The following is a 144,179-nucleotide window of genomic DNA, read 5'->3' on the forward strand; positions in this document are numbered from 1 at the left end:
GTTCTTTCATAAACAGTGCTATATATTTTTATAAAAAGTAAATGTAAATTTTGAAAGCAATCTTTAATTTTAAATTCAAAATATCTTTCATTTAAATTTTCATTAATTGACAATTATGTACTTTTCCACAAAATACATTGTTGAATAATGTAGAAACATTAACACATTTTATATGTTCAATATAAAATATAAAAATAATTACGAGATTCACTGAGATAATTTTATGACCCAATATAAATAATTCTTTTAAAATATATGTTTTAAATCAAAATATATATACTAACTCAACTCTCACAAACGTTGCATAAAACAAATAAGTAAAGAAGGTAATCCAGTATACCAACACCAGTCAAACAAATATTAGGAAAAGTGCATATATTGTTATGTATGGGTCACGTTGAGAGCCCCGAGGATGAATACGAGATAGGGTATTGAGTTATCCACTGCTGTGACATAGCAGAAGTGGGAAACATAAAGTATTTCCTACTATTGCTACATCATCAATAAGGCTCCCTGTTTTCCATTTTTACTGATTTTTACAGATAAGTACAGACATTTGGAAATGTGGATAAAAACGGAAATTGGGTTGCTTTTTGAGTCATTTTAAATAATTTCTGCCATGGCTGCCAAGCCAGTAGATATGTGGAATGATAGCTAAGGGGGTTAAAATAGAAAGGAATTTTAGTAAAGAGACTTTAACAGCAGTAGATATGCACAAGGTTGATACTGAAATTTGCATATTTTCATATAAGTGCAGTGATTTATCTTCTGCAGGTGTTCACAGCACTAAAACCTGGCAGACATTCAAGTATGAGTGCATATTTATCGGCTAAATAAATGTGAAAATATACTTAATTTCAGCTCAATGAAGAGCAAAGACCAAATTAGCCTTGCCTTGTTATGGAATGCTGAGGTTTTCCTCTTGTTCCTCCCGCTGCAAAGAGAATAGTAGTCAAAAGCACTGATCCTTTCTCGCCTGGGCTATGGCAACTCCTTGCATTTAGGATCCCCTAAAGGAAGAATCATAAAACTACAGGAGGGGTACTGAATTCCTCAGCCAATTATTGTATGATCTCTCAAGACATCAATCGGCTCCCCATGCCCTGCACCTTATTCATTCATTGTCAAGAGCGGAGAGGATTACATTTACATCCCTCAGCCTTGCACATAGTGTGCTGCTTGATAAAGGTCCAATGATCTCTAGACCATTGCTTACTTTGTTTAACCCGGGAGATCGCTCTTCTAATGCCTTTATGGTTGAGACCGCCCTGATTAAGAGAGCAAAACGAGGGGGGCAATCCTTTGCTTTCGATGCTCCTAAAATGTGGAACACCTTCCTTCTTTCTCTTCTAGTTCTTGAAAAAGAGCTGCCTTTTCATAAGGGGTTAAGGACGTGGTTTTTCCAGAATGCTCCTTAGAATACTCCTTCCCTTTATTATTATTATTATGCGTTCTTATATAGCGCTCGATTACCCGTAGGCATCTCGGCGCTTGCTTTGGGAACCCGTCCTGGCTTCCCCCAAGGTGAAAGCCAGGCATCCCGCCGCGGGGGGGGGGCCGTAGTGGAGATTAAGCAGGCTAATGCCCAGAGCTGCAGAGTGTGAACCAATGATTCGAGTAGGCACCGAAACGAGAATGATCGAGTCCGTGGATATTTGGGCTCAAGACCCTGCCGCGTCGGGAATTGAACCCTGGTCCCGGGTCTGACCTCTGCTTCAGGATCTGCCTCCTCTAACCAGTGAGCCACACTTCTCCACGGCAGTGACAGCGCTGGGAGGCCTATCGGTGACCATGCGCTATATAGGTGTAGCTAGAATAGAATAGACTAGAAGAGAATAGAATAGAATAGAAATAAAATGTTATAATAATATTTTTATAAATCCCACAAGCAATGAAAAAATTTGAAAACATATCAACATATCCCAATATGTAATGTTATTTTTCAAAGCATATCTCGTTCATAAAAAAAGTAAAATGAAAATGGTAAATCTAATTATACAGTGAATACATCAAAATAATTATATTTTTTGTAATTATTTTCAAATGAAACATAATCTACTTAATCCTCAAATGAACCACACAAATAAAAAACACAAATAATAAATATCAATATATATAAAAATTGCAATTTACAAATCTTATTAAAAATGAAAACAAAAATACACACAAAAAATAACCCTCAACCCCTAAAACTTAGTTCAACACAACAATGTGAAATAAAATAAATGATTAAAATAAAATATTTATGTTATGCTTGGGTACAAAAGGAGTGCCGCCCTACAATAAAGCACTAACACCCATCCTCAATGGCTCCATTTACTCAACCACATTCCCGGACACCTACAGACATGACACTGTAACGCTCGTTCTCAAAAATCCATTTCCTGACTTAGCCACGCTTTCTAACCACAGACCCATCTCCTTCCTACCATACCCGGGAAAGGTATTAGTGAAATTAATCAGGCAACGACTCACTGAGTTTTTACCACCTCAGCAACCTCCAGGTTCTCAACACTGTGCAGACCAGATTAAGGCCTAACCACAGTACAGAAACAGCACTTATTGCTGCCACAGGCGACATCTGCGTGATCCTTGATAGAGTAGACATGGCAGCCCACATTCTCCTGGACCTCTCTACAGCATTTGACATGATTTCACATCACATCCGATCAGGCCCCTGCATGATGTTGGCATCCAAGGACCTGCTCCCTGCTGGATCTGCCTGTTCTTAATGGATAGAATACAAGTTGTTCATGCTGGCATCGTACTACCGCAAGGTGCACAAACTCGTCTGTGTAGTGCCTCAAGGCTTCTCACTGAGCTCGACCATCTTCAATGCATAAATTACGTCTCTGGCCAATGTCATCTGAGCACATGACAGACAAGACTCCAACACAAGAAACAAGTTCATTGCCTGAATGGCTAAAGTCACTAACTATATGGAAGACACCTGTCTTAGGGTCAACACGGTCAAGCCAGAACTAATGATCATCGGCAACAACACCTGGCTATGGTACTCCAAATGGTGGTTTGTGAAACTTGAGCCCACACCCAACCCCAGCACCCACAGCAGGCACCTCAGAATCATCATCGAAAGTTGACTACACATTATATTTTTGCAGTTATAAAGTTGTAACCATGATGTTATAGAATAGTTGCACCAAGACACAGACTGTGACAAGGCAACCAATAGGTAATATAGTGCAAATGTGTTAACAAGTTTTATTGAGATAAAAGATGTTTTATGTATGCCAATTAGAATGTTATTTTCTGTGTGACAGGACAATACCATGGATCCACACTTTTGAAATATTTATTGAATAGTACTAGGGAGCTAAATTTGAGTCCCCTCTAAGTTGATGTTGCAGTGATAAATAAATATTAATGGTAAAACTATGCATAAGCAATTAGGAGACACACATCCTAGAGTAGGTGACATTTTCCTAAAGAGTTGAAGTACCATTGAACATTCCTGATTTACAAAGAGTCTATTACACACATTCACAGATTGATAGACAATTCTTCTATCCTGTACTATTGACCTCACAGGTCATGTGTATTTCGAAGAGGGTGGAAGCAGGGGGTGATCCTGACAGTATTCCATATGTTCTATGGAAGCATATGTCTTTGGAGAAGGTAAGGGAAAGGTATGTGGTCAACCATATCACAGGACAACAGAGAGTTGACAATTATTAGCAATCAGGAATACTTATTATCCAGGATATGCAGAGGCATGCCTTCACTGCTGCTATTGAACTGAAATTGACTAAAGGAACCACATATTGCCATATTCTCCCTTATAAGATGTGAATACATATCACTAAAGATTGCCAAAAGATTGACGTTAGCATAACATTTTCTGTTTTTACTGAAGGGTATTGGGCAGCAAAAAGTTTCTAAGGTACTTTAGAAATTCAGAATGAGCCTCTTTCACTTGAACAGTATTTGTCAAAGATCATTGAGCACCGCAAGTACTAGAGTATTTGGGGAGCCAAGCAGTTGTGTCAAACAACAGACAGAAACTTCAACATTGAGAAGCATACAGCCACAACCTGCAGTTCTCTGCAGATGAACGAAGTGGAAACCAGCTGTAAACACGTGTATTCCAAAATCATATACAGAAAGTACAAAACATCTAATTTTACACAATGTAGTAATGCTTCAGAAAGGAAATTATGCCCAGCAATCTGGTTCTAAATATGTTTTCCTATCTGGGGTATTACAACTGGGTCTGGTAAATACAGAGAGTTAATTCTCTCATAACACCAAGGGTTCCAGTAAAATCCTCTCTTGTTAGATTATGGAAACATCTTTAAAGTCTGTGCCAAATGTTTGGTAGCCCAAACCGTTTGCAACAACTGCAGTAGAAAAATGATTCTTATAGTTGTTCTCATAAATTCCAGGAGAAGCTCAAATATTCAGCAAAATAGCGTTTTTTTCAGCATACTTTCCAACTTTCCATACTTGCCAACAGGTTAAGCATTGTTGGTAAAACAACCCGCAGATTTGACAGCAGAAAGAATAAGACCAGCAGTTTTACTCACAATCCTCAAATGACAGATTTCATTCACCTTCCTTCTGAGCAATGCAAACCCATAATGAACATCAGGATTGAAATGACACCAGATGTTTGTTGATGTGTGCACTCCTTACCATCATAGTGATGTCCTTGATACACTGAGGACTGTGTTGTCATTGGAAAATGTGTTCCAACATCATTACTTCCAATAAGGCATAGTGAATAGGACAAAATACTTGACTGTCTGGGCTGTATTACATACAGTGAGCAGTGGCAGTGCTAAATAAAGACAGTTTCTGCCACCGTTTTGGACTGACTAGTGTTGTATGTAGTCGAAGAGCTGCAGAAGTGTTATTTCACCACTTTATTCAGAGGTGAATGGTTGCTTGTCACAGAAGTTTACAACACGTGCTGCATTTGGATACACATGTAGTGGCATATGTTGACATATCTAAAGAAAACAACAGAACATAACACACTAGCATCAACAAAGCAACCTAACAACACAACTAAAAAATACCAGAGCACATCACAATACAACAGTCAGAACAATGCAGCACAACACCATAGAACACAACATCCCATTTCAGAAATACAGAAAAAAATTAAACAGCACAAAAATAACAATAAAACACATCATCACCACAGCAAAATACGCATAACAAATGCCCACACGCATTCTTGTCACACTTTATGACCTACAGAATCCTTTTTATATTACAAGGTGGTATAAGGCTTTGGAGCAACACATTCTTAACCTACAACTGAAGACATAAAAGAGCTACTAAACAATGTTATGGGATCCTGCCAGTATATTTCTTCTTGGAATATTTGTAAAAGATCTGACCTCTCAATAAATGCAAATGTAAGGGACACCTTTTGCAAAGTAGTTTTTTGCTAATGTCTTTTTGTTTCTGAAATTGTAACGATTCGCTTCACAGTAGAAAGATCAGTTGGCTTTGTCTATACATTGCCAATGAAAATTAACTTTATTTTAGGCAACTGCACAAAAAAATTGTCTCTGAAAAAATTTGGCGCCCATTAATAAGTCTTATGTTGGACATTAAACAGAAAATGCAATGTACCCACAAAGAACACCATTTTTAAAAGTAATTGTTAGCGTGTATTTACAGCCACATCTTGTCGAGGCTATTGGATTATTAGCTGCCTTTTTCTGAAACAGCCTATTCAAATGATAGCATCAGCTCTCTCTTTGTTGCGCCTATAGCTCAGACCCGAAGCCAAAGATTTTTCTTCTGTCAGCAGATGGGAAATATTCAGCGGTTATTTTGCAGACTACAGAAAAGATAACCTGAAACACACAGCAGCAGTACACAGCGCAACAATAGGAGCATTAGCGTAAGTTTGACGACAAGTTGATAAACAACACCATCCATCCTTATTAAAAGAAATGTGTCTGTTTTGGTCTCGGCATTTCATCTACTGGTTGAATTTTGTTTTATCTTTATTAGACGCATTCATTTATGCAGTGAATGTAAATGTTTAATTAAGGGGCTAATTGACTGCCCACAGGGAAGTACTGGGTGAATATTACTGCTTTAGAGGTGCTGAATAATTGTCACTGTGCTCTACAGTATGATTTATGACACCAGTTCTCCTTGGGAGCAATGGTCAATTATAGCAATTCACATGGAAATCTATGACGATTCTAAGACAAGCTACAGTACACGTCACAGATGCCACCATTTCCATACAATACCATACCGTTTTTTTTTCTTAATTGCTTGAGGAGTTTATGGAAGTCTCTAAAATTTTAGCTATAGTTATGGAACTAACAGCAACAAACAGTAGCAACGCCTTAACTGGCTTCGACAGTTTTCAAGCATACTTTATTTGCTAACCATGCCTCATTTTGTGGGTAGAAAAATGTAAATGACAGTTAAATAAACCAATGGAAGCAGCGAAATGACCCTCTGTCTGTCTGTCTGTCTGTCTATCTATCTATCTATCTATCTATCTATCTATCTATCTATCTATCTATCTATCTATCTATCTATCTATCTATCTATCTATCTATCTATCTATCTATCTGTCTGTCTATCTATCTATCTACAATGTTATGTTTATATATATATATATATATATGTGTATATGTATATATATATATTACCTACTGGTGGTCGCCAGTAGGTAATTATAGTTAGGATTGTTTTCCATAGGGAAATCGCAACATTCTATTGGGAATAACTTTGGCGCCGGTTGAGGAATCTGCCTGAAATTTTCCTCAACTTTGCCTCGCGGCGCTCCGGTCCTTCCCCAAAAGTTTGGGGGGATCCGTCAAGCGGGGGCCGAGATAAAAGGGGGGTCCCAAAACGTGTTTTCCCCATGTTAATTTCCATAGGGCGGTCGGACTCACTTTTAGCTCGAACGGCTGAATGGATTTTCACCAAAGGCAAGGGTCCCAGTACCCGAGGGTAGATTAAACTTTAATGACTGGGCCGCTGCCAGCGGTTAAAATTAAGACTATAGGATGTTAAGGTGGTGAGTTACGACCTCCTACATCTGTTTGTTGGTCCAGTAGGTAAAGATTAAGACACTGGTCGCTAGTTAATTTACCAGATCTAAAGCCGTACTGGGTGTCTACTATAGTATGGTGCTCTTCTGTCCAATCCAGAAGTCCGTCTAATACTACCCGGCCCAAGATTTTGGCAGAGACATCGATCAACGATATCGGTCTGTAGCATTGAGGATTATCCCTATATCCCTTCTTAAATATAGGGACAATTGTGGCTGTAGACCAAGAGCGGGGCAACCCAGTTTTAACTGCTGCGTTTAGGACCCTTGTCAAAATTGGGGCCCATAGAGCCACATTGCTCAAATACAAGTCTGGTAGGGTGCCGTCCGGACCTGGGGCTTTATTGTGAGCGAGACCTTGAATTGCCTTAGTTAATTCTGAGAGGGAAAATTCTACTTCCGCGCTCCGTGTGCCATCCCACTCCCCTTCTGGGACTGTTTCATGAGTGTGATTGTAGAGTCCCTCAAAATGCGTAACCCATTGTTCAGGGAGTAGGTTGGTTCCAATCACCGGGGCACTACTGTCCTGGAAGCATGGCCTATTAATTATCCTCCAGAATTCCGTCAGGTCCCTTTTCTGCCCGGCCTCCCTCAAGTCTGCTCACACTTCCGCTTGCAGGGCAACCTTTCTCTGTTTTAAAACAGATTTATAAGTCTGTCTCAAGAGGGCCACTTTTAATTTATCCCTGCGAGTGGCTTTAAGACTCGATTTTAAATCTCTTAGTGCACGAGAGCAGCTAGTATCAAACCATCTTGGCTGGGTTATGATGTTCCTAGGGCCTTTTACCTTCATTAACTCGTCAACCAAGTTGGTTATACACCCAAACGCCATGACCAGGGGGCGCCCCTCTCTCAGTGGATCTAGGCACTCTTCAAAAAATGTTTTACCCTTTACTATTAATGATTTATAGAGTGCCTGAACATCAGTTTTCGACCACCTAAGCCGTCTCCCCTGATCATTTGCCCTCACGTCGGTATCTTCCTGCATACTCCTCTTCTGTCCCCCTCTATATCTCAGTTCTAGGATTAAAGGATTATGGTCACTGAAAATGCTCCAGTCAATCCTTAGCCCAGTAATCCAGTTTTTTGCAAAACTGGATACTACAATATAATCTATGATGGAGGAACATCCTCTACCTTTAAAAGTTGGGGTAAGGACCCCTCTTTTCCCGGGACAACCTAGAGCATAGGTGTCTAATATTTTTCTGAGTGCTAACCCCTCAGAGTTGTGTTCAAAGTGAGGGCCAGACACGACAGGGCAGGCAGACCAACCAGTGGTTATTGGCAGAAATGTTGGGCATAGATGACAATTTAAATCGCCCATCATTATTACAATTCGTTCTGCCCCTCCTTTCCTATAATCTAGCTCCTGTTTGAGTCTAAGGACTAGTTCCTGGAGTACAGTATTAGTTCCTTTTGCAGGCCCTGTGTTATAAATGTTAAATATCAACAGTCTCAAACCATTCCCTGAGAATCTTCCCGCTTGGAGAGTATGTGATGACCAGGGTGGGAGTGTCCAGACTCTGTCTAGGTTTAAGTCTACATATAGTGCTAGGCCTCCCATTGCCCTTCCAGATCTAGCTTCTTGGGCTGGTACGAAAAAACATTAATAACCCGGAATTTGGAAGGGGGTACCGTCCACCGCCCAGGTCTCCTGGAAACTTAATATTTGGAGCCCACTTAATTGATTGCGCCAATCTCTAATGTCAAATTTCCCCGCTAGGCCTGCTACATTCCAGGACATTATCTTTAACCCTCCCACAGACCCATGTGCGACCTGTGCTCCGACATTACCTAAGGTTAAGCCATCCCTCCTTGCTGACATACCCCATTTATCCCCTTGACATTGTATTGGTTGGGGTTCTTCGATCCTCCCCTGCTGATATTCCCCTGATATTCCCTGAGGGATAGGTTCAACAACCTCCCCTCCTCTATATGATCTTGGGCATCCCCTGACCTATTTAGTCAGTCGTTTTCATCCAGGGACAATAAGGGGCTAAATCTATTTCTACATTCTATCAAACCCCGATCTTTGCAAACCATACCTTCCAGCGTGTGGTTCCTTAGCCTGGTCAAGTCTGGGGCCCTTCCCATTCTGACAAAAGTGTACCTAGGATTGTGTGTGACGCGTTGTATTGGGTAAAAATATCCTAGTGGCAATGGTCGAATAAGGCTAGTCTGATTCATATTACCATTTTCCAATATATATTCCACTAGGCTAGTGTTCCTAAAGTTCACTATAATACAATTGCCCACCGTGTCTTTAGTTCTACTACCTATCCAGTTTACTATTCTGACATGGTAGGGGGTTAGTCGCTCTTCCATTTGTCTCTTTACGTGTATACTGTGTTTCTGCAAATCTCCAGGCTGAAGGGTTCCTGTCTTCTGTTTGCACCTTAGTTGTTTGAATTTGACCCTTATCTAAAACCTTGTTCCATACTTTCTGCTTGTTACACATCTCCACCTGCTTTTGAGGATTTGGAGGAGCTTGAATATATTCAATCGCACATTGTAAATTACTAACACGGTTATTTATAGTGGGAGACTGCCGGACTGGGGTGTTGTTTAATAATTTAGGGTCAGCAAGTGCATTATTGTTTATAGTGGAGCCCTTGATCCTTCCCTGCTTATTCAGTTCATTTGAAATTTTGTCTAGCTTACTGATTAATGGTTTTATCTGGCTTATGATAAAAAGTTCCAGGTGTTTTTGGAGATCTAATACTACTTGCGCCATCCATCCTGGGGGAGCTAGCTGGTAATTTGCTTCTACATCAGTATCTCCAACCTCTATGCCTTTTGTTCTGGGCATGAATGCACTTGGTTTTGCTTTCCTAGAGTAGCACTTTTTAGGCCCCACTCTTCTAGTTCTACTATTAGGAATTTCATTATGAACCAAAGCTGTTACCTCCTCCTTGTCGGCTACTGGCTGGGCGCAAGAAATGTCATCAGCCGAAATTTCCAATGTGGCAAGTAGGGGAGCTGCCGATGTTTCAGTGTCTGAGGCCTGTGGGGGGGGGGTGGTTAAAACAGTGATTGGCGTTAGGGATAAGCATCTCTCGGTATGCTCGATCTCCCCTGAGACTGCGCCAATGACTTTCCTCAGCATAAGGTCAATTGCAGTGGGTTGAGCTCTTTGGGGAACTAATTCATTCGGGTCAAGCACTGTTATAGAAGGTGTGAGGGGGATTTCTGCTTTGCCCTTTGTCGAGTGAGTTTGTAATTTACTGGCCATCGTTAAAGAGAGCAAACTGATGGTCCTCCCAATAAAGTTTCTGACTTTTGAGCTCACCCGCAAAAAATATTTAAGTACCTCCTCCCACAATAGTTGTGAGCTTACAAGATAGCCCCCTTTACCCACATTCACAAGTAATTTACAAATCAATGACCCACCGCCAATGTTCAGTGTCTATTGTCCTCCATGTATACTGTCTGTGTGTCGCAGGATCCCGGAAAAATGCTTAATGGAGGACCCAGGGGGGTTGGCCCAGCCCGGCCTCCTCTGGCCCCTGATGGCCACAGATAGTCCCGCCCTTGTCCCCGGCTCAACCCACACGCGATCCCGCAACGCGGGGGCTGTCCTCTCTCTTGTAGCGCCTCCTGGTGCGAAACGCGGCAGTAGCGCAGGGGATCCTGGGGGTTGTAGTCCCCCTCCACACGGCGGCCATGGTGGTGGAATGCTGCGGCGGTGGGAGGGAGACCGTTAGGACCCGCGGTGAGTGAGGAAGATCGTAGGTGCCTCCAAATGCTCCACAAGTGTTCACACAGCTGACAATCAAGTTCACGCCCAGCCCGGCTTAGGGTCCAACACAGCCCCAGCCTGGCCAGATTCCTACTCCAACTTTGAGGGAGAAGCTAGTGGCTCTGACAGCGGTGAATCTTTGTGCCCAAAATCAGGTAGAGGAGTGATTGGGTTTGAGCAAGTGTGGTGGCCTTAGATTGCCGCCACTGATTGTGTGCTCCTGGTATGCTCCATAGATGCATCGCAGATAGTCTGTGTGCGGCTTGTGGAGCCCGGGGGCCCTCTCTGCTCCCCCATGCATCTTAACCACATTTGCCACTGGCATTCTTAAAGGGGCAGCTGGATCAGTGGGAAACAAATGAAACAATGGAGGGAGCCTTTATCTCGTTGCCTGAATTGAAAGACCTTCCCTTCCACCTTGTCATGGTACAGGTGCCCACAATAGGTGCAAATTACCACTTAGCAGCCATCGCAGCCATCACCAAGGGTCTCTTCAGCTGCGCAGGCCCAGAGGGGCCAGTGGATGAAAGGAAGAAGGAAGGAGGTGGGTAAAGAGAATCAAAGACTCTCCTGCAGGAGCACCAAGGTGAGCCTTGTTGACTATAAAACCAGGAGCAATCCACACTAAACTCACAATTTAAAAAGTTAAGCACAGCTTCAGCACCTGGCCACCTCCCAAAATTACAAAACATATTTTTTCCTTCCCCTCTTATCATGGCCCTTAAAAAGACATCTTTTCGACAGCTAGGAATTGACACTGACAAGAACTAACTCATTGGACCAACACCAACAAGGGTTACAAGAAGTATGGCCCTGTCACTCAAGCAAGAACAGCCCCCAGTGAATGCACCCCAACAAAGGCTTATAATACAATACCTCCAAGCACCTGGTAGTCTACTAACACCCCTGGACGGTACCTCAGGAGGGGTAGAAGATGTAACAAAGTATAAAATCTTGATGCTAGGATCTAGCCAAAGTTTGGCACCTTTTCTTAGCAGTTCTGCCTCCAAGCCCAGATCACACTCATGCCCAGGCATTGGGAAATGGGAGCACATGATCAGGCATCACCGAGGGGGCACCAAGGGGCAAACAAGGGTAACAGCGGCATCATCCGCAAAGAAAGGGACCAATAAACAGCGCCCAGGCTTTAACTGCCTCATCAGCAAACAGCCAAAAAGTCGACTCCTCAGAGGCAGAAGATCGCACTGCCTCCTTTTTACAGAAATTAGAATTAGAAACAAAATGAGTTGGCATGGCCAGAGAAGGAAAGGAACCTTGCACTGAGACCCTGCAAACTATTAATCAGGAAGACCTTCATTTGAAAGCCATTAGAGAACCTCAAAACACACTAGCCAGGGCTCTGCTATGGCAGTCAACAAAAATGGAGGTTCAAATTGATCATCTGCAATCAATCACCCAGCCACACGCGAACCAAGGTAATAGGCTGGCAAATATAGAAACAAACATCCACAACAATCAGGCCATGAAAGCCTACTCATGTGCAGCCCTCATAGACAAGAGGGCTGGGCTGCCAAAGATACTTAAAGTCCACATTTGTAAAGCGCACAATCACCCGTAAGGGTCTCTAGGCGCTGGGGGCCGTCGGGAAGATTAAGCGAGCTATTGCCCAGAGTCACATGGTGCTGGGCTAACCTGCCGCCGGTGCCGGGGATCGAACCGTGGTCCCCAGATTCCAGCGTCAGTCGCCCTGGCCACGGCGCCACACCTCTCATATTCCCTACTTGGGAATATGAAAGCAATATCCAGGGGCAAGGGTGACCATTGATAGCAACTAGTGGATTTTCCAGATCAACATTAGGGAGCAAATTTCCACCAGATTTAAAAGGCAAAGGCAGCCTACCTCCAAGCCCTGAAATAAAGGCAATAAAGGAAGCCCGAAGTGATAACATCCAAGAAACCCAGAGAAGCAGGGAAGGGACAGTAGTACCTGCCAGCCAACGAGTTGCCAGCACACGTGAAGGGGACGAGTACAACAAGAACACCAATGGGGCAGCGGGATTGATGGAATTTGCTCTGGAAGAAGATCCCCTTTCCATGAGGGCCAAGAAGAAGCGGAAAAAACAACTAAAATGGACGAAAGCCAAAGCAAGACCAACCTTGCCATCTTCACTGCACATTACGTTTAATTTAAACAAGGGAACCCAATGGATACCTTCGGACCATGGGAAACAATTATTATCGAAAACAGAGGTCCTAAGGCTAGCTTGATTAAACAAGGAAATGAAGTTATAGACTTAGATCAGTACTATATCTTTAATTCCTGTACCCAGCCGGGTCAGGAGATTTTTATTCAATATATCCAAAAATAGATGACCTTGAGAAGGGCCAAATTTAAACATTTGATAGGGTACAAGCCTGTACCTATCTTAGAGTGAGACAACATACAGTGTAAAGAAAAGTAGTGATAAAAGAAACAAACAGTAACAGGCAAAAAACTTTGGAGCCAACTGTCCCTTGCAAATAGTTAAATAATAAAGCAAGATTAGACAAACAGTAAATGCAATAAACATAAACTCAATGGATGCATTGCAGAAATGTTATAACTGTCGACGAAGTTTCGATCCCCTGGCTCCTAATGAACCGGGATCATCATCAGGACTTTGTAATTAGTTGCCTGTATTAAGTTAACACGCCTGTGGAAGTAAAGACGAGAGAAAAGAAACAACAATATGAGTTAATAATTCTCAAAATTACCAGAGTCATTTAAAACATATTCCATGTGTCTACCCTGATTCCTAAGTGATCCACATGCTTACCTCACGTTCTGTGTACAGATTAACACCCTATCAATCAGCATATACAGTTTCAGGTACTGTACCCCTACCCCCAAGAAAAACCAAGACAGGATAGCCTGTGTGACTACATTTTCCCCAGTGTCAAACATACTTCGGAAAATGATATTGCACCATTGGCCAATCATTAATGCAGGAATTTTGGAAATTGAGCGACCAATGTTTGCTTTCAAAAAGAGTAAAAACTTGAAGGATCATCTGGTCCGCGCAGCTCTCCCTCGTCCAATTCACCCTTCTACTCTCGAAACTGTATGGGGTCTGTCCCCCATTGTTGGGCATGTTAAATGTGGGGGCTGCAGCGTATGTGACTTAACTATTGAAGGCAAATCTATGGTATTTAACAATGTTACCTTTACAAACAACACCCTGTCCAATTGTAATACAAGTAATGTTGTATATCTGATCCAGTGCCCGTGCAGTAAAGTTTATGTTGGACAAACATCTCAGAAAGTTAAGACACGCATTTGCCAACATAGGAGCCGCATCAGGTGCCAAACTCCTAATGCACCGCTAGTGGAACACTTTGCCAATGCCAACCACAGCGAAGACGACCTCCGTTGGACTGTACTGAAAGCCCTGAAATTGCCACCGAGGGGCGGTAGCATGTCGCACTTATTGAATAAGGAAGAACTGAAATGTATAATCATGTTGGACTCAATTCAAAATGGACTGAATCGCACAGAGGACTGGACTGCCCTACTCTAAATTCTTAAAAGGGGACATTATCTGACACCTCCATAACATCTAGCAGGACTGAAGTATCATGCTACGAGTAGGAATGTGCTATGCTTTTTGCACTTTCCCTTACAGTTACTGTCAATCATGTAAAGTGCTTAACTGTGTTTGTTGTGTTTTCAATTGTAGGAATGCTGTTTTTTTTAAATTGTATATATTACCAGCTCACTTATTTGCACAAAAAACGGGTGACATGACGCTTTTCATTAGTATGACACTTTCTCACTATTATAATTGTTATTATCACTTTAGGGCTAGGTCCCTGATACGACTCCACTCCAAAATGGCCGCTGCATGCATCCGTCTCAATTCTTGTCCCCTTTTCGCTTTCTATTAGCTACCATTTGCTAGTATACATAGGGACTTCTGGCACCACAGACTGCTCGAACAGAATCCCGTGATACCTGGGCGACGGACCATCGTGTCCAACAACGCCCAGCAATTAGTCCGATTGTGGAGTTTGCCTTTGGCCACGCTATTTAATCTTGTTAGGTAAGCAAACGCTACATTACGATACCGCTGAGCGAGACCGGCTTCTTACCGGCGGCTCTGTTTCAAAGTGAGTACAGCAATTTTATGGTTGCTCCTTTTTAAAAATCCCTCTATTACTATTTTTCCAGTTTATCGCTGCCTACCAGTGGCTTTCGTAATCAAGTGGCAACCAGACTTCCAAAAAGAAAAACTCCGCTTATCAAGAGGATTTCCTCCGGAGTCAGATCTTAACATTTTGACATAGAAACCCTAAATTAAGGTATTTCCTTTCTCTTGCCGTGCACTTTTTGCACTTTTTTTCAATCGTGGGACCAGCCTGTCACACAATTATTATTTTCTTTAGGGGCTAACTCGAGTCGCTTCTAACAAGCAGCTTCCTGAAATTCCCGAAAAGGCCTGTTAATCCCTTGGACCTTGCCAGGTCAGAATTTTAGCTTAAGCCTCAGCACTGCGCCTCTTTCAGTAATTCACCACCCTTATGTGCACTCACTTTCCAATGTTCCCATAGGGGTAACTTTATTGTCCATCCATATATTCTGATCCGAATCTATCACGCGCATGTTCACAACTCACGCTCGTATTTTGATTCAAACTCTTGCGTCGTGTTCAAGCACTACCCGTCATTGACATAGCTAATGTAATGTAGCGAACCTCGTCACCAGCCAGGGCACTCGGAATTCAATCACGGGCACTCAGCACAATGTTGTGTCATTTGGCACTGGTACCTGAAACTGTATATGCTGATTGATAGGGTGTTAATCTGTACACAGAACGTGAGGTAAGCATGTGAATCACTTAGGAATCGGGGTAGACACATGGAATACGTTTTAAATGACTCTGGTAATTTTGAGAATTCTTATCTCATATTGTTGTTTCTTTTCTCTCGTCTTTACTTCCACAGGCGTGTTAACTTAATACAGGCAACTAATTACAAAGTCCTGATGATGATCCCGGTTCATTAGGAGCCAGGGGTTTGAAACTTCGTCGACAGTTATAACAGTTCTGCAATGCATCCATTGAGTTTATTTTCATTGCATTTACTGTTTGTCTAATCTTGCTTTATTATTTAACTGTTTGCAAGGGACAGTTGGCTCCAAAGTCTTTTGCCTATTACTGTTTGTTTCTTTTATCTCTACTTTTCTTTACACTGTATGTTGTCTCACTCTAAGATAGGTACAGGCTTGTACCCTATCAAATGTTTAAATTTGGCCCTTCTCAAGGTCATCTATTTTTGGATATATTGAATAAAAATCTCCTGACCCGGCTGGGTACAGGAATTAAAGATATAGTACTGATCTAAGTCTATAACTTCATTTCCTTGTTTAATCAAGCTAGCCTTAGGACCTCTGTTTTCGATAATAATCTTCACTGCACAGTCACAGCCCAGAGGAGAGAGACAATCACAGGCCATTCTACCCCAGCTTTAATGTCAAACAGCAGAACAAGCCATGCGAACCCATGGAAGGAAATTCCCAAGAGAGAATGGCCACTCAGCATCAAAGCAAGCCTCAGGCTCACCAGCAACTAACTGGGCTAACATCAGCCTCTGGACTCAACAAAGTACAAGCCAGAAAAGGCGGAAGCCTGTACACAGATCTAGGCATCTTACCAATAAAGACCAGAGACACAGATTAGACTGGAAGGGCACAACACACTCTCCCAGATGGAGCAACAGATAAAAGAAAGTCTAGTCTAGCATAGTATTACTGACAGCCTTCCCTCAAATTCAGGCCCCTACACCATCTCACAAGGGAAGGATAGGTGCTCAATGGACGCATCAATCCTAACAGACACGCCTCAAATTCATGAGGTAATCCTCACCCTCAGGTACCATATAAAGGGTCCTCATGACATACTGAACAGGTCTAATATCCTTTGGCAATACAGTCACATTGCTACCCTGGCACGAATCTCCTCGGACAATCTGGAGTGGGTAATATTTAGAAAGCTTCAAGGGGATATCCACTGTGAATCTACCTTGGTGGGATTCAGTCAATAACGACTACATCTGGCCATCCTAGGCGAAGAGCAACAGTTAGCCAGCTGCGGCCTAAACGCACCACCCAGCCCAATGAAATACCCACATATAAGGAGACAGAATTATCCAAATCTGATTAAGCACCCCTAGTAACATCGGCATCACATCTAGAAACAACCAGCGTGGAGCATAAATGCACCAGATCGAGCAGGTGATCACAGAGGAGCCCAGCAGCAGCTTTCCTAACAATAGACAAATATTCATCTTCAAAGAGCGGATATTGGGGGAGCTCTCAGATTACCAACAACAATTAACACTAATCTCCTGGAAAATTGCAAGGCTAAGTAAAATCGCAAGGAACTACAGGACTATCTCACAAAGGGGGACATGTGTGCTTCCAGGAAACCTGGGCAATGTCAATGACCTCTTTAGTCGGCTTCTATGAACATCAAGTAGCCACCACGGAAAGGAACACCTTTGGCAGATCTTCAGGCAGCCTCTTGGTCTTCCTAAATCATTTCTGTAAATTTAGAACCACGGAAATAGTATCAAATCTCCTCAGCTGCAAGTTTCGATAACTAAGGGGCCCAAGGGGAACCGTCACCCTCTCTGTTTGCTGTTATATTAGTCGAGTGCAAAGTCAAATAAAAGCTTTCATAGAAAACCTCACCAGCACACTGAAAGAAGTAGTAATTAGATTTGATTACCATTATGTAATCATTGCCAGAGATTTCAACATGAGAGGCTTGAATAAGACACTAGATCCGCACAGACATCGGGAAAATGCAGGTCCCTTTTCTCTCTTCTTTAAAATCTCAAGCTATGATCAACTCATTTAATTAAAAACACACAATCCCCTCCATGGCACCCCAAGTGACATTTAAGAACGTATCCACAATTAATTACATTTTACTTAACAAGAGGTAGACCGACAAGCAGGGTGACATTTGCAGTTGATGACAGAGGAGAAAGTGATCATAGGCCACTGAACTCCTCTCTTCGACTAGTTGTGCAACTAGCAGCTCTTCGGTAAGTGATAGGAGAACCCACAGGAGAAGGGCAGCACATAATCCTTCAAAGAACAAAATGGATAGCCAACCTCGCAATCAAACTGTCGGAGTGAGCAGAAAAGAGAGAAGCATGCCCTGGGATAGGATCTCGAATGAAGGCAATAAGCCATTGGGAAGACCTCATGGCAGAATTACAGCAGAATCTGGGGGAGGTCCATCATAAAAATAAGAGATTGAGACTAGAATCATCACTTCAGGGGCCAGAGATTGAGACTAGAATCATCACTTCAGGGGCCACGTGCCTCAAATAGCTTAACTCTTTTTTTTTTTTTTTTTTTTTTTTATTGAGATACACAGAACATGAGCACATGATCCAACAAAGAACTTCTCATCATGTAAATGTGGAGTAGAACCAGTGGCAAACATAACACCGTGGAACAAATGTTTTAGAACCCAAAATAAAAAGAGAAAATCTAATTCACGGCTTAATTAATGGAAAATTCCTCTTTCTCACACATTTATATAAATATATGCAAAGCAATAGTACATCATGATAAAGCCATTGTAAGAAAAGTGGAAAAAGAAGAGAGAGAGGATATTAGGCAGGAGAAAACAACAGAAAATCACAGGTAGATACATCAGAATACATAGCGGGGCCCTCCCGGGGTGATCAGCCTTCTTCAGCCATATATGCACAAACCGAGCCCCAAATTTACTGTCCTAATGCCCTTTTCCGTCTCCCTTTCAAAGCATACAGATTATATTCTGTATTATAAGTAAAGAGGAACCGTGTCCGCCATGCTTCAAATAAAGGGGGATCGCTTCGTAGCCAGCACGAGGCTATGCACAACCTTATGACCGCTGTAGCTACAAATATCACATACACAGTATTATTTGGGGACACATTTTGGTCACTGCCCGAATCCAGACCGAGAAGGATCTGCTTAATTGACAGCTGGAGAGGAACACCCAGTATCTCTGACAGAAACTTATTGACATGCCCGAACAAATCCCCTAGTTTAACACAGGTGCCAAATATATGAGTCACGTCTGCCTGTGCAGCATTAGACCTGAAGCATTTCCCTTCTGGGTCGCCACCCCATTTGGATATCTCATCTGGTGTATGGTAAAGATAAAATAAAGTTTTAAAATGTTGCGTGACAAGGTTGGCAGACATAAGTACTCGCCCCGCTAGTTCAATTAAGCTCTCAAACGGAATCCCTTGGCAGCCTAATGTATTCCCCCATTTACTTGCGTGTACTTCTAGATCATTGGGCAGAGCCCCTAACATTAAATTATAAAGTACCCCTATCCGGGCTCCTTTCTTATTGGCCTCTATAAGAGGATTAGAAGACATGCATACTCTAGTTTTCGATAAGTAATCGCGAATTTGCAAATACTTAAAAAAAGTGTGGATGGGAGATGATATTTTTCCCTCAACTGACTGAAATATTTTAGCCCATCCCCTACATGTAAATCCCCTAGTGTAATTAAGCCACACTTTCGCCAGTTCACCACTATACGATCCCAGAAAATACTAGGAGACAGAGTCGGGGCAGTCAATGGAGTGTATCTAGAAACTTTTTCCATTATATATAGCTTTTTAGTTTCCTTCCATACTTTAAAAACAGCAGCAACCACCTGAAATCTAGTACGTTTATAGTAATTCCAATCTATATTAAGAAAAAGGCGATTCATGGCTTCTGATCCAAGGAGTAGGGTATATATTGAGGGTTGTAGTGCTAGATCCAAAGGTCCTACCCCTGTAAGTAAAATTTTCATGTGCTGAAGCATACAAGCGTAGTAATATAAAAGGAAATTTGGGACCGCCCAGCCACCGACCGCCCTTGGTAAAACCATGTATTTTTTTGCACGTCGTTCCTTTCCCCGAGACCACAAGAATTTCATACAGACCGACTGTAATTGTACAATGTCAGCCAGAGGGATCTCTAATGGTACGCAGCGATAAAAATAGAGAATCTTAGGCAATACCATCATTTTTAGAATGTTACATCTACCGACTAGCATTAGATGAAGACATTCAGCCTGGTCCAATTGTTTACGGGTCCCAGTAAGCAGCCTTTGTCAGTTAGATTGTACAGTGGCCATGGCAGAGGCTGCGATCTGTACCCATAAGTATGTTACTTCTGTGAGGACCCTGCAATCTTTAAAAGACTTGATGTTTACACATAAAATCTGCGTCTTAGCAGTGTTCAACTTATATCCAGATACCGACCCATATACTGCTGCTAAATGCTCGATCTCAGGCATCACCACTGTGGGCTTAGGAGAAAGTACGGCAACATCATCAGCGTACGCGATCACGCGATATTGTTGCTGATGTAACATTACTGGCAGGATCCGGGGATTACTCTCCAATATCTTTAAAAATGGATGGATATTAAGGGCAAATAAGAGGGAGGAACACGGGCAACCTTGCCTTGTTCCCCTTTGTATTGAGGCATGTGCCGATTGGAGCCCCATTACATACCGAGCGGTTGGCTTTTGATATAATGTCTGTACAGATTTTATATAATTTGGCCCCAACCCGCGAGACTTCATCACGTCCCATAGAAAAACCCATGATACTTGATCAAAAGCCTTCTCGGCGTCCAATAATATGAGGCTCAGCGGTATTTCCATGCCGTTTGCGTAATCAATTAAGGCAATCACCCGGTTGACATGATCGATTGTACCGCATTTAGGGATAAACCCGTGTTGATGCACAGTGACCATTGGAGATATCACTCCAGAAAGCCTTGCCGCCAGTATTTTCGAATATATTTTCCCGTCAGTATTTAATATTGAGATGGGTCGATATGAGGCTGGCTGATCACCGGGTTTCCCCTTTTTCCTAAAAACAACAATGCTCGCCTCTTCCCACGTTTTGGGGTACACTCAAGTCTGCGCGAGCCTGAATGTGACAAGCATATCAGTTTTTAGAGCATAAAAAAAGATTTTATACATCTCTAGTGGAAGCTTGTCAGGGCCCGCTGCCTTTCCTTCTAGGAGTGCTTTAATGGCCGCCTCAAGTTCAGACATTGATATTGGGGCCTTTAACTTGGTTGCATTGTCACTGTCCAGATCTTGCTTACAGAATTGCTCGAGTAGAGGCGCGGCCTTACTACTGTCATACTCTTCCCTGGTATATAATCGAGTATAGAACTGTCTAAAAACTTTGATTATTCCAGTCTCATTCTCTATCACTTGCCCAGATATATCTTTAATGCTACTGATTCTTTGTGCGACTTCTCTCGTCCTCAATTTCTGGGCCAAACACCTTCCACTAGCCTCGCCATACTCATACAGAAGCTGCCGTTTAATAGTGTAAGTTTTTGCCGCCTCTTTGCTCCATTGATGGTTTACCTGTGCCTTACACCGGGCAACCTCCGCTGCCGAGCCCAGAATTTCTCTAATTGAACGTATATCCTGTACTAACTGTTCCTCTCCCTCGGCAAAATTACTATATAGCTGTTGTAGCTGAGTGTGTGCACGCTTCTGTGCGTATAAGGCATAACTAAGGACCTCCCCTCTGAAAGCAGCTTTGAACGTGTCCCACACTGTCCCCATCTCAGCACTACCCCTGTTATGATTAAAAAACTCTACTATCCAATCCATCATGTCCTCCTTGAATTTTCTATCTAATAGCAGTTTACGGTCAAAGGTAAATTCTCTCGGTTTACTAACAGGACTGTTAGATACGATAGAGAGGACAACAGGGCCGTGATCTGACGTAACTCGCAGGAATACCTGTATTTGTGCACCTGAGAGCATACCTTGTAGCAAAAAGAAATAGTCGAGGCGCACCAGCTTCTGATGAGGTGTCGAAAAGAAAGTATAACCAGGGTTGCGGCACCGAAGATAGGACCAAGCATCGACCATGCCATGTGAGGTGAGAAGTGATCGCAATGACCTATATACCTTTGGTTTCCTGCCGACATACAAAAAATCATCATTGTGCCATGATCCTGATTGAAGATTTATATTTAAATTCCCACATACTATTACTGGGGTAGGCCACATTGCTAATTTGACATTGAGGTAATCTAGCACGGCTGACTCGTCGAAATTAGAATCATAGATGGAGCATAGTGTACATTTAGAGGAGCCTATAACACATTCTATAATTACCCACCTACCAGCACTATCCTCCAAAACCCTCCCTGTGCCAGTGACATGATTTTTTGCTAATATGGCTACCCCACGAGACGTGCAAGTGTTCTTGGTATTTGCTAAAACACTATAACCAAGTTCAGTCAAAATATTCCATTTCGACCATGCTACATGCATCTCTTGGAGACAGATGATATCACAGCGCAGCCACATCAATTCCCTAGCCACCCTCTGTCTCTTATTAATGGCATTTAGACCCCTAGCGTTCAGCGTACCTAATACTAACATTCTAGCTGCCATTCCATAGTTTTATAAACCAAGAATATTGTTCCACGGCTGTCTTGCATCCCACACTTACAAATACAACAAAAACATGCGCTCATGATCTCTTTTTATTTTTAACCCCCACCACTCAGACTGCATCCAGCAGACCCCCCCTCCCCTTCCCCCCTCCCCTACCTCCCACAACAGGGCTTAATGACATAGTCCTCAGTGATAAGAGTGTGCACGTGCCCCCTCCACAGAAAACCCACCAGACCGCCACCCACTTGATACCTCTGGTTATTCCTTATTCCGTCTTACAAAAAAAAATGACAAAAGAGACAATATGTCTCTGACCAGGCTGAAACTAACATTGACCAAGCTTCCTTATTACATGTGTGGTTAAACAAAAAAAAACAAAAAAAAGAGATCTCTGTTGCAAGTTAACCTTTAATCAAAATCCCAGCACCAACTACTCTAGAAAAAGAAATAAGGGGAAAAAAAATGATGGTTATTTCGAATGCTAATGATCTCATTATTTCCACACAAGAATAAGGTTGAAACAATATTAAGGAAGTCTTCAATTGTGCTGTAGAGCTCGGCTAAAGTCTACTAATGAGCCAAAAAAAATAAAAAAAAGCAGAGATGAGTTCGGAAATAATTATAAACTGCTTCACCCCAATCAACCGAACTTGCTATGTCACCAAGCTCTCATACAAAGTCCAAAAAAACAAAAAATGTTTTAGCCCTTAGATTAAAGGCATCAATTATTAACATTATTGACATCTAAGAGCTTTAGGTACTCTTGGGCGGCTTTGATCTCAGAAGTAAAGTGTTTGGTCTGCTCCTTAAAAATCACGTTCAACTTCGCTGGGTTTAGAAGAAACACTTGTGCTCCTTTCGCTTGAAATGGTGTGATCAGTTGGCGAAATTCCCATCTTTGCCTCACAGTAGCGGGGCAGAAATCCGGACGGACAAAGAATTCAAGACCATTGCCTGTGCGTCGTCTGTCAGGGCGTGCCAGATCGTATAATGCCTCTCTCAGGACAAAATTGTTAAGGCATTTCAGAATTGCTCGTGGCAATGGTTTTGACCTGCCCGCCACATTAGTGTCTCCATAATTTTTCCGCTGAGAAAAAGGGAATCGATGTGCCCTGACGATCTCATTCTCCCAGTGCCATTTGTTTAGCTCAGGGAAAGCTTCTGTAAACACCTTGATGATAAACTTACGGACATCTTTTCCTTCTTTTGATTCAGGTATCCCTAAGACCCTTAAGTTATTGCGCCTTGCGCGGTTTTCCAGGTCCGTCAATTTCCATTCTACGTCTGCAGTAGTTGACTGCAGAGTCTCTATAGCCTTCTGCTGCTTTACTAGCGAGTCCTCAGCGCTAGAGATACGCTCCTCCGTCTCAGTAACTCTCGTAGTCAGCTCATTGAGGGTTTTAACCATTCGTCGCATCATGTTTTTGGAGCTTCCGGACTGCCCCCTGAGTGCGATTGCTTTCCACTTTAGTCTCTGCACGGTGTGCCATAATGCTTTCATAGATAATGTCCAGAATGGCAGCGTCCCCTTCAGTATCCACCTCATCTTGATTATGATTGTGATCTTGTTCTAGCTTAACTCAATGCAAACAAGCCATCATGTCAGCAATCACTGCAAAATAGAAAGGTGTCATATTGTTGGAGGTGAGTCGTATAGCTGCTTTGATGACAGCATATAGGAAGAACATATGGGAGTGCAAAAGAAAGCTTATTGAAGGGAAATGGCTCAAAGTGTTCTCCTTGATGAAAAAAAAAACATTCCAAATATATGGAGATACATTACTCAGATTGACACTCAAAATCCGACAAAAGAGAAGGGGTTAGCCAGAAATGTGTGGTAAAAGTGTGGGAAAGGATTGTACATGAGAGATTCCCCAGATGACGGGACTACCACCGAGAATGTTTCGGATGCAGGCCAAGATATCGGGCCCCCTTATGTGCACCCAGGAAGCAGACCCAGAGACGACCCAAGGCACTTCATTCACAGAAGATGAAATACCAAAAACATAATGGCAATGAGAAACAATGGCACTCTAGGGCCCAATGGTATTTCCGCCCCAGTATTCAAAGTAGCTCAAGCATTCTTAGTCCCAATCTTGACTCCATATGATAATAATGTGTTCACAACAGCAATGATACCACAGGCATGGAAAGGATCCATCAAATTCCCCATATTTCCAAAAGGCGACCACTCAAACCCAGCTAATTCCAGGCTTGCCGCTTTGCTTGATCTAGAAGCGAAGGCCTACACCCAAATTTTAGTGAAGGACTTTGAGGAATGGGAAGCGAAAAAAGGATCCTCCCACTCCATCAGTCAGGATTGAGTAAACAGCTCAACCATGGATAACATCATTGCACTGGCTTATCTTTCCAAACAAGCGGTTCAAGAAAAGCACCCGCCCTTGTTCTGCTGCTTCATAGATTACAGCATGGCCTTCAACAGGGTGGACCGAGGCAGGCTTTGAAGCAAACTGTCAGCCTGGGGGATCCCCTCTATGCTTCTGAAAGTGATTACATCTCTTTACAAAGGGGACATGGGTTCAGGTCAAAATAAGCCCCACAGCAGTTACATCAAGTGTCAAAACCAACAATGGGCTCAAGCAGGGCTGTTTTATGGTCCCCCTACTTTTCAATCTCTGCACCGCTGTCTTGGGGAACACTCTGAAAGAAGCTAGCTTAGTGGCTCTGAGACTGGGCAAGGTGAGGCTTTCAACCCTCCAGTATGCAGATGACACAGTAGTAATGGACCACACTAGGGTGGGCCTCCAGAGAGCCCCAAACGAACTTCACAAGCACAACAAGCAAAACTGTCTGTTAGTCAACCAGAGCAAAACCAAGATAGTTGTATTTGGCAAATACCCTCATAAAAGGAAAACCACCTGGCAATTGGGAGATCATCAAATAGGGACAACACCTGCCTACAACTACCTAGGGGTCTGGCTCTCAGGGATGGCCACCCCAGCGATTCATATAAAATATCTAAGCGCAAAGGCCGAGTGAGTAATCCTCACATTGAGACGAGTAAGGCAATGCCTGACAAATCCATTGGCAGAGCCAATGCTGACAGTCCTTCAGGTCAAACTAATACCGGCCATCAACTACGGCCACTTTGCTTTCTCAGGAGCTCTGGATTAATTCGCAGTGGCATCCCAGGTAAAAGCCTACAAGACAGTGCTGTAAATGCCAAGACAAGCCAGGCTATGGCTGGAACTTGGCCTTGGTAGACCTGGCCTGACATTACAGGGGGATTTAATTAAGTATTACATCAGGGTCCTATGAGGTCTAAATAACACCCTTAAACACCATTTGGGACCCATCTTCAAGGAAGTGTACTCCCCCTGGTATTCCAAGTTGAGCTGAGCAGTTGGGGCTCTGAAGATCAAAGCAGAGAGCCGGCTCTTACATGTGATCCTGATATCTGCATGGACAAATGCAATCAAGCGGCTGGTCCAGGCCATCTCGTATGAAAAGGATCGGGCCTTATTTCATCATAATCCTAACACGGCAATGGACTCATCCTGTCGGTTATCTTATTATCATAAGGAATCCTGGTTACATCAACTTATGTTGCATGCCTGCTGCCCCAAATTGGCCGGAGAATGTCATCGCCTGCTCCGCCCCATTTTTAGGGCCAGAGGACTTGCAGGGAGACTTTCCGATATGAAGACCTGCATCCTTGCTAGAGTGGTGAAGTTCACACACTTAATTAGACAGGCACTTCCAGAGCCCCCAACGGTCTCCAGAGCCATTTGACATGTCACAAAATCAATCAGGAAAACAGCCTGGACAAAAATCAAACAGACAGATCTCTGCAACAAAGAGCCATCAATGAGTGTGGTAGCAGCGCCCAGTAACTGAAAGGATTGCTGCTTTCAAACTCCAGCTCTTTTGGCAATCACAGCAGGCTGTCGAGGTACCCCAACAGCAATGAGGCATGAGGAAATAGTATCCCATTTTCTACTTCTTGCACTTGAAAATTGAAAGGGATGTGCCACAGGCCCTGAACCTGGAAAGGGGCATTTTACAGCCAATGGTGCCCTCTAATTCATTATTTTTAGGCTTCCTGTGTTTAATTGTAAGAGCTCTGAACTTGCATATTTTCAATTTTTTTTCATGACACACTAAACAACATAAAATATGCCTGCTCATTGGAAAGGAAAGAGATATTAACAAACTGTGAGATTGTACAAATAGCGGGACTCACGCTGCTATGAGACTTGAGAGTTCGAGGGTGGAAGGGTCGAGGGAAGCTGCGCCAATTCTTATGTCCATTGTACTGTAAAGATTTTACAAATCACACTTGTACACACAAGCTAAAATGAAATTCACTTCAACAGACAAAATTCTGACAGCGGTTCAGACTGCGGTAGCAAAAGAGAGAGCCCTCGCACAGGGTAAATGCATAAAAGTCGTTACTCCTGTAACTGCCTTAGAGGCAGTGACAAAGGCAAGAATTCCAAATGCAAGAGCTCTACATCCAAGATGGATACAATGGGTCAATTCTCTTGCTGCAACAGACGTTGAATACGTTTTTGACCCTTACTTGAAGACACAAGAATTTCTCCAATACGAACAAGAATGTCGTCTGCCCACTGAAATTCTGCCTCTAGAACCTTACAGCTGTATAATATATACAGACGGATCAGCACAGCCCACAATTAGGGGTAACAAGCTAATACTGCTTCGTGCGCGATTGTTAAAGGTCGCTGGGGCGAAGGTAAATTCAGGCCCATGGTCACAAAAACTCAATCTCTCGGAGACTGTACAGCTCAGCGAGCTGAACTACAGGCTTTCAAGATAGCGCTTGAAAATACCGATCGTGAATTCCCCACACTCATACTGTGCGATTCGTATTACTGCGTCCAGTCTTACAATGAATATCTGCAGACCTGTATTCAAAATGGATTTAAAGACGCAAAAGGTTTCACAATCAAGCATGAAAAGGCTTTGGGAACAAGTAGTTCTTTTACAGAAAGAACTACAAAAGACTCACATGATCCATACACTGAGTCATCAGCGTGATGGCGTTCACGTTGAAGGGAATTCATTGTCTGATGAAGCCGCGAAGGTGGCTTTGCAAACGTCTTCCGTAGCTGCAATCACTCGTTCAAATACAAAAATAGATGGTGAAACCATGCTCGCTGTCAATGCCACAAGCAAAGGCAGCGGAGCTGCATTACCTCTAAACTATCCACTCGAGTATACATGCATATTTGATGCAAACTCTGTTCCTTTTGCTCGAATCCCTGGACTGGGGGATAAGGTAATCTCAAACAGGAATAAGAGAGGTGCTCTGATTCATGAAGCACATGTGGGAGAGGGTCTGATACATCAAGGGATCTCAAAATCTCTATTAGAATTACAAGAGATGTACTGGTGGCCAGGGATGAAAGCCCACATTTACGAATAGGGAATTAATTGCAATGACTGTTACATAAATCACAGCTTGGAGTGCCCCCAGATTCCTGACTACAGTGTAGCCAGCCCGGTACAGACACCATTGTTAGATAGCATTAGACTATCCATGCTCAAACGTCCCTATGGACAGAAGCGGTCCAAGGAATCCTAGGACAAGATTCATTTGGATGTGGCCTTGGCGCTCGGCTGACGCCCAAACTGTTATAAAAGATTTGTGAGTCTTTAGCAGCACATACGCAATCGGCACGCTACATTCTGACCAGGGTCCTGCTTTTAACTCTCGGGCTCATAAGGAGGCCATGGCCAGTTTGGGCGTTGCATTACGGTTTTCGAGTCCATCCATCCTGAGAGAAATTCGGTTATGGAGAGAAAAAAACGTGACATAAAGCAATCTATAACAGCTAGGGTACTAGGTTTGGGTGACGGGTGGGTTAAACATCTAATAAGTGTCCAACGTAGTCGTAATAACCTGCCAATAAATTCTCTGGATGGAATCACTCCATATGAAATCCTTTTTGGTACAAGAATGATGGTTGAAGACCTCGATTGTCTTACTTCAGTGGTAGAACAGAAACCCTTTGACATCAAAGATCGTTTGGCTGTCTTAACAAGACCTAAACGAAACAAGAAGAAGTCTAAGCAACACCATCCAAAAGCCAACAACCAGTGAAGAAAAAACACCTATCCCAGCAAGACCTGTCTGGATTCCAAAGATTGGGGATCTGGTCAGAGAGAATATAGCGGATAAGAAGGAATTTGGGCCTTCTTACACAAAACCAGTACCTGTACTAGCAATCCACGGATCGAGAGCAGTGTTACTACCCCCGCTTGCTGGAAGAAAGGAAAACCGGTCCATATCAATTGACCTGGTAAAATCACACCATGTGGCCGATAATAGGTAGTAGGCCCAGTGGACTCCCAAGATGTAATAGAGGACCAAATCTTGCTACTATCCAAGACGTTCAAACGGAAAGACTCATCACCTTCGAAGATTCTGCAGCGAGAAAAGAAGGACTATGCAATAAAGCCATGGAACTTGTGCCTCTTGAAACCCAAATAACAGTTTGTCAAGAAACTCCCGTCTACAATGATCTAGCATCTGACTATACTAATATGTCAAGGGAAAAAGCGGCTCCAGCGATTTCAAATAGTCTGGATGCAATACCAACTATTGACAGAACTGCCTCTGGCTATTTCATCAACTTCAATACCTTTTCTGAGAACCCCAGTGAACCTGCAACAACACCAGCAAACAAAACTTTCAAGGAACAATTAACGGAACTTGGTCAAGAGCTTGCAAACACATATCTGGTTTCACCATGGGTTGAATTTCTGATTGGGTTAGGTGTATTTTATCTCCTACTATGGCTCATTCTTGTTTTAAGTATGGGAAAGCTGATAGATGGAAAACATCCTAAAATGGACACAGCAAGTAAGAACATCAACTTGCTCCTGAAACCACACAAATCATCTCATCATGAACAACAAGACCTGTCATCAGTGAATATCACAGCGGTTCCTCTACCTGGTGGAATAGCATGGGATAGAACTGAATATGACATTTATGGCCCTGTCGAACTGCTAAAGATTCCACATAATGTTTCCTTGAGTGATTTTGTTTCACCTAGTACATTTTTTGATGATTGGGACTTTGAGACTGTTAATAACATGATGACGGACTTAGAAATGTCAACAAAATTTGCAAAACATGAATTCTTATAAGGTTCATCAAATTATGAAGAAATGTATTGTTTTAATCATGTTGGTCATCATCATTTGCATAAATCAGCAAACCCTAGAAATATTTTAACTTATAATCAATGGGAACATTGTCCAACATCTCCAAAAGGTAGTTCTAAAACATTCAATAGAAAATTTCCATATTTTACAGGTTTTAATGTCACAAACCCAGAAAGCTTTTACTTCAAAAATGTTAATAAGACAGGCATGAAAAGTATGTTAACAAATACTAAACAGATTTATTCTGCGGCCTTTTATGCTCAATTGTCCACATTAGGCTTCGACTTTTGGAAAGACAACATTGAGACAAAAACAGTTTGGGGCAAAAAAACTGGCAGGTACAAGGTTTAGAAGCATTGTTCAGAGCCTGCTTCATCCCAGAACAAATAATGTTTTTAAATGACACTGTTCAACAGACATCTTGTCTTGGCCTGGCTAAGATAAAAGATTTAAACAAACCGTCCATACCTAAGCCCACACCTGATAGTAATAGAACTACAGATGAGGAGATAGACGTAAATTATATTTTACAACAAAACAGAAGAAATCCTGATTTAAAAAAAATGGTGAATCTAGCCCACAGACACGAATAACTGTCAAGATAGATTCCTGAACAAGACACAAGGGTTTACAGTAACTCGGTCAGATCCAAGATATGTCCAGAGATAACATCCAGGGATAATAACAACTTACAGTGTAGGAAAACTGTGCCTTGAATGGCTACAAAAATCCACACTCCCAGATATAAAACAACACTTAACTTTACTTAAAGATGGTGTTGACTTACAAGAATTCTTACTTGGTCCTCGCAAAGCACGTCATAAACGTTTTATATACGGTGGTATTTACGCTGCTTACAATGAAGCATGAAAAGTCACGCACATGGAAACAGCTGAACCAATACGAGAAATTTATCGTATTAATTAAGAGAAAGCACTCTCTGTAGTTGACAATGGCTTAACAACTCTGTCGTCCAGAATTTATTCTTTGGACAGCATTGTATCCTCTGCCATAGACATAATGGAACAGGACTTGCTAATGTTACAACATGGCCAGTCTCAATTATGTTCTATAACGCTGTTAGGCTGGACGTTACAAAACCTTAGTTCTGGCTATGTGCCTTGGCGTCTAATCAACACCACGTCATTGTTTTCTGTATTTAACCTTACAGATAAACAAAACTCTTTGGCACAGAGGGGAGCAGACTATACGGAGCAGAGCATAGAAAAACTGGAAATATTACCAATTACCGTTTCTGAGAAGCCATCAGTTGAATGGATAATACATGGCACCATCACGATACCACTGACGATTTTCCAGTTTCAATATTGCTTAAAACACATACCAGCAGGCCTGTATGAAAGGTTGGGTAAGGAATACATAAAGTCGACCTGGGATTTACCATACACACACAAATGTTGGAGTGGGGAAAAGGAGGTATTTCTAAGTGGTAGAAACTGTAAAACCACAGTAAGCTGTACACTTCTGTGTCAAGGCATTAATTTACATGGAGCCCGTGAGGGTTCTTCAAACAACTTATCATTCCACCTGCAGGGTTCCCCGGCAGCAGTGATAGATCTAATTTTTAGGCAGCTTTCCAATGGAAGCTACATAATGCTGAATGATCACAGCTGTTGTGCAATGATGTCAGGGACAGCCTATCGCGTTAGTGTGACAGCCAGGGTCACTTGTTGTCCAGTGGCCAAGTGAGCAAGGGACTCACGTCTGAGCATACCCTGCCACACTTAGGGCGAACAAAGCGATACAAAAGGGGATGATGGACGGATCAGTTGACTGGGGGTGAGTGTTTGATTTGCTCAAACGCTCCGTCCATCATCCCCTTTTGTATCGCTTTGTTCGCCCTAAGTGTGGCAGGGTATGCTCAGACGTGAGTCCCTTGCTCACTTGGCCACTGATTCAAGATAGCCTGGCTGATGAGGATTGTGAATCCGAAACCGGTCCCAGGATGCTTGTTTCCGGTCCATAGAAGACATGGCTTGGCAGTTCGGGCTGGACTGTTCCCAGGAGGCACAGGGTCAGACTGATTTGCATATAGCCATGTTTGAACTGGGGTGGCCGAGTGAGCTAAAGAATGGTGATGGATTAAACCCAGATCAGTTGACTGGGGGTGAGTGTTTGATTTGCTCAAATGCTCCGTCCATCATCCCCTTTTGTATCCCCTTTTGTATCGCTTTGTTCGCCCTAAGTGTGGCAGGGTATGCTCAGAAGTGAGTTCCTTGCTCACTTGGCCACTGGATACAAGATAGCCTGGCTGATGAGGATTATGAATCCGAAACCGGTCCCAGGATGCTTGTTTCCGGTCCAAGGAAGACATGGCTTGGCAGTTCGGGCTGGACTGTTCCCAGGAGGCACAGGGTCAGACTGATTTGCATAAAGCCATGTCTGAACTGGGGTGGCCGAGTGAGCTAAAGAATGGTGATGGATTAAACCCAGATCAGTTGACTGGGGGTGAGTGTTTGATTTGCTCAAACGCTCCGTCCATCATCCCCTTTTGTATCACTCGGATGTTCAGCTTGCTTGTAACTTTACTAGTCATTCATCACAAACCCAGTGAAACCAGCAAACAAATATAAAAGGCAACCACTCAATACATCTAATAAAATCTTCTCGGCAATCCTAAGTTCGGCAAGAACACCCGATCCAATATGATGTCATAATGATAATACAACACCTAAAACCAATGGTTACATGTCTGATCCACATCTAATATGTTTCATGTAGATAAACAAAGATAACACCCAGTGAAAAGAGTATGGGTAATGAGAAAATAGTACTCATAGTGCATAAAAGAAAAGAAGCAGTCATTTAAGTCTAACTATTCATTACTTTCATTCTCAATGGAAAGTATGTTAGCTGCGGTGTTTTTGATATATTATTTGCTTATATTCTACAGAAAATTGCTTGAGCACCAAGTGGTTTACCATCAAATCTTATTACACCAGAGTTCCCTTCGGTTTGCTTGTAGAGTAAGTCGATCATTATAACTGTTGGTGAAGGTTTTAGCATGATTTCGCACAGGTGACGATTTGTGCTTTGCAAATTCATTCAAACTATTATGTAAACATGGGTGTTCTAAGTTGCATATTGACTTGTGTTAGGTAAAACTTACTTATTTATATTTCCTGATTTTGTATCAATGTACTAAATTGTAAAAAGGTACTGTTAGTTCAACTATTGTGAACCACTGATTGATATTTATTTATATATATTTTTTACAGTGCTTCCCCTGAAGAAGGGACAATAAAGGTCCCGAAATGCATTGGGTCACAGACATCTGCATTGTATAAACAAGAAAAATTGTTAAGTTTGTATATGTTTATTGAAAGTTATTAAATTTTGATTTTAAGCATGTTAGATTCCTTTTTATTTTATTAACTCAGGGGCATATTATCAAGGAGGGCGTTAAAATTATCACCAGCTTAGCGGCAGAAAACTGCTGTAAAGTGGATAGTATAGGGTCAATGTTACACATATTGCATGTCTTCCATACTTATGGGAACTGTGCATTATAGATGTGAGGTTACGTAGTTTTCGGCCTCGCTTTGCTACAGCCGCCATTTTGCGTTTAGTCGCCATTTTATGTTGCCTCACTCAGGCAGCATGGCTAACGCTGAAAAATGGTCTTTCTGCCACTTTCAGCTGCTCAATGTTTTTCTCGTCAAGGAGCAACATTTGTCCTTGTGTGCGATACTGATGTCAGGGCCCGGCCGAGTTCGCAAAGCCATGTCTAGACTGATTAATCCATGACTTATTCCACTGTTTGGGTTCCACCATTCTTCTCTACGTTATCTTATTTAACTGGCCTTCACTATTCTCTTCGTGTGTTCTCTTGTTACATAGCTCTTCCTTTGAAGCATTCTACACATGTTTTGCCACCTGCAAATTGAATTACGGGCACCAGTGTTGATTAACCTGATGGGAGGAGAGCACACTGGGTTTGAAAGGAGGGTGTGTTTTAGACATCTGAAAGCTTGTTTTCGAACTATTCCTATTTGTCAGTTTTGTGTATATTGGGAGTTGTCATTGTAAACCTGTGTTGTATAATAGACTGTGCGCCACAGATTGAAGTGGCAGTCTCTTGAGAACCTACCTGTGTGGTACTTCTTAGATAACTGTGCTTACCTGCAGCTAATAAAACTACTTTTCTACGCCAAACAGTGTCCCGTGTCTCTGTCGGTCGAGGCAGGTGAACTCGGAGATACCAGGCGTGCGCTGCGCCGCTCGGCCCATAAGGCCGGGTTCTCCAATTGGGCAGGATGGCTTATTCATGTCCTACAGTTAGTACCTGTTCCCGTTTCTGTCCCTCTAACTCCCTCTACTACTGTTTCACCGCATACATTTTACTGACTCCCAGATCACGAACAAATGAGAAGAATGGAATATCTTAATTCGTTTATTCAACTGTTACACCAGCATCAATAGATAGTAAATGTTACTGACTGTTGGGTATGTGGTCTCATACCACATAATACACAAAGAGGAATGTCGTATCTAGTCCTCCCCTTTTCATATGAAGGTTCTGCTTGGGCCTATCTGGCTATGTTTTCCAATGCATACCAGAATTTACTTCGATACCCTTCTGGTGGAACCTATAATGGTGGAGTGGATTTCAGTCACAGTTCTTTGATAAAGGGCAATGTAACTATGGCAGAGATTGCTGATATCATCAAGATTCCCAAAGACGAAAAGAGAGCATATGATGGGTGGAATATAACTCGTTATACTCTTAGCCTTACTGACAAGCTCAAGCAATAGAGTTCTGCACCGATTTTGGTCAGAATAGAATGGTGTTAGACATAATACTTGCAGATAAAGGAGGAGTTTGCAAATTGATTGGGTCTAGTTGTTGCATTTATATCCCTGACAACGCCCCTACAGTATACCAAGCCATCTCTAAGCTATATGTCATCTATGAATCTATCCACCAAGATACTGGAGATTGGTCTGTGATGGGATGGTTTTGGGGACTACTGTCCGCTTGGGGATGGAAGGTGCTAACTTTCCTTGGAATGATTCTAGCACTCGTATTTTCTTGTTGTCTTTGTCTACAGTGTGGTCCAGCCATTTGTGGACTTTGTGCCACAATCTGTGTCTCCAAACCAGTAGCACAACAGACAGAACACATTAAGATGATGGTGCAACAACATCTTAGTGACCTCATGACCATTGATATCGACTCAGATTGAAATGTGTTCTTTTGTGCTTTGCCTGAGTATGGCAAAAGGAGGGTCTGAGGTTACGTAGTTTTCGGCCTCGCTTTGCTACAGCCGCCATTTTGCGTTTAGTCGCCATTTTATGTTGCCTCACTCAGGCATCACGGCTAATGCGGAAAAATGGTCTTTCTGCCACTTTCAGCTGCTCGATGTTTTTCTCGTCAAGGAGCAACCTTTGTCCTTGTGTGCGATACTGATGTCAGGGCCCGGCCGAGTTCGCAAAGCCATGTCTACACTGATTAATCCATGACTTACTCCACTGTTTGGGTTCCACCATTCTTCTCTATGTTATCTTATTTAACTGGCCTTCACTTTTCTCTTCGTGTGTTCTCTTGTTACATAGCTCTTCCTTTGAAGCATTCTACACATGTTTTGCCACCTGCAAATTGAATTACGGGCACCAGTGTTGATTAACCTGATGGGAGGAGAGCACACGGGGTCTGAAAGGAGGGTGTGTTTTAAACATCTGATAGCTTGTTTTCGGACTATTCCTATTTGTCAGTTTTGTGTATATTGGGAGTTGTCATTGTAAACTTGTGTTGTATAATAGACTGTGCGCCACAGATTGAAGTGGCAGTCTCTTGAGAACCTACCTGTGTGGTACTTCTTAGATAACTGTGCTTACCTGCAGCTAAAAAAACTACTTTTCTATGCCAAACAGAGTGTCCCGTGTCTCTGTCGGTCGAGGCAGGTGAACTCAGAGATCTCAGGCGTGCCCTGCGCCGCTCGGCCCATAAGGCCGGGTTCTCCAATTGGCGGCCAAACGTGTGGGCGACTTCAGCGGTAGTAGTTTTGCCCGAGAGTCGTGAGGAGCTTCGCAGGAAAATTCCGGAGGATTTCGCGAACCACGTGAGTGACCCCTGCATGTCGAAGTGGACCGAAGGTCTTTTGAAGGGTGGCTACTCCTTCCTGACGGCTGCTGACGACTGCTGCCCTGACTGTCGCCCTGCCTTGGCCCTTTGGTGATGATTGATATCGCGAGACGATAGACAGACATCTGTTGGCGTGAGAAAAGCATTTAGTTAAGTATTTGTGGGTAGCGCCCACTCTCTCTGTTTTTGTATTTTGTTATTCCATTAGCGCGCTAACCAAAGCCAAGGGGTAAGTACGTTTGTGCTGTGACTCTATCTAAAATCCCTTGACGTTTGTAAGGACAAAATGCCTGGAAATTTTGTTGTTGTGGTTGTTTTACGGATTCCCGACTAGAGGATTCTTGTGCAATTCCTCCAGTTGGAACTCCTACTTACGAACTTTACTCAAAACACGGTCTGGGTCCTATAGTTTTTAACGAAACATGGACCCGTTACACTAAAAAGGACGGTGTTTTGCAATGGCCCAAGAGAAAAGCCCGGCCGGCAATGTTTGACTCTTTCACCTATGGCGCAAGGAAGCCAAAGAGAAAGAAATTAAGCGAATGAAGAAAGATAAGAAAGAACAGAGTATGTCGATTCTACAGGCTGCCCAACAATTTAAAAATGACAAAGCTGATCAGACGATTGAGGTGTCGGAAAGACAACATCGTATGGCCATAGATAGATGCTATCCTGTATTACCCATTGTATCAAAGGATAAAAATCCTGATGACGATTCTTTTATGTCCCATTTGTTGACATTAGCTCCGCCTTATGTGTTAGGTGCTAATGCACCGCCATTTCAGCCCGCTGTCAATCCAGCCGCTGTAATTCCTGCACAGTTGCCTGTCCCTGTGATTCCGCCTCAACCCCCTTTGTCAGCAATATCGGTACCCCAATCTCCTGTGCCTCAGCCTTCTCCATCTGTCGTTTCTTTTGCTACAGATTCCTCTTCTGTCTTGCAGAATACATTGTCCCCCGTTTGTTCCCCTGCAGCTCGACGGCGTTTAGTTGACACTGTCTCAGGTCTTTTGTCGCCTTTTCTTGGACCTCTTTTCTTCTCTCCTGCCTCGTCTAGGAGGCAATCTCGTAGTCAGTTTCCAGATTTGGAAGAACGGACTAAATTAGATTCACTTGCTTATAATTGGATCATGAGTTGTGTACAGTATAGTACACGTGATATCTTAGATACTTTCCTTCAATGGAACGCGCCCACACAGAGATATGTATTTGATGTCATGTGTAATATTCTGATTAAAGAATGGGGAGACGTGGATATAGACTCGCCTCCTCAGGATTTATTCGAAATACAGGATCAATTTGATAAAGGACTTATTGTGGGTCCTGCTGTAGAGCATGCTGTTCAGAAACTTGTTGCTTTTCGATCCACCCTTTTCTCTCAAAATTCTCTTGAGCCTAATCCCGCGGTTCGTCATAAGACTGCGCAATACCCAATGCGAGAAGTCCCTCCAATATGGAGAGATGCGGTTCCACAAGCAGGTAATGTTCCCGGTCTTCCTGCTCATTTTCAGTGTATATGGGTACACAATCCTTGGAAAAGGTCAGAAGTATTGGCACTCAAACAGTCTTTACCGGACCCTCGTAAGAATCCTGTGGGATATTATAAAGAGCTGTCTCAGACTGTTGACGCTTGTGTTATGAATTTGGCAGATATTGACTTACTCACGGTGAATGTAGTCCCACAAGCAATATGGGCCAAGATTCATAGGCAGGATCATGCGGCAGCTTTAGGTGGTGACTGGGCTGCCATTACAGCTGCGGATGCAGGTCAAGTAGGTGGGGCCAAATCGGATGTCCTGATCACAGACTTTCCTGGAAAAATAATAGATTTGATGAAAACTTTAATGCCTGCGATGCGCGTTAATTGGGATAAGTTAGCGGCGTGTAAGCAAAAGACGGATGTAAGTGTCTCCGGCTTCTTTACTCGGTTTATGGAGACTTTCATCGACCATAGTGGGCAAGATATGAGTACTGAAGGTGGACAACGATTGTTCGTAGACAAATTTGTTTTTAATTTACATCCCGAATTATCGAATAAATTAAAACAATCGGAGAGTTCTTGGGCAGTCTCTTCCACTGCTCAGATATTGGCTACTGCTCAATATTATGAGAATAAGGATAAGGAAGACAAGGAGAAAGCGGAGAAAAAGACTAAAGACTTGAAAACAAAAGTCCTTCTGCAACATGCTTATCCCCCTCGTTCTGCTCAACCCTCATTTTCACAGCCCCCACAGTTTCAGAGGTTGTTGCAGAAGCCAGTTCCCTCAGTTCCACGAGCTCCATTAGGTCCTAACCAGTGTGCTTACTGTAAGGAAGATGGTCATTTTAAAAATACTTGTCCAATTTTATTACAGCGGTATGGTGGATCATTGGAGCCACGGGGTCGTGGTGATTCTCGATCCATATCCAGAGGTAGGGGTCGTGGTGCGCCAACTCAGGAACGACGTCCCTCTCCTTCTCAGGACTCTACGAATTATTTTGATCAGCAGAATTCTCAATCTGCACAATACTACAATGATGACTATTGTTTCGATAATGAGGACGTTGCTTTCCATACTAGCTAGGACAGCCATAGGCAAAGTAAGGGAGTCGTATCAGTTCCAGTAGATCAGGAAGGACCTTATGTTAATGTTATGGCATTAGGTGTTACAGAACCATTTCTCTTGGATACTGGTGCTATGAGAAGTTCCATAATTCATTCTAAACTCCCTGGGGCACCTTTGTCTGACTTAACAAATGTTTCTGTAGGATTCTCTGGCGCCCCAGTTTCAAATCGTATCTCTTGTCCTTTGCCCATTTCTATTGGTCCATACGATTTGGAAGCTCCACTCCTTTTAACGACAGGATGCGGATAAAATTTATTGGGTTTGAACCTACTGAAACGTTTACATGCTACACTGTATTGTTCACCCTCTGGTGTGCACCTCACTTTAGGTGATAAGTTGACTTCTCCAATGTATGTATCTAAAGAACAGCTACCACCCGAGTTGCGTTCACTTCCCGCTACACTTTGGGCTGTGGGTCCAAATGATGTTGGCTTGTTGCAAATTCCACCATATGTAATTACTGTTAAAGACAATGTTAAGATGCCACGTGTTCCACAATATAAAATATCCAGTGATGGTGAAAGAGCCGTGTTGGCCATTATTCATGATTTGGTTCAGAAGGGTGTGGTTGAAGAGACTAGAGGAAACATTTGCAATAGTCCTGTTTTGCCTATTCTTAAACGTACTGATCCCTCTCAGCCACCTGTGTACCGTTTTGTAATTGATCTTCGAGAGGTCAACAAAATTGTTGTCCCTCAATTTCCTGTTGTTCCAGATATCACAGCTTTGCTTACCATGATTCCTGCTTCAGCAGTTTGGTTCTCAGTGATCGATCTTAAAAATGCTTTCTTTAGCATTCCCATTGCTGAAGAAAGTAGGGATCTTTTCGCCTTCTCTCTCGGAGGTCGAAGCTTCCGGTTTAAGCGTGCACCCCAAGGTTATTGTGAAAGTCCTTCAATATACAGTCAAGCTTTGAAATCTCAACTTGATACCTTTTCTTTGCCCTCAGGTGCCTCTCTTATCCAATATGTGGATGATTTGTTGATCGCTGCTGATTCTGAAAATGTTTGTAAAGCAGCAACTGTATCACTCTTACAGCATTTGTCTGATTCACATCATAAAGTATCGTCTTCCAAGTTACAATATTGCCGACAAGAGGTTACCTATTTAGGTCATCTCTTGTCAAAGGAGGGAAGGCGATTGACTCCAGAACTTATTCATGCAATTGCACGAATGCCTGTACCGTCCACGCAATGAGAAGTGCGTGCTTTCTTAGGCATTACCTCTTACTGTAGACAGTGGATTCCAAATTTTTCCCTACTTGCTAAACCTCTGTTGGCACTTACACTTGAAGATACGCCCCAGCCTTTGCCTTGGACTGATGAATGCCAAAAGAGTTTTATAGATTTACGTACTGCCTTGTGTTCTGCTCCTGTGTTGGGTACTCCAGATTACAGTAAACCTTTCACACTCTATGTGCATGAAAGGGAAGGTTGCTCATTATCAGTATTGACGCAACGATTCGGCGACAAACAAAGGCCGTGTGCCTATTTTTCTGCAACATTAGATCCAGTAGCTAAGGCATTACCTAGTTGCCTTAGAGCAACAGCAGCAGCAGCAATTTCTATTCGTCAATCCATTGGACTAGTGCTAGATCATACTCTTAATGTTATGGTGCCACATGCAGTAGACACTCTTCTTAACAGAACGAAAACTCAGCATTTAACGAGTGCTCGCTTGTCTGGATACGAGTTGACACTTCTAGCTAATCACATACACATAAAAAGATGTAATGTTCTGAATCCAGCAACATTGTTGCCTGCTTTGGATGTTAAGCATGTACAAGATCATCATGATTGTTTTCTTCGCACTGAAGAAGAAACGAAGGGTCGAATAGACCTCAAGGATACACCACTTGTGGATCCGGATGGGATCCTATGGGTAGATGGGTCATGTTTCAAGCTCCCTAATGGTGAAACGACAGCTGATTATGCAGTAACGACGTTGTACACAGTAGTAGAAACTGCACGTATTCCGCATAATTCAGCGCAAGCTGCAGAATTGATTGCGTTGACAAGAGCATGTGTGTTGGCGAAAGGGTAGAGAGTGACTGTCTATACCGACTCAGAAAGGGGGTGGTGATGGACAGAGCATCTGAGTTAAACAGAACACTCCTACCTAGTCAAAAGATCAGGGCTTGATCCATCACCGTTTTTTAGCTCACTGCACCATCCCAGTTCAGAACCTGGCTATATGCAAATTAGTCTGACCCTGGCCCAGTGCATCATGGGAACAGGGCAGACCAAACTACCAAGCCAATTCTTTACTGGAAAGGAAACAAGCTTCCGGGGACCGGTTTCTGGCATTACAGCCGTCTTCGGCCCGGCTTGCTTGAATCCTGATGGTGCAGTGAGCAAGGGACTCACATCTGAGCATACCCTGCCACTCCTATAGTGGCCAAAACGATTCAGAAAGGGGGTGGTGATGGACAGAGCATCTGAGTTAAACAGAACACTCCTACCCAGTCAAAAGATCAGGGCTTGATCCATCACCGTTTTTTAGCTCACTGCACAATCCCAGTTCAGAACCTGGCTATATGCAAATTAGTCCGACCCTGGCCCAGTGCATCATGGGAACAGGGCCGGTTTCTGGCATTACAGCCGTCTTCGGCCCGGCTTGCTTGAATCCTGATGGTGCAATGAGCAAGGGACTCATGTCTGAGCATACCCTTCCACACTCCCTTGTCCCTTGCTCACTGCACAATCAGGATTCAAGCAAGCCGGGCCGAAGACGGCTGTAATGCCAGAAACTGGTCCCCGGAAGCTTGTTTCCTTTCCAGTGAAGAATTGGCTTGGTAGTTTGGTCTGCCCTGTTCCCATGATGCACTGGGCCAGGGACAAACTAATTTGCATATAGCCAGGTTCTGAACTGGGATGGTGCTCTGAGCTAAAAAACGGTGATGGATCAAGCCCTGATCTCTTGACTGGGTAGGAGTGTTCTGATTAACTCAGATACTCTGTCCATCACCACCCCCTTTTTGTAAATATTTTGGCCACCATGAGTGTGGAAGGGTATGCTCAGACATGAGTCCCTTGCTCATTGCACCATCAGGATTCAAGCAAGCCGGGCCGAAGACGGCTGTAATGCCAGAAACCGGTCCCCGGAAGCTTGTTTCCTTTCCAGTGAAGAATTGGCTTGGTAGTTTGGTCTGCCCTGTTCCCATGATGCACTGGGCCAGGGACAAACTAATTTGCATATAGCCAGGTTCTGAACTGGGATGGTGCTCTGAGCTAAAAAACTGTGATGGATCAAGCCCTGATCTGTTGACTGGGTAGGAGTATTCTGATTAACTCAGATACTCTGTCCATCACCACCCCCTTTTTGTAATTATTTTGGCCACCATGAGTGTGGAAGGGTATGCTCAGACATGAGTCCCTTGCTCATTGCACCATCAGGATTCAAGCAAGCGGGGCCGAAGACGGCTGTAATGCCAGAAACCGGTCCCCGGAAGCTTGTTTCCTTTCCAGTGAAGAATTGGCTTGGTAGTTTGGTCTGCCCTGTTCCCATGATGCACTGGGCCAGGGACAAACTAATTTGCATATAGCCAGGTTATGAACTGGGATGGTGCTCTGAGCTAAAAAACGGTGATGGATCAAGCCCTGAGCTGTTGACTGGGTAGGAGTGTTCTGATTAACTCAGATACTCTGTCCATCACCACCCCCTTTTTGTAATTATTTTGGCCACCATGAGTGTGGAAGGGTATGCTCAGACATGAGTCCCTTGCTCATTGCACCATCAGGATTCAAGCAAGCCGGGCCGAAGACGGCTGTAATGCCAGAAACCGGTCCCCGGAAGCTTGTTTCCTTTCCAGTGAAGAATTGGCTTGGTAGTTTGGTCTGCCCTGTTCCCATGATGCACTGGGCCAGGGACAAACTAATTTGCAGATAGCCAGGTTCTGAACTGGGATGGTGCTCTGAGCTAAAAAACGGTGATGGATCAAGCCCTGAGCTGTTGACTGGGTAGGAGTGTTCTGATTAACTCAGATACTCTGTCCATCACCACCCCCTTTTTGTAATTATTTTGTCTATACCGACAGCCAGTGTGCATTTGGCGTTGCCCATAGTTTTGGTCGTTTGTGGAGGGAAAGAGGATTCTTTACCTCCCACGGCACCAAGATACAGCATGGTCAGTTGGTAACTGACCTTCTCGAATCACTTGCCCTGCCTACTCAAATAGCGATTGTGAAGTGCAGTGCGCATAAAAAGATTACTGATGACGTGGGTCGAGGAAATGCGTTTGCAGATGAGATAGCGAAGGAAACAGCAAGGAATGTTGAAAGTCGCATGTATGTTGCAGGGCCTGCTAGATGGGTTGCAGAAGCTGGTATGTGTGAAGACACAGTGGAAAGTGTGAAAGCGATCCAGAAGGAGGCCACTGAGAAAGAATTAAGTACATGGAGAGAAAGTACGGGAATGTTGGATAGTACGGGATGTTGGACGGAATTGTCAGAGCATCAACGATGGTTGTTACCTGATGCGTATGAACTGCCTGTAGTTACTATGGCCCATGGACCAGCCCATATTAATGCACGGGGTATATGTAAGCTTTTAGCTCCAGTATGGCAGAATGATGGTATTCCTAAATGTGCAGAAAATGTGGTGAAACACTGCATTGTTTGTTTGATCCCCTTTTGTATCGCTTTGTTTGATGCACAATCCAGGAAAGGTAACTCCAACTCCAGCAGGTCACTTTGCACCCCCTATGTACCCATTCGAGGTACTGCAAATAGACTACATCCATATGGAACGTTTCAATAATCTCAAGTATGTCCTGGTGGTGGTTTGTGCCTTTTCCAGATGGATAGAGGCCTACCCCCTAAAGGACAACACTGCCTTGTCCACTGCAAAAATACTCTTGAAATAATTCTTCCCGAGGTTTGGTTTGCCGCGCATTGTCTGGAGTGACAATGGAAGTGAATTCGTAGGTCAAATTATGCAAAAGGTGTGTGTAGGTCTAGGCATTAGACAGAAATTCCATGCGGCAAACCATCCTCAGTCAGCAGGTCTGGTAGAGTGCTACAATGGCACTCTCAAACTTAAGCTAGCAAAGATTCAGGCCAGCATGGGCCTTTCTTGGCCTGATGCTTTGCCCTTGGCACTCCTTTCTACTAGAACAACTGGTCATTCTCGTTTGGGGCTTAGCCCATACGAGATTGTGTTCGGAGGCCCAGCTAACGTCTGGGGAGTCCCCAGACCCAAAAAGTACTCAGATATTCCGTACCCACTGTTGGTTGACTATTTGCATGATCTCACCACTAAATTGCATGTTATTCGTCAACAGGTCCAAAACACTTTACCAGAGGCCTCTTCAGATCCCGGACACACCATCCAGCCTGGGGATTGGGTGTGCCTAAAAAATTTCCAGAGAATAAGGAACTTGGAACCTCGCTGGGGGCCTCCGAGTCAAGTCCTACTTACAACTCGTACAGCTGTCAAGGTCCTGGGGAAAAGACACTGGATCCACGGTGTGCACTGCAAAAGGGTACCATTGCCTTTGCCTTATGACCAGTGGGTCCGAGAAGGTATCGGTGACAGTGAGTGTGAGCAGGTACCCAGTTTCGTGCCGTTCAGCAGTGCACACCTGGATTGGACTACCTCAGAGAAAGAGGACGATGATGTTCTACAGGAAGCTGTACCCGTTCATCTGAGACTCAATACCACAGATCCCAAACATTTGTTCCAGGACCAGACAACGCTTGGAAAGAGACGATATAGTTTGAGGAAAAGATCCCCTAAAGACAATTAATTTAGACATTCCTTCTTTAATTCTGTTAATAAAGAAAAGTTTTTTCCTTCCCTCATCCATCAAGTTGCAGGGTCACGGTAGGAGTCTTGAGCTGTGACCATAATAGTGACTAGGTCAACAGGACTTGCAGTGTCATAGGACGGCTAACAATCACAGCCAAGTGATTAAGGAAGATTATCGTGAGCAACGCCTTTAGAGTAATGGATAGTGCAGGGAAAGGAAGTGATATTAAAATAATGAAGAGATTTCATTATAAGAAATTATTATTTGGTCGTTGTGGCGTAGCACTATGTGTTTTAGTAGGTTTAAGTAGTTTATTAGCATGCATAGGATGGCTTATTCATGTCCTACAGTTAGTACATGTTCCCGTTTCTGTACCTCTAACTCCCTCTACTACTGTTTCACCGCATAAATTTTACTCACTCCCAGATCACGAACAAATGAGAAGAATAGAATATCTTAACAATTCGTTTATTCAACTGTTACACCAGCATCAATTGATAGTAAATGTTACTGACTGTTGGGTATGTGGTCTCATACCATATAATAAACAAAGAGGAATGCCGTATCTAGTCCTCCCCTTTTCATATGAAGGTTCTGCTTGGGCCTATCTGGCTATGTTTTCCAATGCATACCAAAATTTACTTCGATAGCCTTCTGGTGGATCCTATAATGGTGGAGTGGATTCCAGTCACAGTTCTTTGATAAAGGGCATTGTAACTATGGCAAAGATTGCTGATATCATCAAGATTCCCAAAGACGAAAAGAGAGCATATTATGGGTGGAATATAACTCGCTATACTCTTAGCCTTACTGACAAGCTCAAGCAACAGAGTTCTGCACCGATTTGGGTCAGAATAGAATGGTGTTAGACATAATACTTGCAGATAAAGGAGGAGTTTGCAAATTGATTGGGTCTAGTTGTTGCATTTATATCCCTGACAACGCCCCTACAGTATACCAAGCCATCTCTAAGCTACATGTCATCTCTGAATCTATCCACCAAGATACTGGAGATTGGTCTGTGATGGGATGGTTTTGGGGACTACTGTCCACTTGGGGATGGAAGGTGCTAACTTTCCTTGGAATGATTCTAGCACTTGTCTTTTCTTGTTGTCTTTGTCTACAGTGTGGTCAAGCCATTTGTGGACTTTGTGCCACAATCTGTGTCTCCAAACCAGTAGCACAACAGACAGAACACATTAAGATGATGGTGCAACAACATCTTAGTGACCTCATGACCATTGATATTGACTCAGATTGAAATGGGTTCTTTTGTGCTTTGCGTGAGTATGGCAAAAGGAGGGTCTGAGGTTACGTAGTTTTCGGCCTCGCTTTGCTACAGCCGCCATTTTGCGTTTAGTCGCTATTTTATGTTGCCTCACTCAGGCAGCACGGCTAACGCGGAAAAATGGTCTTTCTGCCACTTTCAGCTGCTTGATGTTTTTCTCATCAAGGAGCAACCTTTGTCCTTGTGTGCGATACTGATGTCAGGGCCCGGCCGAGTTCGCAAAGCCATGTCTAGACTGATTAATCCATGACTTACTCCACTGTTTGGGTTCCACCATTCTTCTCTATGTTATCTTATTTAACTGGCCTTCACTATTCTCTTCGTGTGTTCACTTGTTACGTAGCTCTTCCTTTGAAGCATTCTACACATGTTTTGCCACCTGCAAATTGAATTACGGGCACCAGTGTTGATTAACCTGATGGGAGGAGAGCACACGGGGTCTGAAAGGAGGGTGTGTTTTAGACATCTGATAGCTTGTTTTCAAACTATTCCTATTTGTCAGTTTTGTGTATATTGGGAGTTGTCATTGTAAACTTGTGTTGTATAATAGACTGTGCGCCACAGATTGAAGTGGCAGTCTCTTGAGAACCTACCTGTGTGGTACTTCTTAGATAACAGTGCTTAGCTGCAGCTAATAAAACTACTTTTCTACGCCAAACAGAGTGTCCCGTGTCTCTGTCGGTCGAAGCAGGTGAACTCGGAGATCTCAGGCATGCCCTGCGCCGCTCGGCCCATAAGGCGGGGTTCTCCAGATGGCTGACAATCCCCCGACCTATTTTGTACTTACTGTCCGGCACCTAATGCCATAGTAATTTGCTGACAGGTAGGTGGGAAAACAAAGCTTGGATGATGTCATCAATGATGTCATCATTGATGTCGTTTGAGATGTCATCACTGATGTCATAAATTATGTCATAGAACATGAAGTTTATTGAAGTTTATTGGTTTATTGGTTTGTATAGTGCTGAATCACCCTTCATGTTATGAGTGATGTCATTTGTGAAGTCAAAAGCTGTGCATGGCATAGACTCAGGATATAGTTAGCGCTGCTAACTGTAATTGTTGACGTTCTGTGTTCATTTCAATTTAAAACTTGAATATTCACACTGGCAAAATCACCTAACTATAAAGTTCTTTTCAAATTAGTTTTCTAAGTGAATTTCTAAGGTTAATTTTTTTTTAAAACAGATCATTTTATCACGCTCAACTATAAAGTTACTATACCTTTAGTTTTTTTCATTGCATTTTTGGTTTTTTTGGTAACCCCTTGGCCGTGGCGGTAATTCCGCCGCGGCGCTGGGGGGAGAGGGGTCACGCGGCGCGACCATGCTTGAGACGGAACCACTCCGTCACGAGCCACATGCACGCTGTGCCCCTGACGAATTGGTTCCGTCAAGGCCTCCCAATCATTAATTCACCTGCGCAGGCGGGGAATTGATGCCGCGTGGGTGGAGCGGCCGCGGCCTGACGGAACCACTCCGTCATGAGCATAGCGCGCCCGTGGCTCGTGGCGGAGTGGTTCCATCACTAGCATGGAACGGGTTAAAGTAAACTATTATTTTTTCAAGTATATGCATGGTAGAATAACTGAAAATATATGCTGAGTGCACAGACTATTGTGTAAGAGTATTGCTATCCTATTGTATCTTAAAAGTAAAGAGTGCACATCTAAAAAATTGTGTTTGAGCATAAAACAGAGTAATACAACTATATTTGTGTTGAGAATCCTCAGTTCTTCTGACTCTCATATCGAGACATTTTCCAAGTAAGTCCATTAATATTGTAACATCATGCTTTTCATAGCATTTTTAGATTTGTTTACATTAAAGTCATAATTGTAATTCAGAGAGTTATCAGTTTTTTTCACTATTGTATAGTATTGCATTTTATTCTATAAATCAATTTTTTAAGTGTGTGATTACTCACTAAGGTTCTATATTTTGTTTTAATCTACTGTTTAGAGTTATTTTCCATGTCTTCAGTTATTATTTAATCTTCATCTGTGAAAAGAAAGTCATTAGAATATGGTTGTAATAATCTTTATTTTCTAACAAACGGTGGTTGAAAGCTCAATACCTTGCGTGTACTCAAGGGGATGTACTTCCTGGTTGGCTCTCGTAACCCTCTTGTGAGACCGTAAATTTGTCATTAGGTTAAAAGCAGTGTTTTCCTGTAATTCTGAATAAAGTAGCAGATTACATAAATTGATGATATGAGCAAAATGGATGATGATTTGTATAATTGAATACATAAAGCAATAATATTTATGATCTTTTGAGATGTTTGAGGGAGTCAAACATACAATCCTCTGCATGGACTACTAGTGGGCTGTACTTCCTGTTTGGCTCTTGCAATCTACCTATGAGATTTGGCATTCAGAATTAAGTTAATAACAGTGGTTTCTTGGAATTCTGCACAAATTAAGACTTTAGAGATGTTAAGTACCTTGCAGAAATTGACTATGAATTATTCCATGAAATAAATAAAAAAAAAACATATTTTTACGACCTTGCGATATCCTTGCAGATATCTCACGAGAGGTCCGGGACAGGAACAACATCCTAAGGAAGGACTGTGATTTTTTCATATGGATTGTTTTATTTAAAATTAGATTCCATCCTAGTTGCTTATATTTTACTATTGGATTTTGGTGAGGGTAGATATCTTTTATGCTCTCCTTTCCTGTTTTCCTACCAGCATAGATACCTCTTCATCAAATTCTGATGAGCAGTCGGGGCAGCTGTAACACCTCAGCCTCCCAAGAAATCCTTGTTGTGTCAGCTCATTTAAATTCAACCAGGTGACAAGCACTTTTCTGCAAATTATGCTACCTGTAAACGTTACAGCATCAAGTTCAGAACAGGAGAGAAGAAATATACAATATAGAATGAACACCTCAAGGATGTGGAGGTACACAGATCCATGCATCTGCAAAGGCTGTTTGGGTAGAAGTGCGTCATGCTGGGGAACTAGACAGCTCTAAAAGTGTTTCTACATCATTTACTTCAGGAAATACTGTGCCTGTGCTAGTTCTAAGTGCACATGTGGATAATAACCCTGGTTTTTTTTTTTTATAACAAAGCACTATTTTGCTGCTTGTGTAAGCAGATTACTTTTTCATCAGAGACAAGCTGTTCTGCCCAGGAGAAACTTCCCCTTAGGCAGTAGTTCTTTTTGTACGTGGTTCTTCCTTTTGTTTTTAAGGAAATGATGTTGGTATTAGCTTAGCACTTCAAGTTCTATGTTTTTCTCATACATCTTTCAAAAAAATCGAATAGCAACACAATAGTTTCATGAGCTATGTTGTAAGTACTGTCTCCCTTTTTTCCCCCTTCACTTCTCTAAAGCTCTTGCCAAACTCTTGCAAGAGCCAGATTATACATTTGATAATAAACTTTGCATTTAAACTGAATATATCCTAATGTAATATGTATACTTTATACACACCCGAATAGTAACAGTGACTTTAGCTTAATGAAATACAATCCATTGTATAATTGTGGGGAAAAATCAATACATCACTTAGCATTAAAAAAACAACACTTGTTATATCTGCATTAGATGAACAATGGTTCAGAGCACAAATTGAAACTCATTTATTTACTTTAGGTCACTTTATTATTAGTAGTAAAAGTTCAATTAGTACATTTTTTATCATCCTGTAAGAGTCTCACAAGATCAAACACGTTTATTTAGAGGTACACTTTATACTTTCCTTCATTACAGTACTTATGCTTTATAGTCCCCATGAGCATAGTGTGGGGGGAAAGCAGACTGTCAAATGAAATATTTGCACAGCATAAAAACAGTGCACAGTAGGGTGTTAGGAGACACTGGGATCTCACTGACATCTCTACACAACTGTGTATAGTAGACTATGGACAGAGATTGGCCTCTCCAGTAAGTTTGTACAAGTGTGTAAAGTATTTTGAAAGAGACACTGCCTTTCCACTCACACCTTTCCCCAGGCTGAGCAGTATGCATAGTAGAGTGGGGAATGTACACGCCTCACATGTAATACCTTAGTAGGTAATAGTAAGTATAACAAGTACTGGGCTCTCCGCGGAGACCTCTCCGAGAAAAATTACCATATATATTAGAGTGAGGGAATGTATTTGGCTGTCAAGTCACAGTTCTCCCATGCTCCCAGACATATACAGTAGTGAGTAGGGAACATTCTTCTCCCCACTAACAGCTATCTCCAGAACAACATAAATGTGTAGGAGGGTGTTGGCAAGTAGTGGCCTTTCTGCTGACACCTCTCCCTAAACGAATATGGATGTGCAGTGGTATGTGGGAAGGGAGTGAACTGTCTACTAGCACATATTTCCAGAGCGAGCATTGTCTGTAGTGTGGTTTGAGAAAAATGTATCTCTCTTCTCACACCTCGTTCTATGCTGACGGGTATTCATAGCATACTGTGGAGAGGAAGCACCCAGTTTGTTGACACATCGCTCTTGCATGATAAGTCTTCCTAGTACTGTGTATGAAGAGATGGACCCCTCTCCTTTGATCTGTTACTTGGAAGATGGGTATGCAAATTAGACTGAAAAATTGACTTTACCTCTCTGGTCACATTTCTACCCAGGATGACAGATGTGCAAGTAAGGTGTGGGAATGAAATTACCTCTATGCTGAGAATTCTGTCCTGCATAACAACTATAATAACTATGAAGACCAAACACACTTTCCCCCCGGGTAGACATCTCACCAGAGTAATATATGTGCAATGTAGACTGTGGGTAGTAGGGTTTAGAAATCTAGTATCCTCTCTGCTCGAACTATGTGCTGAACGATTGTTGTGGATAGTTGAATGTTATGACACACTCACTTCCCCCTCAGACCTCGCCTCTTGAGGCGTGGTAGGGTGTGCTCGGGTACAGATCTCTCACTGAATGTATATATAGTAACATGTGCAAAGTAACTGCCCTCTCCAATATTACATCTCCACCAGCGGATAACAGGAAGGGGAAATGCATGGATTTGCTCACAGCCTCTTAGGGCATAAGTACAGTACTTCAGTTGGGCAAGAGCAATGTCAAATCCCATTGCACATGGGATGGATGGATGTGGGGAGCCGGCAGGCTGCAGGGACCCTGATCCTCATCTCATAGCCCCTAATGAGGGACCAGCTGTGGGGTGCCCTTGGTGGACACAGAGCATCCCAATTAAACACATGAAAAAAGCCTGGCTCCTGAAAAGGCGTGGAGCTGGCTGGGCCAGCGAAAGCTTTGGGGCTTACTCCATGGCCCCCAACATGAATGACTGATGTATGGTGCCCCAGGTGGTCACCCATCAACCCCTTATTTTGTAAACAGGGCAATATGTACATTTAGATGTCTACAGATATTATGATTAAATACTTCACACAAATGTGAACGGAAAGAGAGTGAAAGATGCAGAAATACATTTGTATATAATAAAGAAACTACTTAATATAAAATGTTAAAATAGCAACAGTATAGAGTACATTTGATTATGAAATAACTAGAGAAGTCAAGGAGGTTTAGAGACTTCTTCATATAAGTGTTGATGTAGATTAGCAGATAAAGCACAGGCATCTAGGAAAACTGCTACTAGTGACCAGAGAATGTGCCTTTTGATAGCAAGAGACAATAGAGTGGTATGTGTTTCCCGTCGTGTCTAAGGTTCTAACAAATATCACACCACCATGCTTGAAAAGATTTATAAAGAGCATTTGTCTACTTTTTCATTTTTTGGAATGCAACTGCAATTAGTAAATCTACAATTTGCACATTGAAAGTGCAACCTTTCCCAACATCTGAAAGGCTACCTAAAAACAAATGTTTAAAGGTGAAAGGGAAGTGTATATGAAAAACAGAGGTGATTTGTGTCCAAACGTTTAATCAAAAATTGATAAGTGGTAAGGTATTCAAATATTATATGTTGTAGGTCTGATAACTAGGCATTACATGACAAAGAGGATGATGGAATAATGAGATTAAACCTGTGTAAGATAATCGCAGTAACCATAAGTCGGTTGTAGATGAAAAACAGAGTTTAAGATGTGTTGGCAGCAAAAGTGGTTTTGCAAATCCTAAGCCATAATTCATCCCATAATGAAGGAGGGAAAAGGTATGTACATCAGTTTCCCATGGTAATTACAATACCGTTTTCTGTCTCATATCATGGGAGGAAGTAAGGAGTCTATAGAACCTGGATGTTGTAGTAAAGGTTGACAGAAAGGGTTATAGAGGGTACGGATAGGATTTGGAAATGGTCAAGATCAGGATGTGAAATTTGTTTTTATAAAAACTAGGAAGTTTATAATTGGATTGAGTTTGAGAAAAAAAGATAAAAAAGTCATCAGAAATTAGTTAATGAGTCCATGTTCAACCTTTTCTGTCACCAGGATTTCAAAAGAACAGTTCTAATATTAATTTTATGGAGCTTATTTTACCAAATTGTGGAATTAAGAAATTGATTAATGACAGAAACAGTAAAGCTATATATTAGGCATGATAGCCTTCAAGCATTTTTAAGAATACAAAGAGACATGGAAGAAGGACATTGAGTTAATTACTAAAACATTCTGAAAAATACAAAGATTAGTTAAAAAATAAATAACTCTAAATGTGTCTATAAGGTGGAATTATTTGTGTACTGATCTTTTGGTAACGTGCCAATTGTTTCAAACAGAAAGTGGTAGGATATGATCAAAAATCTGTAAAGTTTACATCCTCTTAATGTTTATTATGTTGTAATCTGTTCAGAGACATACCAGGTTTTTTATTGATCCATAAAAAAGAAGGTAAGATAGCATATATTGTTTTAAAACAGAAGACAGGATATTAATGGGGATTCCATAAAGATAGAAAAGAATAATAGGAGCTATCATCCTTTTGGTAGAATCCAACCTACCCCACCATTTCTCAAACAAGGGGTCAAAGTACATCCAACCTGACCCCTTATGTTAGCGTTCACAGAAATTGTCTGCCCTACAGAACAATGTTGTCGGAGAATGGATTAAAGTGGCTAATAAAGTGTGCTGTATCGAAGTTGTGCACATATAATCATGCTACACTGGGGCCAAATGTGCTGCCTCTTGAAATGCCTTGTAAGTAAACATCGTTTTCAGATTTGAAATAATTTCTCACAAAGGACATACGTGTGAAATCAATTATGAAATCTATTGGGTAATAGAATCCAATTCTGTTTCGGAAAGCAGTGTCACGAGCACCGTTAGTTATTCCTCCTCAGGGATTCTCATGTACAGAGCGTCCATGTCCACATCAATTCCCTCAGGAGTATTTAGGATATCCTTATTGTTCTTTACATATGATGGGGCTCAAAAGATCAGTGGTTTTTAGAACTTGTCTGAGAGTTTTGACAGGGGCTCTAAGGCAGCCAGAAACAATCAGTCTGCCAGGTGGGGGGTGTCCACTTTAATGCACTTTTGGCAGTATGTAAAAGTAAGGAGCTCTCGGTTTTGTATCATGAAGAAATCTAGCCTCCTGATTCAACTGTTCCAGTTAGTTGTGAGCTTCACATATTCCACTATTTTTTGTGTAAGATCCCTCCAGGGCATTTTGGAATTTCTAGTATTCCTCAGGAATTGTTTGCGTTTGTTCCTATACATTTTTTTATATCAGCTCAGTTACTTCCCCTTTATCGACAAGTTTTTATTATAACTGACTCATGGTTGGTTAGTACCTTTAGTGCATTTTGATCCGCCCTGCACATATTGTGATATACCTGTGTAGGTCAATTATTTAGATCACCAATATCCAGTGCTTTTACTTGTTTGAATGCTTTTAATTTGTGCTGCATAGTGCTCGTGGGGGGTTGAATCCGGATATTTTCCCAACTTCGTATTTACTGCCCAATCTTCAGTCAGACCCGTTTTATTGTCAACGAATATCTTTGGTATGTTTTTTCGAAAGAATTCAGTGACCTGTTTTCGGAGGTAAAAATATGTCTAATTTGGGCATAGTATAAAACCCACCCCTTATTGAGTGTCCTTAATGGCATGTCACTTAGATTTATGAGGTTATGACTGCCTAGAGCGTGTTTAATAACGTTCATGACACGATTTTTCAATAGTTCTTGTATTCTTTACTGGTGGTGAAAGCTTAAATTGTTGGTGGTTTTCATTGTAAAGAATCTTGTTTATAACATATGGACATTGTTTGGCTATTCATTAACAAGTAGATCAGTTACGAAGATAGACATAATCAATTACTGAAATGTTTTAGTATTTACTCTGCTGCAAAGATATTAGCTATTCTGATCAAGTTAACAAATCTTGTTTATAAAGATGGACACTGCCGATTTCTTTTTTTTTATGTTTGAAAGCTTTATTGAAAGAAGAATTAGCAATACAATAAGGTGACAACAGCAGAATAAAATAAAAAGGACAATCATATGAGGAGAATAAAAATTAAGTCAGCTGATGGCACAGTAAAGAAACAAAGCATTTTTAAAAGATTTTCAGGGAAGGGAAGGAAGGAAGGGGAGGGGGAGGGAAAAATGAGAACCATGTTAAATACAATTAAGATTATAGTATAAAATCAGCACCTTAAGTAATGGCAGATAGAACAGTAAATGCACAAGTAACTAAGAAATGCACGAATTAAACATTAGCAAAATATGAGTAAATGAAAAAGAAAAGAAAACTTCCAATAGTGAAAACTAAAGCATGAACTTACAAGCAGAAGTACAAAGGCTCAAGGAGGTTTAAAATTGTCAGAGGTCAGTGAAGTGTATGTTTTGCTGGAGGCTCGATCTAAGTATAAGGTGAGAGGTAACCAGAAAAGTTCAACGTTGCGAGGGGGTTTGCAGGAGGATGCAAAGGCAACATCCAATCTGTGAGAATGACATATTAAGTTCCACCATGAGATTATGGAGAGTTTATTCAAGGATTTCCAATTGGAAGCGATATGTTGGAGTGCAAGGGCTAAAAAAAGGTCAAAAAGGCCACCTGAATGTGGGGAGAGGCCCAAAGACTCCGAGAGGCTACCTAAAAAAAACAAAGAGGGAGAAAAAGGGATAGAGAAATTAAAAATATTGGAGATGCGAGACCAAACTTGTACCCAAAAACGATGGACAGAAGGACAGAGAAAGAAAAGATGATAAAGGTCAGCATTGGGAGCATCACAGGTCCAGCAGTTGGGTGTAGAAGAAGCGAGAAAACGGGAGAGAGAGAGAGGAAAGAGATAGAGCCTGTGATAGAAAAAGAATAGGGATTGAGTGAGAGATGCAGTGCGGGAAGTCTTCAAAGATTTAGCCCAAAGTTTGTCCCAAAGAGAAATCGGCCACGAGCAATTGAAGTCTTTTTCCCAAGAAAGTTCCAGTTTTGATTTGTGACGATCAGGATCAGGAGCTGAAAAGAAGCGATAGATAAGAGAAGCTTTCGGAATAGAAGAGAGAATGGTGAGCAAAGAGGAAAAGGATGTGGACAATTCTTCTGAGGGTAAGGAGTAGTAACGATCAAGAACGATGTCCATGAGAGTATAATATTTCTTTGCAAACGACAGGGGGCAATGGAACTGGGCCTGAAACTGGGGGAAGGAACGAGGACATGAGCCGTCAAACAGGTAATGTACCCATATAATACCATTTGATCTCCACGCAGTCCAGGCAATAGGTCTATTCCGCACTAGAATAGATGAATTATACCAAATGGGTGACAGCAAAAAGGATTCACGAGAGGTAGGTGCGTGGGAAACCAAGGGTCGCAAAAGAGAGGAGGTATGTTTGAACAATGGAGGGTTAAGGCAAGGAGTCTTGGCAGTAAAGCATATCACGTCTTGAAAGGAGTAGGGAAGCAATAATTGTCGTTCAACCGATAACCATAAAGGGGCAAAAGGGGCTACATCTTGCGATAACCAATAGGATGCTTGGCGAAGAGAAAAGGACTTGTGATAAAGACGGAAGTTAGGGAAGTTAACCCCACCTTCTGACTTAGATTTACGAAGGGCTGAAAGTGATATGCGAGCTTTCTTCTGTCTCCAAAGGAATTTGGACAAAACAGAGTCAATGCGACGGAAGTAGAGAGCTGGAATAGGTACAGGGAGCATGGAGAGTAAGTAGAGCAGAATCGGAGCAATCATCATTTTAATCGAATCAAGACGACCCCACCAGGAGAGATAAAGGGGGTTCCATGAAGAGAGGAGAGAGTTAATTCTAGAAATTACTACATTCATATTAAGTCGGATAGAGGAGGAGATAGAATTGGAGAAAAGGACGCCAAGATATTTTATTTTCGTACTATTCCAAGCAAAGCCGGTGGAAGCAAAGAAATGTGGAAGGCAGAATTTAGTGACCGGGAGGATCTCCGTCTTGTCTGAGTTTATTTTATATCCTGATGCTTGGGAAAACTTCTCAAATTCCTTTAATAAGGCAGGGATAGAAGTAGTAGGATCTGAAATGAATAAAAGTATGTCATCTGCATATGCCGAAAATGTAAGTTGATGTTCACCGTATGGGAAACCAGAAATGGATGAGTTGTGACGAATAGAAGAGAGGAAGGGTTCAAGCGCTAAAATGAAAAGAAGAGGTGAAAGAGGACAGCCCTGACGTACACCTCGTTTAAGGGTAAAGGGGGAGGTAAGTTGACCATTTACAAGGACCGATGCTTTGGGCATAGAATAAATTAGAGAAACATAGGAAAGAAATTTTGGACCAAAGCCATGCCATTTCAATGAGGCCATCAGAAAAGACCAATCAACTCGATCGAAGGCTTTCTCGGCATCAACCGAAATAGCCGCAAGGGGGATAGAAAGAGAAGAAGCTTTGTTTTCTTTTTTTTCTTTTTTTTTTTTTTATTCCTCATATACCAATTTGGGTGCTCTAGACGGAGATCCTCTCCCCTCCCCCTGGCATCATGATGTTACGCCCACAGAATTAAATGCCAGAGAGAGCCGGAAAGAGATACTCCCCTCTAGTGTTTGCTGTTTGCTTTATCCACCTCAGCCTCTGTGACTTGGCGACCCTCGGATTGGTTGAGGACTAAGCACCAACAGTACCCAGGTGAAATCATCGGAATACTCTCATCTGTTCCGCCATGCCACAAGGAGTTCCCAGATCTTAGACTCTGAGGAATTATCACATGCTATATCAGATTCACTGATATAAATAATATACCTTAAACACTCAGAAAAGGTGGGAGCATCTTCAGATTTCCATACTTTACATATTTCTCGTCTAGCCAGTAACATCACATAGAAAATAAATTTAGTCTGTTGGTTCGCAAGCTGGTAATCCGTCCCCAGACCGAACAGAATCATTGCCGGTGAAAGCACAATCCGAGTTCCTAGTACGTCCATCAAAAAACCCTCAATTTTTTTCCAAAACAAGTTAAGGCTAGGGCATTCTACAAACATATGCAAATCATCTGCCTCTAATGATTTACACCTTGGGCAGCTATATTGTATGTTTGTGATCCTTGTCAGTCTTTTTGGGGAGAAATATACCCTGTACAGTGTGAACAGATGGTTTCGTTTAAGAGGAGCGGATTTTACTATTCCGTTCACCAGACTAAAAGAGTCCCCCCACAAGTCTACCAGTTTGTTGCTATCCAGCCCCACAACATCTCCCCAGAGACTCTGAAGTTCCAAATCAGTAACTCCCTCTTTTTCCATCAAAGTCTCATACCAAAAAGCGAGTTCTTTATCCCAACGCCCCTTTCTATTTACAAAATCAAATTTCGGGTTAGATGTACAATCCCATATTTCCGTAGACCACCAGCTTGACAACTGATAATATTTAAATCTTGTAAGGGTTCCTCCCGTCAACAGAGAGAGGGAGTCCCACCCCAATAGCTGTTGATCATTTTGTAAATCTCTCCACTGCATTAACCCTGCTAATTTGAGAGGGGTTGACAGTTGGTCTCTAAGGCATTCTGGGGTCCCTGGAGAGTCCCATATTGGGGCCTGAGAGGCGTAGTATGGAATTTGTAGTTTCCTCCTGAAGAAAACCCAATTCTTCAGAGCCGTGACTAAAACCTTTAGCCTGACCTTTTTGTAGAATCTGGGGTCTCCAAACTTAAATAAAAAGTATTCGTGACCTTGGGGGATACCATGCAATATTGCTTGAAACAAACGTCCCAAAAAAGATGTATCTGCCTTACCTGCCATAACTCTAAAATTTTTAAAGTGGAAGGAATGAGCATAATGCAAGATGTCAGGTAGCGCCAAACCTCCCATTTTTAATTGTCTCCTTAACTTTTTAGCAGAAATTCTGGGCATTTTGGAATTCCAGATGAATGAGCCTATTTTTCCTTGTAGTTTTCCCACCGCCTTTGTATCGAAAGATAAGGGTATTGAATTAAACAAGAAAGTTACTTTTGGTAGTATAATCATCTTTATAAGATTCACCCTCCCGAAGATGTTTAATGGGAGCCCGGACCAACGCTGTAATTGTCCACAGATTTCCTTATACACCTTATCCAGATTAACTATCGATATCTGAGTAATGTCCTGGACTAATTGAATCCCAAGGTACCTCATCCTTATTTTTGTTTCAGGCAACACTGCCTCCTGGTTCCATTGCATAATTTCCGTTTTATCCTTATTTATTCTATAGCCAGAGGTCTTTCCAAAAGCTTCTGCATGTTCAAAAAGTCTAGGTATTGCTACCTCAGGATTGGAAGTGAACATTAAGAGGTCATCTGCATATAGGGCGAATTTTAGATCCAGATCGTTTATTGAAAAGGGTTTTATTAAATGATCTGCCCTTAGTTTATTCACTAATGGCTCGATATATAAATTAAACAATAGGGGGGAAAGGGGGCACCCCTGCCTAGTGCCCCTTGATATTTGCACCCAATCTGAGAGCGTCCCATTTACAAAAATCCTTGCCTTTGGGTTCAAGTACAGTGCTTTTATAGAGGTGATAAAGTTAGTAGGTAAACCGAATGCGGACAATACATCCCAGAGGTAGTCCCAATTTACCTGGTCGAATGCCTTTGCGGCATCTATGAAGAAGCTTTGTTGAGAACATTAAGGAGGAGTCTGGAATTGTCTGAAGTGAGACGGCCCTTAACAAAACCACATTGTTCCTTCCCAATAAGGTGAGGCATGAATAGATCAAGACGAAGGGCTAACAGTTTTGCAAAGATTTTATAATCTACATTGACTAGGGATATTGGTCGATAGTTCTTACAAAATTTTGGGTCCCTTCCTTCCTTAGGTATAAGACATATGGTAGCATCCTGAAATGAGCCCTGAGCCATACCAGCGGAACAAAAAGAGTGAAAAAGGAGAAGAAGTTTGGGTAAGAGAAGATCAGAGAAGTGTAAATAAAATTCAACTGGAAAGCCATCAGGTCCCGGGGTCTTGCCCTTAGTTAAAGAAGACAGTGCTTTGGACAATTCAGAGAGGGTAAGATCCGTATCAATGTCTGAGAAAGAAAGTTTAGAAGTATCTGGATGAGGCAAGCCCTCAAAATACGATTGTAAGAGATCTGGGGTAGGGGGATTCTCACGAGAATATAAAGATTCATAGAAGGACTGAAATTGCTGTAGAATGTCCTTATCTGTATGCAAAAGGACATTAGAGGGGGAATAGATAGAGTCTATTAGAGTTCTTTCCTTACGTGATTTTAAGTAATTAGCAAGCAATTTGCCAGATTTGTTACGTCCTCCGTAATACCGTGCACTACCCCGAAGGAGGAATGAGGAGGCCGAATCTGTAGTCAGTTTATTAAATGCAATTTTAGCTTGAAGAAGTTCAGGGGTTATATGAGTCGGAGAGGAGGTATAAAATTGGTCATCTAGTGATTTAATATGAGCAAGAGCATCCTTACGTTTCTGGAGAAACTTTTTCTTTCGTTTGGATACAAAATCAATAATAAATCCACGTGCTGTGGCTTTGAAGGAGTCCCAAACAACATGAGGAGAGATATCAGGGTCAGAGTTAAGCTGGAAGTACTCAGACGTGAAAGAGCGAAAAGAGGAGGAAAAAAGAGGGTCTGTAAGTAGGGAAGAATTAAAACGCCAACGAGAAGATTTAGGAGTTGGAGAGGAAAGATCAAAAACAGTAACAATAGGGGAATGGTCAGAAATGACGATAGGTTCAATAGATGAGGAGATAAGATGTTGAGATAAGGAAGAAGAAAGAAAAATATAATCTAAACGAGAAAAAGAGGCATGCGGTGGGGAGAAAAAAGAAAAATCAATAATATCTGGGTGTGCGAGCCTCCATGAGTCTACAAGGTGAACCTGAGTGATGGTATCAAGAAATTGTTTATGAGGTTTATGGGGAGTGAAGCGTACAGAGTACTTGCGGTCTAAAAAGGGGTCAATGATCTGATTACAATCCCCGCCCAAAAGGAAGGAATCCTCTTTATGCTGGATACATTTCGCAGTAATTATGGGCCAAAAAGATGAGTCAAAACCTGTAGGACCATAAACATTGAATACAGTAAGTGGGACGTTATTGATAAGCAACTTGACCAGAATCCAGCGACCCTCCTCATCTTTGTCCTCAAGAATTACCTTACATTTGTGACGTTTGTGGATTAAAATAGCAACACCATTCTTTTTGCATGAGGCCGGAGAAAACAAAACATTGCCGACCCATAATCTTTTTAGCTTTAGGGATTCAACAGCTGAAAGATGGGTTTCTTGAATGAGAACAATATCAGGGTTATAAGAGGATAGGTGGGAGAGTACTTTCTGCCATTTAATAGGATGGTTAAATCCTTTCACATTCCATGAAATAACTTTGAAAATCACAACATATTAAACTGTTCAACATTGAAAGGTGCAAAAATATACTGTACAAGTATTAAGGCAATCAATAGCATAGCAAAAAAGAAGATAACCAGTAGAGTAGTAGAAAAAAGAATAATGAAAAATAGGGGAAAAGGGAAAGAGAGAAAAAGGAGTAGGAAGAGAAGAAGGGGAGATAGTGGAGAAAAAGGAGTAGGAACTAGGAAAGAGAGAGATGAGAGAAGAGAAAAAATGCATAGAAGACAGTACAAATCCATACGGATGACTGTAAAAAACATACCTGAAGGAAGTGGTACACAAGGGGAAGCGGGGAAGTGGGGATGCAGGACAAGACAGGTAAACTAGGATCAGAAACACAGCCGCGCCGAAACCTCACAGGACTACAAAGGATAAACACATGGTGAAGGGGAACTGAGACACATCTGTATGGGGAGGAAAGAGAGAGAAAACAATTAGAGCAGGAACATATGACATATATGTGAGCAGCATTAACATTAAAGGAGACCTAAGAATGTAGAGATCCAATATAAAGGAAATCAATTGAAAATTGGTCAATGAAGTTAAATGGCAAACCAGTAGCAAATAACAACAAATACATATGGAATATAAAGATTTTCATCAGCCACTAGTGGAAGGCGAGGAATCCATTCCATCGTTGTTGTGTAGAAGAAGGAAATTACGAAGTTCGCCAGGTTCTTGAAAAGACCAAGACTTATTCTGATGAGTGACTCTGAAGGTACATGGGTGGAACAAGCCATATCTGGCCCCTAGAGAACGTAGAGATGGTCGTAGGGCTAGGAATTCCTTGCGTCTATTAGCGGTGGCATTAGAGACATCTTGAGATATGTAGAGACGATGACCCTGCCAGGTTAATTGTCTCTTGGCTCTAGCAGCAGAAAGGATGGATAACAGATCCGTGAATTTCAAAAATAGGATGATAACACCACGAGGCTTAGTAGAGGTAGACGAGCGCGCTGGACGTGGACGGTGGCATGTCTAATAACTTCGGAAAGAAGGAGGTAAAGAAGGTAACTGGATCATCCCCCTCAAGAGTTTCCGGTAAACCATAAAGGCGTAGGTTGTTCCTCCTATTTCGATTTTCCAAATCCTCCGTGTGCCGTTGCAATGAGAGGACAGTTTTCTCCAGAGACTCAATACGTTGCGTGTTAGAGTGGACCTCAGGAAGTTGTTGTTCTATGGAGGAAATACGAGTGTCCATTACTTCCCACTTGTCTTTCAAGAGTTGCATATCTCTACTCGTATCCTCAATGAATGGGCGCAATGCACGGATCTCTTCCAGAATTAAGTCCATGGAAGGAGGAGAAGAGTCAGGTGTTGGAGAGTTCTGCTTCAACCTTTTGATAGACGATGCGGAGGGTGAGGACTTATTCGAAGGTGGATTGCCTGCAGAAGAGCGCTGATTGGAGGAAGTCGACATCTTGATAGAATGTGAGGAGGCACCCAAAGAAGAAGAGTTCACAATAATCCTTGCAGCGGGATTAAATACAAACTTGGGTTTGCGCAACCATACCATAGATGAAATTGAGTCAAAAGAATAGACTTGACAAAGGAAATGATGTATAACTCCGTAATGTGAAGAATAGGGACTTCGCACCACCTGAATTTCAATGACAGAGACACTTGTATACTGAAAAACCTTGAAAAGTTTATCTAGAACGACCCATACATAGCCTTAAATGGGTTAGTATACAGCAGGCCAAATGGAATTAATGTGGACAATAAAGCATCAAAGACACGGGTACCGTCCATTTAGTGTGACTGTCTGGAACCTAATGACAAGAAACATAGGACGATATACTGCCTGTGGTCAAGTCGAGAGCGTATCCATCTGTGAATGAGGAGATATTAGATCAAAGTCAACAGAAAATCCAAGAGAGTATCGAGGAAAAAGCATGAATCTCCAGAGAAAGGAACGTATACATGCCACAGCAGCTGATAATGTGAGGACAGTCACATAACATTGAATATCAGAACATGTCCAAGCCGTGTATCCGTATGAAGGAGTAAAGCATAGCACATTAGTAAGGGGAGCGAGTGGGAGAATGAAGAGAAGAGAATTTGCCAAAAGTAGGAACCGCGACTTTCCAGTCAGCCGCGGTCACCATAAAATGGCAGCTGTCGCACCTCAAGGTGAAAGAAGCGCCTGAATGCGAACGAGGGCGGCGACAGCATTGATATAACCCCCAACGCTCACCTCGAAGGACCACCGGAATATTGCAGGCACCAAAACGAGTAAATGCTCCTCAGAAGGTGGAAGGGCAGAAGTCCGTCAGAGGAGCTGCTGACGCTGAAGCGCTGCACAAAATGGCGGATCTCGGCATCGCGTTCCCGATCTTCGACTGCAAACACCTCAGGGAAGGACCGAAAAATGCACCAGGAGGCACAAACTGGTCACGCCATGCTCCGGTTGAGAAATCTGGTGAATTGCGGTGGAAATAGCCCACTTCACCGCATGAAGGCCAAAAGGAGGTGATACGGCACGGAGGAGCTCCTCACCTAGCCGTCCATCTTGCGCGGCACCCAAGCCACGCCCCGACACTGCCGATTTCTGATACCTGGATATTAAGTACATTAGCAAATGTTATGGATTTCCCAGGAGAACATTTTTTTTTAAACTCCTGGTTTAAAATTAGCAGGCTTTGTGTAATTATTATTTACACAAAATGAATGTTGCACAGATCCCCATTCTTGGGCTATTCTTATGTTCTGTTCTATTTTTATGCCAGCATTGACCACATTGATTTGCCCGCACAAGTCTTAGTTGATCAGATTATTTAATGGGAGCTATGGAACTGGATGTCTGTCAGGCGGTGTGCAGTGCAAAAGCAACAATCACCACGACTTGGAAGGTTATATGTAATCGTAAACAAATGACGTGAACAGGAAGTTAAAAAAATTTGTAAAAGTCTTGAATGTAATGAGGACGCCTGGCATCCAAAAGCATGCATAACAACTGTGAGAAATGTGCTGCTGTACAGCAAAAATATTACATAAATTCGCCCGCCCCTAAAAATAACGATAAGCATGATCAAAGTTATTCAGATTGCAAGAAAGCAAAGTGTCAATCTTACTGTATTCTTTTTAATAAAGGAAAAAGGATTTCTGCTTCCAGGATGACTGCCAAATAAGCTGCTGGGAGCATTGTTATTGAAATGAAAAGAATTTTCAATTTCCCAGATGGTCGAAATGTGCTGCTGGAAAGATTGTATTTTACGTAATGGAGAAGAACTTCTATCAAAATGGCAGATTAATATGCTGAGTGTACGGGTGTTAAACTGGAGCAGTCTAAATAAGATCGACCTGGGTAGTTTAGTTTGCTTTGTAAAAGAAGTACCATCACATACCTCACTCTTGAGTAATTAGTCTCATTGTCCTGATCACACATCTAACCTTCAACCTGTGCTGCCTCAGGATCTTGATGTACATACACTGCCTCGAAGGACGAAAGTCATAGGCAGAAAAATTGGGCATAGCCAATTAAGTGAGACCTTTGGAGGCAGCCCACACGCTGGGCAACACACTGCAGCTTGATCATGGAAACTGCTCCTTTAGCGCTCAGCTCAACTTTAGGGCTGGGCGTAGTTTGCAAAGTAGCGCTTCGCGAAGCTACGCAAAGTGCACTTCGCACTACGTGAGCTACGCGAACTGCTTAGCAGCATGTTCGCACTGTGCAAGATGCCATTATCAATGAGTGCACAGTGCGGACAAGCATCCGGCACTGTGCAATCAGTGAAAACGGCATCTTGCACAGTGCGAGCTGTAGTTTTCTGCCGCTTGAGTAGATTTTTACTTGAGCGGCAGCTTTCTCAACGCGGACTGGTAGTTTCTCATCGCGAGCATACGCGACCACTCGCAATGAGAAACCTGACCTGCCTGCGTTGAGAATCTCGCCAGGAGGTTTATTTTCTACGATTGCGCTCAGCAACTTGATGTTGCTGATCGCGAACGAGGAAAAAGTCTTGCCGGGATGTCATTTTGCTTGCTTGCGGTCGCCAAGTTGACGATGAGGACCGCGAGCAAGCAAAAAATGACAGCTGCACTACGCTACGCGTGTTTGCACTGTGCTATGTGCAGTTCGCGAAGTGCGAAGTAGTGCAAACTTCGCGAACTATGTGAGCATAGCGTAGTGCTTTGCCCAGGCCTATTTTTGATAAACTGAACTATGTTCAAAGAAATTGAATACCGTTTCTGGAAATGTGATCTACAACTGTGATCTTCTAATTGTAGAGGGGTTTGAGGATTAGGGATGGGCTATCATACACAAGAAAAAAAGTGATGTGTGAGTGTGGAGCCAAAATAATAAGAAAATGTCCAAGGACCTTCTAAGAGCTTTAACCTGGAGTGACTGCATAATATTTGTACTAAAACAATCCTAGAGATATGTATGTGGGCTAAAGTCCTTTCTTTCTACACACAATCACTAAGCAGCTTTTGTCAGTCTGACAACTGATTATTTTTCCAGAATGGGTTTAAACAAATATGAACCCTGAGGCTAAAAATCTACTTTTCTCGCTGCTATACTAGTCATGCAGTTCCCTCATAAATGGGATCTTTAATCTTACCAGAAGAAGTGCAGAGTGTTATGTTCCTTGAGCCGCACATTATTACCATGGTGTACAATGAGTAGACTGCGTGAAGGATGAATGGTTCCCCATTCAGGTCACAATCAATGGCTTGTGAAAACATTGGTCCCTACCCAGTTTGTCTCAGTCAATTGCTAGAAGATTTAACGATGAGCATGTACATAGTCTTGGGAACTCTGACCAAGATTCAGTCTGAATCTATTTCCAGGTAAACTTAGTGTTCTATATCTGCCTTCTTCTGACTGTTACTGCTTGTCAAAATACATGTGCTCCTTTCCCCATATTTCTCATTCTTGTACCAAAATCTACTAAGAATTTAGGCCAGATGGCATTATAGCTAACACTAACCGGTATACTTTTGATGGCTTTGCGTCGTGTTTGCACCACGCAACGTGGTACTTGCACGATGCAAACTCCTCAGTCATATTTGTGAAGCAATTCACCAAGCGGCTTAAAATAGCTTCAAATGGAGTAATGCAATGCAGTGAAAATCACAGGGTTGTCTTACTCTGCACAAGGGAGGCTTTCCATGGGCATTGCGGTGGGTGTTACCATGCAACTCCCTTTATTTTTATGTATTCTAGGATTTACAAGGACTGGTAAACCTGGGAATACGTCAAAGTCTTACACCTCCTCAGGTGAGGCATAGCAGGTAAAAATATGTTTATTTCTCCACTTTTTCCTCTATCTATGTGTTCTGCAGAATGGAAAAGAGGAAAACGTCTCTGTTGATTATTTTTCTGCAGGAAGGTGATCCTTCTTGCACAAAAACAATCCTGCCTGTAATGCAGGCGCACTTGCACAATGGTGAAAAAGTCCCTGCATTGGAGCTAGGCTGCCAAAACTGACACAGGGAGGTGGGAATGGAAATGTACCCTATTGGTTAAATATGGTGCATTCCTGCCCGTTTCCTGTGATGCGGGGTAGTGCAGTAAGGTAACTTGGTGTGCTGCCCTAAGCCACAATTCCAGTAAATATGCCCCTATGTTTATTGTGTGTCATTACTAGTGCTGAATACTGAGTTATGTTATATTCTTCTCATGTATTTATTGGTTTCACTGTATTTCTATGTATGCCATTCGAATGCCTTCTGCTCCCTGGCAACCTGTCCTCCCTGAGGTCGTTCTAGAGTGTAAGGCCAGAGAGAGAGAAGCAGTTGCTCTGGAGAGTGGTTGGTGCTTTCAGGGGTCGTTCCTTTTAACTTATTAAACTCTCTCAAATACCTCAAATGTGTTGTGCCTCTTCAAAAAGTTCCACCCTATCTACTACTTTCTATAATAAGTATTGACTGCTCAACTTGCTTTTGTTGGTGAATCTAGTCAGCAAACATAGTATGATTTTCGTCCAATTACAGTGCAAATGCTCTGGGATAGAAAGAATAACAACAATACCCGTCACCGCTACATCCCAGTAACCACTGGCTAGATACGACAGAGCAAAAAAACATCACAATGTTTGGCAAACACTTTTAATATGGTTCCAGGTGTCTGGATACATGTAATGCAGTCAATAATTCCAGTGTGTTTTTAATATGAGGCCAATTAAATGATGGCTGACAAGAGGCAGTTTCTGACACCATTAGATGCAAATTAGCTAATGAACCTGTTAAGGCAAAGGTGGTCATTTAATACTGAATGGATGTTGCAAGAACCCAAAACCCATGCTTCGATTTGAGATTGGGGAAGGACATATGGCCCAAGAAGGAGTCACTACTTTTCAGAAAATATTTGGAACGGGCACTCTGTAATGTACATAGTGCTGGATGGCCTGTCTGTATGCGTGGGCTCTGATGCCATATCCATTGACATTTGTCTGACCTGTACACCTTATAGACTCAAGTAGGAAAAATGCAAAAATATTCCCCTGGCGATAGGAGACAAGGAAAGCATGCCAAAGGTCTATTTTGGAAATCAAATTTAGTGCCGAAATGTGCTGAGTGAGCACCGGCTGGGCTAAACCCCACAGTACAGCACCATCCCAACCGCTTGGTGGCAGGCCACCATATTTTAAACAAGCGCTGCAGAATCAGAGTGCTCCTTAAGAAAAGCTCTGAAAGAGGTAATGAAGTTGGTAATGCTTCTTGAAGAGGAAGGGATTGGTGACAGCCCGGGTTTTCCAGAACCGACTTCCCTGACCGTTTTCCATCCTCTGGGCTTGCTCCAAGTTACTGAGCCACATCTCCTGAATTGCTGTTGTTTATATTGCTACTGCACCGGAAATTAAAAAGAGTAGTCTGAGATCCACAGGTACATAGGCAGTTCACACACGAAATGCTTTGTTATGCAAGAGCATAATGGAGTGATTGCAGGCCAGAGAGGGAAAGCTAGAGAGCAGAGACAGGGGAGGAGAGAGAGAGAGAGATAGAGAAAGACAGAGAGAGAGAGAGAGAGAGAGAGAGAGAGAGAGAGAGATGCAGTGTGCTGTATCCAAAAAGACTTGTTCTTTGAAGTTTGTGGCAGCAGCACAGATGACCACAATTTATCAATGCTGTTAAAGCTACAACAATGAGATTCCTATTCTTCTCCAATATCCCATGTGAATAAGTATAAAGCTACAACATAAAAGTAGACGTGTAGCACAATTATCAAGTTTTGAGTTAGCTTAATAGCCTTCATGGAAAAACTAAGCAGGTACTAAGGGCCTCATTTATGAGGCCTTGCGTCAGTTTTGCACTTCCGATGCATCACTTTTTGTGATGCATCGGCAGCGTAAAATATGCCTCCTGTTGCGCACTATTTACAAAGTGACGCATCGAAGCAGGTTCGTCACTTTGTAAACCCCTGCGCTACATTATACCTGCATCAGGTATAAAGTATGCAGGGGGGCGTTCCCCAGCATAAAGCCTCCTAGAAGTGACGCAGTAAAATCTATTAGAATTTCACTGCGTCACTTTTAGGACGCCGTTGCGTCAAAATCTTGCACCTGCCTCACAGCAGGCGTAAGCCTGACGCAGGCCCTTTCACACCCATGTGAAAGGAAGCATTGCTGGAGTTGCGCCACTTTTGTGACACACTCCAGCAATGCGTCACTTTTGAGCTTACAGATACGTCAGAAATACTGACGGATTTGTAACTCCTTGCAAAATGATTCCATAAGGGACCTCGGGGTAAAGCCAAGTACTTCAAAAGCCAAATCAAAAGAGCATCAAGCCATCCCAAAACTGTTTTACAAATCATTAAACACTGTGCCGCTAAACCCAACCAAAAACACAAACAGATCCAAGCTCAAACTCGGATGCAGAAGACATTGTCAATTTTTCAATTGAGGAGATACAAGAATATCATGGAATAGTGAAATGCGCTCATCACTTCCTATCATTACAAAAAGAATTTTCACAAATCATAGCATTTTTTTAAACCACCTTCTTTTCCCAGCAATCCTGTAAATCCACAAAAAATGTGTGCTCAACGCATTGCTCCATTTTCAAAACTCACAAATTATCACTCTGTCACTTGAAGAATGCAATTTTCATTCCTTTTATAAGATCACACATCTACTAAAGAAATTAAATTCAGACTCCAATAATTTTCAAAATCTTAGACCAATCTTAGGAAAAAACTGTTACACTACAATTATTTCACACATATCAGAAAATAACCTACTAAAGGCCTTACTTACAAAGAATTAATGCAGAATGGTGCTACAAGCCATTTGGCTGCGCCACACTGCGTTAATTCTGCAGCACAGGGATGTGTCATATCTATAGTGATATGATGGATGTCTTTGCTCTCCCCTGCACTGGGGCACAATTTTCTGCCATGCGCCTACGCAGGCACCCTTGCACCATGGTGCAAGGATGCCTGCATGACTGGAATGATTGTTTATGTGCAGGAAGGTGTTCCTTCCTGCACATAAACAATCTGAAATGACGTTTTCAACTTTATGTGTGCTGCATTAGTACACAAAGAAGAAGCAAAACGTAATTTTTGTAATTATTGTTTTTGTGCATGTGTTTTTAATCACAAGAGGTGATTTCCTCGTTCTATGTGTGCTGCAGAATGCATCATGCATAGAAAGAGGATAAAAACAAGGAGAAATGAATACATTTTTCCTTGTTGTGTCTCCCTACGCCTCCCTTGGGTGATGCACTGGCAACGCGGGGGTCTTGTAAATAAGCCCCTAACTTCCTTCCAATCCTATTTTGACTGAAATAATGGTTATCTCCATATATTTATGAATGGGACGAGGACAACGGGACCAGGAGTAATGAAGATTACCTGTAAGTAATAGAGCATTAGTATATAGAGACAAGATGTTTGAGAGATTTTATTTGACTCAAAACTGGTCGAATTCCAGTTCTTCTCCATGTTTTCTCAAATTTGCTTGTTGCCCTTTGCTGATGATGAGTTCTCCAGATAATGATGATGATGATTACAGTTATAATAATAATAATAATAATAATAATATTAACACCTTCCATCCTCATGACGAGCTGAGCTCGTCATGAGGCACGGTGCTCCGGTGCTCATGACGAGCTCAGCTCGTCATCAGCCGTGGAACGCTTACACGCGGGGATAATTCCCCTGCTGTGCTGAGCGTTCCAAGGGAACGGGTGCAGCTGTGATGAGCTCAGCTCGTCATGAGCACCAGAGCGCCGTGCCTCATGACGAGCTCAGCTCGTCATGAGCATGGGGGCGCTGTGCACGCCCCCCGCCCCCAGCACAGCGGGGGAATTACCCCTGATGTGAAGGGATTAATAATAATAATAATAAGTATTATTATTATGATAATAGTTATTGTTATTATTTGTATTATTATTATTAGTAGTAGTAGGAGTAGTTGTGTGAAGAACCAGAACCTGTTTGCAGTGCCCCCTACTTTTTACCCCTTTTTGAATACTAGATGCTGAATTTCTGACTCTGATTGTGCCCAGGGTTTGGCCAGCCAGACAAAGGGCCTTTCCTCAGATCAAAAGTACATGCAAATTAGGTATACTTAAAATTGGTACTGAGAATCTACCTGTAAATCCCTAGTATAAATCATATGTAAATTCAACTTTGGATTTAAAGGTACTTCTAAAGACTCGACCTACCTTATTTTTTACATGTAAGTCACCCTGAAGGTCTCCCCTAGGGGATCTAGGGGTAGGGTGCCTTGTTACTATAGGCGGGTACAATATAACAGTTGTTTTATGAGCCCTGGTGAGGGAAAAACTACCAATTTAATTTTTGCCATAGTAGAAAACTAGCTCTATAGGCTATTTATTTATTTTATTTATTTATACAATTTATAGAGGGTGCAAATACCCCTGGGTGTCTCAGCGCTAAGGACAGTGAACAAGAACCAGAAGCTGTAGACTATTGGCTGAATAGCCATGTTTTTGTCATTTTTCTGAAGACCAAAACGGGTTGGGCTAGATTTGATGTGGATTGGAAGAGATTTCAATAGCTTGGCTCTGGCGACAGTGAATCGTTTGTCATCCCATGAGGCTGTCTTTGTGCGGGGAACCCTTAGCACGTTTGCTGTGAATGACCGTAGAGACCTGTTAGGGGTGTAAGCACCCGGAGCCTCCTTTAGGAACAACGGACTAGAGTTGCGCGATGCTCTATAAGCGATGCATAGGGCCTTGAATTTTATACGGTTAACATGGGAATATTTTATTTAAGTATGAATATTGACAGGAGCAAGCTAGAAATTTCCTTCAAGGACTCAAAACAATAGTTATGATAAATCAAACAACTTGCTACTGTTAGGTTCATAATAACTATTACAGAAATGACGTTATAAAACTTTCTTTTCTGTAAGCCAAAGTCCAGCCTTCCAGCTGCCCTCTCCTGATTGACCAGCCTCTGCCAGGCTTAGCAAAACTGTCTTAATGAGGTGTGGCATGGCCTGCTAGAGATACAAATGATTTCATGTGGAGGAGAACTGAAACTGCAGAAGCAGAAGGCAGGATGGGGGTGCAGAGAGCAACATGGTCTTCGAAGGGAGAATGACACTTTAGGACAGCTCATGCTCACCACCATATCCTGCACCCCCAACCACATAGGGGCCCCTGTGATTAGATTAGTGAAGAAGCCAGAAGGGGGGTGTTAGAGAATCTTAGCCACATCAGTGGGTTGGCTTAGCCACACCTAACTCTTCAGGAAAGACTTTCTCCATTTTGGATTTTGGAAGAATACTGCTTTCTCGACAAAAATATTCCACACTTTGGAGGAATTGGTAAAACACATGGGTGTCACCCTGCATCCTATTGCTCAGAAGTGCCCCCCTGCTTGACGCCCAGGAACCATGAATACATATGTGAGAGTTCCCATGCAAATCAGGTCCCTGCCTTGAATAATCAAGAGAAGAAGGACTGCCCTGCTGGAACCTCTTGTCCACACCCCAGGAGGACTGCTCTCATAAGGACTGCACCTACTTCACACTTTAGAACTACAGCCAAAAGGATTTTCCCTTGGTTCAAATGCATTGAGGAGGGACTCCCTGAAAGCGAGAAGTACAAAAGTGTAGGGGTGGGTGGAGCTCACAGAGTTGTAGTACTCAGAATTCTGCGGAGTTGCATAAAATCTCCATGGAAATCTGCGGAGTTCCATGAGCGGGCTGAGTTGCTCCACTCACCTACCCCTAGTTACCTGCACGTAGCTGCAGTTGTGGGGGTCTGGCTAAGGATGTCAGGATTTCAGGAAGGGGTCTGCTACAGTGACAGCCGCTGTCAGCCAGTCTCCTCGTAGTAAAGGTTATGAGGTGGAGTTAGATTATGGTGAAATTGGTGTGTAATCAATCAATCAATCATAACATTTGTATAGCGCACTACTCACCCGGAAGGGTCTCAAGGCGCTTGGGGGAAAGGGCCCGCTATTGCTCGAACAGCCAGATCTTGAGTTGTCTCCTGAAGGCGAGATGGTCCTGGGTCAGCCAGAGGTGGATGGGGAGGGAGTTCCATGTCTTGGCCGCCAGGTAGAAGAAGGATCTTCCTCCGGCGGTGGCTCTTCGGATGCGTGGTACGGCGGCGAGGGCGAGGCTTGTTGAACGTAGCTGGCGGGTGGGCGTGTAGAAGGTCAGGCGGTCGTTGAGGTACTTGGGGCCCAGGTCGTGGAGAGACTTGTGTGCGTGGGTGAGGAGCCTGAACGTGATCCTCTTGCTGACGGGGAGCCAGTGCAGGTCCCTCAGGTGGCCGGAGATGTGGCTGCGTCAGGGGATGTCCACAATGAGTCGGGCGGAGGCGTTCTGGATGCGTTGGAGTCTTTTCTGTAGCTTGGCTGTGGTTCCAGCGTAGAGGGTGTTTCTGTAGTGCAGTCAGCTGGTGACGAGTGCCTGGGTGACCGTCTTCCTGGTTTCGGTCGGGATCCATCGGAAGATCTTGCGGAGCATGCGTAGGGTGTTGGAGCATGATGAGGAGACGGCGTTGACTTGTCCGGTCATCGAGAGGGAGGAGTCCAGGATGAAGCCCAGGTTGCGTGCGTGGTCTGTTGGCTTGGGAGTGGTGCCCAGGGCAGGGGGCCACCATGAGTCGTCCCAGGCGGAGGGCGATGGTCCCAGGATGAGGACTTCCGTCTTGTCTGAGTTCAGTTTCAGGCGGCTGTTCTTCATCCACTCGGCGACGTCTTTCATCCCTTTGTGTAGGCTCGTTCTGGCGGTGGCGGGGTCTCTGGTGAGGGAGAGGATCAGTTGGGTGTCGTCAGTGTAGGAGATTATGTTGAGGTTGTGTTGGCGTGCGATGACTTCGGTGGCCTCGGATCAAAACGGGGGGAGGCGGACTCTCTGTGTTCTTCCGGCGAGGAACGAGATGATCCACTCCATTGCCTTTTCTTGGATACCGATGTTGCTGAGGCGTTGAACTAGGGTGCGGTGGCAGACAGTGTCGAACGCTGCAGAGAGGTCCAGGAGGATGAGGGCCGCTGTTTCCCCGTTGTCGAGCAGGGTTCTGATGTCGTCGGTGGCTGCGATGAGGGCGGTCTCGGTGCTGTGGTTGGCTCGGAAACCGGACTGCGAGGGGTCGAGGGATCCGTTCATCTCGAGGAAGGCGGCAAGCTGTCTGTTGACGGTCTTCTCGATGACTTTGGCAGGAAAAGGGAGGAGCGAGATGGGGCGGAAGTTCTTGAGGTCGGTGGGGTCCGCTGTTGGTTTCTTCAGTAGGGCGCTGAGCTCGGCATGCTTCCAGCTCTCCGGGAAGGTGGCGGTGTTGAAGGATGTGTTGACGACTTCCCGGAGATGGGGTGCGATGATGGAGTCGGCCTTGTTGAAGACGTGGTGGGGGCAGGGGTCGGTTGGAGATCTGGAGTGGATGGTGTTCAACGTGCGGGCTGTGTCTTCGGTGGTCTTCGTGGTCCGGGTGCGGAGGGTGTCGGTGGGGGGCGTTGGTTCCACGGTTGGGTGCGTGGATGGTGCGCCGAAGCTGTTATGGATGTCGGCTATCTTGCAGTGGAAGAACGAGGCGAGAGAGTTGCAGAGATCTTGTGAAGGAGTGATGTCGTTGTTGCTGGTGCTGTGGTTGGAGAACTCCTTGACGATGCTGAATAGTCCCTTGCTGTCGTGGGCGTTGTTGTCCAGTCGTTCCTTCAGTGATGTCTTCTTGGTGGTGCGGATAAGCTGGTGGTGCTTGCGGGTGACGTGTTTGAGGGCAGTCATGTTGTCTGTGGTCTGGTCGAGGAGCCAGGCTTTCTCGAGGGTGCGGCAGTTCTTCTTGGAGTCCTTGAGTTCGTCGGTGAACCAGGAGGCTTTCTTGCTTCTGTGTCTGCTGGGAGGGTTCTTCAGTGGCGCAAGGTCGTCGGCGCAGGCGGTCAGCCACTGCGTGAAGTTGCGGGCTGCTTCGTTGGGGTCCGTTGTGTTGGCGGGTGGGTTCTGGCTGAGGGAGGTGGTGAGCTGCTCGGCGGTGATCTTGCTCCAGCTTCTGTCAGGAACCTGTTGCGGGTGGTGGTGGGTCGTGGTTCTTTTGAAGCTGAAGTGGACGCAGCTGTGGTCGGTCCAGTGAAGTCCGGTGGAGTGGCTGAAGGTGATGTGCTTGCTGGAAGAGAAGACGGGATCAAGCGTGTGGCCGGTGTAGTGGGTGGGGGTGTTGACCAGTTGCTTGAGTCCGAGGTTGGCAAGGTTGTCCAGCAGGGCGGCGGTGTTGCGGTCCTTGATGTTCTCCAGGTGGAAGTTGAGGTCCCCTAGGAGGATGTAGTCAGCGGAGGGGAGGGCGTGCGGGCTGATGAAGTCTGTGATGTCTTCGCTGAATTGTGTGCGTGGTCCCGGGGGTCTGTAGACGAGGGTGCCTCTGAGGGTCGTCTTTGGGTCGGTGTGTATCTGGAAGTGGAGGTGCTCGGCGGCGGAGAAGGTGTCGTTGGAGTCGGTCGTGATGCGGATGGTGTTCTTGTGTACGATGGCGATGCCTCCTCCAATCTGGTTGACGCGGTCTCTCCGGGTGATCTTGTATCCGTCTGGGATGGCGATGGCGATGTCGGGTGCAGAGGAGGCGTTCATCCAGGTTTCTGTGAGGAAGGCGACGTCTGGTGAGGTTGTGTCGAGCAGGTTCCAAAGTTCGATGGCGTGTCTGTGGATGGAGCGGGTGTTGAGCAGGATGCACTTGGTGGCTGTTGTTGGTGCTTGGCTCGGTGGCTGCGGTGCAGGTCCGGAGGCAGGTGAACTTGCAGGCTTGACAGGTGAAGGGTCCGTGGGTGCGTCTCGGGGTGGCTCAGTAGCAGGCAGGGTTCCGGCCGGTGTTGAGTGCGATGAGGGAGGCGGCGTCGTAGGTCCGTCGGGTGGTCTTGCATTGGCGGGGGCCAGGGGTCCTAGCGCTGGGCGCGGTCCAGGCGCGGACGGGCGCAGACGGGCTTGCCTTTGGCGGGCCTTCGGCGCACAATCGGCGCGCCCGCTGCACGTACGTGTGGGCGGCATAAGTAAGGAGCCGGGAGGGAGGAGCAGCTGGGTGGCGGGAGCGGGGTGGCGAATGGGCAGGAAGGGGGTGGGGCCGCAGGGAGTCAGCGGCGGAAAAGTGACGGCTCAGCGACGGCTGGGGCGTCCTGGGCAGCAAGCGAGGTGGAAGCGGCACAAAGAGCGAGGCAGGAGTCGGCAGGAAGCAGCGGTGAGTGGGGGCGACCTCGCCTGGTAACAGGCTCAGCGGTCGCTCCCTACACCTCGTGCGTGGTCCCCTTAAGTAAGGAGCCGGGAGGGAGGAGCAGCTGGGTGGCGGGAGCGGGGCGGCGAATGGGCAGGAAGGGGCGGGCCGCAGGGAGTCAGCGGCGGGAAAGTGGTGGCTCAGCGGCAGCTGGGGCGTCCTGGGCAGCAAGCGAGGTGGAAGCGGCACAAAGAGCGAGGCAGGAGTCGGCAGGAAGCAGCGGTTAGTGGGGGCGACCTCGCCTGGGGGCGACCTCACCTGGTAGCAGGCTCAACGGGCGTGTACAAGTAGAGGCAGGCACTGTGCGTCCCGTGAAGGCTGAGGCATTGCCAGGGGAATAGCACAGGCCCCTACCTCCAAAGAGACACAAGGAAGCTCCAGTCCCCATCCACCATCCCCCAGGGAGACTGACACCTGTCTAAGGAACTTGTCATTGGCCCTGTGGCTTTTACTGCACCCGCACAGCAGAGCAAAGGCTGCAAGCCCCCTCTGCTCAGACCTGTGCCCCAGGGGGCTGCTGGGTACCATATGTTGCGGGGTCTCCTGAGCCGCCACCACCTCCCTGGTACAAACATCCATAAGCAGCCTGTGTGCTGCGGGGAGCCCATGTGGGAGTGCATTAGCTGGTAAACCAGCAGGCTAAGGGCAGGCCACACTTGTTTTCAGCTGCACTGCACTGCTACATCCACTAGCAGCAACATCAGCCACGGCCGCCCTGACAACCTGTGCAGTGTGTGGAGTGTGTGCGGGGGATGTCCAGTGTGAGCTTGGGGGGACATGACTTACCTACTCATCCATCACAATTCTATACCAAATGCACAGCCGCATCTCCTTAGAACACTGAAGGCATAGTGAAATGATGTCTCCATGACTATAAGGCGGTCGCCTTTGAGGATATGGACATGGCCTGGTAGAAGGAACATGCGCAATGCAAAAAAGCTGTTGTGTCTCTGACCTGTCTGTGTTACAAAAAGGGGGGTTGGACCCCTGCAGTCACGGGGACCTGGGCGCTATGTAGTACATATGTAGAGGGGTCCCCGTAAGGATAGTGTATTGTAAGTCACATACACCAGAGGAGGATTAAAAACATTCAAACAAAAGTTAGAAAACAGTATGGATTGGTATTTGTGATTTATTACCAAACGCTGCGTGAATTGCCGATAGTACAATATGAATCAAATTGATAATTAATTAATTAAACAAGCCCCAAGGGGGGGGGAGAAGGGGAGGGGAAAGAAAGTGCTCAAGGGAGTGATAAAGACATAGAAAAATTGACACAGTATGGAAAGGTAACAAATGTATTACAAAATGGGTGACAGTATAAAAATAATTAAAGTACAGTTGCCAAAGTATAAGGCATAATTCAGAACAATGTCAATGAATCACATTCGACGGTCACATCTGACTGCTAGATAGATCGGGGGTGTGCCGGAATGTCAACAAGGAAAAAGCAGTCTTTTCTGCACATGTGCTCTATCTTACTCAGTGATGTGCACTCATGCTGCCCTCCTTGAAACGGGTCACCCTCTGGGCCCAGGAGAAGGGCCTCAAGAAGATCATGAGGTATTCTAGGATGCCCCCAGTGCGGAGGATCCCAATGCAGCTGCAGATCTACAGTGAGTACTACTGGGAATGAGGGCAGAACAAGGACAGGGAGGGGCTAGCAGAGGGAGCCGGCAGGAGGTGAAGCTGAGGGAGTTGGTAGGAACTGATACTTTTCTCCCTCAGGATCATGATAGGAACTACAAAAGGGCAGTCTTTCCTGCTCATTCGAGTTCCATAATTGCGCGCCCTGCGCAGAGGTTGCCCACATGCTAAGGCATGCATTTGACCCTGCGCACTGTCATCACATCTAGAGGGTGTGGCACCAGAATATTTGGCGGCTTAGTGATGAAAGGTTTAGATTGTCACTCTTGGTTAATGGTTTAAAATCCTGGCCTTTTGTGGTCATTTGTCTAGTCTACAGTCTGGCCCTTAACAACTGAGTAAGTGGGTGTGTTTAGGTGGGCTCCGGTAAACTCTGCTATGCCGTATATGTAGAGTGTTTGCCACACTCTGCCCACCAAGGGGAGTGCGGAGAGACAAAAACTCAGTGAACTCTGCCAGCTTATCAGAGTTTACCACCCACCCTTACAAAGAAGCTCCAAGAGATCTGCAGCATAAAACAACAAGGAGAAGAAGGACTGCCATGCTGTAACCCGATCTGCACCCAAATGATTACACTCCTAAGGGCAACACCGCTGCACAATCTGGTACTGCTGCCCTAAGGACTTTGCCTTGCTTCACAAGGATTAAGGAGTGAACTCCCTGAAAGCTATTGGCTAACAGAGCTCACCTGCATCATTTCCACCAGGAAGTCCCCATCCTGGCATGCACCCAGTGGACGTTTAAGGATTTGGCCGGGTGAAATATTGAAATTAAAGTACCAACATCCCAAGGACCATCTCAGAGCTTCTAGACCCTTGGATTGGTGGGTTGGTGTTTTGGACACTTTGAATCCACAAGAGGAACTTCAGGAAGAAGTCACAAGTGTTTAAAGATGTTTGGAGCAGCTTTTGTAGAAAGCTGCATTAGTTGACTCGGGTGCATTGTGGAAGTTGTAATTCCATAACGCAAGAGGCTAACCAGAGCATTTGAACCCTTGGCTGGTGTTGTGGGCCTCTTTCCTGATTCAAGAAACACTTCTGAAACTAAGTGTAAATGACTCTTGACTTTGTACCGGTCCAGCACCCCCTTTTTATAACCCTTTGAATGCTATTTGTTTTCAAGCACTAGTTTTAAGTTTAATCTTGACAAATTCCCATCTCTGGTTCCCTATGTTGGATTTTTGTCATTTAGGTGCCATTGTAATCATATAACCTATTTTTATGAATTGGTTTTGGATTTTTTGTTGTGTCTTACTTATTCAATGTAGTGGCGTTTTTAAATGCTTTACACACCTACCTCCTAAGTTAAGCTTGCCTGCTTGTTACCAGCTACCAACGGCTGAGCAGGGTAATAATGTATTGAGACCTTGACTTGACTTTTTGAGTGCTGTTGGTCTTATTACTAGTGCTAAGTCCCTATTTATCCCTACTAGTAAACCATTTTCGAGTAAAAATAGTAGTAGTTGTAGTAGTAGTGATACTAGTCATAATAGTAGGGATTCAATGCAAATTTCCAGACCTGAAACCAGATGTTTATACAGATTGTGATCCAATTTCATGAAGTTTTTAAACTGCTGCTTAATCTTTTATAATTTGTTATTACAGATGGAAAATTTAGAAGAAATCCTTTAATGAGGCACAACTTTCAGCTTCATTGATTCTCCATAAGAGACATGAAGATAACATGTTTCAAGGGGGCAGTAACCCTTTTGAGAAATGTCAACTAATATCTTAAATCAAATTGGCGTTTGAATAAAAAAGTAAAAACTTGGAAGCAGTAGAGGTGACTCTGACTTGGTAAGAATTGGGTAACAATGAGAAATATATTTTCACGAAAAGAAGTGCTAGTGACAGAGCTATCTGCAATAAACACGGCAGTAAGATTCATATACCTACTACATGCAGTGAGTGTAAATATTGAAGGGCTGTGAAGACGTGATAGACCTGGCATCACTGGTGTGAGTCTCCCTTCCATTTGTGACGGATGTATGACGTTACAACGCATACTTTTACAACGCATACCTTTACAACGCATTTTTACAACGCAACATCCATTACAACGCATTCCATTAAAACGCATGCCATTACAACAAATTTTTAAAAACTACCTTTACAACGCATTCCATTACAACGCATACTGCCTTTACAACGCATACCATTACAACGCATACCATTACATTGCATGTATGATAAGTATTGGATAGTGTAGGTGTAAAAATTACTATTCTAACTCCAGGGGGGTGCAACAGTAGGGTAAGTGTTGGATAGTGTAGGGGTAAAAATTACTATTCTAACTCCATGGGGTGCAACAGTAGGGTAAGTGTTGGATAGTGTAGGGGTAAAAATGACTATTCTAACTCCAGAGGGTGCAACAGTAGGGTAAGTGTTGGATAGTGTAAGGGTACTATGCGTTGTGATGGTATGCGTTGTAATGGTATGCGTTGTAATGACTGCGTTGTAATGACATGCGTTGTAGTGTCATGCGTTGTAATGGTTGCGTTGTAATGGCATGTGATGTAATGGATGTTTCGTTGTAAAAATTTTGTTGTAATGGTAGTGCGTTGTAAAAGTTGCGTTGTAAAGGTTGTTTCTCATTTTCGACAGATTGCCTCCTCTGTTTTTATATGTTTTTACTGGTTATATGCTTTGGGCACTGTGCAACTGCTATTTGGTGTTAAAGTGCAAGTGCTCCCTATGTTAAATTGATGTACTAATTGGTGACTCCATGATTGGGTTATTTGAATTACCTGTCAGACCCTAGTACAGTGCACCATGTTTGCCCAGGGCTTGTAAATCAAATGCTGCTGGTGGGCTTGCAGCGCTGGTTGTGCCACCCACAGAAGCAGCTTGTAAAGTGTGTATCAGGCCTGCCATTGCAAGGCCTGTGTGCAGTCTGTGACTGCCATGTCGACTTGGCAAGTGCACCCACTTGCCCGTCCCTAAACCTTCCCTTTTCTTCATATTAGACACACCTATGGTAGGCCCAAAGGCATGGTGCATTGTAAGTATAAGGTAGGACATGCTCTGGTGTGTGTAGCATGTCCTAATAGTGAATTACAGCCATTTTTGTTTTTCACTATTGCAAGGCTACCTGTTCTTCATAGGCTAGAATGGGCAGTTAGATTATTACATTCTTAAAATCCTAACTGACTCAGGGAACATGGTAGAAATTCGAATTTAGTATGCCTGAACTCAGAATAATAAAATACATCTTTTAGTAAAGTTGGTTTTAATATTCTGTGTTTGAAAATACCACTTTTAGAAAGTAGGTATTTTCTTGCCTAACTGTCCAGGCCTGCCTCTACTAGGTTGTGTATTCCTTGTCTGGGTTTGTGAGTGACAGGGCTGGGGGATTCCAGGAGGTAGGCTGGGGCAGCCCAGTGGTGAATAGCGAGATCTGCATCTAGATGGGAGGGAAGAGTTGCACCTGGGACCTGAATAGGGCTGGGCCTTCCCTCTACAATGCTGGCTCCACCTCCTGTGGCTTGTCTGATGTGTCTGCCCTGCACTATGAAAGGAGAGAAGGAATCTTGTCAACAAAGTGCTCCAGAACTGTGCCTTCCCTCCCCTGTGCTGGCTCCACCTCCTATGGGGTGGCTGATGTCTCTGCCCTGCACAGTGAAAGGAAGGAGAGAGTCATGTAAACAAAGTGCTCAGGAACTGGTTTGGACTAGGCAGAGGCCTCTCTGCCTTCAGAGAACAAAGGAGTTTGGGGTATAAATATTGAGTCCCTGATCTAAAGAAATGAGATCACTTCTGGAACAAGAAACCTTTTGCCAAGGAGAAGAACTAAGGAAACTGCAGGAGTTTTACTGCCCCTCTGCCAGTGTGCTGTTTGCTGGGTTGGCCTGCAATGGTTGCTTCATTGCCAAGGAAAGGAGAAGGAACTTTTTAAGGACTTTCATCATCTACAGAATATTCTCCAAGGGCTTGAACTGTGCTTGCCTCCTGCTGGAGTCTCAGGGACAAAGGACTTCATCTCCAGCTCCACTCTGAATTTCCTTGCTGGGAATTCTATCTACAGACATTTGCATGTCGCTGGGAGCTGGAAGCGCGACACATTGAGAGGAAGCTTGTCTGCGCCACAGCTGAAATTGTCGCATCACCGGAGAAGCGAGCCTTTGCTGTATCTCCCTGGAAGCATGTGTTCATCAAAGCTGCCTGCTGTCGCATCGCTGGAGAAGCGTGACGCCATCGAGAGAGTCGCCATCGCATCACCGGAGTAGCGTGTCGCTGGGCATGTCGCGGCTCCAAAGTACAGAGTCGTCGCAAGGCTAGCAGGGCACCTACGCATCATCATCGCAGCGTCATCGCATCATTGCATCAAGGGCGCCATCTTCTTGCATCACAACTGGATCATCGCATCGCATCAAGGTGCCATCTTGCGCACCGCAACAGGCCAGCAGGCCGAGAATCTACGCATCCTCTCCGCACTGGTAAGGATCACGACGCATCCCCTACTATTCGCAAGCATTGTGGCACGACGCATCATTTCCCCCGGATCACGGAACCGACGCATCTCCCCTTTTGCGAGCCTTTTCTTTACCTTGCGTTACGCGTACAGGTGCTTTGTTGAGAACTTTGTCGCATTCATCATCAACTTGAACTAAGTAACTTTTATCATCTTTAAAGCAATCTTAAGTGTAGTATTGTGGATTTTTGTTGTTTGTGGTCTTGTGTTAAGTCCATATAAAGAATACTTATTTTTATAAAACCTGTGTTGTGTCCATCTGTAGTGTTTTCACTGTATTACTGTGTATATTCACAAATGCTTAACACACTGCCTCCGAGATTAGCCTGTGTGCTCGTGCCTAGCTACCAAGGGGGTGAACAGGGTTTAAGGAGTGTAATCCATTTATCCTGACTTAGAATTAAGGGTCCCTATTTGGACAAAGGTGAATACCATTGCCAACTAGAGAGCCCCAGATGTAACAAGACACAAGTCCAGATATGCACATTAAGGAGTTTTCTTGCAGCTGAATTTTTGACTCTTTGCATTCTGCTAAATTGGTGTAATGAGACTCTCAGGTATATACATTTGAAAAAGTAATGATTTGAAATCAGTATGGTGAATGTGGTTTAATTTCTTAGTAAATAAATATGTGATGCAAGGTCACATGATTTAGAAACATTCTTTAATAACCTGGCTAAATATGGTCTTCCACCAGTGACAGTCGTTCAATTGCAAACCCAGATTTCTTACTTGTATTGATGGGTTTGGTGGTGAACCAAGCTCATTTGGCTAGATGATAGAGGGTGAAAGCTGGTAGACTTTCAACATGAGAGTTACACAACTTTCATTTTTAGCTTCAGATAGTTAATTAGCAATGGGATGTAGAGGTCAATCATTTGGATGAACTGGCATACAGTCTGGAAGTTTAGTTGTAAATGTGTGTGGGTTTTGTCAGAAGGACAATCCAAATTCTCACTGAGGAAGTGCTTCGTACAAAAGGCATAGCTGGAGAAGAAACCCAATCTACATTGTGCAGCAGCTACAACTACCAAACCTCCTTGCATTTTTCTTCTTAGACTAACAGCGGAGTAACTTTGTATACTTTCAATACTATGTTTCATCAAATGTACATCGAGTTTGAACATTGCTTCTAGAGCTGTAGTATTGCATATTGCATTTGGAAATCTCTATATTCCATATTCTCAAATGTTTGTGGTTTAAGATATAGTTTAACTACACTAATATAATTCTTGCTCGTTAAATATTTAAAAAACACATTTTTATCTTTTAGAATTCATGAAAAAAGTTCTTTCAATTCCACTTACCACCTAATGAGAAAATGTGACAAAGCTCAATGAACATAAAAGCCAGGAAGATGAACTATTGAATTACTATTGCATTACATAGAGATGTGAGCCTTCCTGACAATTCTGACTGTCTTACCGGTAATACTTATGAAAACCTTACCTTTTTTAACAAATGATTACAAAGAGATTTGAGCCTTCCTGACTGTCTCTGAGCACATTAGATCATTTAAATAGTAAATAATGTTGTGTGAGGAATGTCCAAATTGTTATATCGGAAGACACAACGCTGACTGTCTTATCATTAAAACGTATGAAAACCTTACTATTTTCTAACAAGGTAAGGTTTAAAATATTACATTCTTCAATTTGAGAACTGTAGATACTCTCAGTAATGAACCATTACATGCTTCTATTTCATGTCTTTCATGTGACAACAGCAGGTCTGGTTTCAATCGAATACGTTGCCAATCAAGCGGTGAAAAAACTAAAGTAACATGGTCAACATCATTAATTCCATACAAAATACTTGCAGAGGCTCAAACATTCAATACCTAGGGGATAACAGTAACTCCTTACATAAAACCAAGATACCCGTAATAATGAATTCCTGTAGCAACCGAGGGAGCACAGGCTTCTGTAATCAGGCATGGAACATCGGTACGAAGAGGTGCAGTGGGGACAAGTGGAGTAAGAAACATGCAACATCTCAGTATTATTAGAAGTACTGATGATGGGGCATCATCTCCAACAGGACTAAGTGATCTAAGATGGATCGCCAGAACAATAAACAACCATGCAAATTGACAAACAGGCTCACACTTAAGATGGCTTGAGGAAAACCACTTAAGAATATGCTCATGGAACGTTAATGGCCTGGCCTCCAAAATCTCGGAGCCAGAATTTATCAGCTATATAAGATCGTTTGACATTTTGGCACTGCAAGAAACATGGCAAGCAGGCCCACTGCACCTTCATGGATTTTTGCGTTTTTTTACTGGCGCAACAAGGAGGGTGAAATACGGTCATCTTCAAGGCGGTCTAGCAACCTATGTTTCAGGCACAAGTGCCCATGTGGTCCAAGAAATTGGACCAACTTCCTCCGGTTCAATGGCAGTAAATTTGTACATCTCGCAATCAGAAACAGGCACGAGGGGAACTAACCTCACCTTGATCAATGCCTACGTTCATCCAAAAAGGAAATCAAAGGCAGCTAAAGAACTATGCAAATTCGTGTAGGAGTGCATAAGGGAAATACCATCAACAGATCTGATTATCACTGGGGACTTTAATCGTAATCTTATGGGAATCCCGTCAGATGACGAGAACCTAATTCAAAATTCAGCCTGGGACATACCATTCAAAGGGAAGTCACAAATATCGAAACAGACCAAATTAGACAAGCAGATATTACAGGATCCTGAACTCTTTGATATTAGAGCATTAAATAGAAGATTTACTAGAGACAATCCCCGGCTACCACCTTTCATTCAACTAGACTTAACACAACACTGGTTTAGACCTTCATTTAATTATCCTTATTTCAACAAATGATCTCATTTCGTATAGGGGAAAAAGCAGACAGTGATTCTTGCCCCCAAGAAATTGCTCTCAATATCATCAAACCTAAATTCGGTGTCTAATTACTCAGTCCATACAATCAACTATAAAAGGATTAAATACTCATTAGCAGCCGATGGAAGCACATTAGAAAAGGCCAGAAAGCTTTTCCATACTAGAACCGGCTCTAGCGAAACTGAGAAATGGGAGTACTAAACTTCAACTATGGCAACCTGCTCTACAAGATCTAAGCAACAGGTGCAACTGGCCTGCAACAGCATGAAAAATTTCACACGAGAATATAAAGAGAAGATCAAGTGTTTAAAAAAATCAATGATGAGACAACTAGGGTATAATCCTATGGATATTGTAAAACACGATCTGTTACGGAAATCGAAGGCATTGCTGAGAAAAACAAAATAGGAAGCCAACAGATCTGTACAGGAAAACATGTGGGCAAAACTATATGAGGATTCCAAACAGAGTGATGGTGCAGGATTTTGGAAAACCATGAACCATTTTTAAGACCTATGCATGAGGGAATTTTCTCTAATATCACAGAAGAAACTTGGGCAAGCCACCTCAGAAGTAATTTTAATCAGGATAAAGATTTGTACTTGGAGACAGAACCATTAATGTGATAAAAAATTCTGTCAACAAAAAATCACTGTCATTGCATAAGAATACAGGTAATCAAGAAAGTCACGCACCAACCTCAAATGAAGGAGTGTCAAGTTTACAAAAGAATATCAGGCACCAAATTAAAAAGGGAAGAAAAGAGTGGGCACCAGGCCCAAACAGAATTCCGCCCATCCTTTATAAACAAGAGGAAAAAGAATGGGCTGCATCGCTCGAGCCATTATTCTTGGAAATACCTGCATACGGAAACGTGGATCCAGATAAAGTTGGAGACGGTTCACTCCTGTCAAGACGTATAGCAACCAACAAGGGTCTTAAACAGGGCTGCAATTTAGCTCCCACACTATTCAACTTGTTTCTAGGGGACCTAATCCCGATTCTCAACGGCTGTAACCCCCATGCACCAAAACTAGGAAGGTTATTATTACCGTGTTTTCTCTATGCGGATGATATAGTCCTAATCAGCCATACTACTGGGCTACAACATCTTGTGAATGCAACACAGAGATACTCGGAAGCAAATGATCTCACAATAAATCTGAAGAAAACACAGACAATGACAATCTTTAAGAAACGGAATAAGTCATACACCTGTTTTTTTAATAATACTCGTATTGAGAATACGTCAGTATATACATATCTAGGTGTGAAAATTGATAACAGAGATCAGATTACTGTACAGAAAACTAACATTAGAGGTAAATGCGTTGCCTAATCAATCGCTCTAAAAGCATTAAACAGCAAACTTACTGGCACATCTCTTCTGCCTCTGACACAAGTAATACAAGCTAAACTGCTGCCAACAATAACTTATGAGAGTGAAGTACTGAGAGGTAGAGATGCCAAGATTCTAGACAACACAGTCACAGCTGCGTACAGGATTATTTTTAGCCTGCCCAAACAAACGTCATCTGCTCAAATTAGGCTTGAGTTTGGTATCCAGAAACAGCTCCTGGCAAGACAGGGGGCGAATATAACTGTTTAGGACAAAACGCGAAAAACCAAACAAGGAACCTTAAATTACTATTTATGGAAGGTACTAGAATAACACCCAGCCTCACCAGCCATGAAGTATCTCAAAAGGAGCCTGTCGAATCTCGGCTTACATCAACTTTGGGACACCCCCACAAGCCATACCACGCTTGAAAGATTGGTCAGGAAAACAATTAAACATCTCTCATGGGTTGAAGATAAGGCATCACTCGCAAAAAGGTTATACGGCTGGATGATCATGAACTCGTATACCACACAGTCACCATGTAGCTACCTCGATTTGGGCTTGTCAAAAACAACCAAAATGGAATTTTTAAAGTACAGGCTGGGTCTGTTACCCTGTATCTGGCACCTCCCACACTGGTTAAAGGAAAAGGCTGGCTCCCTCTGTCGCTTATGTGGTTTGGTGCCTGAGGATATGCCACATTTGCTATGTTCCTATGACAAACTGTTGGAAGAATGAAAGCATCTGCTAAAATTCGATTTTAATAAACATAGAATTCGTTCACGAAGACAGGCAGTTCTTGCCTGCTTCGCACCCCACGATCCTCAGATGAACTGTAGTCTTGTGAGGTTCATGAAGGCAGTGGAAAAGAAAATGCCAAGACTTGATTCTTAATTGCCTTTTAGATATCCTTTGCATCTCACGAACTTCAGCTGAACTGTTGGCTTGTGAAGCTCAGAAAGGCAGTGGACAAGAAAATGTTAAGACTTTTTTTCTTATTTGTCCTTTAGATAATTTCTGTACTCCACAATCCTCAGCTGAACTATAGTCTTGTGGGTAAAGGAAAAGAAAAAGAAATCGCCAAGACCTGCTCTTAATTGTCTTTTAGATAATTTCACAATAGAATCTATATTTATTTACACTCGTTTAAAATTTGAGATCTTATGATTTTAATTAGAAAGGAAAAAATGAGAATGGTGAGATATTCTTTTTTAAAGTTTTGACACATTGTTTTATTTTTAAAGCTTGTATTGCAATGGTTTTAATTAACTTTGCAAATAAAACTATTCTATTCTATTTCATTTCTGATCATCTGAGGCTTCCACATACATCTGTTGCTAGGTTTGCCTTAACACTCTATTTCATGAGAACAATACATTCTGTTTTTGGGGTTTTCTGCTAAAATCTATATTTGAGGTTCTGTGCATCCACGAGATTCAAGGGAAGAGGGTAAAACACCAACTTCCAGAATACATGATGCACTCGTTTGCTGATTGTTGAGTAGACCCCAAACTCATTAGATTATGTAGGTCCTTGCCTCCTTACCCCTCAAAGGAAGTTTGCTACTATATCTAATGATCCCCTTATGCCTCATGAGATAATTGTAATGAAACTGCATCTGCCGGTGTATTGTTTAGTCAATCAATCAACCTGCCTCTCCACCTCAGACATCCCCACCGCTGACCCAATTTAGGAAGGATCTCAAGTCCTGTCTCTTCTACTAAACCCCAGCGCTCAGACGAATCTGCATCCTCCCCCTCCTCCCACCAGCACTTTCGGATCCTGGACTGACTTCCAGATCAACAATTTCTGACAGCAAAACTATCTGAGTTTCTACTGTTGTAAATTATGTGGCATTCCATCTGGGAAAACCTAGAACTAGCTTTAATACATCACTTATTCTTGACTGTCTTTCTCTTAATCATGCTGTTAAAATACCCTGGTTGAATATTATTAGAACCTTGCATATTGTTTTGCGCTTAAATTTGCAAACTGAAGCTCACAAGGTTAGAACAATTTTCTCTAAATTAGAACTGAAGCTCTGAAGCGAAAATTAACAGGGATCGTGCTGGCTGACAGGGAATGGAGAGAAATATTTCAGTCAACTGTTTTCTCCAATGCTATAATTACACCTGGTGACTATATATATCATTTCTGGTTTGCTGTACAAAGTGAATAACGATGAATTGTACTTGACTGTAAATATGATTACAAAAAGGGGGGTGGTGATGGACAGAGTATCTGAGTTAATCAGAACACTCCTACCCAGTCAACAGATCAGGACTTGATCCATCACCGTTTTTTAGCTCACTGCACCATCCCAGTTCAGAACCTGGCTATATGCAAATTAGTCTGTCCCTGGACCAGTGCATCATGGGAACAGGGCAGACCAAGCTACCAAGCCAATTCTTCACTGGAAAGGAAACAAGCTTCCGGGGACCGGTTTCTGGCATTACAGCCGTCTTCGGCCCGGCTTGCTTGAATCCTGATGGTGCAATGAGCAAGGGACTCATGTCTGAGCATACCCTTCCACACTCATGGTGGCCAAAATAATTACAAAAAGGGGGGTGGTGATGGACAGAGTATCTGAGTTCAAGCAAGCCGGGCCGAAGACGGCTGTAATGCCAGAAACCATTCCCCGGAAGCTTGTTTCCTTTCCAGTAAAGAATTGGCTTGGTAGTTTGGTCTGCCCTGTTCCCATGATGCACTGGGCCAGGGTCAGACTAATTTGCATGTAGCCAGGTTCTGAACTGGCGTGGTGCAGTGAGCTAAAAAACGGTGATGGATCAAGCCCTGATCTTTTGACTGGGTAGGAGTGTTCTGCTTAATTCAGATACTCTGTCCATCACCACCCCCTTTTATGAATCGTTTTGGCCACCACAAGTGTGGAAGGGTATACTCAGATGTGAGTCCCTTGCTCACTGCACCATCAGGATTCAAGCAAGCCGGGCCGAAGACGGCTGTAATGCCAGAAACCGGTCCCCGGAAGCTTGTTTCCTTTCCAGTAAAGAATTGGCTTGGTAGTTTGGTCTGCCCTGTTCCCATGATGCACTGGGCCAGGGTCAGACTAATTTGCATGTAGCCAGGTTCTGAACTGGGATGGTGCAGTGAGCTAAAAAACGGTGATGGATCAAGCCCTGATCTTTTGACTGAGTAGGAGTGTTCTGCTTAATTCAGATACTCTGTCCATCACCACCCCCTTTTATGAATCGTTTTGGCCACCACTAGTGTGGAAGGGTATACTCAGATGTGAGTCCCTTGCTCACTGCACCATCAGGATTCAAGCATGCCGGGTCGAAGACGGCTGTAATACCAGAAACCGGTCACCGGAAGCTTGTTTCCTTTCCAGTAAAGAATTGGCTTGGTAGTTTGGTCTGCCCTGTTCCCATGATGCACTGGGCCAGGGTCAGACTAATTTGCATGTAGCCAGGTTCTGAATTGGGATGGTGCAGTGAGCTAAAAAACGGTGATGGATCATGCCCTGATCTTTTGACTGGGTAGGAGTGTTCTGCTTAATTCTGATACTCTGTCCATCACTACCCCCTTTTATGAATTGACTGTAAATATGGGCATTGCACTAGTCATACTTATTTGCCTTCATCCATGGACTTCATTAATTTAGTATACTTTCATCATCATTGGACCAAGCCTAATCCCTTCCCTTTCCAATCCATTATTCGTGCTTAATTTGAGCAGGTTTTTGCCTCCGTTTAGCAACTGCAGTCTTTTTAGAGCATCAGAACTTAGGGGCCCATTATGATCGCGGACGGACTTGAGTCCGTCCGCGACCATTGAGGAGGAGGGAACCTCCGCATGGCCTGCGGAGTTCCCTCCTGTCCAATTAGGATGTGACCGCCACCCTGGCGGTCACATCCTCTATTTTTACCACTGCGGCGGGTGCGGCTTCAAGCTGCACCCGCCGCAATGGTAAAAATGCATACATTGCATTTGTATGCAGAAAGCGGCAGGCACCGTGCGGTTCCTGCTGATTTCTGCATACAAATGCAGGGGGGTACCATAGGCACACCCCATGTGCACCTCCCACCCCCCCTTCACCCAGGGGCCCGCAACGGGCCCCCGCAGTGAAGTTCCACATGCTTTTCCACGGCTGAAAACCCGCCGCGGAAAAGCATTTTTTAAAGCCCATCCTAATATGGCTGGCGGTGTCTGAGAGACACCGCCACCATATTAGAGCTTTTCTGCCGCGGTTGTAAGCCAACCGCGGCAGAAAAGCTGCGGACGGAAACCAGGGCCCACCAGCCATCCTAATGTGGCGGTGGGTCTTTGGTGGGTCCGCTGCGGTTTTACCGCATCCTCCGGGCCGGCGGTGGCTTCCGCCGGCCCGGAGGATGCGGAAAAACCGCAATCATAATAGACCCCATAATTGGCACACTTGTATTCTGTAATAGCACTGAATGTACTGAGGACAAATAGATGCACATTGTTCATGCAAAAAATCTGCTGCTGTACCAGTATCTTTGCCAACTGTGAATGATGCATATATTTAATAACGACGGTGATACAAGTGAAACGTTAAACATCCCAAGTATGGAGAGTCATTGGATAGAACGTCATTGGTTGAGTAGAGTCATGGCAGGCCAGGCTAACACTCTTTTCGCTGCGCACCTCCCTCTGAAATATACTTGAAGCCTGACTGAAAATAGCAAACAGAGAGGCTAAAAAATAAGTGGATGTGCTGCTCACACTTGACATGGAAAAAGTTAAATATTGTATTTATGGTGAATACTGCTAATCAGAAACAAATACATGAAATATAATTATGGTATTTCCAAAGCTCTGCATAAACCTAGCTCAGAATCAAAGTTGCCTTAAACATTGAAGTAGATTTGACGTAGTACTACTTTAAATAAAGTGAGGAAATTAAGTGCTGGCACTTGCCATCCCAGTCACAACCTCCAGGGCTGAAGAGACCTTATATTCCACCGGGCATTTCACCAGAGGGCTGGAAGCCTTGAAGGACAGTTTTGAAAGCCGAGGCCCCATCCTGGTGCTTCTGTCACTTTCCTCCGGTAAATTGGTAGGGAGATAGGGGGAGGTAGAGAAAAAGCTATCAGAGAGCGAGAACAGACAGAGGGCAGGGAAAGAGAGAGAATAGAGGGTCAGAAAGAGAGAAAATGTGCATAAAGTCGAAGGGGGGTGGGGCAGTTGTGACCATTTTTGCTAGGACTACTTTTGGTTCCCCAGTAAGGCCCTGACAACCTCCTAAGAAAAGGTCTTGGCCTTGGCACTTATTTGTTGTTTTATTTTCTTTCTTTCTTTCTTTCTTTCTTTCTTTCTTTCTTTCTTTCTTTCTTTCTTTCTTTCTTTCTTTCTTTCGTCTCAAGCTAAACATCAATGAAAATAACATTTTATGTTACATGTGTAGTAATTATGGCGTAGTGTACATGAAATTTCATACATTCGTTGAAGGCAAAGTATAACTGAACATAAAAAGTTCAATAGAAAGGAAAAACAAGCGCTACTGTGACGCAATGCATGGGTTACAACGATTACAAATCATGCCTCATTGTCATATTGCATGCTTAATAAGAGTCAGCATTACATTAAAATGGCATCAGATAGTAGCTTGTTATGTTGATATTTTTGTCTGGGTGTATTTAACACCACCAACAAGCATGGTTTCAAAGCACGGTTGCACCAAAACGAAGTGACATCATATTTTCAGTTTTACACTCTTTTAAAGTAATGAATCAGAAGCTCGCCCTGCTTAGCTTTCTAGTGAAGCTTCTCCGTTAATGACTTTTGGAAATTAAATTAGGGGCTCATGTTCAAAAGTTAATGATGCACACACATTGCTGACTTTTGCATGTACAAAAACAGACACCTAGGGAAATGCTGGTATATTACAAATTTGCATCTCTTGATTTCCCAAGACAACTCTAGTTTTATGAATGGATGGTCAAACCGCATTTGCATTTATTATAACTATCCTGGCATGCATTGAGACTGAGCGTAATTGGGTAAAATCAAAGTCGTTTTGTATACCGTTAACTTTGTCAAATTGTTCCCACAAACAAGCAGTGGCACATGAGACATTCGCGTTTCACGGCATCACTGCTCACAGCTTGTGAACACACGCAGGTTCGCAAATGAAAGAGACATATTACTCCTTTGGGGTTGTACCAGGCCTGTATTTAGAAACTATGCAATTCTTACGACCGGCTGTTGTTAACTTTCAAATTATTTACCATTAAGAACTCTATTTATTTCCAACATTATTTTGCTTCACCTTCAAGACTCTTTTTTAGTGAAATGGAATTCTCAATGTGTCATCTGTACCATCTTTGGATAGCTTACTGTTCTGCTTTAGCACAGCAGAGCAATTGGGAAATTAGTGCTTTCGCGTTTTGACAAATCTCTATGGCCCCGGATTTTAAGATGGTTGGAGCAGATCCTTGAATGTGATGCCACCCTCCCTGATAATAACTAGTCTGGTGTTTTCTGCTACTATATCTTCGGGGTTCGGGAACACCAGGACGTCTTCCCCAAGCAGGTAAATCTGTTTGAAAAATGTAAAAGAGCTTCGTGCTTCAAGAGCAGTCCGGCTCGAGCCCGTGGTCTATGCCGCATGCCCAACCCCTTACTATGGTGTGGGGGAGCCTATAACATCTACCATGCAAGCCCAGAACTATCTATGTCCCTTGCTACCATCACCCAGGGTCGTATTGGGATCACAATTTGGCCCGGGCACTGACGGAAAAAGTGGACAACATTTGCAGGGCGTGACCCACATTGGCGGGGCTTGGCCCACATTCGCGGTGTGTGGCCCACATTCGCGGGAGTGCCCTTTCGTGAAACACACAAGGCATGTAAGTGGGAGGAAATTGTTCTTGGGAAGGACACAGGGCCAAGGTGACAATGTCCTACAAGCTGAGCACATGAAAAGCAGCCAGACCCCTTTCTATTACCAAATTATTCCCAGCCTTCCAGTGCAGGAGCGTCTGAAAACAGCGAGGCCCTTATCTCTTAAAAAATGATTCCCCTGCCCTCCAGCCCAGAAGCACCTGAAAACAGCGAGGCCCCTTTCTCTTAAAAAATGATTTCCCAGCCCTCCAGCGCAGGAGCACCTTAAAAGAGCGAGGCCCCTTTCTCTTGAAAAAATGATTTCCCAGTCCTCCAGCGCAGGAGCACCTGAAAACAGCGAGGCCCCTTTCTCTTTAAAAATTATTCCCCAGCCCTCCAGCGCAGGAGCATCTGAACACAGCGCGGACCCTTTCTCTTAAAAAATGATTCCCCAGCCCTCCAGCCCAGGAGCATCTGAAAACGGCGAGGCCCCTTTCTATTAAAACATGATTCCCCAGCCCTCCAGCACAGGAGCACTGGAAAACAGTGAGGCCCCTTCCTATTAAACAATTATTCCCCAGCCCTCCAGCACAGGAGCACCTGAAAACAGCGAGGCCCCTTTCTCCCAAAAAATTATTGCCCAGCCCTCCAGCGCAGGAGCACCTGAAACACACAGAGGCCCCAGCTATTTGTAAATTACTCAGCCCTCCCCAGCCCTTTACTGCCTCAGGGCAATGGCATGGCAGGAGAGGGGCTAAAGCAAAAACACAGCTTCTGGGCCATCCATGGCGGTGGGGGAGGCTACGCTGAAGATGGTGTGAGTTCCCCACATCACCTGGCCCTCATAGTGAGACCCATTCTTCCTCACCCACCATGCCCTGAATGAGAAGGCCTGTGGGCGAGGACTAATGCCAGCACTGTTTCTGGGCTGCGTGGGCCCCAGCTGGGCTGAGGTGAAAATGGCTCATAGGCCTGAACACCACCTGGCCTCCTGGAAGGCAGATTCTGGCACACAATCACCCCTCCCCAACCCACCATCAGCATGATTGCTTGGCAGGGCAGGGGGTCAAGGAGAGGCCCCAGCGGATCATCAAATAGCCGGTGAAGCTGCTTCCTCTCCCTGTCAGTGCTCTCTGTGGACTGGTAAAGGGGGAAAAAAACGGGCCACAGAGTGCACTGAGACACCGGCCCTTTGGCCATGCCCGAGTTCCCTCAGTGCCAATCCGCCCCTGCCATCACCATCTTCCTTCTATCCCACACCTTCGTCCTACACCCATTTACCACTTGCACACAATAGGCAGTTAATGAGGCCCTTAATCGACATGGAAAAAATAATACCCTGTGGAATTTGACCGGAGACAGTCTGCACTTGTTCCCATTCTGGTGAGATTAGTTTGGAGTAGGTGCAATTTTGTGCAGAGATACAGCACATAATCATCACCAATTATAGACTCCTGGCAGTCTGCATCTAAATCCAGCTATCCAGGGCCGCTTTGGGGCAGTGCTACTCTTGCGGCTGCACTGGAGGATGACCCGGAGGTGGGGGGGGCACTGACCTCAGGGGGGCGCTATGTTTAGCAATAAGGTAGGATTTAAAAGCACCTGTTGCAGAGTTCATTGATATCCAGCGTTCAAGCAGCAATACAAATGTCATGGTTACTCTTGTAATTAATGTTCCTGCTGGAGAGAGAGCGAAGGAGTTTTGTCTGGCAGTTTTGACTCGTCATAAATTAGTGCAGAGGGTTAATACGCCTGCTGCAAAGAACAGATCTGCCTTTTATGGGGCTAGCTGAGTGGATTAGTAAAGCCACCCTTTACAAGCACTTTACAACAAATGAAATGTATTTGAGAGAGGAGTTATCGAGAGATAAGGGATACTTTTCCTTAGTGGTAGTGAGCGAGTCAGATGAAGAGATCAAATGGGGGGTGGCCATCAAAAATATGTTTTTTGCACCCAGCACCCCCAACGCTAAATCTGCCCTTTCAGCTATCTCATCATCGAGACTCGAAGGGGTATATTAGCAAGGGAGTGATTGCCCCTTTAGCAGCACTTTTTGCTGAAAAAGCAGAGTTTTTTTTTTATCACCCATTTACCAAGCTGTCGCTAACAGCAGTTAGCAACAGCTTCCAGGCGATAGTGACCGGTTTGGGGCTCGCATTGCATGTCAGCGATATTTGTCGCTAATGACATGCAAAGTGGGCGTACCCAAACTGGTAGCGACTGAAAGCAGTCGCTAACACAGCTATCGCCTATTAGCAATACCTGCAACGCGATAAAAAACTCGCGCTAACCGCAATTAGCACTAGGATTTTACACCTGGTAAAAACCTGACTTAGTCATAATAGTCAAAGGGAGGTGGATTCTACAGCTAAGTCCCCACCTGCCTATTAGCAAGATTTTCCTTAGCAATAGGATTTTCATCGCTGGAAATCTCGCGTTATAGATGGGATTCAATATCAATTAATTGCTGTAAGGACTGCAGTTGAGGTACATATGTATATATAAGTACCGCCTTTATACAGCCAAATGCAGCATACCTGTCTCGCCATCTAGCTAGTACAATGAGACACGTTTCTTCCATAAACCTTAGGTTCTCATGACATGGTACACCAATAAAGACAGGCAACCATTTTCACAATTTTATAATTCACTGAATAACCTGAATAACCAAAAAGTCAAAGTGAATAACAAAAGGTCAAAGTATATAAGGGGTGAATTGTACAACTCACAATGACCACTGGCCTACTTCTGGCTGCAAGCAAAGCACCTGCTATGAGCGTAATTCTTCCCCTGCCCGTGCCACACTCCACCATCATACACGGGCCATTTGTGAATCGAGCAAACATAATTTGTGCCTTTTTTTGGTTAAGTGTAATGCACAGACAATGTCTATGAGGTCTGTGAGTCAGGTCCTCATTGACCATTAAATAGACATTGTAACCTACGGTAATTAACCTAAGACACATGTGACTAATTTTGTGATCATGTCATTGCTGGGGGCTAATGTAATATAGCACTTTCAATTTAAACTATATTAGATCAATTATTGAGACCAGTGTCGATAAAATAAATAAATACTTGTAAAAAATATAATTAACATTTTGAAATAAAAATGAATTAGGAATCACTGATTAATGCATGATATTGGGTATGCCTACTTTCTTAGCCTGGCCACATCACCTTTCTCCTCCTTTCGCTGCATCACTATTAGCAATGCTACTTATCCTGTACGTTTCAATCACCATTTATGTTATTATTTTCTTCGGTTGTTAGCAATAGGGTTTTTAGTTGGCTAGGGTATGCACCTAAGCCTGCAGGAACCCGCCACTTTAGCCCAGACAAGGGAGTTCCACATTGAAGATAACCCCTGCTCACCCCCTTTGTAGCTTGGCAGAGCAGTCACACTTATCCAAGAGGCAATGTGTAAAGTGTTTGAACAGCAAACATACACAGCAGTGACACACTAGGCACACCTCAAAAGAGACTCCACACAAGGTTATATAAAAATATTCTTTTTATTTTTCACAAAGCACAAAAGACCACAGTCTCATGGATCACTGTGCCACTATGGTCTAGTCATGGTGTCACATGCTTTACATAAATCACTTGGCCAATCAGGCCACTGTCATAAACATTACATTTAGGGCCACCAATAACTACTGGTAGGATTACCTTTAGCATAAAACATTATGCAAACACATCATCCATAGTGCACCATGGTAAACACCTGTAGCGTCCACATATTAGAAAAATACATCTATATGCTGCAGCCCCGACAATGTAACACCGCTCACATAATAACATCAGGGTCAAGCTCCTTTAACTTGCCAGGTGGCCACAAACCATATCCTAGGACAACAGTAAGAGCGGCACCTCCTCGTTGGATCCTGGGCTACATGCCAGCCTACACTATGAAAAATGCAGTAAGGCTGGGGAGTTCTTTCCCACTCAGGGATCACCAATTCAACTCCTCTTTCTCAGTGAGGAGTGGAGGCCTCCATCGAGGTTTCCCCTTTATGCCCCCAAGACGGAAAGGGGCAACTTCTCATGACATGGGGTGTAGTTGCTACCAACACAGGGGAGGGGCCAGCCTACTGCTCCAGTCCAACAGGGCCAGCCCCGCCCCCTTTCCCTGTATGCCCACAAACCACAGATGTCTCCACAACAGGAGGCAAAGGGAAGCCCACAGCATCCCATGTGTGGGCTGCTCCGTAGTGCGTGCCTTCAAGTAGGAGGTGGGGGGACAGCAGTCACCCGGCCCCCACTGGACACACAGTTCTCCGGACTCAGCGTTCCTGGCAGGCGCCCTGCAGTGTTCACTGTGCAGTCCTGCTGTGTCTGGGTCACTTCATGCCGGCCTTCCCCTCTGGAACGGGGATGGAGGTCCCACGGCAAAGTCCCAAGCTGGTTCCTCCAGGCTCACAGCAGTTAATGTAGTGTATTCTCTTCCATCATGGGGTCACAGCCCCTGTAATTGTAGCGCAAGGTCTTTGTTCTGGGGGACACCTCATTCACTATTGAAGTGCACAACACCCCCATTCATATTTTTAGTCCAGGCCCAAGAAACACCACAGGGGGGCAGAGCCAGCATTGTGGAAGCCAGGCATAGCCCAATTTAGGTGCAGATGCAACTCCTCCCACCAAATCAAATGCAGACCAGGCCGATTCAGGTGCAAGGGACAACTCCTCCTGCTACTCTAAATTCAGCCAAGGTCTATTCAGCCTAGTGCTGAGTCACCCAGGCAGGGTAGGACACACCTCAACCCCGCCAGGGACTAGATAGAGTTAATGCACATTCCCTCTCCCCTGTCTCTCAGAACAAGACGTTCAATACACATCCAAGCAAGCACAAAGACACATAGCACACAGAAATGCCCACTTCTAAAGTGGTATTTCAAAAATAGTAATAACAAATATGCTTTCACCAATAAGCAGGATTTAGCACTACTATTCCAAACATACCAAACATGGTCGTGCTACCCCTCTCATGTCAGGAATTACCACTGAAGCACATATCAGGGAACCCCATTTGCAAACCTATGAGAGGGCAGCCTAACAGCAATGAGAAACCAAAGAGGCTGTTTGTCACTACCAGGACATGCCACACAGTTAAGGCACATGTGCTACCTTTTACCTACCCTGCACACTGCCTAGAGAGCGAGCTATGGCCCACCTTAGGGGTTACTGATGTATAGTAAAAGGATAGTTGCAGATGTGGCAACCACTTTATATGCCACATCACATCTGCAGTAAACTATGCGCGCAGACCCTGCAGTGGCAGTGGCCTGAGTCTGGTTTGAAAGGTTGAAAGGTTACCTCGGTGGGTGGTGCAAGCAAGCAGCACTGCAAGCCCATCAATAGCATTTAATTTACAGGCCCTGGGTATATGGGGTACCACTGTACAAGAGACCCACTGTTAAATTAAATATGCCAAACAGCTGAAAAACAATCTCACCAAGTTTGCAAAAGAGATCACTTGCACTGTAGCACTGATAGGCAGTGATAAAGTGCACAGAGTCTTAAAACCACCAACAACAGGTCAGAAAAAATACAGGAGAAAGTCAAGAACTTCTGGGATGACCCTGCAATAAAGGCCAAGTTCAACACAACCCTCTTCCAGCCTAAAGCCATGGTAAACTAATCAATACCTTGATGGGCTTCCCTGCTCAGGTGATAGAACATGGACCTTGGCCTGCATCTTCAGGGGCAAATTCTAGTTTTATGCCAATATGAAACCCATGTGGATCCTTCTGTCTCTGCTCTCAGGACCAGTAAGCTAACCCATGGGGACTCCTTAGCTGTCTGTGGACAGAACCAGGCCCCAAGCCATCTAGGCTTCTCGGGTCCTTGCATTTTGCAGAGTGGGGGGCGGTAGCCTCAGGTACATAGTAACCTTGCTCCACGCTACCTCTCATCATTGCAGTTCTGCTCTGCCACTGTTCCCTCAACCCAGGATTTGCACCCTCAGGCTGACCAGGAGTCACAGGTGAGGCTCTCCTCCACCTACCCATCCTTCTGAGGTTCTGCAACCTCCTCCTAGGAGAGGTACCCCCCGAACTTAAAACTGTCAGGGTGCTAGTATCAGTCCTCCCACACAATTCTCCCACAAGTTCAGGATGTCTACCCAGCAACTGGTCTCCCAACCCAGGGACCAAATCCTCAGGTTTAAATTGCCAGATGCAAGTACTTCCTCCCCTTGCACCCCCTTCCAGAATTCTGCACTCTCCCACCTGGAGTGGTACCCCCAGAAGATAAAATGGTAGGGACCCTGCTAGCAGATGTTCTAACCTCCAGGTCAGAAATTACCTCCAGAACCTGACCTCCCAACCCAGGGACTATCCCCTGTGGCTGAGCATTTGTCTGGCAAACCAGGACTTCCTGGATAGCAGACAAGCCCCTCCCAAGGGTACCACATACCTCATGTGTTGCGTGACAGTCTGCCTGGTGCTGATCTACTGACCCCTGCCCATCTGAAAGTACGCAAAGACCTCCAAACCAGAAGCTGTGTCACCACAGTCATTCCTGGGTAGCTCTACCCTCAGAGCTGGCTCCTGACCCACTGGTTCTCCCACTAAGGATTGCCTCCCTCTCTCACCCCTCCATCTGGGCTTCTGCACCCTCCACTCAGGAGGGGGGATGCCAATGCCAGACACCAGAACTGATGGAACACTGCTTACAGACCCCCCTCTATTTTCTCCTGACACTAGGCGATCCCCCTCAGTGGCCGGCCCTCCAGTACAGACTAGGCTCCCCTCCTGGCGGTTACTCATGGAACCAACCAGGCTCTGGGACTGGGCTTTGGGGATGTGGGGCATACCCCATTTCCACTTTTTCTCTTCTGAGACAAGACGTGTGTCCCTACACCCCTGCCACTAAACTGGGACCTATATTGGCTACAATAAACCTTTCCCACCACCCTCAGTTGGGAAATGCCTGAGCCACTCCCTTTAGGATCACTCCCAATTGCCTTTCCTGACCCTCTGGTACTTACCCAAAGGTCTGCCTCCTGTGCAAGTTCTCTGTGATGAGACATCTCACCCCCCAACAGGTGTTGGCCTAGCCCTGTAAAACAACAACAGAACATGTGCTCTCTGACAAGCAGATTGAACAGCCCTTCAACATTGTTTGCTGAGCTACTCATCACCCTACCCCTCAGTGCATCACAATATTCCTCCACAAACTCCCCCTAAGACTGGTGAGACCGTTTCCTACTGCACCTGAGCCTCAACCTATACCGTTCAGGTGTGACGTCCTGAGAACTAGGTACCATGCTCTGGGATGTGGGAGTAGAACTTTCTACACTGGATCAAACTTTGCTGCAAAACACTGGACTCCACTCTCACCGGTGAATCCAGAACGCTGAAACAATGCTAACGGGACAAGCTATCCTCAAGAACTAGCTTCATTCTGGTGAAGGACCTTTCTGCATCCGTCATTCTCTCCTGAAGTAAGGCTCTCTCCACATCAGCCTTTCTCTCCTCTACAACCAGCTGTGCTAGCTCCTTGGCATGCTCCAATCTAAGCCTTTCCAAAGCCATGTGGTGCTCCCTTTCTTCCCTCCTGTCCGCCAATTCCTCTGAGGGCCAGAGAAAGGGTGTGGCCCTACTCCTGGCACTCGACCCAGCAAGAGACTCTCTCTCCATGGTGTCCTCTCTACCAACTGGAGGCCCCCCCCCTCTTAAGACTCTCCAGGGTTTCCTGCAGAACCACCACCCTGTTGGTATGTGGACTGGGAACACTTCCACTCAGAGTACTTGTGTTTCCATTTATCCTCTTGCCACTTGAACATGACTTACCGAAGGCCTAGCTGGGCATCTTCTGCAGTCACAACTATTTTTCTCTCCCTGCCAAACCCTTTTAACTCCTTCAGATTGTACTTCAACAGGTCTTTTAGGTCAAAGGTAGATTCCAATTTGGCAAGGCACTAAATACACAATTGCAACTCAAGACTCCTAGGCAAACAAGCTGAAGCAGGAGTACACAAAATAAAATAATTAATGAGAGAAAATCAGGAGAAAACTAAAACACATGATTGTCTAAATGCAGAGCTTGTAGTGCAACCATGTGTCACTGTTATACTGCACAAACGTAACACCTATCCTCAGCGTTGACAACAAATGTTAGAAATTGTGTTTCTGGTTGGCTAGGGTATGCACTAAAGTCAGGCAAAACCCGCCATCCTAGTCGGGACAAGGGAGGTACGCACTGAAGATAAATCCCTGCTCAACCCCTTGGTAGCTTGGCAGAGTAGTCAGGCCTATCCCAGAGGCAATGTCTAAAGGTTTGCGCAACACACACACACAGTAGTGACACACTAGGCACACCACAAAAGAGACTCCACACAAGGTTATATGAAAAAATATCCTTTGTATAATTCACAAAACACATTAGACCACAATCACATAAAGCACTGTACCAGTAGGCACCTGTCATGATGTCACAGGGAGTACATAAATCGCTTGGCCAATCGTGCCACTGTCATAACCATTTGAGCATAAAAATGGGTGGCTGAGTGGGCTAAAGAATGGTGATGGATTAAACCCAGATCAGTTGACTGGGGGTGAGTGTTTGATTTGCTCAAACGCTCCGTCCATCATCCCCTTTTGTATCGCTTTGTTCGCCCTAAGTGTGGCAGGGTATGCTCAGACGTGAGTCCCTTGCTCACTTGGCCACTGGATTCAAGATAGCCTGGCTGATGAGGATTATGAATCCGAAACCGGTCCCAGGATGCTTGTTTCCGGTCCATGGAAGACATGGCTTGGTAGTTCGGACTGGACTTTTCCCATGAGTGAAAGGGTCAGACTGATTTGCATATAGCCATGTCTGAAATGGGGTGGCTGAGTGGGCTAAAGAATGGTGATGGATTAAACCCAGATCAGTTGACTGGGGGTGAGTGTTTAATTTGCTCAAACGCTCCGTCCATCATCCCCTTTTGTATCGCACTGTCATACCCATTACATTTAGGGCCACCAGTAACTACTGGTAGGATTACCTTAAGCATAAAACATTATGCAAACACATCATCCACAGTGCACCATAGTAAACAACTTTAGTGTGCACATATTAGAAATTAACCATTAGTTTACGGTCCATATGATGGAGCCCTGGCAATGTAACACCACTCACATAATAACATCAGGGCATAGCACCTATGTATTGCCAGGTGGGCACAAACCATATGCTAGACAACAGTCAGAGCGGCACCCCCTCTTAGGCTCCTGGACTACATGGCCACCTTCACCATGAAAAATGCGGTAAGACTGGGGTGTTCTTTCCCACTTGGAGATCACCAATTCTACTCCTAATTCTCCGTGAGGTGGGGGGCCTCAGCCAAGGTTTCTCTTTTATGTTCCCAAGAAGGAAAGGGGCAACTTCCCACAACACGGGGCGTAGTTGCCACCAACACAGGGGAGGGACCCGGCCACTACTCCAGGCCAACGAGGCCAGCCACACCCCATCTCCCTTTATTCCCACAATCAGCAGATTTCTCCACAAGAGAAGGCAAAGGGGAGTCCACAGTGGCCTGCGTTCCGGATGCTCCGCGGTACATGCCTTCAAGTAGGAGGTGAGAGGACAACACTAACCTGCCCCTGGCTGGGCACACCATTCTGCGGTCACAGCATTCCTGACAGGCACCATGCAGTTCTGCTGTGTCCGAGTCACTTCACGCCGGACTTTTCCTCTGGAACAGGGAAGCAGGCCCTCTCAGGGGGATGCCAGACAGCCGGCGTCACTGCTCCCAGCGGCCGGGCAAGGTGGCAGGACACCACCCGTCACTTTGTATGTGTAGGCTGTGGCCCTCTTACCACAGGGGTGGGCTGGAGGTGAAAATAAAGCCACTTTGTCCCTAAAGCAATCCCGGACCTCCCACGGTGCAATATCCTCTGCCACGCAAGGTGCCCTGCAGTACCACATGGCAGGGCACTTGTCATGCGCTTTCTCCAAGCCACAGGAAAAAGGGACTACACTCACAAGTGCTCTCAGCTACCTCACCAAGATGCTTCCCATGTGCTATGCTTCCCCAAGACAAAAAGCACACTAGCAAGGTGCTGGTTAGCAGGCCAGTACAAGGTTTCCTCAGGGCAGGGCTGAAGTCCTTTCTTGAGCCCAATAGGCAGCAGGTCACCAGCCCAGAGGAGCAAAGTCCTTAGGCAGTTCCTCCAGGCTCACAGAAGTTCATGCTGTGTCTTCTCATCCATCATGGGGTTACTGCCCCTGTACTTACAGCGCAAGGTCTTTGTTCTTGGGTGCATTTCAATCACTATTGAAGTGCAAAACATCCCCATTCATATTTGCAGCCCAGACACACCACAGGAGGTCAGAGCCAGCATTGTGCAAGGCAGGCATAGCCCTACTCAGGCGCAGGTGCAACTCCTCCCACCACTCCAAATGCAGATCAGGCCTATTCTTTTGCAAGGGATAACTCCTCCCGCTACTCTAAATCCAGCCAAGGTCTATTCAGACTAGTGCTGATTCACCGAGGCAGGGCAGGACACACCTCAACTCCCCCAGAGACTGGATGAAGTGAATGCACATCTCCTTTCCCCTGTCAAATCAGAGCCAGATGGTCAATACACATTTAGGCAGACACATAGCACACAGAAATGCCCACTTATAAAAGTGGCTTTTCTAAAATATTAACAATAATTCAGCTTTCACCAATAAGCAGGATTTATCACTACTATTCCGAACATACCAAACATGGTGAGAAAGCAAATAGGCTGTTTGCCACTACCAGGATATGCCACACAGTTAGGGCACATGTCCTACCTTTTTTCTACACCGCACCATGCCCATAGGGCGAGCTAGAGCCTACCTTAGGGGTGACTGATATGTAGTAAAAGAGGAGGTGCAGACCTGGCAACCACTTTACATGCTACATCACAGCGGCAGTAAACAGCGTGTGCAGACCCTGCAGTGGCAGAGGCGTGCAGGCCCTGCAGTGGCAGAGGCCTGAGACAGATTTGAAAGGCTACTTTGGTGGGTGGCTCAAGCAGGGCTGCAAGCCCACCAGTAGCATTTCATTTACAGGTCCTGTGTATATGGGATACCCCTGTACAAGGGAAGTACAGGTAAATTAAATATGACAAACAGGTGTAGACCAATCTTACCAAGTTTACAAGATAGAGCAACTGCAACTTTAGTACTGATCAGTAGTTCTACAGTGCCCAGAGTCATAAAACCACCCACAACAGGTCGTACAAAATACAGGAGAAAGGCAAAAAGTTCTGGGATGACCCTGCATAAAATGTCAAGTCCAACATAAGTATATTAGCATTTTCTTTACTTTATATGTTTAATTTGTTGTTAATTCATCACTCACTTTTTTCCATACTCTGTTTTATTATTTGCACATGGTTCTTATGTTAATGTTAGTTACATTACCAAAAGGTTGTTCATATATTGCATCAAATTTTGTGGTTGTTTCTTACCTAAAAATGTTAATATACATATATATATATATATATATATATATATATATATATATATATATATTGAAGCTCCGCAGTTCGAAAACCAACAAGAATCAGCACTCACAGCAGGTTAAACCTTTTTCTTCAGTTTATTGCGCACAAATTCAAATCAATAGACGCGTTTCAGCACTTGCCTTCGTCAGTGTCAGCTGGCGACGGCAAGGTGGAAGTTAAAATAAGGCATTGCAATAGAAAGTGAAAACGGATAATTTTGCAATTCATGAGCGCCATCTTTGAATGGTGAATAACTCAAATAGTGAAAAGAAACCATAATAAGGCAATGTTCGTAATGTTGAACAAAGGATACATATCTATTAGACTAACAATAAATAAATAGTCTGATGTTAACATTTTTGCCCTGGATGGGCTGAATTCATAAGGGTTCTCAAATTCCGAACCAAAATTCCATTAAATCAACATAATTCGCATTGCACCAATAATCAATATATCTGTTGGTAAAAAGTTTTAAAGAAGAAGTTCTATTTTATAAGACCCCTGATAAATTGAATAATTGAGGCCTGAATGGCCCACTAAGTGAACTGTAAAGCATAATCACCAATAACCCTACACCACACTATCAAATTACTCTTAAACATTAAATTCATCATAAAGGGTCAAAACCAACTACCAACTAAATTTCTTAAAGCATTTGTAAAGATAAATAAATTCTCAGACAATGACACAGCTCAACACATGTACTTTCAATTACTGTTACTATAGGTGTGATAATAGTTCTTCCCCTGCATTGAGTCCTCCCGGTGACTTGGTTTGGAGATCTATAATGTACCTTGACCCCAACCGCCTAAGCTTCCGTTTCAGATCCCCGCCCCTAATATCTTGTGGGACACAATCCAAACTAAAGAAGATACTGTTATGGTGAGTGGCAAAGTGTCGGGCCATCGGATAGTTCTCGTCCTTGTTCATGATGGCCCATTGGTGCTCAAGGATTCTCAACTTGACTGTCTTAGTGGTACTCCCCACGTACCAAAGTCCGCAGGGGCACGTTAGACAGTAAACCACAAATGTGGTTGAGCAAGTAATAAACTTGCCGATCTTAATCTTGGAGTCCTTGTGTGGCACCTGATAGGTAAGTACCCTCTGGCTGTTGCTGCAGGCCTTGCATTTCCCACATGGGTATGACCCATGCATTGCGTGCAGATCTCCTTTGGGCTTTTCCCTAGATAGATGGCTTGTGACCAGCCTGTCCTTCAGTGATCTTATTTTTCTGAATGTTATCATGGGGTGTTTTTGTAAATCTTTGCCAATTATGGCATCAGATTTAAGAATCCCCCAATTTTTGGACATAATGGCTCTGACTCTATTCGCTGCCACCGAATAGTTCGTTATCAGTCTAATGATGCCACTTCCACCTTTGGTTGTTTCAATCTTTTTTTCAGACCTCGCACTTCTTTCCTCTTCCCTGGCCTCTACAGCGCCTGATTTGACGGATCTCTCTCTTGAATCCCAAGCTGATGTTATCAGCTCTTGGCTCTCTTCTTCCTGTGACATCGCTGCTCCCCTTAAGAAAGTCAAATCTGTCCGGCCTCATGACGCCAACAGATGGTTCACGAGCGAACTTAAAGATCTCAAACTCAGTCTCAGGCGCTCGGAGCGCCATTGGAGATGCAAATACTGTCCCTTGCTCCGCTCTAGGTACAAACTCTTACTGAACAGCTATAAGAAAGCTATTGTGTCGGCCAAAACAGCTTACTTTTCAGAGAAGGTTTCTCTCTCTATTAATAAACCCCGTGAGATATTCTCTCTGGTCAAGCAGCTTGCTACCTCTGACCGCACAAATATCAGTTCTGCCCCATCTCAGTCTTTTTGCCTTACTCTCAATAATTATTTTATTGATAAGATTACCGCCATTAAAAACAACATTTCCACAGTCTCTCAAATTCAAGTTACCTTTTCTCCCCCTCCGCCGCCTGTGCTGCTGGATTATTTTCTCCCTATCACCAATGATCAATTTTTTCTTTTGCTTGCTAAGGTTAAGTCCGGCTCTCCAGCTGACTGTGCCCCGGCTCGAATCCTTCAAACTCTCTTCACCTCCTGTCCTGGACCTCCTCTCACTTTGCTTAACTCCTCCCTGGCCCTTGGTTCCGTCCCTTCCTCTTTTAAAACCGCAATAGTCCTCCCGATCATAAAAAAACCGGGCTTGGATCCCTCCTCACCCCCTAATTTTAGGCCCATCTCCCTTCTCCCTTACCTGGGAAAGATCTTGGAAAGACACGTCACCTCCTGTCTGTCCTCCCACATTGAGGAACACTGCCTCTTAGCTTCCCATCAGGCGGGTTTCTGCCCTGGCCATTCCACTGAGACTGTTGTCACCGCTGTTCTGGACGAGCTCAAGGGCAAGGCGGACCTTGGCCTTCCCCAGGCGTTGGTGCTCCTCGACCTGTCGGCTGCGTTCGACACGGTCGACCACGCCATTCTTCTCGACCGTGTCAGCGCAGCCGGCATTAGAGGTGTTGCACTCTCTTGGATAGCATCTTTTCTCCAGGGCAGAACCCAGGCAGTCCATCTTGCAGGATTCTCCGCTCCTCCCCGCCCTCTAGTGTGTGGAGTTCCTCAGGGTTCCTCTCTCTCCCCCCTTCTTTTCAATCTTTATATCTACCCTCTTATTTTTTCTCTTCAGGAGCTGGGGGTCTCCGTGTACAATTACGCGGATGACCTTCAGCTCATCTTTTACCTGTCCACTCCTGACTCTCCCTCTTTTCTTAGTTCCACCCTAATTTTCATTTCGGATTGGATGATCACGAATCATCTCAAGTTGAATCCGGACAAGACGGAGCTTGTCCTCACGGGTGGTCCCTCCAATCCTTGGTCTCCCTCTCACCTGCCCCCCTCCTTTGGCCCCTCCCCTCCACCTGTTCCTTCTGTTCGTACCTTGGGCATCAAGGTTAGCAATGACCTTTCCATGCATGCCCAAGTCAGCTCCGTTGTTTCATCCTGTTTCTTGTCCCTCCGTCTCATCCGAAAAATTTCCCGCTTCTTTTCTACCACTGCCCTTAAATCGATCATTATGGCCCTCATCACTTCCCGTCTTGATTACGGGAATTGCCTCTATGTTGGCATCCCGGCCTTCGAATTACGACGGCTACAGGCAATTCAAAATCAAGCAGCCCGTCTCATTTTCCATCTCCCTAAATTTTCTCACATCACGCCCGTCCTCAAGTCCCTCCACTGGCTCCCGGTGCATTTCCGCTCCTTCTTCAAATTAGCCTGCCTAGCCTTTCTGGCCTACACCCACTCTGCTCCTCTCTTTATTGTCTCTTTAGTCACTCCCTACACCCCGACTCGCACCCTTCGTTCCTCATCTCTTCTTCTCCTTCAAGTACCCCGCTTTCGCAAATCTCGAACTGGTGGTACCCGCTTCTCGGTTTTGGCCCCCCAGTTCTGGAACAGCCTCCCTTTGTCCATTCGGTCCATTCCCAACTACTCCTCCTTTCGTAAAGCCTTAAAAACTTTTCTTTTTTCCCAGGCCTTCCCAGTCTAGTCCCCTGGTAGCACTGTAGAATCTGACTCCCCCAGCGCCAGGAAGCCGCTTGGCCGCACTGCGCTTTAGCAAGCACCTTTTTCATTTTTCATTTCAACAGGGTTTGCCTATCAACAGCTTTCGCCTTCTCTTCAGCTTGTTGGAGTACAGTTCCAGAATAGCCACGAGATTTAAAGCGTTTCACGCTTTTGTGTGCGGCCTCTGTGAAATCTTTCTCCAGGGAACTATTGCGCTTTATCCTCAACAGTTCCCCGTAGGGGATACTCTTAACCAGGGGGGCTGGGTGACTGCTTCGTCCATGTAGGATATATATATATATATATATATATATATATATATATATATATATATATATATATATATATATATATATATATATATATATATATATATATATATATATATATATATATATATATATATATCTTTAATTCCACTTTATCCACTGACAACTTTGAATTGTGTGGGCGACTGGTGCTTCACATTCTTTATTTGTTTCTCACTTCTGTTCAGGAGAGGCTTATATTTAACATTGATTAATTTGTGCAAGCCAGTTCGAGATGGAGACAAAGCATTATTCCAACAAAGAAGAATCAGCATTGGTCTCTTTATTTCCGTAGTTCAATGTATTTAAAATACCTGCCAGAGAGTTATTGAGAGACAAAGAGCCTGATTAGAGATGAGTGGTACAAAAAAAAATCATTCAGTTTACGGCGGTGTTGTTAAATGTGCAGGGCAATATACTGGAGGAAGGACCACTGCCATGTCAACAGTATAGTACAGTAAAATCCATCTGTAGATATATCTATTGAGAAATTAGCGAGATTCCCAATACTATGCAACTATAAATGTTATGCGTATTTGTACAGCTCACTATCACTCATGAGAGTATCCTGGTGCTGAGCAGGTGTGCATGTCTAGCTGTGCCTATTCTAGGTTGGTTAATTGAAAAGCCAGGTCTTCAGCATTTTGTAAAATTAAATAAGAGAGGAGGAGCCTCTGATGTGGAGGGGGGAGTTGTTACCCGCTTTAAGGAGCGATGCAAGAAAATGCACTCCCTCCTTATCCGATTCTGTGTCTGCATGGGATTTGTGGGAGTAGGAGTCCTACAAAGAGGAGGTGTTTGGGTGGATGATGGGGACTGATTTGTGTACTGCCTTGAACGTGTGTGTGAGGAGTTGAATTGACCACCTTTGTGTGTTGTGAGCCAGTGTAGGTCCTTGAGGTGTGAAGTGATATGAGTTCTGTATGGAATGTTGAGGATGAGTCTGAAGAGTTCTGGATGGTTGGTAGTATTCTAGTGAGGTGTTTGGTGATCCCAGTGTTCCAAAATCTAACTTGCTGGTGACTAGGGAATAAGTGACAGCTTTTCTAGTGTTACTTGGGAGCCTTTTTGAAGATATTCCTTCGCATCTTCAGGGTGTGGAAGTAGAATGCAGTGACAGCGTTACCTTTTGCGGGTATGTCCAGTTTGCTGTCAATGATTTTTTAGAAGTTTCAGTTATGGGCTCTGTGTCTGGGTCCGTATTTGACCGGCTGCCAGTTAAAGTCCCATTGTGGGGTGTTTTTGTCGAAGATCACTACTGTCTTGTTGGTGATGAGCTTGAAACAGTTGGCTTTCGTTGAGTTAGCGACTTTGGTCATGCAGACAATGAACTGGTGTTTTTTTGGGAGTGTTGCATGCCATCTACATATGAGAGGATGTCGATGTCGAGTGTGCTGCTAATGATGGCCAGATGGATTATGTATGAGTTGAAGAGGGTGGGGCTGATCGATAAACTTTGAGGCACTTTGCAGAGTACTTTGCAGACTTCCAAGGAGTAAGGTGCCAGACTGAGAGTTTGTATTCTATCCATTAAGAAGCAGTACATCCAGCAGAGATTCGGTCCTTGGATGCCAAACATGTGCAGGGGCCTGATGAAGATAAGTTGTGAAGCCATGTCTAATGACAGAATGAGGGCTTCCGTATCTCCTCTGTCAAGGATAATGCGAATGTTATCTGTGGCAACAATGAGTGCTGTTTCTGTACTGTGACAGAATCCAGAGAGACATCAAAGAGCTGTTGGCTGCTGAGGTGGTTGGTGAGGCATTGGTTGATTAGTTTCTCTAACACCTTTGCTGGTAGGAGGGAGATGGGTCTCAGATTTAAATCAGACACATGTAAATACCAATTTGCTGCATTTTACGTGGCTCACGACCAGTTATTATCAATTGAGGGGATGCGTATCCAGAAGCTGAGACAAGCCTCATTACAGTGATATCTCATACCGCTATGAGTAGTTTTCCTAATAAATGACTGTGATGATTACAGAGGCCTAATTGCCTGGCTTACCGAATGTGTTACCATTGCAAAAAAATCTAGTAGGTAATCATCTTTTGAAACCATCACTTTCCTATGAATCACAGTATGTAGATATAAGTAGTCAGTCAATCAGTCAATCAACTTGATTCGGTTTATATATGAACCATAAAAGAGAGAATAAAAAACAGTAAATACAGTCTTAAGAAAAACTCAGTTTAATAATTACAGTTCATGACCTCACATCAATAACAACATCATTGTTAACAATAAACACTATAGCAAAAATACATAAAACCATTAAAAGTATATAACATTTAAGGACCTTATAATCTTCCTGCCCTGCCAAATAACATTATATAAGAGTTTCTTTCTTTGCTGCTGAGCATTCTACGACATTCTAGAACTAAAAGAAATCGCTAAATATTATTTACTTTTTAATAGATTTAACTTACACATTTAATGTGTTACCAGTATACTAGAATAATTTTCCATGGTGTAGTACATTACAGTTTTTTTCAGTTAATCTTAAGAAATCATTTGCTTTTTTTTTTAAGAAGCAATACTTTTCATTGTAGGTCTAAAAATTACGTTAGGTGCATAGGTGAATGCAAATAAACTGATACCTATGGGCAAGCAATTTTTTTAAACCAGAAACGTTGTTGGTATTTTTCAAATAGAAAAACTCAACATTAATTGTTGATTTGCGTGCAGCATTAAAAAAAGAAAGCAATGTAGTGTGAACTGCAAATGAGCTACAAAGGGCACAGTAACAGGTAGATAATACAGCAGAATAGGGAAAAGAAGGGTTGCCTACACGGTTCACTGGCTTACAAACCATGAGAAATATTTTTGATAAGCATTGGAATTTAATTCTACATTTTTATGTCTATGTTCAGTGGCTGTACTGTATCAAAGTGTGTTGCTGCATAAGTAAATATTCGTGTTCGATCAACGTATTTAAAATATGTTCTAGTTAATGTTTAATTTAGTCAAGTATAGGATGTACCTACAGACATGATTATTTAGAAATACATCTATTTTGCTTCCTTAATAGTTTATCACAATCTCAGCAACGTTTAAATATTTGTATGCTCATACTGGGAGATGCAAAATAAAGGTATAAAAACATCAAATGAGAGATGCAGAATGAAAAGCTAAACGTCCAAATAGCATCTCTCTGGATGTATTTAACCATCAATTTGAGTATGCAACTATTATATTTAGGAATCAGATCGTTCAGAAAAAGCTTCCAGCTACACACAAAAAAACATTTTTCTGATACTTTGTAATGGAAGACGTTAATAAACTTTTGTGTCTACTTAAAAGTGTCTGTTTTTATATTTTAATGTTTAAGAGGTATGTGGCAGATAATAGCATGTGGGAAGAGGAAGTAAGACAATGGTGGCTACTCACTATTTATGAGCAGGGCAGACTTTAGCGCTTGTGGCATTTGGTGCTCCAATGTTTGTTGGCGCCCCCCAATTACTAACCCTGGGCAGAGCAGGCGTAGTACCTCTACGCGAAGTTCTACAGAGTTGGAAAGCAACTCCTTGGAACTTCGCTATGCACCGCGCCCTCCCAAACCCACAAGGACATCACCAAAAAGCAGAGGGGAAGGAAGGAGAGACCAATCAGGCCTCACCCAAAGAGGGAGACAAAGAAATGACACAACCAAACACAGGACCAACCCAAACACACCAGGTGAAGCCCCCAGCAGAGCCGCAAGGACAGAAGAGGACAGAGCCCGAAAAAGAACCAAGGCACCAAGTCAGAGGACCAAGCAAGGGCAGTCACAAAACGGGCACACCAGGAAGAGAGGGGGCAGTGACCACAAGCAAGCCCTTCCGCCAACCTAACAGCACCGGCAACAGAGAGCCCAGAGGAACCAGCCACAGAAACACCCAGATGCGGCCCTGGTCACAGGGCAGGAACGTCCAGCAGCCAACACGAGCAGCGACACCAGACAGCAGCAGATAAGCCCCCAAACCCGGAGAAGAACATGGGGCACAAGGAACGGCCAACAGGCCAGTTCCAAGGCAACCACCCCGAAAGAAGGGGACACGGGGACTCAACCCAGCACCCCACCCAAGGTAGGCACGGGGTAGGCCAGAAGCACAAACCTCCAACGAAATGAGGCCAGAACATGCCCCCACCCTAGGGAAGCATGAGACGGACCCCAGGAGGCCTGGAACCAGAGCAGGGCACAACACCAAGAATGGGTAGAGGCAAAACGCTGAAGTTCACTGAGACCAGAGGAACCCAAAGAACAAATAGGGACAACCGGGAAGAAGACGCCACAAACAACCCCCCAACCAAAATCTTGGGCCATCCCCAGGGGTGAAACACAGGACTGGGGAGACGAAGCCACCCAGCACTTTACCAGAAGCTGGAATAGGGTGGGGGGAAACCTCCAACCAAACCAAGAGCTGACACAAGAGCATCCACCAAAGGGCACAAAACAGGGGAGAAAAACAGGGAAGTCCACAGCCCAACCCTGCCAAAGCCTCCAGCAAAATCCAAGAGGGCATCGGACTGAGCAACAGATACACCAGCAACATAGGAGGCCACCAACATGGCAACACCACAAGCCTGGAGTGAGAGGCACCTGAACAACCGCCCGAACCCGAAACCCCCAAACATCAGGGGCATCAGGGATAGGGTCAAGACCCAGTCATAGGCAGGCCACCCAGGGCCCACAAAGAGACAGGAAGTATGGGAGGGAGCCAAGTAGCCTGTTGTGTGTCGATTTAGATACCGTATATAGATTTCCCGATTCATGCACTTATATAGGTACAATTCACATTGCCCTTATTTAGGCATAGAAATCCAGCCCTTATTTAGCCATTGCTCATGCTAACCTAATACAGGCATGATCAACTACATCCGTCTATCCTGGTCACAATGAGTTATTGGAAAACCAGACTCTTAAGCCTTTAGGACTTCCCCTTGCTTGGATATTGATTTCTCCAAGAACTAATTTATTATGCATGAACATCTATTCCTTAGGGGTTTATTCATGACGTTCTTCTGCCTGACTTTTATGTCAACACTGGCATTCCTAAACCTTAAAGGTATAAATATACCTTCACTTGCCATGGCAAACCACGGTACGTTTCAGCTTCCTACTTGCACGACGCGGTTCGCCACGGCAAGTTCAGAAGGAAGTCAAGTCCCCAACAGAAGCAGTGACAAGGCGCTTTCATCCTCCTCGCAAAAAATCCAGCTCCAGTGATTCTGACTTTCCTTCCGGGGTGTTAGAGATCGAGACCCAGAAAGAGATTCCAACCTCACTCATTCTAAGGTATGGAGCGGACTAGAATCTAGAGAAACTTTTGGCAACTCTTAGCTAAACCAGACTATAGCTAAATAGCATCTACTTCTTGCCTCTTAGTACACTTAGGTTAGGTACACTGGGGTAGTATTATTTTAGAAGCACCAGATGAGTATTTTAGCCTGTGTTATTTATGTATGTATTTTTATGAATATATGTCATAGCCACAAACCATGCTATTACAGTATTATTTTTCTTACTGCAAACACTGTACGTATTATACTTCGCATTCTGTCTTACGATTGTATCAGTTCATATCTCTTGCATGAGAAATAAGACTATTCAATAAACCCTTTTTATTGAAACACCGTCTCCCTATTTCTGTGCAAACTCTGCAGAAACTAAGCATGCCCGATTGACTGAGTGAAACGGTTATCTATTGTTTCCACAATTCTGAGATTGTTCCGACTCTAAGGAAAACAAAGTTGTCATGTTTATGCGGTTGTCAGATACTAATCCCTTCTTGTTTATTCAAGAAGTTTCTAGTGACCTCTGAGTTAGCTGGCACACACAAGTAATTAAGTTTAATGTACTCGATAGAGACATACTGAGCTCAGTCCTATGTCAAAACCATAGTGTATATTACTCCAATGCACAGAGCCTATCAGGGATATAGGAACTACACTACACGCCCACACCTGCAAGCCAATGCCAAGGCCAAGCCCACACCAGGGAGGCACAGAGAAGAGCCAGAGGAAAAGAACAGAAGGCTGGCTTGAGCTCCGACTACCAAGGGGCCAAAAAATCCACACCCAAACAAAGAGTTTCACCTGCAGACAGGGAGGGTGGGGAGCTGTGTGCCCATTCCCCTGACCAGCACCAACTCACCACATTGGAGCCCACATGGGGCAAAGAGCCCGCCTAACAGGGTGGGACGGCACACAGGGGGATACGGGCAAGCGCACGGGCATCAGCAGGTTCAGCCTGCTCCCCGGAAAGGAGAGATGGGCCAAGCAAAAGTGACCGGAGAAAGAAAAAGCAAACAAGGTCACAGGCAGACACACAAAGGAGACCCCAAAGGGACCAAGGCCCCCACGTCTGGACACAACTCAGCAGGAAAGGCACCACCAACCCCCCCGCAGAGACAAAGGAGGGGCCAAACACAGGGACAGCAAGGCCAAGACCGACAAGGGCAAAGCCAAGGCCCCCACCACATACCCGAAGGCAACCCAAGGAGGGACGCAGCACTAGAACCCCAAGGGCGCACAACCCACAGAGGCGAGAGGAACCATGAAGCCTACAGCATCTGGTATTAGGAAGCGGACAACTAAACAGACCCAAACCTGTGTATCTGCTTAGATCAGACAATATCAGGTGCTTTCAGGATGGCATGGCCCAAGGTCGGAAGAGGCCAAGGAATAAATTGAACCACAGCAGAGCACAACCCAAACAAAAAACAACTGCGAATTCACCAACCCAGGGCAGAGGAGGAGTTCATCCGTCAGGCTGGAGTGCCCGTTGCATCCACTCCCCAGTATCTATCTGTTTTGATCTACAGATGATCGTTATTGTTTCTGCTAAGACATATTGATTCATTACTTTTCCAGCATCTTGTTATTGATTCATCATTCCAAGATGGCCACATCAAGTCCCTTGCACCTCAGGCCCATTCCCAACTCGTCCGCTCATAATATATTACTTCTTTGCTTACTTCTTTTTTTCCCTTCCTGTCCCGTTTCCTCCGCTCCCAGTCCTCTTAGATCCTTTTAGGTTCTCTCCAGTTTCTGGCTTCTGCCTCTCATCCTACCCCAATGCCTAAATTAATCTCATCAGTACCACCTGCTCCCAATGTACTTTGCCTGCCCATTATGAACACTACCTGCTAACACATGTCCCATTTGATATATATACTCATAACCAGACTCCCATCCTCACTATGGGTCACTCTCAAAATGGAGATAAGTCCCAACCACACAGGTTCCAATGCCTTCATCATCCATTACCCATCTAACCTCTCCAAATATGCGGCTTAAAATACAAACATTGCTTACTCAAAGCCAGACCCGAATCTTTATTTGCAGACCCCAACTTCTCTGCAAACAAGGGTAATTTTGTGATTGACCTCATCTTCTATACCAGAAAACGTGCAGGTTGGTGCACTATGTTCTCGTCCATGCTTTGAATATCAGGCACTTGGAAAACCCCACATGGTCTCAAATTAAGATTGTCACCCTATTCCACCCCCATTGCTAAAACTACAATCACACGCTACAACAATGGTATCATCCTAATACAAGCCTCTAACGTTAACCTTGCTAAAATGGCCAATATTTTCCCTACACTCAGAAAAGTGGTTTACGCAAAATCCACTGACCCCTACCCATACCCTGCAAATATTCTAGACTTAACCAGCATTCCCCCATCACAGCTGAGAGTACCCCACTGTCTCTAAACTCCACTCCTCCTTTAGTTAATCTCAGAGCCTCCCTGTCCCCGGTCGCACTCCATCAATCCACTCGACCACTATCTCAGATCGTCGGCGGGCCTATGGGCTCACTCTACTCACCGATTGCAAATCCGATACAGGGTGACTCTCGATCTGAGAGGTTCCCGCAAGCCCTACCATCTCTGCTCCCAACAGATGATCCTCCTGCCTTCATCCCTCTATCTACGCCACCTGCTAGGCAGGAGACCTGGCAATGGCCCTCAGCGGATCATGATCAGCCAAACCCACTCAACCCCCATTTGACCACCCTGACACACAGGCAATTCATCCAACCGCCCTCCCACATTCCCCAAGCCCCTCTGTACATGATATCAGGAACATTGCAAATCTTTAATGACCCACCCCCCGGAACTTTGCAGTACCGCCTTGGACCTCTCAGGCTCCCTTTGTGGCCCCACCTGTTTACCGGATTCCCCTACACATACTTTACCCCTCACCCACACAGAACTGGTTGCGTGCCTTGATGAGTTATGTCTGCAGCTGCACCTTCTTACGACCAAACTTAATGACCTAAAAGCCCTCTCAAATGAGCATCTCCCGTTGATCAGCTCCCTCCTCTCCCTTCAAAATGTGCCCAGAGTTTCCTCTAGCACTATATCTCGCCCTGCCCAGCACTCTTCCCTCTCTCAATCAATCAATCAATCATAGCATTTGCATAGCGCACTACTCACCCGGAAGGGTCTCAGGCGCTTGGGTGAAGGGGTCTGCTATTGCTCGAAAAGCCAGGTCTTGAGTTGTCTCCTGAAGGCGAGATGGTCCTGGGTCAGCCGAAGGTGGATGGGGAGGGAGTTCCATGTCTTGGCCGCCAGGTAGGAGAAGGGTCTGCCTCCGGTGGTGGCTCTTCGGATGCGTGGTACGGCGGCGAGGGAGAGGCTAGTAGAGCGTAGCTGACGGGTGGGCGTGTAGAAGGTCAGGCGGTCGTTGAGGTACTTGGGGCCCAGGTCGTGGAGAGACTTGTGTGCGTGGGTGAGGAGCCTGAACGTGATCCTCTTGCTGACGGGGAGCCAGTGCAGGTCCCTCAGGTGGCCGGAGATGTGGTTGCGTCGGGGGATGTCCAGGATGAGTCGGGCGGAGGCGTTCTGGATGCGTTGGAGTCTTTTCTGTAGCTTGGCTGTGGTTCCGGCGTAGAGGTTTTTTCCTAATCCAGTCGGCTGGTGACGAGTGCCCGTCTTGTCTGAGTCTCTACATTTAATACCGTACCTCTTCCGAATGCCCACATCCTGTCCAGAAGAACGAAGATCAATCTTGCGTCTAAAGATATCAATGATCTGCTTTTCTCTTATTCCCTTACCTTAGACACCAACAAGACTCCTCTCTGTCAAATTCAAGCCATACAGGCTAACCCGAACAGAGAACCCCCACACAACTTCAGAGTCATAAATAATGACAACCTCAAGCGAGTGAACATCCCACAGATGCCTCTCCACCACACACTGGGACATCTTAACTGCCTTCTGCTCAACTGCAGATCTGCCAGTAAACACGCCTCTGATATCTTCGACCTCATCCAACACAATGAGATAGATATCATCATCCTCACCGAAACTTGGCTGAATCCCTCTTCCACTCCTATCCAAGACCTCCTGGTGCCTATGTCCCATGACATAATTTGTCTCGACAGAACAAAGAAGCAGGGCGGTGACCTAGCATGTATACATCGGAGTAAACTCTCGGTTTCTCACTCTGAGCCTTCTAAGCCTTTCTCCAGTGAATACCTCAGACTCAACATCTCAAGTAACCACCTCCTGGTATGCAAACTACATACATCTATTACCCCTGGCGGATAATCTCTCATTCATCAAACAATTAATGAAAATCATTCCTGGCAATGTCGAATCTGTAGTGTCCCAAATCTTCCTCTGTGATTTCAACCTTCACTGGTCTAAACCCAATGACAAAGCTGTTCCATGCCTTAAATCTTAGATGATCACAAGCTGATTTAATACTGTGACTGGCCAACTCATAATAAAGGAGAAATCCTTGATCTCATCATCTCCAAAGGAAACACCATCACACTGGATAACATTTCCCCTTGTGATTGGTGTGACCATCACAGCATCTTCTTTTATATTAACCGGGAGGTGTCCCTGAGGAAGGGTCAACTGAATAAGTTGAAGATATGGAAAAGAGACCGTAGACATATCAATACAGCTGAACTAGCAACCCAATGTGAAGTTGCCCTATTCTCCCAAGCTGACTTGGCAGAGGTTCATTTACTCACTGACTTTTACAACTCTTCTTTCTCAAGTATCATGGATTTCATCGCACCACTCCAACAAACAAATGCTTCAACAAAAATCTAAAAAAACGTGGTTCAATGACAACCAAAACTCTGAACAACGCAACCTAAGGGCAATTGAATGCTCTTGGAGATTCAAGCCATCCTCAGTTCTGCTAAAAGTCCTTAGAACAGTAAGGGGCACCTATAACAAACGAATTAAGAGCACCAAGGCCGACTACTTCAGACTGCAACTTAATCAAGCCTCTAATTGCCCCAAGAAACTTTTTGAAATTATTAAACAACCATTGGTGGAAGCTCCCACTCTCTTTGACCCAGGACCCTCAAAGTGACAGCTTGGCTGCTTCCTTTACTGAGAAATAAAGACTCATCAATATCAAACTGGATTCTTTGAAGGCTTCCTTGCCACCCTATTGATTTATACACTCCCCCGGTCCTCTTAGATCAGCTTGAACCAACTAGCCTGAGTACCAAGAATAATGCCTTATGGGACACCTTTACTCCTTTCAGTGAAAGAGACATCAATAAGTTTTTTCAGAGTATCAACCCATCCAATCATTTTAGCGACCTATTACCTTCCTCCGACTTCAAAGAAATCAAGGAAGTCGTCATCCCCCTTCGGACAAAGATAATCAATGCTTCACTGACTCAAGGTACGATCCCTGATTGCCTAAAAGCAGCTCGGGTTTCACTTATACTTTAAACAACTAATGCTGACAGTGCTGACTAAAACAACTTCCGCCCTATCTCCAAAGTTCACTACTCCTGGCCAAACTCCTTGAAATATGTGTCCAATCACAACTTTGCGCTCACATTGAGAATTCCCAATTCCTAGACCAACACCGATCTGGCTTTTGGAGTGAACACAGCAATGAATAGGCTCTCACTCACATTATGGATGACATTTTGAAGATGCTGGACCAAAATTAATCTTGCCTCCTAATCCTCCTTGACCTTTCTTATGCATTTGACACAGTAAATCACGACAACCTCTTATTGATTTTGGAGCACAGGATGGGCCTCGCTGGTCTGGTGCTGCAATGGTTCTTGTCCTTCCTCCATCACAGATCCCAAAGAATAAACGTGAACCACTCCCTATCCCAGCCCACACCAGTATCCATGGGGATTCCACAAGGGTCCAACTTATTTCCCATACCCTTCAACTTATTCTTGGAACCACTAGCTAATGCACTAAATTCAAAGAACATTCTCTTCCATATGTATGCGGATGACACACAACTCTACCTGAAAATCTGCTCCCCAGAAAATCTTACATCACTCAACACTACCCTCATGAATATTCAAAACTGGCTAACCATGAACCACTTCCTATTCAACATCTCCAAAAGTGAATTCCTGCTCATTTCTCCTCCGAATCACACCCCTAAGTTAGACCTCTGGATGAACCATTTCCCTTCCTTTAATCTGCTCTCCCCACTTTATTGATTCAGTCAAATCTCTCGGAATCACCCAAGACAAGCATTTAAATATGAAGAAACATATCAGCAAGGCCTGCAAAGGAGCAAATCACCAGATGAGACTACTCAGGAATTTCAAACCTTTCCTTCCACAAGCTGACTTCAAGCAGGTGGTCCAAGCACTGGTTTTGCAGAGGCTAGACTATAGCAGTGCTACGCTCTGTGGCCTCCCTAAATATGCCGTGGCCCCACGTAGGGCTGCATTGAATGCTGCGGCCAGACTGACTATGGGCTCAAAAAGAAATGAGCACACTTCCCCAGTCTTAAAATCTCTAAACCCAGCTGCCTTTTGAAGCAAGAATACACTAAAAATTGCCTGCCTGTCTCATAAAGCTCTCCATTTCAAAACCCCCAGGTATCTAGTCCAAAAGCTAGAATTATCTAGAGGTGGTAGATCCTCAAGAAGTGCTTACTCCTTCCTCCTGCAACCATAGATCTTTTGCAAAAAGAGAACTTGTCAAAGAGCGTTCTCCGGCTCTGCCCCGAAGATCTGGAACTCTCTCCCTCCTGAAGTATGCAGCATCATCTCCACGGTAGCTTTCAAATGGGAAGTAAAAAGATTTCTTATGAACAAGTTCTTACCTTAAATGGGCTTGGATCATCTGTTGTAAGATACTTGACTTACACCTTTATGTCTTGAATTGATTTGCTATATCTCCTTAATTAATCTTTTCTTCCCCTCCTAGATTCGCTATTTTGTAGCTATTGTGATGTTCTGTGATTCACCCTTTGTAACTGTTTCGTTTGATATGTATTTGACGACTGTACATCCCTCATCATCTTCCCTCCCTTAAGTGTGCAGCGCTCTGATATCCCTTAGGATCATTATCGAGCTATATAAAACTTTATAAATAAATAAATAAAATAAGAGGAGAGAAACGAAGGTGCCACAGATGCCAATGTGAAGGTAGAACCACAACACCCAGTCCCCACCGGTGGCAAAGGAACCGGCAACAGAGAGACCGAGGATTCCCAAAGTAGCCCAAGCCCGCGAAAGGAACCCTGAGGGGAAAAGGAAGGCTTAACACAGCACCCATCCCTAACCAGCCAGCCCCGGCTCAAACCACAACCCAGTGCCAGGCAACAGACAAATACCAACAACAAGGCACACCAGGGGCACCCGCAGGGCCTGCCCGGAACCAACCAGCTGTCCACAGCTAGCTGCAGGAGGCCAGCGAGAGGCAACAGAAGCACAATGTACCAACCAACTCCATCACCAAGGACCAAGCCAGGCCAGGAAGAGGGCACAACACCAACCCCCCCAGGTGTGACCAAGGACCCAACTCTGAACATGAAAAGAAAAATGATAGAACCCCTAGGGAGAAATGCAGTGACTGCCAACCAAGAGAAAAAAATACCCCAGCAACCCAGAGGTCGGGGACCTCAAAGGGCAGGGCCAGAGATACGGAATAGGAGACAAACCGCAATGCAGTATTTATCCCCGGGGCAGACAGACAGCAAAACACACCGCCTGCTCCCACCAACCAACCTGGAAAGCGACAACCAGCACAGCACCAGGCAGAAGGCCAACCGGAAACACCCGCTGAAAGAGAGAGAGAGACAGCAGAGACCCAAACGCTGACCAAGCAGCAGGGTGTCGGGGACACAAAAGGCCAACAGCCCACAGCACCAGGGAACACCCATGCGGAACCAGGAACTAACCAGGTCTGACCCCACTCAACAACCGAGCAGGCTAGACCAGACCCATATTGGGAGGCATGGGTGCAGGAAGGCCAGCAAGAAATGACAGTAACCTCCAGACGGCCACCCAGGGAAGGCAACATCCCAGCCCCACCAGAGCAAACAGTAACATCGCCCATGTGAATTAGCCTACAGCACCTAGTATTCCTAGGCAGCCTCCCATCCAGAGCCTAACCAGGCTTTACTCTGCCGAACTCCTGACCTCCAACGAGAGCAGACGCTTTGATGTAGTATGACCGTAGGGTGTGATGGAGAATTCGCAACCATGGAACACCAGGAGTCGAACACAAAACCTGCAGAGGGAGCGTACATGACCGTAACCACTAGGCCACTGTGACCCCTCCTAGCAACACAGGAAAAAACGTGGCAAGGCTGCAGGCAGAAACAGGGAAAAAGGAACTGCTATGCGGTACACACCACCGGGGCAGGGAGACAGCACCACAAACCGACTGCCCCCACCAAGCAGCCTGGGCATCCTCCAACAAACAACTGCCTGGATGAAGGGAAAGACTGCAGCATCCGGCACTCCCAGGCAAGCAGAGAACCGGCACGCCCCGGCACCACAACGAGAACTGCAGGAGCCTTCAGGGAGGAAAAGGACGGCAACAGGACGCCATCAGCCATGCAGGAAGCCCAGGGCACCACCAAGAACGGCTCCGGGACACTCCACAGCAGCCGCAGCAGAGCGTCCTCCAGACCTGCCAAACCACAGGAAGACACACCCTCCGACCATGGATGAACAGTGCCCCAGCTGCAAAGGGCCGGCCCCCAACCAACTCCTCTCCCAGCAGGCCAGAAGACCGCCAGCAGGACAGTGAGGACAGCCCAGCAGCCTGACCAGGACATGCAAAGAAGACTTCATCACAGGTAAGAACCAGCAAAATCCATGAATCATTCTGTCAGAAGACAGAAAAAAAGAACAGGCTGCATGCTGGCTTGGTACAGCTTATGTACTCCGAGTGGGAGGGGGTGGGTTTAGGTATCCCAGCATTCTCCTGTTCTCTTTTTTTTCTGTCCTGGATATGGTCATCTCTACTTTGTTAAAAATGGGACGAGGACTGGAGGGACCGGACTGTAATGCAGAATTACTCAAAGTAAAGCCTAGCTTGTGCAATGTAGAGGCGCGATTCGGGTACCACAGTCAATGCTACTTTTTGGAAAAGAAATGTATGTTGTTACTTTTTTGAATAGAAATGTACATGACGAGAAAGAGTGACAGATTTAGAAAGTTGGGAACTTGTCATGCATTTATCTCCCAAGTTGCAGGGTTTGGATTTTGAAATAAGGGTGTATTTAAAGATGGCCACGTGCCAGTACATAGATAGCTCTTCGGTACTTCTGAAATGGAGCGATGTGAAGCCCTTTATTGTTTGGAATCCACGGGTCGGTAAATATATATCTTGAGGCATTGTAGTGTTCATTAAACGTGGTTGACATGGTTTTATTTCACATTAATTATCAGGGTTGTTTATGCTGCAAAGGATAGGATATATTGTACCCTATACGTAAATAATAGACAGGCTGCCAATATTAATTCAGAGATGTTCCCTGGTAACTTAATATGTAGGAAGCATCTTATATTGGAGCAAACTAGATATTACTTAACTTTTGACATTAACTTTATTGTAGCTGCATCTTCATGTTTTTCTACATACAGTTTTTCAGGATATTTAATAATCAACGCTTGTGGCGCATGTTTATAGTCGGAAACTCTAATAAAAGATACCTGATTCTTGAAATATCTTGATTAGACCCAACTCACAGTGGCTAATCTTCAGCTTGAAGTAAATACACCTGCTTAAGGTATTTTTCGGCGCATTTCTAAACAGCTAGATATATAAATGCTAGTCCGGCAATTTTATAATGTAACATAAAGTTCATAAAATTGAAGTAGCGGCTGTTCTCGAATGCAACATATAATTTAGATAATCAATTACTTTTACTTCTATGCTACACTCCCAAAATTACTAGAAAATATTGTTCGTCAATAGCGAAGCAACCACTGAGCACACCTGCATAAAATGCACGTTACAAAAAAGAAAAGATTATAAACCATCGTTTTGCTGGCCATGAGCAAGTCAAATAATTCATAGTAACCTACTTAGGTCCTTAATACAAGGCTGTCTGCAGACACTGAAAAGTCACATCCAATTATGCAAGCTATCAATAAATCCCAGGGTGAATCAATGTGGTTATTCAATTTAAATGGAAAGAGTGGTCCTTGTCTGGGATGTACAGTCCCCAAAGTCCCATTTAAAAGCAAAAACTGATACAACAGAGGTGAGTCTGACCAACACCATCTATCTTGATCAGTCGATCAATAGCGTCCAGTCATTGCACTAACACTTGCTGACCAACAAGTAGGCGACAATGAAAGTATCTTTATTTCAGTCAATTATTTACCCTAAGGATAGCATGTGTTTTGCAATGCAATGCTTCATATAAATGCTGCTTCGTTTAATTCTTTATCGTTGAAAGGGAAGGCTGCACTGATGCAGAAATGGTATACCTTTATTTGGCACGACTGTTCGATGTATTATTGATTAAGCTTTTCACACTTTTTATTAGCAAAACTGATATGAACGATCCCCTTGATAAAATAATACTAAGTGTATAAAATAATACTAATTATTCACACTCTTAAATTGCAATACTGCTCATAAGATTGAAACCCAGTCTTTCATGTTTTCTATAGACTGCAGTGATGTTTCAGTTTTTTATAGATTTAAAAAGTAGAAAAAAACACTGGTCTTCAAAGGATTATTGTGTTTGCTCATTAAAAACTGTTGGCCCGATTCATACCAAATGGCAAAGTTAGGATTTTGTCTCAGATTACTTTTGTGAATCGGGCCCACTATGCCCTTGTTTTAATTTTGGGTCTTGTAATCATTGCATTTTTGCATATAGACAGTGCTCTCTTGGCTCGTGTCTCAAAGCATGGTTCCATGGTATGTTTCTCCCAGGCCTGATCTCTTCCGCAGGAGCGGTGGTGGGGTGCCGGGTGTAGAAATGTTTATTTGGTGTCCCCGAATGACCTCCTTCTCTGCTGAATCATTCACTACCACCTTCCAATGGTGCCCTTCATTGCCCTACAGCTCCTCTCTCAAATGCATTTAATTTTATAGCGCTCCTCATATCAATGTATTGTGTCAGAACACTTTACATCACACATATATTACAGAGACAATGATTCATATGTGTGTAAATCAGTGTACAGGAAATGTTAGATAATACAATGACGATTACAAGGTGTAGGAATCACATGCAATCAAACTAGTAGGCAGTATATTTTAAGAGTGTTTGGTCCGGAGATGCACTAACTCAGAATCTAAAATTTACCTTGGATTTTGGGATGACTACTGATAAGAGTGTCTTTGTACCTAAACAAACCCTTTTTAGCAACATTAGGTTAATGAAAGTCTGGACAAAGAAAACATAACATTCTAACTTATACAGGTCAGTTTGCATGCAGCTTTATGCTGACAGTTTATAGGTCTCTGTTTTTTTTTAGAATTGTAACCTATGTACTGCATGCAACAAAAGTATTTCGCTGCTAACAACAGTGAGCTAGCCAGATAAAATATAGCTCAGTGATCTGAAAGGTAGACGATCTTTGCAGCAAGCATATTAACACTCGACCAAACTCTGATCTCTTCCAGCAGGAACATTTGTCACCAATGTTATCTTAGCATTTTTGTTGTTGCCTGAAAACTGCTGGACATTCAAGGAACTCTGCAGCATATTATTTCTAAACACAGCCCCTCACCAAGGTCAGAACCAGGTGCGGCTGCACCAGACACACCCCATAAAGCTGATCCTGCTCGCACTTCAAAGTCGCACCCTCCTCTCCTATCACGTTTATACTATCCTTTTTCCAGTTTGCCCGCTACCAAATCTCTCCTCAATGACAAATCCAATGGCAATTTTCACAGGTCGGGAACCATAAGTCTCCCACATTTCTTGGTCATGCTTTTTTTTAACGTGCTGTAACATGACAATGTATGTCTAACATTGCTGTAACAATTAGCTGAGTTTGGAGAAATTAATACAACCAGAACATTTTTAAATCATTTCACGAAAGTATAAGGGTACTTTGAATGAGAATGAACAGTGAACCCATGGCATAGGAGAAAAATCATTGCTAGGAGCCATAGACTTAAAATTGTCCTTCTGGACCTATATCCTGTCATATTAAAAAATAACCATTCTTTGCAGTTAATTAGCGCACAGCTGACATTTTTCTCTAATATCAGGGCACTCTAGCATCTCCATAGAGATGGTGGGAGCATTGATGGAGTAAGGAAGGACAATGGGGCATATTATCAAGACAGGCAATAAAATTATCGCCGCTTTAGCGGCAGAAAACTGCTGCTAAAATGGCAATAATGGGCTTGATAATCTGCTCTATGGAATTCCAATTGAAGCGCATGTTAGATGTCAATACCCATCAGAGAGAGATCTAGCTTGGTACAAAAACACCACCACTCATATATTACGCTGATTCAGGGAATAGCAGAAATAAATGAAGAACACATTTTAGACGTATTTTTGGTAGAAATGTACATGGACCTGGGGGCATATTTTCAAGGACCGGTGTTAAAATTATCGACGTTTTATCGGCAGGAAACTGCCGATACAACTACGATAACGGGCTTGATAATACGCCCTTGTTAATTCCCATAGAAGCCCATGTTAACATCAGAACATGGGCTTCTATGGGAATTAACAAGGGCGTATTATCAAGCCCACAATCACCGTTTTATCAGCAGTTTCCTGCTGATAAAACGGCGATAATTTTAACACCGGACCTTGATAATATGCCCCCAAGTTAGTACTTCTGAATTAGGGGAAAAGCAAAATAAATAAGTTCATTACAGTTTTCGTAAAATAAGTGTATTATGCTTTGAATCAATAATTCATATGAAAACTCAGGTGAGTAGAGCCCTGTGTGGATCTAAAACAAACAGAAAGGCCATTTAATAAGTGAACATGATTGATCTCCTGTAAATGGGCAGAAATATATTCCTTATATTGGCACAATCTGACAACAGAATGCGCCAGTAGAAACAAAATGTCACTGCTTACTTGTAATAACTACTACAAGTGAGTTGGGATTTACCGTCACTTGTGGGTTTCTCACTGCTAATTTGTCAGCACCCCTCTTACCCATTCTCACGAGCCAGATCACTGCAAGCACTTGTGCCTCCATTGGCCTCACCAGTGATGCTAGAGACTGCTACAGGAAGATGCTATTCAAGTCATTGATGGCTTTACCAACTCCACTGAAAGAAGTGGCAAAATTAAAGGCCACCAAATCTGGCAGTTCCCCCAAAAAAAGCATGCACTCACATCACTCACTTGTTCCTCTTTAACACAAGAAGGCAGCATGCCTGAATACATTGTATGCTCGCTGTAGAAACCTGGGGTGATTTGAGAACAGAGGGGCAGAGTTACAATAACTGGCGCATCCCTGCATTTGAACAGGGATGTGCCAGTAATTTTGCGTGACGGCTGAAACCTCTTGTGCCAACATGGATGCGCCGCATTTACAATGCGGCACACCGTAGCGCAAGTATAGAGAGATGCATGATGCATCTGATGGCGTGAAGGTGACGCAGTGCTGGAATTGTGTTGCAAGCGCAACAGAACTCCAACACTGCTCAGGGGTGCCCTATACTTGCTCTGCTGCGTCACCCCATATGCCCGGATTTGACGCAGCGGGACGTAAAAGTGACTCTGTGAAATCTTGTAGATTTCACTGCGTCACTTTTACAGGGCTTCCTGGTGACGGAACGCCCACAATGCATACATTATACTTGATGCAGGTATAATGTAGTGTAGGGCTTTACAACGTGACGCATCTCACGTTGTAAATATGTTAAAAGCTGACTTCACCTTTTGGCGATTGGAACTCTCAGGGGCAGATTTACAAGCCCTTTGTGACACTCTTACGCCGCCATTGTGTCACTTTTGGGATGCATCGGTGGCCTAAACAATGCGCCACTGCATCTCAAAAGTGACACAATGGCGGCGTAAGAGTGTCACAAGGGCTTGTAAATCTGCCCCTGAGAGTTCAAATCGCCGCAAGGTCAAGTCAGCTTTCAGCCCTTCTGTGATTGTCAAAATGGGTATTATCAAATTTTCAACATCTGCTTTGAAGTGCTTTGTAGTGGCAAAAGTGATGTGTTATGTGATAAATGTATGATTCTCATATACAAAATCATATCCTCATTTATTCATTAGAAAAGGTTTTGGAAGGAAACTTGGAGTTCCATTCCCTTACAAAGCGCCTTGGCCTTCGGCAATAAGTGGCCTATAATTTAGATCATCAAGCAGCACTCTGGCAAGCAAGTTTGGAAGTTTGTGCCAAGTATGGTCACAATTCTAAAATTGCTAGACTTTGCAAGATTACCCTGTTTGAGGACAGGTATCACAGAATATTTTGGCACCCAATAATTTCGATAAGCTTTCAATCCATAATGTGCCATGTGATCTGTGCCACTTATACTGGATGACGTACATCGTATATTATGGTTGTGTATACCATCCCTCATTAATGCAAACACTACATTGACTGTTGTATCTATAGCTGGAGTGTTTGACATAACATCTGAAGCTTTGCATATATTCTCCAGATATAGATTCCAGTCGTTATCTACAATATGATACAAGAAGCAGGCAGCCAGGCTCCCTTCCCTTAGCCAATCACAACGCTGCATTGCAGGTTATGCTTGGTCTGAGTGCCATGACACGGCGCTCAGCCAGGGGTGGGAGGGGTGGGAATGTTCTCCATGCAGGCTGCAATACAGCCTGCATGGAGAAGTGGGAAAGTTCGCATGACTGATTTGGGCAGCCGAACAAGCAGTCATTGCGCACTTAGGAGTGGGCAAACTACTCCTCCACTGCCCTGCTCGCGTGACAGAATGCTTAATGGCCTATGCAGTGGAAGCAAACCCCACCAAGCCGACAGAGTTATAAATGTGTCTGATACCTCATGATCTTGCCCTTGGAGCTACAAGTTGATGGGTTTCTCAGTCCCACAACTTTGTCCATATCAACATCTAGGGGTATATTATCAAGGGGTTTTATCTCCGCTTTTTTGGCTTTAAAAGCCAAGAAAGCGGAGATAAAATTATCTCCCTATTACCAAGCTGTCGCTAACACCAGTTAGCGACAGCTAATAGGAGATAGCGACCATCATGGGCCCCACTTTGCATGTCAGTGATATTTATCACTAATGATATGCAAAGTGGGCGTGCCAAGATGTTAGCGACTGGAAACAGTCGCTAACATCGCTATCTCCTATTACCAACTTTTGGAGATATTTGCGCTAAGGGCGAATATCTCCAAAAGCTAACACCTGCCCTGAGCAGTCCTTAGCCATGTTATCCAATGGGAGGTGGATAACATGGCTAAGAGCATTTGCTCGATAATGCATGAATATCGCTGACTTTTCAGCGATATTCATGCATTGCGGGCGTTTTTTATCGCATTTGCGATAAACCTTGCTAATAGCAAGGTTTATCTGCGATAAAAATCGCCGATGTGCGGCGATAATTTTTGTCTCTAAACAAGTTAGAGACAAAAATTATCGCTAGTTGTTGATAATATACCCCTCATTCTTTTGTTTTATGAGCCAAAGTATAATGCCAGGATCAGTGACCAACTATCACCGAAACACTGATCACACTTCACTTTGCACAACACATTTTCCCTATACCTTCCGACTTGGTTCACACATATTTGGCACAAATGTGTTGGCTCTCACGTCATACTACCTGTCTCTGCCGCTTACTCTCAGAGCATCATTAAATACATTTTACACGTACAATAAGCATTAGTAGAAAATTGAATAATATTGGATTGATAAAGAAGCACGAGTGAAATATTGCATCAAGGGAGAAAATGCAGGAATGCAGGATTAAAAAATAAATTGGAAATAAATGTAGATGCCACTACCAGTAGGAGACAAAGTAGATTCTGGAGGGTCATGGTGACCTCAGACACATCCCTTCCAAAGCCCATGGTGTCTGTTCTGAGGTTCTTGCTGCTATTCAGGCTGGTACAGTTGAAAACACCCTCCGATGCTCTTCCTAATCGAATAATGAATGGGTCAGAAAAACTTGCACAGAATTTACTAAAGATGATTGATACGATGTTTTCATCAACTGCACTGCTATATATTAAGTTGGCAGGTGGTACAATAACATGTTTATATGTGTTATTTATGTTTGATGTACAATGATTTGCATGCATAAACTGTAAAAATACTTGTGTAATTTTGTAGTAGGTACACACAAGAGTCCTTTGTGGGTTTGCAAGTATTTATTCCATCAAAACAGGGGTAACATGCACAAAAGCTTTCTTAATTGTGTCAAATGGTAATTACGGGTACTTAGATGGTATCAAATATCTCCATGCTCGTAAATGAGTCTCAACATGCGCTGGGTTGCTTTTTGCATTGGGGAACGTATCAGCCATCCCTTTAAAGGTTAGTGTCTCTAGAAAGATGGTTGAAATCCATATTCCCTTAGATCAGAATTTAAAACTGTTTCTACAGGAATACATCTGTAGACTGCATGATATCACAAAGGATCTCCACCTGTTATGTTTGTAAAACCCTGCATGAAAAAATCACATACACTTACATTTGATTTTGAACACTCATCTGCTTCCCTTCTAACTGCCTCATATGTATACAAACTACTCTAAACCAATGCCTGTCTGTCTGTCTAATCTCTGTTTACTTGAAAGCCTATCACTGCTCCCTTTAATAATAAGCAACACAATAATTATCCCAATAACCAATGGACTGACGCTTACTTTGGGCTCCTAAGTAGTGTGCTACTTGCAGTTAAATGCTTCAACGACTTATCAGGGGTAGTAAATGCAATGACAATTTAATTGTAAGTCCTGTCACACATTCGAAGTTACATATATAACACATTTTCTCAACAAAATGTAGCCATCATGAGGCCTTCTAAGGTTCAATTGGAATACCTGAAGGTTTTCATTACCCTCTGCCTCTGTGACAACTGGCGGACACAAATGTGGGGCTTTCACACCTCCACCATGGTGGTGAAAGGGCGAGATTTTGATCGATACCTTATATCTATTGATCCAAACCTCGATCTAGTCAACTGAACCTTTGTTGCCTGTCTGTAAGGAAAGAAAGTGCACCTATTTCCAAGTTAGTTCACCCAAGAAAGGACTCTACTCCCAAAGATCACGGACAACTTCTAGTTTTCAAAAGTTTATTGTAAAGATATAATGAGCTGCAAATACAGGCATCTCAGAATGAGATTCACGAGATACACAGGTCCAATTACATACATGTGCTCTCGAAAAGCCCTCAGACGAGCAACAGAAATCACTAACACAAGTTCTAAAAATAATAAAGCTATCAGCATAGACGCATATCTCTCCTTCATTTAGGTTGGAGGAAAACAAACACAGGTTAGGCGTCCCTACCCTGTTCTAGATGGTATCCCTACTTAACCAAATCCCAACCTAACAAAGGTGTCAGCAGTGGATGACCCCCAAGGGAAGTCACTCACTCTAAGTCTCTTGGTGAAAACCTAAAGTTCTCCAGCCATGACCCCTCTCTGCCTACCCATCCGCTCTCTAAAGGGTCCTCAGGTATCTGCTCTAACTCCACCCAGGGGTGCTGTCCCTAATACAAAACAGTCAACAACATTTGAGACGCCCCTTGCGGAACGCCCCTCACGTGGTGCAACTTCTGGCTTTTTCCATGATGCTTTGTCTTGGGCCTCATACGTTATAGTTGACCTTGCTTCTCAGGCTCTTCTCCGGCCCGCTGATACCCCTCAAACATTCCAGAACCCTCCTCCACGTCTGGGCCGTCTACTGAACAGACCTCTATTCATTCATTTATAATTGGATCCCCCCTTTCCTGTTGCAGACAGATATCTGTAGCCAAGAACCCAACTCTCATATACTTCTAAAAAGAAAAAGGCTTGCAACATTTCTCAGCCCAGACATGTACGTGTAAATAAATGCTAAAACATTTCAGGCCTACAATATTTCTCATTATGATTATAGCATTCAACTTCTTCATTTAATTAAAGCATGTTAATACTCTTATTCTATTATGCAGTAAACATTTCTATAAATCATGGTCTATTAAATGCAATGACCAAAAACCTTAATATAATCTGTGTCGTGAAAAGAACCACCTTCCCTTTCCCTCCAGCTCTGGCTCTGAGGCCTACCACGTTCTGCGTTTAACCGCATACCATCTTATGTTTTAACAGCTTCACGACATGGATTCAAAATAATCACATCTAATAAAATCATATAATGTCACACATTTCTGTATTAGTTCCACTTCTACTTAAATCTCTACATTAGCTATACATTCAGAATATATTTGCAGATACTATTAGCACTCATGGCATTTCTCCTCATGATTTGTGCTTACTACAGGTAAGTGTGATGTACTCATACATTTAAATCAGTTTGCGCTCTCTCAGTTCCCCCCTTTGATGACCTCTCGGGGTCATCACTAACATTCAAACTGAAGTTATGGGTAGCATTCTCTGCGCTTCCAGAGCTCTCAGGCTCCTGTACTGATTATCTTGTATGGCAGCCAATCTCTGCAGCTGTTCTCTGTGGGCCCTTTCTGACCTTCTTGCTCTGTACCATTTGAATACTCTCACCAATCCCCACAATATGATCCCACAGATCAATATTATGATGATAGGCTTTAGAATATACCATACAAAGCTTTTGCCTAAGGTGGAAAACCACCCTCCAACTGTACTCATTCCGTGGCCCACCTTTTCCCAGACATTTTCTCTACTCAAGTCTTCGATCTCCTTGTGTATCTTAGTTATGTTCTTAATAACTTTCTCAAGGGGCTTCGAATTGTCTGGAATGTAAGTGCAACATTCCTGGACCTTCAAAGCCTTACAGACTCCGCCCTCTTTTGCTAATAGGACATCTAATGCAAGACGATTTTGAAGAACCATAGCCCTTATCGATTGCATCTCTCCTTCTACCAGCATTAAGGACTGAGCAGTACTGGCAGACAACCTGTCGACAACTGTTGCCAGTCGTCTAATTTTAACATCATTAAGGATTATTCCCAAAAGAGGAAACATAGCCCCAAAGACATCTCCAACCATTTCTGCATCTCCTACATCTCTCCTTCCTCTCGATGATGTCTGACCCTCAATGATCACTAAGTCTTGTGCATGATATATTTTGGGGAAGACAATTGCCAAGTAACATGATCCATACCAGTTGTCAGGTAGTCTCACGTAAGCATTTCTTCCACATACAAAATACACATTTGGAATCACTTGCATTCCCTTCAGGAAATCCTTAGTGTAGTACTCTAAATTAAAAGCATGTTCACAGTCAACTTCACCCACGTATACATTTTCATAATACGTTTTGGCTCGGTGAAGACATAGCTTTCCTCTCTGCGCTTTATCTAAAGCTATTGGACCACTACTACCCTTTCTCTTATGTGACTTCTCTTCCTCGGTCCAATCTATTTTCCCTTGTCCTGATTTTTTCAAAATCTTTTGTCTCCTGTAACGATCATCCACCTGCCCTATGAACTTCTTCTCGACTTCTGACACCTTACATGTCAGGTTATTTCTACGGGCATGTGAAGTATCTAAGGTAATCCAAGGAATGAAGAATTTGGCCAATCTGTCTTCACTCTTCCAGTAGTCCCATTTGTTCATCTGCTTATAATTTGGGACTTCTGGCAACACTGAATCATAATTAGAGAAATAGTATTCAAAACTATCTCTCTCATAAAATATACTAAGCAATAAGCTACATGTAATGCCATATGTCAGAGGGAGGTGATGGTATCTAATACCCTCGTCTACAGATGCCGGCAACTGCATGCAGACATAACAATCCTTAACCTCCATGGCATCCACGTATTCATACAAGAGTTTAGCATAAGCATTCGACCTAAAGTCTCCTTGGGACTCGTCTACATGTAACCTGCGGGCTTCTGCAGCTAATAACGCTTTCTCTTGAGTGTTTTCCCTTTTCTCACCAGCAACAATAGGTGTAAACGTTACTACAGAATTCGCATCAGTTACCTTTACCTCTTCTTCATTTCCCTCTACATAAGAAATTGTTACCACTAAAGCTATTAATATTATCACTCCTACTATTAGTGTACCTATTATACATTTAGCTCTGCGGTTCGGGGTGCCGGCCTCCATTTCGTCAGACAATCTGGCTCTCTCTTATTTTAGCAAAAAGTTCTTTTCCTCTCGTTCCTTTACAGTCTCTTTTCAATCCTTTTGTCTTTAGAATCCACACAACTGGAGGCTGACAACCTTCTTCGCAAAAGTCCTTTAACAGTTCAAAAAGACAACCCTAGCCCTTCTCCATCAACTCAAGGGAAGTTCCCTAAAATTCACTGCTTCCTGGGCGCTAGGTAATCTTCTTTTTTCTGCTTGCTTTATTTACAAAGTTCGTTAACAGTCTACTATCAGATTTGTGGTTGCAGCTTCAATAGCATAGTTCAGTATTTCCAAGCGAAGATTGTGCTCTTCATGTGCTGTTATCGTTGTACCAAAGTCGGGGAATTGCAATTCTGTAAGAAACATATGTTTTAACTTGCTGAGGCGGGGAGGTCTGGGGAGCATGAATGTTAGTGACCCTTCTTGTTCGACACCGGGTACCAACAGTCGTATTTCCACGGTGATAATGGGCTCAGAACTGGACACCACCACCGCTCGGATCCTCCCTGTCTCCGGTTTCACAGACATTTGTCGCCAGATATGTCCACTCAGGTGTGGAGTATCTTCTGTTAGGCACACGCACTCTTCTTGACCTTCTTCGGTCCGGTGCTTCAGCGCCCTGAGCACCTTCTTCTGGGTCTGAGTCTTCTGATATCGGAGGAAGGGTTGCTTCTGGAGTTGACCTCAGGCTAGAGCTCCTTCTTTGCGGCCAATTAGCTTCTCCACGTGCCCTTCTACTCCTTCTCCTTCTGGTCTGTTCTCGCTCTCTTTCAGACCTGTCAGGGTCAGACTCGTACTCCCAGCTGCTTTCTCCTTCTGTAGCGTCGTCTGTTTCGCTGTTGTACTGACCGTCCTCAGCTTGGTCAGACTCGTTCCCTGCTTCCGCTGGCACCTCTACAGCTTGGCTAGCCCCCTCTATGGCTTCTCGGTCCTCTGCTGGACGTCTATCCGAGAGAGGAGCTGTTTCCAGAGGTGCTGGAACCCTTTTCGTATGTGACGCGTGGATCCAATTGGGCAGGCCTCCCACCTTTACAGCTGTGTTAGTGATCAGGATGACCTGGAAGGGTCCACGCCAACGAATATCCAAGCAGCTTCTTCTCACATGTTTCTTCACCAGGACCCAGTCCCCAGGATACAGGTCATGGCAAGGGCCCTGGCACGCTGGAACCTCGGCAGCCTGTACCTGAAGAGACACAGAACGCATTGCGTCAGACAGCCCCTTACAATAGTCCAGGATCATATCATCTGTGATATTTAACAGTGCAGTAGCTGGAATAGATGGCAGCCTCATTGCTCTCCCCATTAACACCTCATGTGGTGACAACCCTGTTCTTCTGTCTGGGGTACTACGAAGGCTCATGAGGACTAATGGCAGGGCATCAGGCCAACTCAGGGTCGTTGAGGAACAAACTTTTGCTATCCTGCACTTGATCGTTCCATTGATCTGTTCCACAATTCCTGAGGCTTCTGGTCGGTAACTGCAATGCAGCTTTTGGTCAATATTTAGCGCTACACAGATCATCTTCACAAGCTCGCTGTTAAAATGTGTTCCCCTATCTGATTCCAAAAAGGCCGGCACCCCGAAGCGAGGAATGAGTTCTCTAAGCAGTAACTTGGCCACTGTGAGGGTGTCGCACCTACGTGTAGGGTATGCCTCAACCCATCTGGAGAACACACAAACAACCACCAAGACATAGCGGAGGCGGTTGCACCTTGGCATTTCAATGAAATCTATCTGCATTCGATTGAATGGACCTCCAGACCTTCCTATGTGACTTAGTGCAACTGGTGTTCTTTTCCCTACGTTCAGCTGCTGGCAGGTCACACAACGCTGGCACACTGCTTCTGCTGCTATTCTAAACTTAGGATTGTACCAAGTCTGTCTAAACACTCTCAGCATAGCATCTCTCCCTAAGTGTACGGGACCATGTATGAGCCTAGCCATTGGACTCACCATCTCATTGGGCAACACTGCTCTGCCGTCTGCTGAGACCCAAAAATGGGTCTCACCCATTACACATCCTGCCTTTTCCCATGTTTCTTTTTCAGAATCAGGAGCATTTTCTTGCATGGTTGACAGTTCATCCCAAGTATCAACAGTTTCCAGTATCATGGCTAATTCAGTTCTTACATTTATTCCACCCACATCCACCTCTGTGAAAGAGTACCCTTGTTCCGCGCAATACCGCGCAACTTCATCAGCATATCTATTGCCTTTCGAAACAAAGTCCTCATTTCTGGTATGTGCGGTGCACTTTACAACTGCGATACTTGCTGGGCATTGCAATGCTTCTAATAACAGGCGCACAAACTCTCCATTGCGAATGGGAGAGCCTGAAGAAGTCATGAACCCTCTTTGAGACCATAACTGCCCGTAATCATGAACTACCCCAAACCCGTATTGGCTGTCGGTGTATATGGTGACTCGAATTTGATTGCTTGCCAAGCAAGCACGTGTCAGGGCAATGATCTCGGCTACCTGAGCGGAGTGTACTCCTTCCAGGCACCCAGCTTCCACAACTCCTTCAATTGTACAAACAGCATAAGCTGCTCTCAACTGCCCAACTTCGTCTCTTACACATGAGCCATCGACAAAGAAAACTTCGTCTGGGTCGGTCAGTGGCTCATCTACGATGTCGGGTCTGGGTTTGGTGCATAGTTCAGTCACATCGAGACAGTCATGGTCTGTATATTCATCATCATCCTCAATATCATTTGGAAGTGGCATCAATGTAGCAGGGTTCAAAACAGAGCATCTCTTGAGGGTCACGTTCTCTGCAGCAAGAATAACTTGCTCATAGCGCGTGAGCCTGCTGTTGGTCAGATGCTGTGTTTTGGTCCTGGTCATTAACAGTTCAACAGAATGTGGCACGCACACCTCTAACGGGTGCCCCATAACGATATTTTCACATCTTTCAATGCTGACACCCGTTGCAGCAACGGATTTGAGACATCCGGGCAACGCTGCGGCTACTGGGTCTAAAGTAGCCGAGAAATAGGCAACTGGTCTACGGGCATTCCCATGGATTTGGACCAACACAGACAACGCGCAACCTTCTCTCTCACAACAGTAAAGAAAAAATTGTTTAGTGTAATCAGGCATTCCCAATGCCGGAGCACGACACAGGTCCTCTCTCAGCTGTAGGAACGCCATCAAACAGTCTTTGTCCCATGGTACCGGATCACTCACCTCTTTGTGCGTCAGTTTTTGCAAGGGCTTTGCTTTCAGTGAAAAGTTCACAATCCACTGTCGGCAATAACCCACCATCCCTAGAAACATCCTGACCTCTCTCTGTGTCTGAGGCGCATTCATTTTCATGATCGCCTCTATCCTGTCTGGTGACACTTTTCGTTTGCCTTTCTCAATTCTGTGTCCCAAGTACTGCACTTCTGTCAGGCAGTACTGCAATTTTCCCGGGGACACCTTATGCCCATTGGCAGCTAGGTGATTTAACAAAGCAATGGAGTCTTCCCTGCAAGCTTCTTCTGTTTCTGACGCCACAAGGAGGTCGTCTATGTACTGGACCAGAACTGACTTCTGGGGCAGCACTAGACTTTCAAGATTTTTCTTCAAAAGCTGGTTAAAGATCGATGGGCTCTCTGTATACCCCTGAGGGATACGACACCATGTTAGGACGCGATTTTCCAGCTTAAATGCGAAAAGAAAATGGCTTTCTTCGTCCAGAGGGATCGAAAAGAAAGCCTGGCAAAGATCGATCACAGTGAACCACTCAGCTTGGAATGGAATCTGAAACAGTATCACTGATGGATTCGGTACCACTGGACAACATGAAACGACTATGTTATTAATCTTTCGCAGGTCCTGTACTATCCGAAATTTCCCATTTGGTTTCTGCAGACCCATAATCGGGGAGTTGCATGGACTACCCACGATTTCTTTCAGTATTCCCTGTTTAATCATGGACTCGATCACGGGTTTTATGCCTGCAATCGTTTCTGGAGTCAATTTATATTGGGGTGTTCTTGGGAACTCAGCATGCGGTTTCACTACAATTTTCACTGGGTCCACCCCTTTGACCAATCCAATCTCTTCCCCAGTGAAATCCCATACCTCGGATGCCACTGTCTCTCTCAAGTCCCAGGGAAGCTCGTCTACTGTCAAAGTAGGGTACAGCTCCACACATATTCTTGAGTTTGCAACTTTAAAGTCTGCATCATCATCATTGGTCAATACCTCCACTCCCTGAGGTGTACAGTATATAGTACAATTCAATTTACACAACAGGTCTCTTCCTAGCAGACACACAGGACTTGAATCGCAAACCACAAACTGGTGCTCATCACTGTACTTCCCTATTTTCACCTGCACCGGTTCTGTCAATTGGCTGGTTATTCTCCTGTTTGCGACCCCTACCACCTGTATAGTCTCTCCAGACATGGGCAGGTCTGGAACTGCAGCTGATCTGATCGTGGATCTAGTGGCTCCTGTGTCCACCAGAAATGTCGTAGGGCACCCTGCTACTTCTGCTTCAACATAGGGTCCCCTCTGATCTACCTCCAAGGCTGCCCCGAGGGTGCAGTCTTCTCTTTCCACTCTCTGTCCGGTTAATGGGTCCACATAATAGCACTCTTCCCCTTCCACAAACAGGGGCATTTGTCTATAGGTCTTACCCATACTCCCTACTCGAGGAGGTTGCGGGAACTGGGCTCGGGGAGGAGCCCCCCCCCCTTTGAGCACCTTTCCTTGGTATGGCGTTACCCCTCTTGTAGGCGCGCTCTGGACCTCTTCCTCCTCTATCTCTTGCTCTCCTATCTCTACATTGTAAGGGCACTCGCGTTTCCAATGCCCCACCTCGTTGCACTGGTGGCACCTAGTCGTTTTCTTCAAGGCAGCTATGTCTATTCTGGGTCTAAAGGTGGAACTCTCCTCATTGCCCTTGTTCTGACTGTACTGCTTCTTACCTCCTGTACCGGTCCCTTGCTGCTGTTGCTGTTGTCCCCCCTTCCCTGCTGCCTGCATCTGTACCACCATCAACTTTTCTTTTAGTTTCTTAGCCTTGGAATCTATCTCATCACAGCAGTACCTGGCATATCTCAGTATTTCATCTAGGGGTTTAGTTTGCCAACAAATCGAGTGTTGCTGAATCATTAAACTAATATCCGGTCTCAGTCCCAGGACGAACTTGGACACAAATTGCCCTATGTCTTTTGGATCCATTACATCCAAGCCGCTATACTGTTTAAACGCCTTCAGCAATCTCTCGTAATACTCGTGAACTGTCTCTTTGGGTTCCTGTCTCGTTCGGTCTATTCTGACCCAATCTATGTCTTGCATTGGCACCTTCTCTTTCAGCCAAGTCATCACTCTCTCGTATTTTGCCATCACAGTCTCGGACGGCCCATTAGTCTTGGCATCTCTCTCTGGCTCCGTTGTGGGCCACTCAGCGCTAACCTTGCATGCTGTCCACAGATCGCCTGGTACTACAATGTCAAACAGCGTGTTCAGATCTATCCAAAGGACCTTTGAGATTTTTACAAATCTCTCCACTTGCTTGTACCACTCCACTGGACTCTCACGTAATTTGGGGAAAGAGGTGGTAAAAGCAGCTAAATCTCCCCTACTCCAAGGGACATGTACATAGTTCCCATTTGCCACTTCACGCAAAGGGTAAGCTTCTATTCCCTGCTGTCCTGGTGTCATACCAATCATGCTTCTCCTGCCGGTCCCTTTCTTGGACCACCTCTCTTCCCACTTATCTAGTGCCCTCCAGGTCCTTATTCCAGTAATCAGTTCCCTTATGTGTGTTTTCAGCCCAATCGTTCTCCTCTCATCTAGGTCTCGATCTGAGTAATGTAGCCTGTGGTTACCCTGTAATGCTTTGGTTCTTGACAAGTCCACCATATATTTGCCTGCTAGTTCGACTAACTTCTCATGGACTGCTCTCGCTTTTCGAGTAATGTCTTTTGCCATATACAGTATTTCATCCTGTTCATACATTTCCATCCTTTCTAAAGGCAGGGTACCATCTACCATGTCATCCAGATCTGACCTTAAGCTGGAGACATCAAGTCTCTTGGCTTTTATTTCAGCTCGCAATATGTCTTTCGAAGGGGGCTCACTGGTCTCCCTACCATCCCAACTTCGAGCTCTACGTTTGGGCTCGGGAGAGTTAATGGGTGGCCTCCCTTGCTCCCATCTCTCTAGGTCCCATGCTCGGCCATCTGATCTTGGAAGGTGATGGAACACGGGCCTGTTACCCCTACTCTTGCTCTGCCCACTCTCATCTTCTTCTCTCCTCTCACCGCACATCTCTCTGTTATTTTCCCTCTGGTCGCTACACTCCCTTTGCCTCGTATCGCTCAGTATCCGATACGATCCTTCCTGGTTCCCCATATTCCCTGGGCTGCGCTCATTGCCGTCATCACAGGGACTATGGTGCGACCTCTCACAACTCCCATTCAGTTCTCTGGTGCCGGGCACACAGTGTGGACATTTAAAGCTGTTTCTGTACTCTTGTGCTCTCCTCTCCCCTTCACTGAGTATTGGGCGCGCCACCCCTTCACTCCCGGGGCCCCCGTTTTCCAGGTCTGTTCTACCTCCATTCCGGGCCCAATGGGTGACTCCCCTACTCCCTCTACAGTCCCACTCCGGGCTACTCTCCCCAGCCCCGCAGTGAGTCCGAGCTCGGCTGTCTTGACTTTCCCTTTCTGCTTCCGCAGCATTGATGCTCTTTTGAGCCTTCACTGCCAAATCCCACTGCTTCATGTACTCATTTAGCTCTTGAAAGGATTTTCGTCCAGATCCCCTCAGATCCATTGGCCATCTAGGACCCCCAGGATCTCCTCCCGGGTCCCCTGCTGTGTGCATCGGTGTACTCCACTCTCTGGGTATCGGCATCTGACTTGGGGAATTAGTGGTATCGTTCCTCCTTGCCTTCTCTGCTCTTTCTCTGTCTTTCCGTACCCGTTCTTCCCCTCTTGCTCTCTCCTGGTCATATATCGATATTATAGGACCTATGGTAACAGGTACCTGTAGTGCATCTGGTAATGGGTAGGATGTGGCGCTTTCCGTTTCCGGCGCTCTTTGTACCACAAACCTACCGACTACCTGTTGCACCTGACTAGGCTGGGACAGCTCTTTCTTTGGCTCAGGATCCCACTCTGAACTGGGAAGCGGTCTATGCTCTCCTGCATTGCCCCCCTTTTCTCCTTCACCCTTCTCGACCTCTCCCCCTGCTCTATTATACGGGGGTGGCCTGTCTGTCAATAATCTGTTTATCAAGCTATCCTCTGTTTCGCTCTCATCATCTTCTTCCAGGGGGGTTTTATTTACGGGCGCCTCTAACACTGGGTACAGTTTATTAATCTCCAAATTATGCACTCTCCATCTTTTTGCATCCGCATCCCACCTGGCATCCTGTACTGCCCTTACCGATCGTTTCACCCTTTCTTGTCGTCTGTTCATATTCTTTTCATGCGCTGCCCTAAGCCATGCATCAAGAGCTTCAAACTGGGTTGGTCTAGGCAAGGGTCTCATTGAGGTCATGACTGATTTTAATCGATGTAACACCTCTAATCTGAACGTCCCGTACTTCGGGAACGTCAGTTCCTCATTTCCTTCAGTAATCTTACTCCACTCTGATATCCAAAGGATCGTATGCAACCCAACATTTACTGCCATGTAACGAGCTGGCGTACCCTCCGGCGGGGCTTCTTCCCCTTCATACGATCCCCGCTTCTCTTTCTTAAACAGCGCTTTCAGCCACTTAAAACACTTCATAATTATGCGCACAAAATCCAGCCTCGCTACTCTGTTTACTTCCTGATGACAATCCACCAATCCTGTCGCGGCTTTGCTAGCTTGGCCTATCACAGCGCGGTCTTTCTCCTGTCGGCCAATCACGTCGCGACCCTGTCTGACGTGTTCGCTAGCTGGCCTATCACAGCGCGGTCTTTCTCCGGTCAGCCAATCACTGCGCGACACCACCTGACGTCTCTTTTCTCCGCTTCGCAGCAGCACCCCTCCTTTCTCAACTCGTCTCCCGGTTATGCATGCGTCCCATTCATACACCGAAAAATGACTACTTCCGACCAAGCGGTCACTTCTCTCGACTGTACGTCCACAGTCTATCTGTAATTGTCAACACAACTGACGAGATGTCTATCGTCTCTCTGATAGGTTGCTTACACACACAGTAACTTCCGACCAGCGTCCGTTACTCACGCACTCACTCTTACGTTCCCCCTATCTCGGTCTCTCGGGTGATCAATGGTACCTCATGACCCCCTTCACACTAGTTGACAATTACTCTGGGTGTCCGATACACCCGAACCACTTAAGCTCTCCTTGAACTTAAGATTTCCACCGGTTGCGCGCGCTCACAACCTGTTCCACAGTCACTCTACAGACATTCAACTCCGCCAGACATTACAACATAGATACAATACAAAACACCGCAATCTAACACGCATAACCCTTTATACTCACTCTCGACCGATACTGCTGCTTTTTCTGTCTCACGTCATCCGGATCTTCTCCAGCGGGCTGTTCTTCCGATCATCGATCTCTAGGGGCCTTGGGGTAAGCTAACCTGGCCTAGGCCACCGTCCTCAAGAAGGCAACCATCCTCTATAGCTACCAACTGAAAGGGCGAGATTTTGATCGATACCTTATATCTATTGATCCAAACCTCGATCTAGTCAACTGAACCTTTGTTGCCTGTCTGTAAGGAAAGAAAGTGCACCTATTTCCAAGTTAGTTCACCCAAGAAAGGACTCTACTCCCAAAGATCACGGACAACTTCTAGTTTTCAAAAGTTTATTGTAAAGATATAATGAGCTGCAAATACAGGCATCTCAGAATGAGATTCACGAGATACACAGGTCCAATTACATACATGTGCTCTCGAAAAGCCCTCAGACGAGCAACAGAAATCACTAACACAAGTTCTAAAAATAATAAAGCTATCAGCATAGACGCATATCTCTCCTTCATTTAGGTTGGAGGAAAACAAACACAGGTTAGGCGTCCCTACCCTGTTCTAGATGGTATCCCTACTTAACCAAATCCCAACCTAACAAAGGTGTCAGCAGTGGATGACCCCCAAGGGAAGTCACTCACTCTAAGTCTCTTGGTGAAAACCTAAAGTTCTCCAGCCATGACCCCTCTCTGCCTACCCATCCGCTCTCTAAAGGGTCCTCAGGTATCTGCTCTAACTCCACCCAGGGGTGCTGTCCCTAATACAAAACAGTCAACAACATTTGAGACGCCCCTTGCGGAACGCCCCTCACGTGGTGCAACTTCTGGCTTTTTCCATGATGCTTTGTCTTGGGCCTCATACGTTATAGTTGACCTTGCTTCTCAGGCTCTTCTCCGGCCCGCTGATACCCCTCAAACATTCCAGAACCCTCCTCCACGTCTGGGCCGTCTACTGAACAGACCTCTATTCATTCATTTATAATTGGATCCCCCCTTTCCTGTTGCAGACAGATATCTGTAGCCAAGAACCCAACTCTCATATACTTCTAAAAAGAAAAAGGCTTGCAACATTTCTCAGCCCAGACATGTACGTGTAAATAAATGCTAAAACATTTCAGGCCTACAATATTTCTCATTATGATTATAGCATTCAACTTCTTCATTTAATTAAAGCATGTTAATACTCTTATTCTATTATGCAGTAAACATTTCTATAAATCATGGTCTATTAAATGCAATGACCAAAAACCTTAATATAATCTGTGTCGTGAAAAGAACCACCTTCCCTTTCCCTCCAGCTCTGGCTCTGAGGCCTACCACGTTCTGCGTTTAACCGCATACCATCTTATGTTTTAACAGCTTCACGACATGGATTCAAAATAATCACATCTAATAAAATCATATAATGTCACACATTTCTGTATTAGTTCCACTTCTACTTAAATCTCTACATTAGCTATACATTCAGAATATATTTGCAGATACTATTAGCACTCATGGCATTTCTCCTCATGATTTGTGCTTACTACAGGTAAGTGTGATGTACTCATACATTTAAATCAGTTTGCGCTCTCTCAGTGGGATGGGTCAAGAGTGGGTGGAGTTACAGATATGACTATTAAAGTGCACAAAAAATGAGGTGTGAGAAGGTTTTTGGTAGACCCAGAACATATTCACACACTGCACTCTGTAGTACATTTAGTATTACTATAATAGTACAGCTCACTTACTACAACCTGCAATTCACAGACCTTCTTGCAGAGCCTTCCACTATGCATTCCTATGTTTTCTAAGAGAGGTTTGAGTTTTATTAGTAAATGTGGCCATGCCAAAGAAGGGGCTGCTGCTGTTTCACCTGTCACCTGTAATGTTGCACACATGGGTACTGTCGAAAGAAAATTTGGAAACAGTTGTGGCAGACTGCGCTTTGTGAGTTACATGTGTGGGATGTGTGCCTATTTGTGAAGGATGATGTGTGTGTAGAGTGAGGATAGTAATACATGAATGAGGAGCCAGATTCTAATTAAAAAATATAGGTGTATTGATCATACGTGCTGGGATTCCCTGGAGCAGGAATGTGATATAGTTTGATGGATGAATGAATTAATTTCCTGATAGTTATTTAGAACCAAATCAGTATATGAAATCAGTATTATAATGTAAATGATCATTCCACAGGTGAAATGCACCTTGGTAACACTTAAAAGCACCTAAACATGTGACATACAGATTCCTAAGTTAATCATTTATGGTTTTCATCAGCTTCACAATGGCGCTTAGTAGGTGCCCATCATAGCAGTTAAATTAGAAGCAGGTGGTCTCCTAGCTAACAGCTGCTTGTATTTGGTTAAAAAGACCGAATAGCATCATATGATTTGGGCCGAGCAGTCTAGGTTATAGCAGCAAAAAAGCAGGACAAATGTTGCTTCTAGTATTTCCATGTTTGTGAAACGTCTCCTAAATCAAACATTCCATAGCAGAGATATTTAATTTATTCTCAATATAGGGAGTTGACGCAGACAATTTACAGAGCAGATGAGGCACACGCTTGTATACTTCAAAGCTATTCCCAATGTAAATGTTGGCACTCTCTTAAAACATCAACAAGCTGCCAAAGATGCTGCTGCCAACATGCAAAAGGTAAAATAATTCCAGAATGGATGGTACTCAAAAGAAATGAACACAATCTCATTCAATATACTCACAATAGTCCTTTGAATTTCAAATCTCTCAATTAATGGGTAAATTCCATAGCATCTTTTTAAACTGCAGATAGGCAACACATTTGATTCAAATACCTTTTCAAGGGCCAGTAAAGTAATCATCTTTTTGTAAGTATCATTGTCCCAGGTTTAAATTAATTATTGGTACCGCATGAGGATGCCTAAAGTTGATAACTCCTCTCCAAATAACAAGTCAGTGTTCAAGTTGGCTAATATGGCGAGTTGAATGCAAGCCATTTTGTAGGTTATGATGCTGTAGGATATATGATCATTGAGGTGGGCTGACACAAAGGTAGGATTAGTGATCACTAATAGGATGGTCCTTTGCAACATTGATCCTGGAAAACATATCCTTAGTCTGCCTCCTCACATCCTGCCTAATATCATCCACAGTACATACCACCACCCTCAATCCAGTCATGAGATCTCATTCCACGGGATCACTTCCTTCACTCAAATGAAGGTGTCTGGAGACAGCCAATGCAGTTTCATTCATTAATCCACTACTGTCTCCACTTGAGTGAACTTCTTCTTCCTCTTCATTAGTCTGGATAAGGCTAAGGTGGCTCCACACCATCTTGCAGCATAAGGAGAAGAGAAAAGACCCCAAGAAATGGGCAGTGTTTATTTGCTTCCAGTGTTAATGTTTGTCAGGTGCACATGCTTGTTCTAAGGCAATATCAGGTTCCCCAATATTTTTA

Source organism: Lissotriton helveticus, chromosome 8 (assembly GCF_964261635.1).
Source record: "Lissotriton helveticus chromosome 8, aLisHel1.1, whole genome shotgun sequence".
Classification (NCBI taxonomy): domain Eukaryota; kingdom Metazoa; phylum Chordata; class Amphibia; order Caudata; family Salamandridae; genus Lissotriton; species Lissotriton helveticus.